The sequence below is a fragment of the Sapajus apella genome, unplaced genomic scaffold (assembly GCF_009761245.1).
Source record: "Sapajus apella isolate SASKATOON/1434 unplaced genomic scaffold, GSC_monkey_1.0 scaffold171, whole genome shotgun sequence".
In the NCBI taxonomy this organism is placed as follows: Eukaryota; Metazoa; Chordata; class Mammalia; order Primates; family Cebidae; genus Sapajus; species Sapajus apella.
In genome coordinates this window covers 1,563,670-1,674,832 of record NW_022437111.1, presented here as the reverse complement: position 1 = coordinate 1,674,832, position 111,163 = coordinate 1,563,670, and the positions used below count along the sequence as shown (strand labels likewise).

At 40.4% G+C, this 111,163-nt stretch overlaps 2 protein-coding genes and 1 long non-coding RNA gene across 5 annotated transcripts; 1 reads left to right on the top strand and 2 right to left on the bottom strand.

The window, feature by feature from the left end:
- Window positions 1-4,246: 4,246 nt before the first annotated feature.
- Window positions 4,247-4,815, bottom strand: LOC116542663. The gene is made up of 2 exons (XR_004265312.1): window positions 4,759-4,815; window positions 4,247-4,455 (listed from the first exon to the last, which is right to left on the bottom strand). It is a non-coding gene; the product is annotated as an uncharacterized LOC116542663 (long non-coding RNA).
- A 3,172-nt stretch (window positions 4,816-7,987) lies between these two features.
- Window positions 7,988-54,753, top strand: SLC15A2 (solute carrier family 15 member 2). Of its 3 annotated transcripts, XM_032267708.1 has the most exons (22): window positions 7,992-8,505; window positions 10,374-10,461; window positions 11,337-11,478; window positions 21,699-21,791; window positions 23,153-23,252; window positions 25,270-25,360; window positions 25,660-25,737; window positions 32,552-32,634; window positions 33,130-33,216; window positions 33,395-33,484; window positions 33,577-33,621; window positions 34,809-34,841; window positions 35,393-35,481; window positions 38,488-38,569; window positions 39,155-39,289; window positions 40,045-40,209; window positions 40,362-40,408; window positions 42,101-42,211; window positions 42,941-43,037; window positions 51,048-51,194; window positions 52,318-52,422; window positions 52,774-54,753. In XM_032267708.1, the coding sequence occupies exons 1-22, from the start codon at window positions 8,401-8,403 to the stop codon at window positions 52,948-52,950; spliced, it is 2,190 nt and encodes a 729-aa protein (XP_032123599.1). In that variant the 5' UTR covers window positions 7,992-8,400; the 3' UTR covers window positions 52,951-54,753. The 3 variants fall into 3 exon arrangements, with proteins under 3 accessions (XP_032123602.1, XP_032123599.1, XP_032123600.1); XM_032267709.1 differs by lacking the exon at window positions 21,699-21,791; XM_032267711.1 differs by lacking the exons at window positions 51,048-51,194; window positions 52,318-52,422; window positions 52,774-54,753 and adding an exon at window positions 47,562-47,771 and having other exon boundaries at window positions 7,988-8,505.
- A 21,946-nt stretch (window positions 54,754-76,699) lies between these two features.
- ILDR1 (immunoglobulin like domain containing receptor 1) lies at window positions 76,700-109,174 on the bottom strand. Its single transcript, XM_032267744.1, has 8 exons — window positions 108,912-109,174; window positions 94,968-95,138; window positions 93,421-93,570; window positions 89,975-90,094; window positions 89,537-89,683; window positions 82,074-82,205; window positions 81,049-81,860; window positions 76,700-76,964 (listed from the first exon to the last, which is right to left on the bottom strand). Exons 1-8 carry the CDS (start codon window positions 108,967-108,969, stop codon window positions 76,923-76,925), a joined length of 1,632 nt encoding a protein of 543 aa, XP_032123635.1. The 5' UTR covers window positions 108,970-109,174; the 3' UTR covers window positions 76,700-76,922.
- Window positions 109,175-111,163: the final 1,989 nt, after the last annotated feature.

Below are 111,163 nucleotides of genomic sequence, written 5' to 3'. Positions count from 1 at the left end.
TCTTCTCTCTCCATTATCAATATCCCACACCAGAGTGGCATGTTTGTTAAAACAGATGAACCTACATTGGTAGATCATTGTTACACAAAGTCCATTGTTTACATTAGGATTCAGTCTTGATGTACATTCTATGGATTTTTGACAAATGTATAATAATGTGTATCTATATTTTAGTAACATTTAGAATAGTATCACTATCCTAAAAATCCTGTGCTCTGCCTATTTATCCCTCCCTTTCCTCTTCCCCCCCAGCAATTACTAATCTTGTTGTCTCCATAGTTTATTTTCTAGAATGTCATGTAGTTGGAATTATACAGAATATAGCCTTTTCAGGTTAGTTTTGTTCACTTAATAATATGCATTTAGGTTTCATGCATATTTCATTATGTCTTTCATGGTTTGATAGCTCATATTTTTAAAGGTTGAATACTATTCTATTGTCTGGATGTACTACAGTTTATTTATCAACCCAACTACTGAAGGACATCTTGGTTGCTCCCAAGTTTTGTCAATTATGAAACATTTTTAAATTCAACTTCACTTTCTTACCTTTGGAATTTGGGGGTTTTTTTATTTTATACATTTTTATTTTAATCTTGTTTTTTCCTTTTCTCTTTCTAGCCTAATTTTAGTTAAACTGTCTTTATTTTTATTTCTATTTTATTTATCAATTCTTAGCTAAGACAACTATGTTATTTATTACTTAACTAAAGCAAGCTCATAATTCAAAGTGGCCAATGAAACATGCTTATCATTTAATATAGTAATCATAATGCTTTTTACTGAAAGTTGTTATGCTGACTTTTCTTTTTGATGTTAACGCTACCAGAAATGAGTACATGATGATATGAGCTGATAAAGCTGGCTATATAACATGCATTATGTTTTCAAAATTACAGCAAGCTAAACAGTACATATTCAGTACATCATTCCCCCTCCTTATTATCTCCCTCATAAGTGAAATATTCTTAAAGACCCTTTTAAATAGATTGAATACCTAGTATATCATTCTTTATACCACACAAGGGTATATATAAGTACCTCAGAGAAAGGAATGAAATCATATCTCCCATGTTTTTGTATGTTCTTATTTGATGTGTTTTCAGATACCAAAATGTAGGGAGCTAATCAATTAGATAAGTTCTCAGATAAAAGGTTCTCTGCCAGAAACAACTGATGATCCTGACATGATTCTAAACATATGTGCTTTTAATTTGATCTGTCCTGAAACTGATGGTAATGTAATCATGCAAGCAGAAAAAATAAGTTGCCTACAAAAGAACAAAAATCAAAGGACTCTGAATTATTCTATAACACTAAACTCTAAAGGTAATAAAGCTGCATCTGTGCAAGCGTATTAATGTGACCTATGAATTATATATTCATCAGATGTCATCCATAGCTTGGTAAGAAGGTATTCTTAGACATATGAAAATTCAGGAATTCTATCATTCAATTATCATTTCTATAATAATTGTTTTAGTAATTTCTAATTTATCAAGAGATGAATCAAAAGAACTCAAGAATAGAAAAAAATATAATAAAAATATAGTATAAAAAGATTGATAACTATCTAATATTTTCAGGACTGGCACCTTCTCTGTCTCCTAAAGGAAACTCACTCAATTTGTTCTGTTGACACTCATGCCCAGAACATTTTAAGTAAAAGTGACTCCTGGGATGCTGACTAGGGAGGGAAGGCCAAGAGCTTATTGGCCCTACTACCCTGAAGCTGCAATCCTAGTTGGGGGAATCATGTTTCAGGCTGAGACTGGGTACATGTGCAGCAGAAACCAGAGATGGCCCAAGCTATTCACACACTCCTGACCAACCCTGAGGCATGTGCATAGTATACCCAAAAGGGCCTGGTAAAAAATAAAACTTGGGAAGACTTGAAAATAACATGTTCTTTGAATGTATTCCCTTACACATACAGATCTATTAGCAAAGGACAAAGTCTTATTGGCCCAAAGTGTTTGGATACAATATCTTTCCAGTCTTTGGCCACACAGAGTACCATTTTGTAGAACAGTGGCCTTGAGGGAGGAGGGTTTGATTGGGAGGCAGAAGGGAGGCAGTGGTATTACCTCTAAAGGACTTTTGGCATTGAGATGCTAGAAACTTTTTTTAACCTTATCTGGGTAGTGCTTGTGTAAGTTACATACATATAAAATTTAACAGAGCTGTACACTTAAGATTTGTTCATTTTACTTCAAGTTACATTTAATTTTAAAAGTCCATAAATAAAATCAAACGGAAAAATATTGCAAATTTTGAGGATGGCAGAACATTAATATCAATAATGTTTAAATTGATCTTATAAATTTACAAGAAGGGGACAAACAACTCTAGAAAAATGGGCAAAGAAGATGAATAGGCAGTTCCAAAAATTATAAAAACATGTATTTTGGCTCAGCAGTCTCACTTATGGAAATTTACCCTACAGATATATTTAACTTCTGTGCAATGTTATTATTGCAGTATTACTTACAATCAAAAAAGACTGTGAACCTGAAAATTTGAGACAGGTCTCAGTTAATTAATTAATTAATTAATTATTTTGAAATGAAATTTTGCTCTTGTCGCCCAGGCTGGAGTGCAATGGCAGGACCTTGGCTCACCCCAATCTCTGCCTCCCAGGTTCAAATGATTGTCCTGCCTCAGCCTCCTGAATAGGTGGGATTACAGGCACCTGCCACCACACCTGAGTAAATTTTTTGTAATTTTAGTAGAGACAGGGTTTCACCATGTTGGTCAAACTGGTCTCAAACTCCTGACCTCAAGTGATCTGCCTGCTTCAACCTTCCAAAGTGCTGGGAGTACAGGCCCAACAGTCTCAGTTAATTTAGAAAGCTTATTTTACCAAGGTCTGTGACACAGCTTCAGGAAGTTCTGATTACATGTGCCCAAGGTGGTTGGGGCATAGCTTGGTTTTATACATTTTAGGGAGATATGAGACATAAATCAACATATGTAAGAAGTATATTAGTTCTGTCCAGAAAAATGGAGACAACTCAAAGCAAGGCCCCCCAACTGGGGGTTTCCAGGTCATAGGAAGGTGAGAGACACATGGTCGCATTCTTTTGAGTTTCTGGTAAGTCTTTCCAAAGGAGGCAGATTTGCCCTGAGCGATTCCCAGCTTGAAGAGGCCCAAGATATTTTCCTTTGACAAGACTGAACCTGAGTATGCATCAATATAGGACTAACTAAATGAACTCTATTTTACCTCCATACAGTTGATAACCTGTTCACAGATTTATTGGCTACTTGGGTATTCTTTTTATGAAATATCCATTCAAATCTTTTTTTTTTTTCTTTTGAGAGAGAGTCTTGCTTTTTCACCCAGGTTGGAGTGTAATGGTGCAATCTCAGCTTACTGCAACCTCCGCCTCCCAGATTCAAGCAACTCTCTTGCCTCAGTCTCTCAAGTAGCTGGGATTACAGGCACCCACCATGATACACAGCTAATTTTTTGTATTTTTAGTAGATACAGGGTTTCACCATGTTGTCTAGGCTGGTCTTGAACTCCTGACCTCAGGTGATCTGCCCATCTCTACCTCCCAAAATGTTGGAATTACAGGCATGAGCCACTGCTTACGGGTTCAAATCTTTTGAGTATTTTTTCATTTACTTATTAATCTTTTTGTTATTGATTTCTGCAGTTATATAGTCTGGACACAAATTCTTTGACAGATGTATGTAATACAAATATTTTCTCCCCCTCTGTAAATTGTCTTTTTTTAAAGCTATAAGCTTTAAAATAGTATTGCACTTTGGTATTGAGGCCTTAGATTGGGTAGTACAATCCTCCACCATTATTCTTCTTTAAGATTCACTTTGCTATTGTGATAACCTGCTTTTTTTGCCAGCTAAAACTAACTCTCTTTCTCAGACTAAAAGCTGTTCAAGCTTTATGTTAGCTTCTTGAGCGGGACAGACTCCATCTTAGCTTCTTCATTTTAGTTATTAAAATACCATTAAGTATGTAACTGTAGTATGTAGCTGGGGCAGGCTGACACTGGGCACCTCCAGCAATGCATTTGTTGATAAGAGGCTCAGTTAAGTGGTACCAGCAGAGCGTGGGAATGCAGGTGCTCTTGAGCACTCAGAGCCCCCATTATCTATAAATTTTATGTCTTTCATGACAGCTTTACCCCTCGAACCTGGAACTGTTTTATTTCTCATGTGTTAGTTTATCTTTTAACTTTTTGCTTACTCTGCTTCTGTGAAAAATTTGCTTCCGCTAGGTTCCATCTCCCTTTTAAAATTAGGGTATAAAAGACCACCTAACTTTTTCTGAGGGGCTGAGAGAATTTGGGGCGTTAGCCACCACTCAGTCACCGGAATAATAAAGGACTCATAATTCAATCTCAGAGTGTGGCGCATTCCTTGACTCGGTCAGGTACAACACTATCCTTGGCTCTTTGCACTTTCATGTTGACTTTTAAAAGCCAACTTGTGGCCGAGCGCGGTGGCTCACGCTTGTAATCCCAGCACTTTGGGGAGGCTGAGGCGGGTGGATCATGAGGTCAAGAGATAGAGACTATCCTGGTCAACATGGTGAAACCCCGTCTCTACCAAAAATACAAAAATTAGCTGGGCTTGGTGGCGCATGCCTGTAGTCCCAGCTACTTGGGAGGCTGAGGCAGGAGAATTGCTTGAACCTGGGAGGCGGAGGTTGCGGTGAGCCGAGATTGCGCCATTGCACTCCAGCGTGGGTAACAAGAGCAAAACTCCGTCTCAAAAAAACAAAACCACCTAGTCAGTTTCTATACTCACAAAACCTGCTGGGATTTTGTTTTAAGACTGTAGATGAGGTCGGGCGCGGTGGCTCAAACCTGTAATCCCAGCACTTTGGGAGGCCGAGGCGGGTGGATCACGAGGTCAAGAGATCGAGACCATCCTGGTCAACATGGTGAAACCCCGTCTCTACTAAAAATACAAAAAATGAGCTGGGCATGGTGGTGCGTGCCTGTAATCCCAGCTACTCAGGAGGCTGAGGTAGGAGGATTGCCTGAACCCAGGACGCGGAGGTTGCGGTGAGCCAAGATTGCGCCATTGCACTCCAGCCTGGGTAACAAGAGCGAAACTCCGTCTCAAAAAAAAAAAAAAGACTGTAGATGGTTTGAGAAATATTGACACCTTTATATCATGAGCCTTCCAAATCATGAGTATGGTATGTTTCCATTTATTTAGATCTTCAATTTCTTTCAGTAAAATTTTTTACTTTTTAGTATTGAGGTCTAGAAGATCTTTTGTTAGATTTATTCCTGAATCTATTTATATAAATAAAGACATAAATTTATTCTTTAAATTTCCCTTTTCTAAATCTTTGTGACAGATGTTTGATACAATTTATTTTTGTGTATTTTATATTTAGAGACCTTGTTAAACATATGTTCCCTTTTAATTTTATATTTTCCTCTTCTCTCTGACTATATTAGATTCTATTAACTTAGAGTGACAGTTTACTTTTATGTGTATATAACTGTAAAACTTTGTCATATGTCATAATGTTATCTGATGTTGTAATCGCTAAGGACACAAATATTCTTTACTCATCACTGATATTTAGATTCTTTAGCTTTTATTGTTGTTTGTCTCTGAATAGTTAGTGCTCATTTCTCTTTCATCTTTTCTCTTTTTCCTTCTATTTGATGTTAGCAAAATAATAGGATATAAGAGCCATCTTAATATTATATAAATGCCTTGGGAGCATTTGGTTCCAGTCTTTGCTTTGTCCCTTCTGAGTTCTGAAATATCCTTCAGGCTAGAATAGGAGAGAATTTAAAACCAGTGTTTCCCAAATTCCTAGCATAAGAATTGCTAGAAGTACTTTGAAAACAAAGATTTTTAGATCCCTACAGAGGTCTACTGAATCAGAATTTCCAAGGGAAAATGATGCTTATCCTCAGAGAAGTTTCATTTACATAAGACAAGGTTAAGATTCCTTCCACCTCTGATATTTGATTCTGTGAATACTGTCATTATATTACCATAATTAAAAGAAGAATTTCATCTACACAAAGGAGTGTCAGAAAACCACTGCCAATACTCCAAAGTTTGGTATTTGGGATACCTATGAGCACAAATAAATTGGTACATTGCATACGGTGCTATTCCATCTACTCTGCCAGATCAAGGAAAGCCATGGACATAAGTGAATCTTCAAGGCATCTGTACCTCTGCTAGTTAACTTGACTCGTAACTTCTGACTGTTTATTTTTGCATCCAAAGTCACTAACCAAACCAGGTTAGATTCCTGAAAGAATAACTATGCTTAATCATTAATGCCAGTCAGAAATGAAGCTGGACTCTTCTCTGGGTAAAGATTGGTGGTAGACAGTAGAAATGCGGAGTGTAATAGGAGCTGAGAAGATATGGTCAAAGCCTGAGTTAAAGTTTAAAGAGGAAAATATAGAGTTTATCCTGGTCCTATTTGTCAATAAATTATTCAAATAGTTAATGTAAAAATTTTGCGAGGGATAGAGTTATAGGTTTTCTCTCTTGTATTTTCAAATAAAACCATTCTGATGTTACCTGACCTTGTTAATTTAGTCTTCATTTTTCTTATTTCTTTTATAGCTCTCTAGCCTTTCTTTTTTCTTGTCTTTGGACAAACAACTAGAGGGGCACCCTGCTCTTTTGTTACTCTTTTACTTCTTTAACTTCATAAAAGTAACACAGCATAAAGTGCACATAGCATTATCATGTTTGTTCTTGTTCCTCTTCTGATAAGGACTAAATACATATTCTAGAGTCATTAGGGAATTTACTCACTGAAAATTAAGAAAAATAGTTGTTCACAACAGTACCTAGAAAGCAACTGGTTCACAATTTTTGCTCAAATTAAATTTTATTTTTTAAATGAAAGAATAGATTGATTAATCTTGAAGTGAGAAAATGAAAATAAAAGGAATAACTTGCAAAGAAGAAAAATGGTACCTAAACGTATATCATCAATCCTTTTCTCTCATTTTCTTTAGCCCCACTTCTTTAATTGCTTATAGGCTATTTCTAGCTGAACTTTTAAGATGTTGAAAACAAAACAAAAATCACCATCTTTCTTTTCTTTTCTTTTTTTTTTTTTTTGAGATGGAGTCTTGCTCTGTCACCCAGGCTGGAGTGCAATGGTGGGGTCTTGGCTCACTGCAACCTCTGCCTCCCGTGTTCAAGCAACTCTCCTGTCTCAGCCTCCTGAGTAGCTGGGACTACAGGCATGTGCCACCACACCTGGCTAAGTTTCGTGTTTTTAGTAGAGACTGGGTTTCACTATGTTGGCTAGGCTGATCTTGAACTCCTGACCTTGTGATCTGTGCCCTTCAGCCTCCCAAAGTGCTGGGATTATAGGCGTGAACCATCGCACCCAGTCTAAAGTCAGCATCTTTCTTATTTCCCAAATTCAGTTTCTGATGACCTTCCTTCTCCGATGCATTTAAATTTGCTGTATTCCTACATTCCATTTCTATAATTTTCATAACTGAATAATGGCCCAAGTCATTACTAACTCCACCTTTCCCAGCTGTCATGACATAGTGAAAATTCCAGATCTGCCACTTACTGGACAGTAACTTTGAACAAATTTTTTAGCTCTGGGAACATTAATTTCTTTAAAATGGGGATAGTAATATTAATTAGAATAAACATATGTTATATATACATACAACATATATGTAATTCATATATATTAACCTTTCAATAGTAGATGGTCAATAAATTACGGTTATTCTTAGCCTGAAATCAGTTTTTCTTTTCTTTTTTTTTATTTCGAGACAGACTTTCACTCTGTCACCCAGGCTGGAGTGCAGTGGCAAGATCTTGGCTCACTGCAACCTCTGCCTCCAGGGTTCAAGCAATTCTTCTACCTCGGCCTCCCAAGTAGTTGGGACTATAGGTGCATGCCACCATGCCCAGCTAATTTTTTGTATTTTTAGTAGAGACGGAGTTTCACCGTGTTATCCAGGATGATCTCGATCTCCTGACCTCATGATCCGCCCACCTCAGCCTCTCAAAGTGCTGCGATTACAGGCGTGAGCCACCACGCCCAGCTAAATTCAATCTGTGCTTGAAGTGTTGTGTTCTTAGTTATCTTGACCTCCTTTGCAAAGATAATCTTTCTTAAGCATAGATTTTCTAATCAGTTCTCTATCATTGTTTCATTCTATTTTTGGCATGTTTTCACTTTGCTATGCTGTACCTTTTACACATTCTTTTGAACTATAGCTTCCTGCTTTGCTCTGGATCAGGAAGCTATTGAAGCTGACACCCACAGAGTTAAACTCAGTTGCTGAAGCCACCAGCTCCCCCTCCCAGTCCCCCTTTTCAGAGTAGGCTGGCAGCTGTCCTAACTGCCTACTGAAGCCAAATGCTCGAGGAGAGAGAGAGAGTAAGGAGCCAGTCATGAATACCTTCCAGAAAAATGAGTCCAAGGAAACTCTTTTTTCACCTGTCTCCATTGAAGAGGTACCACGTCGACCTCCCAGCCCTCCAAAGAAGCCATCCACGGTGAGTCCTTAGATTCAATTCTGCCTCTGACACGAATGGCCTCCCTCTTTTGGCTCTCTTCCTTGGCCTCCGGAGCTTCAAGCTGAGCTGTATTAGGGTATTAAAATGATTCTCTCTTGGAGTTAGAATTCACCTGAAACCACATCTAAACAGAAGCTTCCTTTACGTAACAAGACAAAGCAGCAGGAGAGGTAGTCAAAGTTCATTTGGGATCCAGGAAGTTGTTGAATTTCATTGCATATTCTGTTTCCCTGGGGGAGAAAAAGCAATTTCAATGTCCAGGGAAACTGGCAAGCATTCTTGTCTGGAGAACTGTGTGTGATTGTTCTTTCTTTACCAATAAAAAAAAAAAACCCTGCCCTTAGTTCTCCCTGTGTGCAGAGCCTTCTGCTGAACACCAGTGGAAGTTTCAGAATAGATCCAATCTCTATTACTATGTGTTCCCAGTCTACTGTGGGAGAAAGGAAAGAGAAACAGAAAAGTAATAGTAATGTTTTGCATTATATACTTGCTAAAGCACTTGCAAACTCACCATCTCAGTCAATTCTTACATTAAAATTCTGTAAGTGGGAAGGATATAGTAATGATAGCCAAAATTTACTGAGTTCTTACTGTGGGCCAAAAGGTGATGTTATTCTCATTTCTTTGGAATAACAGAACAGAGGCATAGAGACAGGTGTAGTGACATGGCCAGTATAAGTATGTTAACACAGCCAGTGACAGTATTGTCTAGCTAGTGACAGTGTGTCAGCTAAACTCCAGATTTCATAATTCTCAAGCTGTGAGCTACAAAGATAAGAAGCCCAGTTCATTGAATGTTTCAAGCAAGTTATTATGATACATTAAAATATATTAATGTTCAGGAGGATCATTTATATATATCCCTAGGGGTAAAAGAATAGTATATTAATTTATTATTTTTATTAATTTATTATATTTTGCCTATTTTTTTTTTGCTAGTGATATCTCTTCTGGTCCAAAAGAATTTAGGGCCACTTACAAAGATGTATATACTGCTCACAAAATGAGGCAATATAATTTTCACGATAAATTTGACTGTACCAAGGACAGAAATCCCTATGTCCCCTCATGCTAGTTGGTCTATTGTAATACATAGGGAATTGAAATAAAACATAACATTCTTTATATTCTGACTGATATGTTGCATGATAAAAGCATAATTCTTTTGATATCCAGTAGGATTATCATGAAAATGTTATAGAATCTCTTTAGTAGGAAGACTAGACATTTAATTTTACAGAATTTAAAAACTCTGCCCAAAGTCAATGTGATCAACTAGCTTACCCTTAGGAATCTCTGTCCTCCATGTTGGGCTATGTGCCTGGCTCCAGTAGCCTCTGAAGGAGAAGCTATCATATTGCCAGGATTCCTCCCAGCATGGCGAACAGAACAGTTGGGGACAAGAAGGGTCAGTCCCCATGGTGGAGCTAAGCAGAGACTGACATCTGAATCTCACTGCTTGGATATCAGGTATTCCATAGGCTATCTCTTTATTCTGTTCCTAGAAAGTTAATATGACCATTCTTCTGCCCAGAGCCCTAGGCTTTTCATTTAGTAGTTGTGGGAAGATGAGCAGGTCCTGATGTCTAGGATCAAAGAATGTTTAAGCAAATCCATGTAAAATAAATGAGAAACAAAATAATATTCAGATTATCTTCTATTATTTCTAAATCAGCAATGTAAGCACTTTTAGTGTGATAATAGCTGTTTCATGAAGAGTAGAGACCATTGCTCCATTACCTACCATGGTGATTTGAAATAAACGAATTTTTCAGTTGTGCAGCAATCTAATTGTTGAAACAGGGGAAAACAGCTCATGCTTGAATCATTGCCTTCTTGTTTAATAGAAAATCTGTGGCTCCAACTATCCACTGAGCATTGCCTTCATTGTGGTGAATGAATTCTGCGAGCGCTTTTCCTATTATGGAATGAAAGGTAATTTTGTATCCCAGAGTCCTACCTACTATTCTCCACTCACCCTCACCTCATATTTGTAACAGCCTCATCTCTTTATATGCACTTATTTCCCTAATCCACTCTTTCTGCCTTGGTCCAAATTGGTCCTTTACTTTGGCCAAGACTTCCAATAAATATCTCTTAGGATTTCACCTAATAACTCATAGAGGCCAAGATCAGAAAGGTGTGAAAGAAACCAGAACACAGACTTTGAGAATGTAAGTGGGTAGAGCTGGACATGATGGCACATGCCTGTAGCCCCCACTACTTAGGCTGAAGCAGGAGGATTGCTTGGGCCCAGGAGTTCCAGACTATCAGGCACCTATAATTGTGTCAGTGAATGACCGCTGCACTCCAGCCTGGGCAACATAGCAAGAACTGGGGAAAGCTCTCATTATGCTCTCATTACCTGACTTACATTTTTCATACCTCTTCCTCAGGTATGAGCTAACAGCTCTTGGCTAAGAGCTCATACCTGAGGAGCAGATATGAAGAATGGAATTCAGATAAGATCTCTCATCATCTTGTTGCTGGGAAGGAGAGGAGAGGGAAGGGATATTGGAAGCACCCATGTTTTGTTGATGATTGGCCTAAATGATGCTAGGGGTGCACATAGACTGAAGGGAGGAGTATTATATTTGTACATTCAGTATAGTCCCATTCACTCCCACAACTCCCATGGGGCCCTGCTTGTACTGACTGGCAGTCACTTCTCAGTCATGTCACTGATGGGAGTGCTGAAGGCCAAAATCACCTTATAAAGACTGGAGATAAAATATTTTCTTTCATAAGTCACTTTAATGCATCTATCTTGTTTTGTCTCCCCACCCCCCCGCCTTTTTTTTCTACCACAGCTGTGCTGACCCTGTATTTCCTGTATTTCCTGCATTGGAATGAAGATACCTCCACATCTATATACCATGCTTTCAGCAGCCTCTGTTATTTTACTCCGATCCTGGGAGCAGCCATTGCTGACTCATGGTTGGGAAAATTCAAGTAAGGAAGATAGGAGGTCACATCCCTACAGTTTTCATAGATTAATCGTGCAGAAAGTTATCACTTCTAGCCTCTTGCTTTTGAGCAAGAACATACCTATGTCATGCATGAAAAACAAGAATCTCTGTACATCTGTGTAGTGTGGAAAATTTGGAAAAAAAAAAAAAGAATCTCTCTGGCAACAAGAAGAGACTATTCTTTTCATTATCAGTTTTTCCAGTGTTTTTTACATCTTCTTCAGTTGTGGTATCTTTTGTTTCTTAAATCTAATTTTAGGCCAGGCGCGGTGGTTCACACCTGTAATCCCATCACTTTGGGAGGCCAAGGCAGGAGGATCATGAGGTCAGGAGATTGAGACCATCCTGACCAACATGGTGAAACCCTGCCTCTACTAAAAAAATACAAAAATTACCTGGGCGTTGTGGCGCATGCCTGTAGTCCCAGCTACTCGGGAGGCTGAGGCAGGAGAATTGCTTGAACCCGGGAGGCGGAGGTTGCAGTGAGCCAAGATCGCACCACTGCACTCCAGCCTGGCACCTGGCAACACAGCGAGACTGTCTCAAAAAAAAAAAAAAAAAAAAAAATCTAATTTTAACCTTCCATTCTGTAGTTTAATATTAAATCTTGTTCTGATCTTGGTGGAGACAAAGAGCACTATCCACCAGCAAATTTCTTTGTATATATATATATAAAGAAATTAAGAAAAATATATAATATATATATATATATATTATTGTGTTTTAGGTTTTGGGGTACATGTGAAGAACACGCAGGATTATTGCATAGGTACATACATGGCAATGTGGTTTGCTGACTTCCTCCCCATCACCTATATCTGGCATTTCTCCCCATGTTATCCCTCCCCAACTCCACACCCCACGCTGTCCCTCCCCTAGTTCCCCCCAACAGACCTCAGTGTGTGATGCTCCCCTCCCTGTGTCCATGTGTTCTCATTGTTCAACACCCACCTATGAGTGAGAACAGGTGTTTGATTTTCTGTTCTTGTGTCAGTTTGCTGAGATGGTTTCCAGGTTCATCCATGTCCCTACAAAGGACACGAACTCATCATTTTGATGGCTGCATAGTATTCCATGGTGTATATGTGCCACATTTTCCCTGTCCTATAATCGATGCCTATCATTGATGGGCATTTGGGTTGGTTCCAAGTCTTTGCTATTGTAAACAGTGCTTCAGTGAACATTCGTGTGCATGTGTCCTTATAATAGAACAATTTATAATCCTTTGGATATATACCAAGTAATGGGATTGCTGGGTCAAATGGAATTTCTATTTCTAGGTCCTTGAGGAATCACCACACTGTCTTCCACAATGGTTGAATTAATTTACACTCCCACTAACAGTGTAAAATTGTTCCTATTTCTCCACATCCTCTCCAGCATCTGTTGTCTCCAGATTTTTTAATGATTGCCATTCTTTTTTTTTTTTTTTTTTTGAGACGGAGTTTCGCTCTTGTTACCCAGGCTGGAGTGCAATGGCGCGATCTTGACTCACCGCAACCTCCGCCTCCTGGGTTCAGGCAATTCTCCTGCCTCAGCCTCCCGAGTAGCTGGGATTACAGGCATGCACCACCATGCCCAGCTAATTTTTTGTATTTTTAGTAGAGACGGGGTTTCACCGTGTTGACCAGGATGGTCTCGATCTCTTGACCTCGTGATCCACCCGCCTCGGCCTCCCAAAGTGCTGGGATTACAGGCGTGAGCCACCGCGCCCGGCAATGATTGCCATTCTAACTTCCACCAGCAAATTTCTAATTTTAGCCAGGTGTGGTGGCTGACACCTGTAATCCCAGCCCTTTGGGAGGCTGAGGCGGGCAGATTGCCTGAGGTCAGGAGTTTGAGACCAGACTTGCCAACATGGTGAAACCACCTCTCTACTAAAAAATACAAAAATTAGCTGAATGTGGTGGCGGGCACCTGTAATCCCAGCTACTTGGGAAGCTGAGGCAGGAGAATCACTTGAACCTGGGAGGCAGAGGTTGCAGTAAGCCAAGATTACATTACTGCATTCCAGCCTGGGTGACAAAGCAAGACTCTGTCTCAAAAAAAAAAAAAAAAAAGAAAGAATTATAATTTTAGATGCTTTAATGTAGTTACTTGATACTTTCTCCATCTCTTCTCCAGATTGAGTTGTCCCACCTCCCTTAGGATCTTCTTATGAGTACCTCTTTTCAGTTCTTTTACTATCTATTTCTCTTCTCTAATGTCTTTGTAGTTTTGTTCTTATGAATCTAATATTTTCGTGAGTTAGACTATTGATCAATTTAGTATTTTTTAAGTCCTTGAACATAGCACCAAAGAGATATAATATGGTATAATGTTATGATTGTTCCCTATAACATTATCCTGATAAACTAGAAATGAATCGTGGATATCCATTGCCCAATTATTTTCTATGGACCTGTAATCCATGGATTTGTCTAAATGAGCATTTCCCAAAGTGCATTATGTTCAAAACTATAAAATATAATAAGTTATGTGGGAAAATAAAGCTCTTGTGGTCAAATAAGTTTGAAAACTATTAGGCTGAACAAAGCTAAAAATGTTCCCTTACTGCATGATTTCTTATAGGGTTTAATATGCTGATATACACTATAAAATCTCCACAGAAGTTTGTAGTATGCAGTGTTTCCCAAACTAGTTTGACCATGGAATATTTTTTCTGGATAGTGTTCCAAGGAATCCTCTTTAGTAAACAGTGGTTTATATCTTACTTTGACCTATATATGTTCATTATTCTAAAAGTGTTTAATTAGCACCTAATATGTAACTATAGACATAATACAGTACTGAACAGCTTCTTGACTTGGGAGAGGAATGGTGGGTGGGCAGCTGAGATCTACGTTTGCTACATATGTAGTAGTAGTCACCAAGTTTATCCAGATAGGAGACTGGCACTATTTGCAGAATAAAAAGTGCAAGCCATAATCTATTTATTCAGTTGTAGAATACAGATTCATATACATGACATAGCACTTTACTTTTAAAATAACATCCTTTAAGATTGAAGAAGTACAGTTACAGGATTTGGTCAGCAATTGTTTCCTGCTTAATTCAGAGAAAGTTTAGCAACCTCCACTTGTGCCCGCAAATCAATCCTTCTTGATATATTTATTATTGTTTTTAATTTATTTTTATTGGGGTATAACTTACATAAAGTAAGCAAATTCAAAAGCCTTAACTGTACACCTTGATCAGTTTTTATATGTGTAACACCCTCACCGAGATCACTTTCTCTAGGGTGTCTGTACCCTCATTGTTCCCCTCTCTTGCCTTCAAATTCTCCCAAAGAACCAGAGTCTTTTCCTGAACCTAGAAGCAGGTGCAAATCTCTAATAGCTTTAAATGAACAAAGTTTATCTTGACTCTTCCTTTCCTATTATTTTTCTCTTATTATCATTGACCCCCATATTATAAAAATAATCCTCTGTATGTGTTGCCTTTCTTTGTCACTCTTCATTATCACTTGTTATGGTGGAGTAATATAATGTAATGCAGTATAATCCAATTCAATTTAATTTAATTTGACCCAATTTAAGTCAGTAAATATTTATTGAGCACCTTCTGTTTGTCCAAGGAACCATGGAGGATGAAGAGGTGAATTACAAGTACTACCTAATTCATATTGTTCATATTCAAATAGCTTTAATACAGAGCTTATTGTGGTAACTACAATAAGATATAGTGTAAATCGTATTTTTTCCTACTGAAATTACTCCCTAAGATCACTGGTAAGGATTCCCTCATTAACAAATTCCAGCGGTCTTTTCTAAATTCTTACTTATTTTGAACTTGTTATTAGCATTTCAGGCTGTTTACCATTTCTGTGAAACTCCTTGACCTTCTCTACAGTATATTTTTCTTACTCTCGTCCTCTTATATCTTTTGATTCTTATCTATCTGACTTCTCTTTTGCCTCTTGTTTACTTCACTCTTTCCTGAGTATAAGAATTTTCCCCAGGTTATAACTTTTATCCCCTTCTCTTTCTCTAGATTCTTTATTAGCAAATTCTGTGGTGTTGATACTAGCTATAAGCAGATAGCTCCTCAAACTCCAGTGAATTACATATTGGCATTCACCTCATAGGTTGTTCTCCCTCCCCAAATTTGTTCTTTCTTCTGGCTTCCCTACATTCCCACATTCAATTACTTGTCAAATTCTACCAATTCTGTTTGCCACAATCTCTCTCACTTTTATCCTTTTTCAACACAAAATCCACTGCCATTAGTTGCCATCACCCAGTTTTGGTCTTCATTGTCCAGTGTCTCTAAGTTGAGATATTAAAATGGACATCTAAAATGTTTTTACTGTTTCCCATCTCTTTTTCCTACAATTGAGCATATACCCTACTTCCAAATTAATCTTCCTAAAAGAAATCCTGATTACATTGCTACTCTGCTAAAAAATTTCTGGTAACTATTAAATCACTGTCGGCCGGGCGCGGTGGCTCAAGCCTGTAATCCCAGCACTTTGGGAGGCCGAGGCGGGTGGATCACGAGGTCAAGAGATCGAGACCATCCTGGTCAACATGGTGAAACCCCGTCTCTACTAAAAATACAAAACATTAGCTGGGCATGGTGGCGCGTGCCTGTAATCCCAGCTACTGAGGAGGTTGAGGCAGGAGAATTGCCTGAACCCAGGAGGCGGAGGTTGCGGTGACCCGAGATCGTGCCATTGCACTCCAGCAAAAACAACCAAAACCGGTTAAAAAAAAAAAAAAAAAAAAAAAAAAAAATCACTGTCTACTAATCTCACTCCAACTGACTTTTCTGTGCTTATCATCATACTTATCCCCTTTCAAGAATGGCCACTAGAGGAAAATTGAAGACTAATATTTCTGTAATCATATCCAGTGGCATCTCTTTTTCATGTCTGCTTGCATTATTTCTGCTTCATGGAAACCCCTTCTTCCCCATCCTTTCATGTCCAAACCCTTTAAGGCTCACTCAAGTACAGCCTGTGCTTTGGAGTATTCTCTACCCCCGTCCCCTCACATTTTACCATAAGCCAGAAGTAACCTAGTGTTTTCTGAGGTCTTTGTTTTCTCACCATTATATGACATTTACTAAATTCTGTCTTATTATAGTTATTTAATTATTTATATTTGAATCTGATATCTTATTTCCAACACTTAGAGGACAATGTCATTTATATATATAAACACATATCTTATATGTATAATATATAAATATATGTGTTATAATATATATAACACATATATATTATATAGATATATACTTTGCCATTGAGACAGAGTTTCACTCTATCACCCAGACTGGAGTGCAGTGACATGATCTCGGCTCACTGCAATCTCTGCTTCCCAGTTCAAGTGATTCTCCTACCTCAGCCTCCTGAGTAGCTGGGATTATAGGTGCACACCAACCATGCCCAACTAATTTTTGTATTTTTAGTAGAGATGGGATTTCACCGTATTGCCCAAGCTGGTCTCAAACTCTTGACCTCAAGTGGCCTGCCCGCCTCCGTCTCCCAAAGTGCTGGAATTACAGGTTTGAGCCACTGTACCTGGCTGTCATTTATATTTTTATCCAAGAGCACCTAGAATAGTGCCTAGTACATAGCAGGCCCGCGGTAAATCTTTGAATTAATAAATTTTTTCACCTTCAGACACTCAAATGTAGGCACATCAGCACAGATAGATGTAAACAGGCATGAAGGTGACTTTTTTTATTGTGAGTATTGTGGTTGCTTTTTAAATAACAAAACTTGGGGGTGATTGGTATCTCCAAAAGGAAGTAGCTTGAGAAAACATGGGTAGCTTGTTCTCCTATAGTCATGTTTGTGTGTGTGTTAACATATACAAATAGATGATAACAGCAACAATGGGAATAAGTACTTAAAACTACCCTTTCAGCATGTTTTACTCCTGATTTCCTTAAGTTGGAAAATCAGAAAAAAGACAAGACTCTTTACTGTCTTCTCTAATTTGAACCTGCAGCCTATTGTCTTCATTAGCTAGAGGAAAGTGAATAGATTTTTGTTTCAAACCATTAAGTTCTTCCCCGCCTCTCATCTGTTCCTCTGCCTGTGTGTGTGTGTTTGTGTGTGTGTGTGTGTGTGTGTGTGTGTGTGTGTGTGTGTGTGTGTTTGCTTTTATTCAGGTGTTACCTTGAGGGCAAAAAACCTTCTATAACTTTAGAAAGATTGTTCAAACTCTGAAGGGACAGTTTCCTGAATTTAGTAAACATCTTGTATTAAAAATCTTGCCTCTGTTTGCTATCTCAGAATCATAGCTTTGTTAAGAGAAAATGGGCCCCCAGAGTCCCTGACTCTTATTTAAGGAACCCCCTACATCAGGAAAGAAGTGAGGCTTCCTTCAGAGGTACACACAGGAAAGGCTAATCAGTAGGTATACAGTGGAAAACAAAAATAATTAAACATGTATATTGGTTTCTCAAGGATGTTTTTTGTAGTGTCAAGTTGGTTTTAAGAAAGGAAAACATTTTTAATTACAGTTCCTAGATTTTATATCCTATTACCCAGGCTTATCAGTTTTGGTTTTTAAACTGGGAAATCACTTAGAACCACTCTCTTAAATGTGTTTATTATGCTTTTGAATGTCCTCTCCACACATCTCTTTTCTCTTTCTCTGAGTGGGCCTATATAGTATGTCCTTTCTCTCTCCTCTTTTTTGTCTGGTCAGAACTGACCTTCTTTTCTTCATGCTAGTTCTCTTCCTCTGCCATTACTACCAGCTCTCAGTCTCTGTATGTACCTCTTCTCAGTTCCTAAGCTCCCATTAAAAATGGCTCTGGCATTTTATATTCTTATGGTGAAATAAAATGTATCACTTCTTTCTCTTCCATTTCCTTTTTCCACATTAACTTGTTCATGATAAAACCAAAGGAATGCTAGTTGTATATAGAAGTTCTGAGTTAAATATAGAAGTTCTAGCATAACCCTAATGCTAATTAAAATGTCACTTTGGGGCTGGGTGTAGTAGCTCATGCCTGTAATCCCAGCACTTTGGGAGACTGAGATGGGAGGATTGCTTGAGGCAAGGAGTTCGAGACCAGCCTGGTCAACATAGCAAGTCCCCATCTCTATAATAATAATTTTTTAAAAATCACTATTTATTTATTTAACTTTTTTGAGGTGGAGTTTCTTTCTGTCTCCCAGGCTGGAGTACAGTGGTACAAGACTTCAGCTCACTGCAACCTCCACTTCCTGGGTTCAAGTGATCCTCCTACCTCAGTCTCCCAAGTAGCTGGGATTACAGGCATGCACCACCATGCCTGGCTAATTTTTGTATGTTTATTGGATGCAGGGTTTCACCGTGTTGGCAAGGCTGGTCTTGATCTCCTGACCTCAAGCAATCCTCCCACCTCAGCCTTCCAAAGTGCTGGGATTTGCAGACATGAGCCACCACAACCAGCCCAAAAGTCAGTGTTTAGAAATGTCATTTGACGGCCGGGCGCGGTGGCTCAAGCCTGTAATCCCAGCACTTTGGGAGGCCGAGGCGGGTGGATCACGAGGTCAAGAGATCGAGACCATCCTGATCAACATGGTGAAACCCCGTCTCTACTAAAAATACAAAACATTAGCTGGGCATGGTGGCGCGTGCCTGTAATCCCAGCTACTGAGGAGGTTGAGGCAGGAGAATTGCCTGAACCCAGGAGGCGGAGGTTGCAGTGAGCCGAGATCGTGCCATTGCACTCCAGCCTGGGTAACAAGAGTGAAACTCAGTCTCAAAAAAAAAAAAAAAAGAAATGTCATTTGACCTGTCTGGATTTCAGTTTATTGATTTGTAAAATTGAGGGATTAGTGAAGTCAACCTAAAACAGTTCTGCGTCCTATGGTTGGGATTACAATAGTCCTAATATCTTGTTTCAAATGCAGAATTTTCAGGTCTCTTTACTTCTTGTTCCTTCTATTAGTTTCCTGCCATTAGCTTCCTCTCTTATATTCTTCATATCTAAACTATTTCCTATTTTTTTTTAAATCTATAAGGTTGCCTATTTTCTTCCTAAACCACTTAAACTTCTCTCATACATTTAGTCCAACCTTGCCCAATCTGCAGCCTGCAGGTCAGCCCAGGACAGCTTTGAATGCAGCCCAATACAAATTCATACACTTTCTTAAAACATTATGAGATTTTTTTTTTTTTTCTCACCAGCTGTTGTTGTGTTGGTGTATTTTATATGTGGCCCAAGACAATTCTTCTTCCAACGTGGCCCAGGGAAGCCAAATGATTGGACACCCCTAGTTTAGTCCATCAATTGGATACTGATCTTACTACCCAGACTATATCACTCCAGCTCAAACTCCTTTTTTTTTCCCCCCTTTATGATGATCTAACATAAATAATCTGTTTTGGGTTCATGATAGCTAGCTTTTTTTCCTGTTCCTTTTTATTCCCTTTCTATTTATTCTTTTTGGGGAAAACTTGTCCCCTCCGCAATGTTAATTAGTCCTAGATTAGTCACCTAACTTCTTTTTTTTTTTTTTTTTTGAGATGAAGTCTCACTCTGTCACCAGGCTGGAGTGCAGTGGCGCCATCTCGGCTCACTGCAACCTCCAACTTCCTGGTTTAAGAGATTCTCCTGCCTCAGCCTCCTGCGTAGCTGGGATTACAGGCATGCGCCACCACACCCAGCTAATTTTTGTATTTTTGGTAGAGACAGGATTTCAACATATTGGCCAGGATGGTCTCGATCTCCTGACTGATCCAACCGCCTTGGCCTCCCAAAGTGCTGGGATTACAGGTGTGAGCCACCATGCCCGGTCTAGTCACTTAACTTCTTATCCCCAACCTGCCATACCCTTTAAGTTCCCTTCCCTAGAAAGCTGACCTAGAAGGATTAGGCACATCCTGAGATTTCCAACATCTCCAGCCTCTCTTTGCTCTCTTTATTCCATTCTATTCTCTGTATTCCACATTAGCATATAACACCTTAAAAATTGGAAATCCACATCCTGAGATTTCCAACATCTCCAGCCTCTCTTTGCTATCTTTATTCCATTCTATTCTCTGTATTCCACATTAGCATGTAACACCTTAAAAACTGCAGTTGTAAATTGTATAATTTCCAAGATTCGTTATAATTCTTTTTTTTTTTTTTTTTTTTGAGACGGAGTTTCACTCTTTTTTCCCAGGCTGGAAGTGCAGTGGCGCGATCTCGGCTCACCACAACCTCCACCTCCTGGGTTCAGGCAATTCTTCTGCCTCAGCCTCCTGAGTAGCTGGGATTACAGGCACGCGCCACCATGCCCAGCTAATTTTTTGTATTTTTAGTAGAGACGGGGTTTCACCATGTTGACCAGGATGGTCTCGATCTCTTGACCTCGTGATCCACCCGCCTCGGCCTCCCAAAGTGAGGCGTGAGCCACCGCGCCTGGCAGTTCGTTATAATTCTAACATTCTACTTATATCAAGGGAATGCTGATGTGGTTGTACACATAAGGAGTAGATGTTGTAGTGTGCCATATTTCAATGTATATTCTTACTGAAATTCCTTATTCTTCTACTTTCTATTTGCTGTTCAAGTTCTTTGAAAAAACGATACAACAGGATGTTCCTTCCAACTGCATGATTTTTATCACTGGACAGTCATTCCCTGGCTCCTTGTTTGTCCTGGTTAACTTGTCCCTGAGGAAACTGTGGTGAGGATTACAATTAGTCCAAGAGTCCAAGTTATCCAGGCTCAACCTGAGAGCTTTTTACCTCCCAGTGCTTCTTGAGTTTTGAGGAAGTCCTTTGGGTTAGCCATTCCTGTTTAATTTGAGTTCTTCCTTGACCCCTCTTGCTCTCTACAGCAAAAGATATTCCTTGAGAAAAACACTTAAGGTCCAAATATCCTCTTCTACTGATTCTCCCAACTTAAAACATTTGCTAAAAATCCACCTTGTTCTTGTCGTGTCTGTACAAAGTAGGGTTTCTCTGTGTATGTGTGGAGTGAGTATGTAAAGGCAAAGGGGATGTTGGGTATAGGAAAGGAACTTGAAGGGAATGTCTATTACCTCTAATGCTACAGGGTGAAGAATTCCACTCCTTTTTCCTGGTCTTTTTACTTCATTCATCATTATTGTCTCTATGTGCATTTCTCAGATAATTCTTTCCTCCTCTACTCCTTCCTCCTCCTCCTCCATTTTTCTCCACACTGAGAACAATATGAACCTTAAGTCTGTATTATGCAAGTTTCTCAATTCTGGTTAAAGACTGACTGATTTAACTCTCTTAACAGGACAATCATTTATCTCTCCTTGGTGTATGTGCTTGGCCATGCGATCAAGTCCTTGGGTGCTTTACCAATACTGGGAGGACAAGTGGTACACACGTGAGTAAAATCATGGAATCAACTAAACTACTTTTCTCAGGCATTGGTTACAAATGATTTTCTATTTTCTTACCAGAGATGTCCTTTTATTTCATTTTCAATCTACAGTTTTACTACAAAACTGGTTAAGAAAAACAGTTTTATGACCACTTGAACTCTTTTCTACTTTATCTGAACTCATCTGCTTTTGGGACTTGTAGAATGCCTAGTTAGTATCCTCTTTATATGCTTGAAAATAATTAAAACCTTCACACCCTACATATTCCCTCACCTTTTTATTCATATGCATCTATACTTTACCAGGGTTAAAAAAGTCCACAACGTTTCCTTATAATTCATTGTAGAAGCCATATTCAAAGCTTTGAATATTTACATTTATGTGTAGTTCCATATACTTCAGTTGCTATTGGCATTTATGGGATTAGAGGCATTTGATAAATTCTGATGTCTGTTTGTTCAGTCAGTAGATAGGATTACAGCTGTTCAGGGAGCAGTTTATATGTATTCATATTACAGTGTGCCTGTGTACATATATTTATCTTATGAGTCAGAAATTTTGTTTGATTTTGTTTGTTTTTTTTTTAGACAGAGTCTTGCTTTGTTGCTCAGGCTGGAGTGCAGTGGCGTGATCTCCGCTCACTGTAATCTCTGTCTCTTGGGTTCAAGCGATTCTCCCACCTCAGCTTCCCGAATAGCTGGGATTACAGGCTCCTACCACCATGCCTAGCTAATTTTTGTATTTTTAGTAGAGACAGTGTTTCACCATGTTGGCCAGGCTGGTCTTGAAATCCTGACCTCAGGTGATCCACCTGCCTTGGCCTCCCAAAGTGCTGAGATTGCAGATGTGAGCCACTGTGCCTGGCCTTGATATTTAATAAATATTAGATACCTTCTTATTGGTGTCCCAGCAAAAATTTTTGACACTGTTCCTACTAATTATGATTAACTTGAACTTTTTTTTTTTTAATTTTAGTTAGGATATGTGAGATTAGAGTCCTTAAAAGGTCTTTCTATTGAAGTATCCCTTTGACTAAAACAAGATTGGGAAACAGTGTGTTAGCTTTGGAGTTCCTTCAGTATTTGCTTCTATCAGATGCTCATAAAAGGTAAATGGCACTACCAGGAATGAAAGCTTCCACATAATGCATACTTTCTTGCAGAGACCAAAGGATCATAAATATGATAAGTGCCCATGAATACCTCCTAGGAATAAAAGCAAACCGAAAGTACCCATGGGGTAGAAATGTGAAGGGGATCTTTGCCTTTGTACATATTTTTTTTTTCCCTCTGCAGCTCTGTAGTCCATCTCTACAGTTGCATTTAGTATCAACATGGTTGGCATCCTCACCTTTCCATTTCAGAGTCCTATCGTTGGTTGGTCTGAGTTTAATAGCTTTGGGGACAGGAGGAATCAAACCCTGCGTGGCAGCTTTTGGTGGAGACCAGTTTGAAGAAAAACATGTAAGAATACTGTTATTTTGTACTTTCAAGAATGTGGAGCCAGCATTAACAGGGGTACCTAGCAAGTAGCCATTTGCCAAGATTGAAGTAATCTACTGGTCAGATCTTATCTGAGCAGCTGTATTCAATGCTGGATCCTGGTCATTAACAGTGAGGAAAATTGAAACAGTTTTAAGGAAAAGAGACCAGGTTGGTAGATGAACTAAAAGGCATGTCTTATAAGAAAAGGTTGAAGGAAATGGGGATAGTCTGAATAAGAATTGAGGAGAATATTATAGCTACTTGTAGATGCTGGAAGGATGTCAGTGATTAAACCTGAGACCAATGAGTGAAAGCCTTGAAGAAGTCGTGTTTTGCTTGATGGGTAGAAAAACTTCAAACGGTTGGAAGTAGTAAGTTTACTCTGACTTGAGGTATTTAGGAAGAAATGTGGTAAGCACCTTGGGAATGGGAGGTGATGAATACTGTAGAGATGATTTAAGCATCTCTAGTTTTAAGATGCCATGAAAGGGGAAAATGACCAATTCCGAGCCTGGCTGATCATTCCCTTTCTTCCTCAATACTTCCCATTACCAATGGTGAAAAATAAATGGGCCTCTATGAGAAAGGGGTGACAAATAGACAAGGGAATAGTCTATTTTTAGATCTGTCAACATTTCTGGCTTCTTCACTTTTGTTTTCAGTTTTGTCTGTCTTCAAATATCCATTCCCCTTTGTATAACCGTTTATCCTTTCTTTGAGTTTCTCTTTTTCTCCCCCACTCCTTGTCTCTCTGTGTCTCTCACCCACTTTCTCTCTCTCCTCTTCCCTCTTCCACCCTGACATAATACCTACTGTCTCTTTCTGCCTCTGCTATCCTGTCCTGTCTTCCAGTGTTTTTCTTACCTTTCAGACCATTTGGGTTATTTGATACTTTTTTTTCTTCCCAAGAGTCCATAGATCATAACTGCTTGCTGACTTCGAAGAAAGAACCAACTTTTGGCAAGTAGGATCCTATGTATAATAAACTATACAAATTAGATCAGTGAAATAAGGTTTAAATGGAAACCGGAAGAAATAAAACAGTGTAAATAGAAAATGGGGAAGGACTCGTTGTTCTAATGTGGCAAGAAGACATCTGGGGTATCAGAATGAAGCATGTCAGTGTATAATGAATGAAATATTAGCAACTTTATTTGAAAGTTGTTTCATTTGGTAACTGCTCCACGAAGATATTTCAATTAATAGGACAAATCCGTTTCCAGGTTTTCACTAGCCACTTCTAAGTCTACTGAGTTCTTTTTAGATTCTCTGGCAGATCTCCCTTAAGCACTAGGTGAACTATCCTGCTTCATTAACAGTTGACTCCACTGTCCTATGTTCTGGTACTATTCCTACCACACACTCCTGCCACAAAATCTATTATTTAACCAAATCAGGCATTCACTTAGTTAATACAGTCAACAAACATTTATGGAGTCCCTTATATATGTCAGATGCTGTGCTAAGTACTAGGGATTACAGAAATGAGTAAGATAAAATTTCTGCTCTAAAGAAACTTATATGGAAGAAACAGACATTTTTGGGGGGCTGAGGTAGGAAAATGGCTTGAACTTGGGAGGTGGAGGTTGCAGTGAGCTGAGATTGAGCCACTGCACTCAGCCTGAGTGACAGAGTGAGACTCTGTCTCAAAAAACAAAACAAAACCAAACCCAGACATTTAATGCAAAGGCATTAATATTAGAATAGCTATATACAGGACACAGTAGTGGCACTGAGGACAGGATGATTATTTTTCCCTAGGCTAAGGGAGGAAAAGAATGTTAAAGCTGCTTTTATAGGAGTTTGAAAGGTGAGTAAATGTTTGGAGTCAGCCAGCCATGTTTTAAAATATCTATTAATAATATGAAATTCAGGTATTGTGGAGGCAATATCTGAATCTTTCTCTTTGTATGTGTCTTCAGCTCTGAGTCTGAACATGGAGTGGGGCTGGAGCTAGGGTACACATTGCACTGATGATTTATCCTGTTTGTTTCAGGCAGAGGAACGGAGTAGATACTTCTCAGTCTTCTACCTTGCCATCAATGCAGGGAGCTTGATTTCTACATTTATCACACCCATGCTGAGAGGTTAGGATTGTTTCTGAGGGACCCTGTATAAAGCCTTGCTGTGGTCAGACACAAAGCTGCTCTTGGCTTTCTCCTCTCCATCTTCTCCTTTTATAAGCGCTCGACAATCTGTGAAACTTTATTTTAGTCTTTATTTGTCTGGCACAAAAGAAGAATTATAGATTAAGTGATGGGAGGAAAGAGGATGGCTATGTATATTCTACAAGCTCAGGTTTATTCAACAACCTGAGCTTGTAGAATGAAACATTAAACATTCAAGACTCAGGGCTACTTTCTTCCTCCCATCCCATTTTCTTTAGGAGATGTGCAGTGCTTTGGAGAAGACTGCTATGCATTGGCTTTTGGAGTTCCAGGATTGCTCATGGTAATTGCGCTTGGTAAGTGCAGTGGAGCAAAGGAAACTAATAATCATTGATGACTGACACATGTAAAACATCATGTAGGCACTTTACACAAGCTGTTTAATTCAATCCTCACACTAGGCCTATTGAGTAACTGTTATTGTAGGGGATTCTCCTTGACTTTGGAGGTAGATTCTGAATGAAGTCAGAAACTTTAAGAAAACAGTGCCAGGCCGGGCGCGGTGGCTCACGCCTGTAATCCCAGCACTTTGGGAGGCCGAGGCGGGTGGATCACAAGGTCAAGAGATCGAGACCATCCTGGTCAACATGGTGAAACCCCGTCTCTACTAAAAATACAAAAAATCAGCTGGGCATGGTGGCACGTGCCTGTAATCCCAGCTACTCAGGAGGCTGAGGCAGGAGAATTGCCTGAACCCAGGAGGCGGAGGCTGCGGTGAGCCGAGATCGCGCCATTGCACTCCAGCCTGGGTAACAAGAGCGAAACTCTGTCTCAAAAAAAAAAAAAAAACAGTGCCCAAGGTTGCATAACCAATAAGATGCTTTCTGGGGAGCCTTAAAAAAGATCAAACTCTGGGCCAGTCAGGGACTTGGGCAGCTATAATTTTTTTTAGTATCTCCGGTGATTCTAATGTATAGTCAAGGTGGAGATCCACTGCTCTACACTACAAAATATAGAGAAGCAAGGAAGATAATCCTTTTTCAAACTAGTTTAGTTCATATGATACTTATTTATCTGGTAATTGGAAGAGATTTTAAATTCTCAACCTTTTAAAACAGCTTCTAGATTTAGCTATTTCTACCCTGCTCTGCAGTGCTCCCAAAGAGTCTGCCCTTGAGTAAAGAGAATAAGAGGATTTGGATAAGTAGGTGAAAATTAATGCAACTTAAATGAAGTGGTATTCTTTTTATTCCTGAGAACGCAGTCCTGGAAGAGAAGAGGGATATAGTGTTCCTTAGTTTACACAGCCTCAGGGAAAACTTGGGCATGATTATTTCTAATCATTGACCTGGAAACCTGTTCTCACTCTGAGCCTCAGGGTGACAGCCCCCTGGAAGATATCCAGTGCAAACCCATAAAGAGCTCAACAGAGGAACAACAGCCCAGAGACTCAATGTTCGGTGTATTTCCTACCAGGGAGTTGATGGGAGGGCGCTAATAGTAGTACTCAGAATTCCCAATGCCAAACAAATTTGTTATAGGTGAGCTGTGATGATATATTCTCTGCTTCCTTCTCCATTCAAAGCCAAATATTTTCCAGAATATTTTTGTGGTTTTCCACTGATTAGTACTATGTCTTCTTTGGATCATTGCATGATAATATTTACACAACAGAGTAATTATGAAGATAAAAAAGAGATGCTGTAAATGAAATATTTTATAAATTATGAAGTGTTAAACAAGTGCTAGCTGTCATTATTAGTCAGCAGCTTCAGTTTTCTGGGTACTAATCAATAATTCAGTTCTCTGATCTTTTACTTTATTTTTTCATTCGCTCATTTATTTAACAAGCATTTAATGAACCTATTATGTGCTAGGTATTAGGATCACATTGGTGAATTAGACACCTTCAGAGTTCATGTTCTCAAATAATTTATATAGTTCAATAGGGAGAGGAAGAAAAGTAAAAGGAATTTACAATATAGTATGATCAGTATTTCCCAGATCAATATAGTATGAGCTAGGAAAGTACAGAGAGAGCTATGGGAACATAAGTAATGTTTAAGACCTTGAGGGACCATGTGCAGTGGCTCATACCTGTAATCCCAGCACTTTGGGAGGCTGAGGCAGGAGGATTGCTTGAGCTCAGGAGTTTGAGACCATCCTGGGCAACATAACGAGATTCTGTCTCTACAAAACATTTAAAAAATTGGCCGAGTATGATGGCATACACCTATGATCCCAACTATTTGGGAGGCTGAGATGGAAGGATCACTTGAGCCCAGAAGGGCAAGGCTGTGGTAAGCCATGATTGTGCCACTGCACTCCAGCCTGGGCAACAGAGCAAGACCCTGTCTCAAAAATAAATAAATGAATAAATTAATAAATACTGCTTTGAGGGTTGTAAAAAGCCTAAAGAAATGACATTTGGCCGGGCGCGGTGGCTCACGCCTGTAATCCCAGCACTTTGGGAGGCCGAGGCGGGTGGATCACGAGGTCAAGAGATCGAGACCATCCTGGTCAACACGGTGAAACCCCGTCTCTACTAAAACTACAAAAAATTAGCTGGGCATGGTGGCACGTGCCTGTAATCCCAGCTACTCAGGAGGCTGAGGCAGGAGAATTGCCTGAACCCAGGAGGCGGAGGTTGCGGTGAGTCGAGATCGCGCCATTGCACTCCAGCTTGGGTAACAAGAGCGAAACTCCGTCTCCCCCCAAAAAAAAAAAAAAAAAAAAAAAAAAAAAAGGAATGACATTTAAGGTGAGACCTAGGGGCTGAACAGCAATTAATCAATAAAGAGATTGTAAGTGATGCAGAAAGAGAACACAGTAGCTGTAAGACAAGAGATTGAGAAATAGCATGACATGTTAAAGGCGTTAAAGGCATTTAGATTACCTAAAGCATAAATGAGAAAGATAAAGAGGAGAAACTGACAGAAACCAGACAATGAAGGGCCTTTTAAACCAGTAAGGAACTAGAACTTAATTGTGAAGGAGAGTGGGGAACTCTAAAGGAATAATTGTTAGATTTTAATTTTTCAGTGATGTTTCTATAATGTAGAGAAAGGATTGTGTTGGGGTGAGGCAAGGATAATATTTGATTTTTTGACACTTGCTTAAATTTTGTGCTTGAGATAAGTATCTCACTAAGTTCACCCTAATCTGGCCCTGGTTGAAGTAATAAACCTTGGAATGATTAGATATGTTAAGTGAGAGAGAAGGTAAGTCAAGGTTTAATGCAGCGTTCTGAACCTTGAACAACTGGGTAGGTAGTAGGGTCATTAATTGAGATAGTGAGGAAGAGCTGGTTTGGGGTAATGTTGATAAATTTAGTTTTGAACATTTTGCATTTTATATGTTCTTGGAACATTTAATTGGTGTTACCAGTTATTTGGAAATACAGGTTTAGAGCTTAGAAGAAATGTTTGCCCTATAGATATAAATCTGGAGTCATTAGTATATGGGTAGCAATAATCCATGAAATAAAGATAGTTAACTAAAAGCTAATAAGAGTAAGGTAAAAGAAAGATGGGGGGTGGGGGGAGGCAGTGGATAGGTTCAAACTTCAGGGAACACCAGGATTTAAAAGACAGGCAAAGAGGAAAAGCCCACAAATGAGACTAAGAAGGAATGTCCAAAATGGTAATTGTGCTATCTTGGATAACAAGAGGATTTCAAGAAGGGATTCATTCAGAGTGATAAATGTTACTGAGTGGGAGATTAAGATAAGGGTGAAAAATGTCTATTAAATATAGCATTAAGGATGTCACTGATATGGTTACAGTACATCAGTTATGGTAGAATGGTGGAGACTGAAGACTGATTGGAGGACATTGGGATTCCTTTGGTGCTGCTTTGTCAGCCAGAAATCTCTGTGGCCGCTGCCGCCTCTGTCCGGGCCTTGCTCAGGCCCACTGGGCTCGCTTCACCTGCTTAGCCTGGCAGGCTGCACTTGGCTCCTGCCTTCTCAGAACCTGTGCCCACCGCAGCTCTATGCTCAGCCAGCGATTGGACTGGGCATGCAGTGAGCAACTTCTGTGTCGGGTGCGGCGTCTAGACAAGGGGAACATGGTGGCACCCAAAAACTCTGAGATGCTAGCAAGTGCAGAGCCCTAAGGGGTGTTACAGCCCCTGCTCAGGGAGTCCCGAAGTCTAAACCCCCAGAAATGTTGCGGCTCTTCACTCCCGTAGTTCATCTAGCAAGAGCTTGTTACAACTCTCTTTCTCCTGTAGTCCAGCGAGCGGAGCAGTGTTACGGCTCTTTTGTTCCCACCACTCACAGCTTGGCAAACTGACCAGGGGTGTCACAGCCCTTTCATTCCTGCCACCTGCAGCTCAGCAAGTTCTGAGTTCTTGTCCTATGACCAAGAGGAATGAGGTGTGTGGACACCAGAAAGTGAGTAAGCAGAGAATAATTTTATTGAGTGGCAGAAGGAAAGCTCTGAGGGGACCTAAAGTTGGTAGCCATCTGTGAGGCTGTGGATTTTTTAAGAATGGGGGAGTGCATACTGATTGGTCCATGGGTGGCATCCAAAAGGAACCAATGGAGAGAGAGGGTAAGACAGAGATAGAGGTTCTCACTGAGGTCATGGACTCTGTCAGGAACCGGCAGCTCAGTTTTCAGGCTTTAAACTGTCTTTGGCTTGAAGGTCGGGTTTCACTGGGACCCGTCCCTGCCTGCCTAAGAATTTATATGTCTCTTGTCTCTATCAGTAAGAAAGTGAAATAGTATTTATAGCTGGAAAATGACATGGATTCCAGAAAGGATATTGAGCATGCTTGAATATTATTGGGAATAATTCAGTGGAGAAAGAGGTTGAAGATACAAGATAAAGGCTGTATAATTAGTATGAAAACGCATATGAGCAAATTAGCTTTGGATAGGAGGAGGAATATCACCTTCACCTACCTAGAGGGAAGAGAGGATGAGTGTGGTTACAATAACTAATTGATTTGGTGGCAGGAAGTTGAAGGAGTTTCTATTTGAAGATTTCCATTTTCTTTGTGAATTAAGAGGCAATATCATCTACTAGAAGGAGTAGATAGTAGAGAAATTCAAAAGTTTATACTCGTCTTCTTTAGTTAAGTGGCCTTGACATATAAGTGTGACTTTAGTTCATTACATAAGTCTTCCTATTATCACTCCCCTGTCACTATTGCAGCCAGCATTCCTGAGATATTCAGCATCTTTCTAGGGTCTTTCTTAATTTAGGGAGCCATTTATTCCCTACTCCAAATCTTCATTTTGTCTGGGTACCTCTTTATCTGCCCACTTGACTCTCAGGGTTATCATTCTTCCAGTGAACATTTTTTTCTATCAACCATGAGACAGCTGTTATAGATAAAGGATGCTATCTGGGGAAACTTTGGGGGAACTGAGAGAATGAATGAGAAAAAGTGGTAGAGTGAATCTGACTGAGAGGAATGGAGATACTAAAAAGTGATGGGAGAGAAAGTAAGGTGATTTGTGCATTCTGATGTGTAAGGATACTGGAAAATGCTACTGGTCACTGACAAAATCATCTTTAGCAGAGGATCTAGTAGAGGGGTATCATGCTGAAGCTGGGAAATCTGTTTGGAAGGAAAGTACACCTGGGAGGGAACCAAGATGGGGTTTTTCTATTGATTTTAATTTAACGAAATGGAAAAAACCCACTATTTTATAACTACAAAAGTAATACCAGCTCGTTGTTAATTTAGAAAATAAAAGGAAAAATAAAGAAATAGCCGGGCGCGGTGGCTCAAGCCTGTAATCCCAGCACTTTGGGAGGCCGAGGCGGGTGGATCACGAGGTCAAGAGATAGAGACCACCCTGGTCAACATGGTGAAACCCCGTCTCTACTAAAAATACAAAAAATTAGCTGGGCATGGTGGTGCATGCCTGTAATCCCAGCTACTCAGGAGGCTGAGGCAGGAGAATTGCCTGAACCCAGGAGGCGGAGGTTGCGGTGAGCCGAGATCGCGCCATTGCACTCCAGCCTGGGTAACATGAGTGAAACTCCGTCTCAAAAAAAAAAAAAAAAAAAAAAAGAAATAAAATTCACCGAAAATTAGCTGTGGAGATGTGGTCAATGGTTAGAGATATGGGCTGAGAGAAACAGAATAAGCTCAATAACAGAAATAGTATAGAAGTGTTTGTAGAAATGATGAATAGTGGTTATAACATAGGGTACTTCAGAAAGATTGATCAAATATAAAGTGGGAAATGGCAGGTTGAGGTGAGCTACTTAGAGGACAGGGACCTGTTTTTTCACCTATATTACCAGTAGTGTCTAGCAGAGTGTGTGGTGTAAGAATTAGTGAATAAGATGCATTGTAAGGATCAAAAACATAGATTTTTGAGTCAATAAAGCCTCAGGTCAAAAGTGCAGTTCTGGTATCTTCTAGCAGTATAACCTTGTACAAGGTGCTTAATTTCCTTAACATTTCTTCATGTGTAAAATAGAGATAGTAGTACATATTCTGTCAAGCTAAATCAGTTAATGTATGTAAAATGCTTAACAAGTTACATGTGGTAAATCTTCAAATAGATGGTAGGGATAACAATAATCATCAGGATAATAATGAATTTGGGAAGTCCTTTCATGCCAGAATTTTGGATTAGTTTGGTATTAACAGATCCTGGAAAGAAACATATGGCATCAGATTAAAGAGGGAAGAGACTTGGGAATGAGAAACTAGTTGGTGGCCATTTTCATAATCCCAAGTACAAGTTGTGAAGTCCTGAACAAGTGGTAGCAGTAGCAAAGTAAAAGATGGGGAAAATAGGCAATACATTAATGAAAGAGGACCAATAAAACTTGGCAACATTGTAGATATGGAGATGGAGAAAAAAGAATAAGAAGTCAAAGATGACTTCTACTTCTGTGATTACATAAACTCTCAATAGATATCTCTCTTAACAACATACCATTTTATCTTCTCTTGGCTCCTGTAATTTTTATAACTCCAAAAGTCAGGAAATGTAAGTCAGTTTCCTCTTTATGAGATTTGTCAGCCACTCCTACAGTTCAGCAGTCTGCCTTAGCACTGACATACTGAATGTGCTATTTAGGCTGGTGCAAAAGTTATTGCGGTTTTTACCATTGAAAGTAATGGCAAAACCTCAGTAACCTTTGTACTAACCTAATAAATGAGAAACTAAAAACCTTGTTTGTGTATCAACTGCAGTTGTGTTTGCAATGGGAAGCAAAATGTACAATAAACCACCCCCTGAAGGAAACATAGTGGCTCAAGTTCTCAAATGTATCTGGGTAAGTCCATAAATTATTTTCTTGCCTTTTTCAATCAAAAGAAAGAGATGCTATGCTGAGAATATGAGCTTTCAAATATGAATATACATTTTTCTCAGTGACCTCTGTTCTATTTCCATGCCTTTTTAACAAGCTGAGATTAACTTGGCTTCTTCTTATGCCTCTATTTAACCATTAAGTTAAAAAAAGTAATCATGTTTTCAAATTGGCAAAAATCTTCTGAAATGTAATCATATATAGTACCTTCAGGAAATAAGGACATATAACATTTTTTCTTTTATTGTTGTTGTTATTTTTTGTTTTGAATGGCAAGTTCTTTCTTAAAGTGATAGTTAAAATTATATCTGAAATACTCTGAAATTCAATGCCTGATTAGGTCAAAGAGTTAGAATAAGTCACTAAAAGTATGGTGTTTGAAGGCAGGCATAGTAAGTTGGAAGAGGCAGAGGATGTTATTCTCTTTGTCTCTCTCATGATGTCTATGCTCTGCCCTAGTTTGCTATCTCCAATCGTTTCAAGAACCGCTCTGGAGACATTCCAAAACGACAGCACTGGCTAGACTGGGCAGCTGAGAAATATCCAGTAAGTTGGAAATGCAGAAACATCTTATGGCTTGGTAGTGTCTTTCTTGATGTTCAAAATGATTCTACCCTACCGCATTCAACCTCCTCTCTACTGTTTTTTGGACATTTCTACTTTAAGCAAGAAAGCCATGTACAGAACTTCTAGCAATTCTGCCTATTCTTCCTCCTTTTTGCAGAAGCAGCTCATTATGGATGTGAAGGCGCTGACCAGGATACTATTCCTTTATATCCCATTGCCCATGTTCTGGGCTCTTTTGGATCAGCAGGTAAGAATAGTTCTTTTAAACATTACTCCTCTTTACAGCCACTTCCCTCTCATAGGAAAGGGATTTCTCATAAAAGGATCTGTTTGCCCTAGGGCTCACGATGGACTTTGCAAGCCACCAGGATGAATAGGAATTTGGTGAGTAGAAGAGATTTTCCAGAGAAGTCTATTATTTTCTTCATCATCTATATTGAGGAAAAATTAATTTCTTTGTGTTTTTTCCTGAAAACTAGCAAGATCTTTAGAGAGGTGTGTTTAGCCTGAAGGCACTGTGTAGGCAAAGATAAAGAAAGTTAGTCTAGAATAAAAACCAGAATCTTCTCTTTAGAAGTCAGGAACATAAGGATGAGAAAGTTTCAACGTATACAAGGAATTATTGAGGTACATGTGATACATACCTAGTATGGTGATTTTCTTCTATCTAAGCCTGTCCCAGGGCACAGCAGGGTCAGGTTTGAGTGGTGCTACTATACAATTGGTCCATCTCTTCAACAAGGATCACAGCAGACGACCTGTGGGAAATGGAATATTTTGTATATATGGATATGGAAATAATGAGAAGGTTATACATATTATTTTATCTTTTTCCAAACTCCATTCTTTAGCCCACTCAAATAAGATACCATCTCTGCTCTCAATTGTTTTCTTCCTAAATTAGTGTATTATTTTTCTATCTTCTTAGTTTTCAAAAGGATAGAGTGGAATGATATCAGGGTCTTATTAGTCAGTCTATTTGGAGCATACCAAATAAAATTTTACTTTTCCCCTTCCTCTGGTTGTCTCTTATTTACTATGGTGGTCTTCAAAAGGATAGAGTAGAATGATATCAGGGTCTTATTAGTCAGTCTATTTGGAGCATACCAAATAAAATTTTACTTTCCCCCTTCCTCTGGTTGTCTCTTATTTACTATGGTGGTCTTCTTGTTGACCCTCTGAAGAACAACTTTGGAAACACTGTGTCGAGGAGCATCTTCACCCTAACCATGATGTCTCGTCCTTCACATTATTAAGACCTACAACTGCAGTGGCTGAGATCAATAAAAATGCACTGATTCTATTCTCTTTCAAGTTAAGGAAAGCATAATATATAGAAAAGAATTTCTCCCTTAAGCTCATCTGCCTGGCAAACGTAGCCAGAAGCCTTCCCAAGTCTGTTCCCATCCCTCAAATAATCTTAACGACAAAATAGTGGCCCTAAACCAAAGACCTGATTAATTTTGTCTTACATGCTTCTCACTTGCTAACTAGCAAAATTATTGATCTAAGCCAATATTTTTTTTTCTTGTAATCGGACACCATCTAAATATACTTTGTTAATGTTTCAGGGTTTTTTTGTGCTTCAGCCAGACCAGATGCAGGTATGTGACTCTTCTATACCCATTGGGGCTTATCTCTTTCCTCATCTATGCCTCCACCTGCAGTATTAGGATTAACAACCATAATTTGATGCTTTTCTTCTTATACACTGATAAGGGCCAAGCTTCGAGATGAAGCCCTTTAAGCCCCACAGTTCTCCTTGGCACCCCCTGTTAAGTACTTAACTTGCCACAGGTAAAGTGTAAGCATTGGATTTTTTTCCACGCAAGATAATATAATGAAAATATTGTGAAAGAAATTGTAAGGCTTGTTTTGTGAGCAATGAAGTCATGAAAGGAAAGAGCACACAATAATGTTGGCAGAAAGACAGGCTCAGAGTGAAACTTGTCCCTTAGGATATTTGGAAGCTAAATATGCAAGGGAAATAGGGTCATGGGTGTAAATGGACTGTGGAATGTGGAATCATTTTGTACTTAAAATGACAAAAGTGTGTGTAGATGTGAGAGTATGTGTACACAAGCAAATGAGTGCAGTGCTCGCACTCATCATAGGAGAACATTTGTAGCTAATCCTTTTTATCATGGTGTTACAGGTTCTAAATCCCCTTCTGGTTCTTATCTTCATCCCGTTATTTGACCTTGTCATTTATCGTCTGGTCTCCAAATGTGGAATTAACTTCTCGTAAGTGTTCACTATACCTGTATGGATTACCCTAAACTGTCTCAGTCTTTGCCCAGTTTGATAAAGAGTCAATGTCAGTATTTTTCTTAGTGATGATTGGTTTTGGTTTATCATCTATGATCATCTATTGGTAGATGATAAACCAAAACCAAACATCACTAAGAAAAATACTGTTAGACTAAGTGCCTGTTGACACTTAAAAATGGGAATTAGATCTAATTAATGAGAATTGAAGCTATTACTGTGGACCTAACTGTGTGATATTGAAGGGGCAGGTCTAGGTTTTTGAAAAACCAAAAATGTAAAATGTAGCTGCTTTGTTCTTGAATGTTGTCTCTTCAAAGAAACTCAAAGCCTTTGATGACTGCTAATCCCTTTAAATCTCCTGTTGTCCCTATGAAACAAATAAGGAATCTAGTAGGACTGAGGATTGAATTGTTCCCAATTACTGCCTGAAATCTTTTCTAAATAGAAAGATTAGTCCTTTTTAGAGTTTGGCAAAAGAATGTTTCAAGCCTCCTTTCATTCTTGATTTAATAGCAACTTCATTTTGATGACCACTTTACCATATGAAAATGGCCCTTAGTCATTTGTTCATTGAGCAGATGTTGGGAAGTTTAGGACCAAGTGTCATGAAAATATAAATCAAGCACAAAAAAAACCCACCCATTTCCCTCAGAGAGTTTATTACTTAGTAAGGGGACTAGAGCATATATATATAACACAACTACTACACCGGTAAAATAGTGTCCTAGAAGGGAAGATCAAATGCCAGGGAGGTATAGAAAAGAAAAAGTCTTCCCCTGCCAAGGCCATCAGACTTCTGCAGAGGAAGGTGAGGTAAAGCATGTACAACACCTGGCATATGGTAACTGTTCAATAAATCCGGTTGTATTTCCATTACTTTTGGTATTATGACATAGTGGATAGAAAAACCATCATAAGCAAAGGTGGAGGTGGGCAAATGTGGTGTATAACAGAGAAGAGAAGTTCAATGTAACTCAAGTAAAAGAAGAAAGAAGAATGTATGAAGGCGAGTTCTAGGAAATACCTTGAAAAGTAATTGGTCATGGAAAAATGGATTAAAAAAAGAAAAGTAATTGGGATCAAATCAGGAAAAGTCTTTGATACAGGTTGAATATTTGTACCCACCCAAATCTCATGTTGAAATGTAATCCCCAATGTTGGAAGTGGGGGTCTGGTGGGAGGTGGTTGGATCATGGGGATAAATTCCTCATGAATGGTTTAGTGCTATCCTCATTATAGTGAGTTCTCATGAGATCTGACCATTTAAATGTGTGTAGGATCTCCCTACGCTTCAGTTGCTCCTGCTTTCACCATGTGACATGCCTGTTTCCCCAGAGGGTGCAAGCCATAAACATTGGAAACTTCCACATAACGTTAACCCTGCAGGCATGCAGAGTGCAAGAATGAAGAATGGTTGGCAGCCTTCACCTAGATTTCAGAGGCTGTATGACAAAGCGTGGGTGTTCATGCAGAAACCTGCTGCAGGGGTGGAGTCCTCATGGAGTACCTCTGCTAGGGCAATATAGAGGTAAAATGTGGAACTGGAGCCCCCACCAGGGCACTCCCTAGTGGAGCTGTGAGAAGGGGCCACCATCCTCCAGACCCCAGATTGGCAGACCCACTGGCAGCTTGCATACTGGCCCTGGAAAACCACAGGCATTCAACAACCTGTGAGAGCAGCCATAGGGACTGAACTCTGCAAAGCCACAGGAGTGGAGCTGCCCAAGGCCTTGGGAGCCCACCTGTTGTTCTGGTGTGCTCTGAATGTGGGACACGGAGTCAAAGGAGATTATTCTAGAACTTTAAGATTTAATTGGGGGGGTGGTAAAAAAAGAAAAAGAAAAAAAAAAGATTTAATGACTGCTCTGCTGGGTTTCAGACTTGCCTGGGGCCTGTAGTCCCTTTGTTTTGGCCAGTTTATCCCTTTTGGAATGGGAAAGCTTGCCCAATGCCTATATCTCCATTTTATTTGGGGAGTAAATAAGTTGTTTTGATTTTATGGACCCATAGGTGGAAGGCACTTGCCTTATTTCAAATGAGACTTTGGACCTGGGACTTTTGATTGAGTTTCTACTGGAATGAGTTAAGACTTTGGGGGACTACTGGGAAGGTATAATTGTATTTTGCAATGTGAGGAGGACATGAGATTTTGGGGTGCCAGAGATGGAATGATATAGTTTGAATATTTGTCCCTGCCCAAATCTCATGTTGAAATATAATCCCCAATGTTAAAGGTGGGGCCTGGTGGGACATGATTGGATCATGGGAGTGAATTCTCATGAATGGTTTAGCACCATTCCTTGGTGCTATCCTCATGATAGTGAATGAGTTAGTTCTCACAAGATCTGGTCATTTAAAAGTGTACGGTACCTCCTGCCTCCTTGCTTGCTTCTGTTTTCACCATGTGGCATGCCTATACCCCCTCTGCCTTCTGCCATAATTGAAAGCTCTATGAGGCTTCACCAGAAGCTGAGAAGATGCCAGCACCATGCTTCCTGTAAAGCCTGTAGAACCATAAGCCAATTAAATTGCTTTTCTTTATAAATTGCCCAGTCTCTGGTATTTCTTTATAGCAATGCAAGAACAATCTAATGTAGTCTTTAATAATAGGCTATGGAGTTTGAATTTCATTTTTTTTTTAATCTTTTTTTTTTAATTTCTTTTTTTAATATATATATAGAGGCAGGGTTTCACCATGTTGGCCAGACTGGTCTCGAACTTCTGACCTCAAGTGATCCGCCCACCTCGGCCTCCCAAAGTGCTGGGATTACAGGCGTGAGCCACTGCTCCCAGCCTTTTTTTTTTTTAAGATGGGGTTTCACGATGATGGCCAGGCTGGTCTTGAACTCTTGACCTTAGGTGATCCACCCACCTCAGCCTCCCAGAGTGCTAGGATTACAGGTGTGAGCCACCGTGCCTGCTGAATTTCATTCTTTAGAGTCTAAAGTTTAGAGTAATTGTTTCTTCTTTCCATCACAGGTCACTTAGGAAAATGGCTGTTGGTATGATCCTAGCATGTCTGGCATTTGCAATTGCGGCAGCTGTAGAGATAAAAATAAATGTGAGTTTTGGTAACTCTTAAGCTCCATGAGGGCAGGACCATATCTTTCTTATTTGCTCTTTTACTTGTTTAATCATGATTTCCTGGGACCTAGCACAGTACCTGTTTTATAAGAGGCGTATCATAAGTATTTGTGATAAATAAGTAGATATAGGGGTAGAAAAGCAATGCAAAATGAGGCCCATCTCTCACCTGAGTGACTCAGAATGTATTTTCAGGGAATTCTCAAATGCTCATATCCAAGATAGCTAGCTATCTCCTTAGGGAACACAGGCTTATGTGATGCCTTTCTAGATATTCAAGTAAATACCTTTTGGCAGATTGAATAGCCACTATTATGGATGGGGCCACAGCTGAGTCAAAAAGCATGGAGTTTGTAAGCTGGCATTGGTACTTACTACATGGAGCTGGTGTTTCCCTCTCCAAATTGCCTTTAGAGTTTTATAAGCCAAATATTCTTCAGAGGGAGAAAACCATGTCCACTTGGCTAGTGGACTAGGCTGTCAGAAACAACTGAGATATATATTCTCATTGTATCTGAAAGATCATTTGTTGGTGATTCCAACATGTGTTCTTTGTTCTAAGGAAATGGCCCCAGCCCAGCCAGGTCCCCAGGAGGTTTTCCTACAAGTCTTGAATCTGGCAGATGATGAGATGAAGGTGACAATACTGGAAAATGAAAACAATTCTCTGTTGATAGAGTCCATCAAATCCTTTCAGGTGAGATGTGTGACTGAATGAATTAGAAACTCTGTATGCTATATTGATCTTGATTTTTTTCTTTTTCTTTTCTTTTTTTTTTTTTTTTTGAGACGGAGTTTTGCTGTTGTTGCCCAGGCTGGAGTGCAATGGCGCGATCTCGGCTCACCGCAACCTCCGCCTCCTGGGTTCAAGCAATTCTCCGGCCTCAGCCTCCCGAGTAGCTGGGACTACAGGCATGCACCATCATGCCCAGCTAATTTTTGTATTTTTAGTAGAGACGGGGTTTCACCTTGTTGACCAGGATGGTCTCGATCTCTTGACCTCGTGATCCACCCACCTCGGCCTCCCAAAGTGCTGGGATTACAGGCTTGAGCCACCGCGCCCGGCCGGATTTTTTTCTTAACATTAATTGTATCATAAGCATCTTCCCATGTCCTTAGATAATCTTTGAGCGCATAATTTTAATGAGCACATAATAAATATTTCATCCTATAGATATGCCATAGTTTATTTAGACATTTCCACATAAAGTAGTCAGTTTTTATTATTACACATAATCCTATAATGAACATTCTTATTCATAAATATTTATGTATGCCCCTGATTATGTCTTATGACAGATTCCAAGAAATAAAATGGCTAGGTTAAAGAAAGAAATTATTAGTTTGAAAGTGTCTAGTGAGGTCACCTACCCTGAGATTCTACAACACTGTGGTGTCCAATATGGAGTAGAAAGTGTATGTGACATTCATTTTAGGTTCTTCATTTTACAGAAAACACCACATTATTCCAAATTGTACCTGAAAACAAAAAGCCAGGATTTTCACTTCCACCTGAAATATCACAATTTGTCAGTCTACACTGAGCATTCTGTGCAGGAGCAGAACTGGTACAGTCTCTTCATTCGTGAAGATGGGAACAGTATCTCCAGCATGATGGTAAGTTAAGGAATTGCCTGTGTTTTAAGTTGTCATCTCAAAGTAATATGACTGTCTTATCAATGTCTTACCAAGAATATGCCAAATGATCATTTCTGAGTATAGGTCTTATTTTGTCAGCTGTTACTGATTTTTACTTTCCTCTGTTTTAGGTAAAGGATACAGAAAGCAAAACAACCAATGGGATGACAGCTGTAAGGTTTGAATGTCAAAGAGATTCCAGGCCACACTGTTCTCTTGAATCTTGGATCTCTTCTGATCTTTGGGGCTTCATTCTACTTGTTCTAAATAAGAATTCTCTCTCCTAGATTGCCAAGGGCACTGGTGTCAAAAGGAATTTTCTAGGACAGTAAAAGGCAGATAAGCTTCTTTTCTCATGTGAGATTCAAAGATGACTCTATCTGTGTATGCCCCCTGTGCTCTAGGGCATAAATTCTTTCTGCTGAATTTTATCTATTTATCTTACTCTCAGAAAAATAACTGAGTATTTTTTCCTAAAAGTTCAATTGGAGTCAAAAGACTTAGTTTTGAATCCAGATAAGGCTGAAGGGTCTTGTCAAACAGTGAGGGACAGTTGTAGAGATGGAGTGCCCAAGAAGACATATGTTCTCTGTGGCAGGTATTAGATATGAAATGGACAGATATACAGGCCTATGGCCACCTGTGTCAAGTAGTTGCTGTTGAGAATAGCATTTAAGAGGAGAACTTCTAGGAAAAACCTTGATGTCACTGAAGGGTAGGACAGTCATAATAACTTGCTTTTGAATAATGCTTCAAAAAAAGTAAACAGCCTCGCACAGTGGCTCACATCTGTAATCCCAGCACTTTGAGAGGCTGAGGCAAACAGATCACCTGAAGTCGAGAGTTCAAGACCAGCCTGATAAACATGGAGAAACCCCGTCTTTACTAAAAATACAAAAATTAGCCGGGCATGGTGGCACATGCTTGTAATCCCAGCTACTCAGGAGTCTGAGGCAGGAGACTTGCTTGAACCCAGGAGGTAGAGGTTGTGGTGAGCCAAGATTGCACCATTGCACTCCAGCCTGGGCAACAAGAGTGAAACTCTGCCTCAAAAAAAAAAAAAAAAAAAAAAAGTAAACAGCTCAAAATAAGACAGTGTGAAGTCATAGAGCCATATGTCTCTGGAAGAGGCATTTTCTAGGTCAGTGCAGAATGATCTAAAGTCTAAGAATCAACATTCAGGACTCTAGAGTGAACTGTCTTTCTTATTCCTCAGGCCAGAGACCAAATCAAAAGCTATCAAAACAGAAAAATGTACCAAAAACCCATTCTGAGAGGACAATTTAGGGGCCAGGTTCAGAAAAATAGAAACATGGTTCTGGAAGAGTCCAAAGTTTCTGCAGACTCCAAAACAATTATAACAACCCTCTCTGGGCTGGGAGTTTGAGTTTTGTATGTCATATTAGATTTCATTTAAAAGAGGATATCAGTTTTATGTAAATACTATTACATCTTTATATATGCATAATTATCTTACTTTTCTTAGTAAAGTCTCAGTTTATAGATCCACCATTATAAGGGAAATAAATTGGATGCACCTAAACTAGCTTAGTGAGGAAACTCAAATTGCCATAAATGATCATGATAGTGTCCATCTAGCTAGAGGTCTGGTGGGAATGTGATGATGAAAGTTCAGGAAAAAGAAAGTTAGGGACAGCTAAGATTATGGATTATTTTTTACATGTGGGCTCATTCATTTGTCTAGTTAACAATATAGATTATGTACCCTTTATGTGTCAGCCACTATTCTAGGCACTTGGGCACTGGGGATTTAGTAATACATAAAACATAAAAGGCCCCTAACCTCTTTTATCAGGTGCTCCTGTTGGGTGTGTTTGTTTGATATGTTAAATAGTATCTCTACCCTCAGGTTTGTTAATACTTTGCATAAAGATGTCAACATCACCCTGAGTACAGATATGTCTCTCAATGTTGGTGAAGACTATGGTGTGTCTGCTTATAGAATTGTGCAAAGAGGAGAGTAAGTGCATGACCCCTGTGGACATTTTATTTTTGTCAATAATTGTTTTTAAGTGCTATATTTGTATATAGGTAGGGAACTTAGGTGCATGTGGGCTACTTTTAAGTATAGACAGACTCCTGATCTTTTCCAACTCTTGCTTCCTTCTCTCAGTCTCACTTTTTCTGTACATATATGTTGAGATCATGATTGCTGTGAAGACCACACTGTATAGTTAACAGCCCATCTCTGTGTAATTAACACGGTTCATCTCTGAGTTTCATAGTTTATTATTGGTTCCCATTTCTACTAAAGGAGGTACTTTGGTACCTTGCATTGGCTCTTCATTACTTAGAGCTTATCCTTTCAGGTTCACTGTTATAGTCTGTTCCACTAAAGTAATAAGATTTGCATGAGGAAAGTTCACTTGGGACTTAAGTTTACAAAAGAATATGATTTACACCTTCTTTATTTAGGTTGAATATTTTAGAAAATACCCAATAGGCAATAAAGAGTTGAAATCAGGGACAGAAACCTAGCATGAAAATAACCCTCTCCAAGAAACATTCTCTTCAAAGACAATTAGTGGCTTCACTGATTTCATCATTAGTGATCTCATCAGTAGACAGAGAATCTCATCAGTAGATCTCATCAGTGATCTCATCCCCAGAGAGATGAGATAACTTTTGCCTGGAGATGGGAATGCTTTTCTAAACCATATTATTCTAACCTAAACTCATCCTGTTCCAGATACCCTGCAGTGCATTGTAGAACAGAAGATGAGAACTTTTCTCTGAATTTGGGTCTACTAGAATTTGGTGCAGCATATCTGTTTGTTATTACTAACGTAAGTAGCTCACAGCCACCTCCTCACCCTCTCTGTACTCTCCATATATATATCTCCTGGGATCCTCTAGGCAGGACAGAAAACAAAAGAGAAGACTCTGTGGCAAAGCAGACACATATATTTATTTCTACTGTAAGCTGACAGGTTCTACAGTGACTTTATATTTATTTATTTTTTTTTTGAGATGGAGTTTTGCTCTCGTCACCCAGGCTGGAGTGCAGTGGTGTAATCTCAGCTCACTGCAACCTCCACCTCCCAGGTTCAAAAGATTCTCCCGCCTCAGCCTTCTGAGTAGCTAGGATTACAGGTGCCCTCCACCACGCCCAGCTAATTTTGTATTTTTAGTAGAGATGGGGTTTCACCATGTTGGCCAGGCTGGTCTTGAACTCCTGACCTCAAGTGATCCACCCGCCTCAGCCTCCCAAAGTGCTGAGATTACAGGCGTTAGTCACTGTAGCTGACTCTACGGTGACTTTAGAAAGTCCACTGTCTCCATAGGGGATGTTAAGAGATAACATCAACAACAGGCAAAGGGTCTTGGGGAAGGAGAGACATAATTCATTTTGAGCCATCACTATGAAATGTCACAGTCTGCTCCAGTCTCATTATGGCTCGAAGTAAACAAAAGTTATTTATGAAAAAGTACTTATGTCTTCTTTGACCGTCTCCATATGCAGATCTCACTCCCTGGCAATTTGATCTGCTAACATGTCACAGTCTGAAATACTAAAACTGATAGTAATGTCAATCCCTACACAAAGTTTGGGGATCAGTTAACTGTGGTCTGTCAAAAACAAGTGTCCTAGCAGTCAGGCCAGGGAACTTCTGATTTTAATTTTGATGTCAATCTTGACTTTGTTATTTCATTACTATTCACACTATATTAAAGACTAAAAGACAGTAAATAAGAAAAAGAGAGAACATTTCTAGAGGTTTGATGAGAAACCAATCTATAAAGTTTTATTTATTTTACTAATTAGTTTAATAACTTAATCCCTTTGGTAAGCCATTTTTATAACAACTTTATTGAGATGTAATTCATATACCATAAAATTCACCCATTTAAAGTATCCAGTGATTTTAAATACATTAGCATGGTCAATATATGTTAATATGTATTCATTATATACATATATGTGTATATAATGTATTCATTATATAGAAGGAATATATAATGTATTCATTATATAGAAGGAATATCTATACAATAACATATATTCAATGGTTTATATTATATTCACAGATTTGTGTCATTTTGGTACACTTTTTGTCACCCCTCCCAAAAAATAATATACCCATTGGCAGTCATTCCCCAATTCCTCTTAAACCACTAGTCTACTTTATCTATAAATTCTTCTATTCTGGACATGTCATGTAAATGGAAACATAAAATATGTGACATCTCATGTCTGAGTTCTTTCACTTAACATGTTTTTCAAGGCTCATCCATGTTGTAACATACATCAGTATTTCATTTCTTTTTATTGCCAAGTAATATTCAATTGCATGAATATAATACATTTTATTTATTTATCAGTTGATGTACATTTGACTTGTTTCTACCTTTTTACTCTTGAGAATAATGCTGTTATGAATATTCATGTACAATTTTTATTTGAACATATGTTTTCATTTGTTTTGGGTACGTAACTAGCAGTAGAATTGCTGTGTCACATGGTGACTCTATGTTTAACCATTTGTGGAGTTTTCCAAAGTGACTGCACTGTTTTACATTTCCATCAATCATGTATATGCGTTGCAGTTTTCTACATTCACCAACACTTGTTTTCTGTCTCCTTATTGTAGCCACTCTGGTGTGGGTGTGAAGTGGTATCTCATTGTGGTTTTAATTGCCACTCACCTGATGGCTAAATATTTGGAGCATTTTTTCCTGTCTTTATTAGTCATTTGTATATATTCTTTGAAGAGGTATCCATTCAGATCCTCTGCCTAATTTTTTTTTTTTAGAGACGGAGTCTTGCTCTGTTGTTCAGGCTGGAGGGCAATGGTGCCATCTCGGCTCACTGCACCCTCCACCTCCCGAGTTCACACGATTCTCCTGCCTCAGCCTCCTGAGTGGCTGGGATTATAGGCACGTGCCACCATGTCTGGCTAATTCTTTTGTATTTTTAGTAAAGACGGGGTTTCACCGTGTTGGTTAGGCTGGTCTCGAACTCCTGACATTGTGATCCACCCACCTCAGCCTCCCAAAGTGCTGGGATTGCAGGCATGAGCCACTGCACCTGGCCTCCTCTGTCTAATTTCTAATTGGGTTATTTGTATTTTTTATTAGTTTTAAGGATTCTTTACATATATCTGTTATTTGCAAAATCTCACATTCAATAGGTTGTCTTTTAACTTTCTTGATGGTGTCTGTTGAAGCAGAAAAGTTTTTAATTATGAAGTTGTTCAATTTATCTATTTTTTCTTTGGTTGATTGTGCTTTTGATGTCATATCTAATCCAAAGTCATAAGAATCTGTGCCTATGTTTTCTTCTAAGAGTTTTATAGTTAATACATTTTGAGATAAATTTTGTATATGGTATAAGGTAGGGGATCCAACCTCATTCTTTTGTATGTGTACATCTAGTTGCCGCAGGACAATTTCTGGAAAAGACTATTCTTCCTCTATTAAATGGCCTTGGCATTTGTGTCAAAATTCAATTAATCAGAAATGTAAAGGCATTTCTTCCGGACTCTCAACTCTATTCCGTTGAACTGTATGTTTATCCTTGTGCCAGTACTATACTGTTTTGATTACTGTTTCTGTGTAGTAAGATTTGAATTCAGAGAATGTGAGTCTCCAGCCTTCTTCTTTTGTAAAATTTGTCTGCCCTTTCTGGGTCCCATGAATTTTCATATGAATTTTAGGATCATCTTAAGATCAGAAGCCAGCCGGGATTTTGATAGGGATTGTATTGAGTCTGAAGATCATTTTAGGGAATAGTATTGCTATATTAACAATAATAAGTCTTCTGATCAGTGAACATGAGACGTCTTTCCATTTATTTAGGTCTTCATTAATTTTTTTCAACAATGTTTTGTAGTTTATTTATTTTATTTTATTTTGACATGAGGTCTCATTCTGTGGCCCAGGTTGGAGCATAGTGGCACCATCATAACTCATGGGCTCAAATGACACTCCTGCCTCAGCCTCCTGAGTAGCTAGGACCACAGGCATGTACCACTGCTCCTGGTCAGTTTTAAACTTTTTTTTGCAGAGATTGGGGTCTTGTTGTGTTGACCATGCTGACCTCAAACTCCTGGCCTCAAGCAATCCTGTCTCAGCCTTCCAAAGTTCTAGGATTATAGGTGTGAGCCATCATGCCCAGACTAAGGCTCCTTTTTAGAGACAGGGTCTTGCTATGCTGCTCAGGCTGGTCTTGAACTTCTGGCTTCAAGGGATCCTCTCTCTTCTTCTCCTGAGTAGCTGGAATTATAGGCATGAACCACCATGCCCAGCACATGTTATTTCTTTTTTTTTTTTTTTTTTTTAAAGGGAAAAAAAAAAAATTTAAAAAAAAAAAAAAGAAAAAGAATAAAGGAAAGGAAGAAAGAGGAAGAGGAAGAGGGAGAGAGAACAGGGGTGTTGCTTTATTGCCCGGGCTAGAATGCAGTCTAAAACTGGGTATGCCTGTAATTGTGTTTAATAATAGAGACATTAAAAAAAAAATGAGGGAAGAAAATAATTAACAAGCAGCCAACCAATATTTCATTTAAACCTGTAAATACGTGTGATGTAGTACTAATAAGAGTGTATATTTTGTGTATTTAAAGTGGAGAGTTCTATGAATGTTAATTAAGTCTACTTGTTCCAGATCTGAGTTCAAGTCCTGGATATTGATGTTAACATTCTGTCTCATTGATCTATCTAATATTGATGTTAAAGTCTCCCGCTATTATTGTGTAAGGGTCCAAGTCTCTTTGTAAGTCTTATATATCTGGGTATTTCTGTATTGGGTGCATATATGTTTAGGATCTTTAGCTCTTCTTGTTACATTGATCCTTTTATCTTTATGTAATATCTTTCTTTGCTTCTTTTGATCTTTGTTGCTTTGAAATCGATTTTATCAGCAAAAATTGCAGCTCCTGCTTTCTATTTATTTATTTTAGCTCTCCATTTGGTTGGTAAATTTTTCACCATCCCTTTGTTTTGAGTCTTTATGTATCCTTGCATGTGAGATGGATCTGGATGTAGCATACCAATGTTATTTCTAGGGTATACATTTTACATTTATTTTGTTAAATTTATTCCTAATTATTTTATTCTTTTTGAAGCTGTGGTGAATGGAATCCTTTTCTTAATTTCATTTTCAAAAATTTTATTGCAAATTACAGAAATACAGTTGACTTTTGTATATTGATTTTGCATTGTGCAACCTTGCTGAACTAATTTATTAGTGCTAATAGCTTTTTAGTGGATCCCTTAGACTTTCTACATACAAGATCATATCATCAGCAAATAGAGATAGCTTTGCTTTTTCATTTTCAATCTGGCTGCTTTTTGTTTCTTTTCCTTGTCAGTTGCTCTGCCTGGAAGCTCTAGTACAATATCGAATAGAAGTGGTAAAAGCAGACATACTTTTAGGGGGAGAGCATTCAGTCTTTTATCATTAAGTGTGAAAACGGTGGATTTTTCATAGATAATCTGTCAGATTGAGAAAGTTCCTTTCCATTCCTAGTTTGTTGGAGAGTTTTCTCTTTGTTTGTTTGTTTTGGCATGAACAGGGGGAGTTTTATCAAATGCTTTTCCTACGTTTATTGAAATAATAATATGGTTTTGTCCTTTATTTTATTGATATGGTGTATCACATCAATTGATTTTCAGATATTAAACCAACCTAATTCTATCAACCTCCTCCTCTTCTTTCTTCTCCTCTTCCTTCTTCTTTTTTCTTTTTTTTTTAGAAATAGGGTCTCGCCCTGTTGCCCACACTGCAATGCAGTGCTGCAATCATAGCTCACTGCAACCTGAAACTCCTGGGCTCAGTGATCCTTCTGCTCAGCCTTTCAAGTAACTAGGTCTACAGGCATGTGACACCATGCTGAATTAATTAAAAAAATTTTTTTTTAAAGATAAGACGTCTCACTATGTTGACCAAGCTGCTCTCGAACTCCTGGCCTCAAGTAATTCTTCTGCCTCAGCCTCCCAAAGTGCTGGGATTACAGGCATGAACCACTCACTGCACCTAGCTATAATTCTATTAATTTTCTAGGGCTGCTGTAACAAAGTACCACAAGCTGAGTGGTTTACAGGATAGAAATGTATTGTCTCACAGTTACGGTGGCTAGAAGTCTGAGATCAAGGTATTGGTAGGGTTGGTTCCTTCTGAAGGCTGTGAAGAATTGTTCCATGCCTCTGCCATGACTTCTGGCAATTTGCTGGAAATATTTGGTATTCCTTGGTGTACAGAAGAATTACCCTAATATCTGCCTTCATCTTCACATGGTGTTCCTCCTATGTGTCTGGTTGTGTCCAAATTTACTGCCCCCATTTTTTTTTTATAAGGATATCTGTCATTGGATTAGACCCACCCTAATGACCTTATTTCAACATGACTAATTACATATATAACAATCCTGTTTCCCAATAAGATCATATTCTGAGGTACTTGGTTTTAGGACTTCAGCATATGAGTTTTGGGGGACGTGATTCAGCCCATTACACTTGTATTCCTGGTGTTATTTCATTTTTTGTTTCTTCTGTCTCTCATATGCTGCTCAAGATAGAGGCCTTATGTGTCATTTCTGAATACCAGGATCTAATAAGCATCCAGAGTAGAGGCCATAAATTGGGGGTCTGGGGGCCCAATTTCTTTCATAGTCGTAATCTTCTTTGGCCTGCACAGTATTGACAAAAATAACAAAAGAATTGATTGCCAGTAAATTCAAGAGATTACACCTAAGAAGTTGTATTACTAACATTTCTTGGGAAAAAAAAAAAAAACAAAAGATTTCCTAACAGGTATTACTGTGTCAACTGTCTGGTGCTGTAGTGGCTGTGTCCTTTAGATGGGACCTGTGCTGTCCAGTTCATCATAGGCCCCATCATTTCCTTTCAGCCTCTTTCATTTACTTACTTACCTGCCTATGAGCATTTAAATATCTACCTTTGATTTAGAAGCTCTGGCCATAGTCTCTTCTTATGCTGAGAAAACACAGATACCTAGGTATTGTTTACACTATCAACTCAGAAAAGAAGATTCCTTTATCTTACTATTTTAAGATAGTAAGATGGTCATTTGATTCAAAATGGCCATTTGATTCAGAGGATTAAGGGCATTTAGATGTCAAAGATTTTTTGTCTGAAGGATTTTGACTTTGATATTTTAACTATCCTATTTTTGTCTCATGTAGTTGGATATTATACCTAATTCCTAATAATAGTTTTACTTCAAGAAATGTATTTATATAGTTAGGCTTTGTGTCCCCACCCAAATCTCATCTTGAATTGTAATCCCCATAATCCCAACATGTCTAGGGAGAGACCTGGTGGGAGGTGATTGGATCTTGAAGGCAGTTTCCCCCATCCTGTTCTTGTGATAGTGAATGACTTCTCATGAGAGATGATGGTTTTATAAGGGGCTCTTCCCCCTTTGCTCCTCACTCTTGTCTCTCCTGCCACCATGTGAAAAGGTCCAAGCTTGCTTCTCCTTCACCTTCCACCATGATTGTAAGTTTCCTGAGACCTCTCCAGCCATGTGGAACTGTAAGCCAATTAAACCTCTTTCCTTTATAAATTACCCAGCCTTGGCCAGTTCTTTACAGCAGTGTGAAAATGGACTAATAACATATATATATATATATATATATATATATATATATATATATACAAGTTTTTTCTTTTTTCTTTTTTTGAGCCCCTTCAAGAAATATACATATAATTTTAAAAATATTATTTCATTTGTAATAAAAGATATTAGATATTATCTACATAAAATGAACCATAGCTAAAAACATGCATATAGTGACAGTACTTTTAGACCAAAGAAACAAAACCTCATTGTGGAGTCACATATATTTGTTAATATTAACAAAAATTTCACCCTGTTAAAAACTCTTTTTAGTCAAAATTTTACAGAAAAATTACATCTTTTTGATAAAATTTGAATGTGTAAATTTTGATTTAAAAAATAATGGCTTGGGCCAGGCACTGTGGCTCATGCCTATAATCCCAGCACTTTGGGAAGCCAAAGAAGGAGGGTTGCTTGAGGCCAGGAGCTCAGGACTAGCCTGGTCAACATAATGACACTCCATCTCTACAAAAAAAATCTCAAATTTTTAAGTTAACTGGGCATGGTGGTGGCACATACCTGTAGTCCCAGCTACTTGGGATGCTAAGGAGGAAGGATTGCTTGAGCCCAGGAGATCAAAACTACAGTGAGCTGTGATTGTGCCACTGCACTTCAACCTGAGTGACAGAGAAAAATCCTGTCTCAAAAAGGAAAAAAGCCAGTGAAGAGAAATCAAAGTAGTAGGTGGCATTTGATATGGATTTAAAAAATTTGACCAGTAAAACTTCAATGTGTTATCAAAAGAATAATTCATTCTAATAAAAGTAATTTCAGTAAAATAAAAATCAAAATAGCAAATGTCAAAAGCACTTTAGTTGTACTTACATAGAAATTGGAATAAGAAATTAAACTTTTCTCAAGAAAATGCTTTCTGAAACTTTATTTTGTTTGCATAATTTAGATGCCATTTTATGTTCAAAATGTTGTCCAGGATCTAAATGTCTGATAGGGCAAAATGGTGGAAATCCAAACTGCAATATCAAAATATTCTCTCATTTAAAGTCTTTGTCAATAATGATATCTGGCTGAATCTAGACAAGTGAGTGTAATATTACCAAAAGAAGTTTTGAAAAGGTGGAATTGTATAGAAATACTCAATTTCCTGAAAATGGCAGAAGAATGAAAATACAAAAAGGATGGATATAAGATCATAGAATGCTGTAGTTAGGAATATTTACTTGAGACTACTGACAAGTTCATTTTCTTTTTCTCTAAGAGCACCAATCAGGGTCTTCAGGCCTGGAAGATTGCAGATATTCCAGCCAACAAAATGTCTATTGCATGGCAGCTACCACAATATGCCCTGGTTACAGCGGCAGAGGTCATGTTCTCTGTCACAGGTCTTGAGTTTTCTTATTCTCAGGTAAGTTTTTGCAAATAGAGGATATAAATTGAGACATTGCTTGAAGGATGGTGAATTTTAATTCTAGCACTGACTTAAATAGGTATGTGATCCTGGCCAGGACCTCCATCTCTTTTGTCCTTAGGTTTCTTATTTATGACCCTGAACGTATGTGACCTGAACAACTTGGCTCCCCAGATCATGACAGTACAGTATGGGAGTCTATGATTTTGGGGTTCCAGGAAAGAGATTAAAGATTTAAAATGAAGGGCTGCAGAGTCAGACTACCCATGTTCAAATTTTGGCTGCATGTCCTATTGTGTAACCTTGAGCAAATAAATTACTATCTCTGTAATGCTATTATATGTGTGTGTGTGTGTGTGTGTGTGTGTGTGTGTGTGTGTGTGTGTGTATATGATTTTTTTTTTGAATGGAGTCTCACTGTGTCACCCAGGCTGGAGTGTAGTGGCAAGATCTTGGCTCAATGCACTCCAGCCTGGGTGACAGAGCGAGACTCCATCTGCCTCCCCAATTCAAGCAGTTCTACTGCCTCGGCCCAAGTAGCTGGGATTATAGGCACACACCAACACACCAGACTAATTTTTGTATTTTTAGTAGAGACAGGGTTTCGCCATGTTGGCCAGGCTGGTCTCATTTCTGACCTCAGATGATCCGCATACCTTGGACTCCCAAAGTGTTGGGATTATAGGCGTGAGCTACCGCTCCCATCCTGTACTGCTATTTAAAAAAATGTATATGAATACCAATAGAACTTATCTCTTAGGGTTGTAAGGAAGATTATATGACACAATGAATTAAAATATTCAATTAAGAGCTTCATCTTGCGGGGCACTGTGGCTCATGCCTGTAACCTCAGCTCTTAAGGAGGCAGAGGCGGGAGGATAGCTTGAGCCCAGGAGTTCGAGACCTACATGGGTAACATAGCAAGACCCCGTTCTCCACAAAACGGAAAAAAAAAAAAGAGCTTCATCTTATTCTTACTGTTAGCATTATTATCACTCTCTGAATCAACGTGGTAGCTGAAATTACTGAGGGAAGTTCTAACTTGGAAAGTTTCCTGGATGCATGGGGCATGAGGGCAATATAGGGAGTTTGCTTACTTTCAAACTTGTGTCCTCCCCAGGCTCCCTCTAGCATGAAATCTGTACTCCAGGCAGCTTGGCTATTGACAGTCGCAGTTGGGAATATCATCGTGCTTGTTGTGGCACAGTTCAGTGGCCTGGTACAGGTATGGATCTGAGGGAAGCAGGATACATTTCTACTCAAGTTTTTCCTCCAGCTTTCTCTTCTCCCTTTCTCCCCCTCTCTCTGCCTCCCAAATTCCCCACTCAGTGCTGTGACATGAAATGGGTTAGATACACAGGAAAATAGACTTTACCAGGAAAATAGACATATGTAAGTGGCAGTAATGACTGCAATATACCTATGTGAGGAGACGCCAGTGAACCCAGTCTTTGTCCAGCAAAAGTCTAGTTATACTGGTGATCCCCAGTCAGTCTGCTCCCCAGTCCTCATCCTGTAAAGATCTCTTTAGTTTCAGGTTTCTCCATATTCTTCTCATATTTATTTCTCCCTGCAGTGGGCTGAATTCATTTTGTTTTCCTGCCTCCTGCTGGTGGTCTGCCTGATCTTCTCCATCATGGGCTACAACTATGTTCCTGTGAAGACAGAGGATATGCAGGGTCCAGCAGATAAGCAGATTCCCCACATCCAAGGGAACATGATCAACCTAGAGACCAAGAAGACAAAGCTCTGATGACTCCCTGGATTCTGTCCTGACCCCAGTTCCTGGCCCTGTCTTCAAGAAATTTTTTTCCTCTACTGGATTAAACAAGAGAGATAGCATCATATCAGAGCTGATCTCCTCCACCCTTCTCCAATGACAGAAGTTCCAGGACTGGTTTTCCAGTACATCTTTAAACAAGGCCCCTGAGACTCTATGTGTGCCCATCTATCAGTGAACTCATTAAAACTTGTGCAGTATTGCTGGAGCTGGCCTGGTGTCTCCAAATGGCCATGAAAATACACATGGATAATGGAGATCATTCTCTGTGGGTACGCAAAGTTAATAGGAATTCTTTTATAGGTAACATCTATTTAGGACTAATTTTTGAGGTGCTGATTTAGGGGCAAAATTGCAGAATAACAAATAAATGGTATTTCAAGTTTTTTTAAAATAAGTAATATAATTATGCTATTCACAGGGACATCAAGGATTGATATGTATGATGTGATCTGGTCCAGCTAGGGCCTGGTTTGTCAGCTATCTAGGTTTGATAAGACTTCAGTAAGTTTGTCAATATGGATGGTAGGAAGCAGAATGCCATTTTATTAACACACGAGAAATTTTATCTTTCTGCTTATGATAGTATTTTATTTACTTATCCAAACACTTGTTTCTCAGTATGGACAGATCATGGAAAGCAGATTAGAGATAATAAACATTAGTAAACATAATTCTGGAGAGCAGGAACAGGTATAAATTGTAGAAGTCCCGAAGAGCCATTCATTCTTTTACAGAGTACATTTTTCTTAGCATCTATGGTACTGGACTATGCTCTTCAGTGAACAATCGCATAAACAATAATTATAATTTGCAACCTTGTCTTATCAACCTTGCTGAACCAGCTTCATCTTATTTTTACATCTTGTCTTGCTTATTGCAGCAAATCTTCAATAACAACGTTTCTATAAGTCCAACTTCCTTTTTTAATGTTTCCATTTAGCCTCATAAATATCAAAGTAGTACAGTAGTGCCTTTTGGGGTTTTTTCCTGATTTGCTTTTCCCATAAGTTTTAAATACCATTTCTTCCTTAAAGACTAGAAATTTTCTTTGTATTCAAAAAAAGTCATATTAATACTCTAGGTTTGGGTTCTAAAAAGAAAATAGTCAATAGAGGGGCATGGTCCTATATGATGTTCCTATCAAAATTTGTGGGAGTGGATGTAGCAGAGCATGAGTTTTTTTTGTGTGTATGTGTGTGTTCATGAAAAAAATTTGAGAAACATTACTTCACACACAATGAATGATTCAGGACAGACACGGGAATGTCATGACTGTGCAGTGTGTTGCTAGGAAGAAAAGTTCAGAATCACTGTTCTAGAGAGCCTCATTTCCATGGTTTTAAAACATTATTCTCATGTAGAACAGTGTTGTGACTCATAATGTTAACAGGTAACAATGTTAATGTTAACAGGTACCTGTTAATATTAACAGATAATATTACTATTAACAGATAAGAGAATTTGCTCCAGTTGCCCAAACTTTATATACTTCAATTTTAATGACAAGCATTTCAGAAGTACAAAAGTGGCAGCAAGACCAACCAGTTTTTCTAGATATCTTGATGTGAACCTGACCCTACTCATTTAGAAGCCAGTCTGTTCATCTTTAAACAGCTTTAATCCAAACTGTTTTATGACTATTGTTTCAAGAGACATGAACACTGTTCTGTAAATACAAATGTCGGTGGACAAATAAGTTTGGGAAATGTGGCATACTTTATCCTTTTCTTAACATTTGCATATTAAAGACTCTGAGATATCCTGCAGTAAAGATACAATATACGGTGTTTAAATTAACATGGTATAGTATTCTGCAGAACATTGGTTTTGAAAAAGCTGTTGAGCAGTTCTTCCTTGTGCTGAACTTCCTCTCTGAAACCTCCTACCATTGTTTTTCTTCCCCTCTGTAGCTAATAAGTATAACCCCCTTTTTCATGTGGCACATGTTTAGCTATTTGGGAATAACTTTCATGGTTCTTCCCTAATCATCAAGTATTCAAGGTAAAGATTTGTGGTTCCTGTAATGGTTCCTCACCCGGCATAATTTGTCCTTTTACCATCCTACTTTTTCTCTTCTGAAAAATACCCTTTATCTGAAATACAGCAATTAATATTAAGATACCTTAATATGAAATACCTGGAGAAATACAATATTCCAAAGTAGTCTGACTGGAAGAACTAGCACCTGCCTTTCTTCAAACAATACACTTCTGTTAATGCCCCTTGCTGAGTTACTGTTGGAGAAACAAAGATGAATAATCCACTATACCTGCTTATCTTTACTATCAAGATCCTGGAGACTGCAAAGGCCTTAAGGAAGTAATGATATAGTGAAGAAGAGCAAGAAGGATAGTTTGACAAGAGTAAGGGGCAAAGAAGTAAAAGATACAGTCAGAGGAAGCTAGGGATCAGATCATGTAGGGTCTTGTCACCATTGTAAGACATTTTGATGTTATTCTAAGTGACATGTTAAATCATTGGAGGTTTAGAACATGAGAGTGACATAATGTGATTCTCTGTTTAAGATTACTTTGGCTGATGAATGGAGAATTATCTATAGTCAGGAAGGAAAAGAAGTAGGGAGTTCAATTAGGAGACTTTTGCAATAGTTCAGGCAATAGATGGTTGTGACTTGGACAAGGTGATAGCAGTGGAGGTGGAGAGAAATGGTTTGACTTGGAATTAAACTTTAAGCTAGAACTGACAAGATTTGAGTGTAGTTTGGATACACAATTTAAAAGAAAGAAATCAGCCAGGTGTGGTGACACACCTATAATCTCAGTTCTTTGCAAGGATGAGGGAGAAAGATTCTTTGAAGCCAGGAGTTCAAGACCAGCCTAGAAAACATAATGATACTCCCTCTCTACAAAAAAACAAAAATAAAAAAATTAGCCAGGTGTGGTGGTGTGCACCTGTAACCCCAGCTTCTCAGGAGGCTGAGGCAGAACGATTCCTTGAGCCCAAGTGCTTAAAGCTGCAAAGAGCTATGATCACACCACTGCACTCCAGCCTTGGCAATAGGACTCTGTCTCAAAAATAAAGAGAGAGAGAGAGAGACAGAAAGAGAGATAAGGTTTTAGCCTTATTTTATCCTACCCCTATTCAAGATGGAGTTGCTCTGGTTCAAATGCTCTGACAGAATAGGCAGTGAGGGTGGCATTACATTCCACAGTTGGGGGATTTGTGTAGTGTCCAACAGGTATATACATCCCATTAGTAGGTAACTACAGTTATTTAAGAATGAAATTAAAATATGGTTTGTCTTTTTTATGTTTATATTTTTTCCAAATGACTACTAAGTTGTTAGCACGTTTAGATGTTGTTTAGATCTGCCAATTTAATAAATAGAACAATTGAGTATTTCTTTTGGCCTAGAGGATAAAATAGTTACTGAGACACAAAGAGACTCAAGAAAGGGGGAACCTCTGATTTAGTTTCATGAAGGGCCAAAAATTTTGACAGCAACAAAACTTTATATTCAACATTGTAGGCCTGATATTTGTTTTTAGATAATGCAGTATAGTGAACAAAAACAAGAAACAGGAGGAGGAGAGGGAAGGAAAGGAGGAAGTAGTAGAATAAGAATGACCAGGCCGGGCGTGGTGGCTCATGCCTGTAATCCCAGCACTTTGGGAGGCCAAGGCAGGCAGATCACCTGAGATCAGGAGTTTGAGACCAGCCTGGCCAAGATGTTGAAACCCCGTCTCTACTAAAAATACAAAAATTAGCTGGGCACGGTGGCATGCACCTGTAATCCCATCTACTCAGGAGGCCGAGGCAAGAGAATTGCTTGAACCTGGGAGGAAGAGGTTGCAGTAAGCCGAGATCGCGCCATTGCGCTCCAGCCTGGGTGACAGAGTGAGACTCCATCTCAAAAAAAAAGAAGAAAAAAGAATGACCATTAAGTGAGCACTTACTAAGTTCCAGGATTTGTGCTAAGCATTTTACCTACAATAATATTTTTCAATCCTAAGGCTTGTACCGTCATACTACATACTGGATTTTCTCTTCTCAGTAAAACAGCCATTACCCAAAGCCCTAAGTGCTGCTTCACTACATTGGCAGCCCTGTGCCTTTTCTGCCAGGCACCCCCTAGACTTCCATACAAAATAGCAATTTAATGAGCCAAACAGGGGGCCTTTGTGACCTTGCTTCAGCACCACGGCTGATGTTCGTTATACTTAATTATTGTTTAATTACTTCCTAATGTTAAATATTTAGCATTCCATACTTGTTCAGTCCTCACAGCAACACCTTTGGGGATGCAGATTTCAGTGGCCCAAAATATATCTTGATCTTGCAGACTGTTTATATTTTTCTTGATGTGAGAGATAATCCTAAATATGAGGAGATCGTTCCCTGAAGTTTGATCAGCTGACATAAATTTTCCAATTTTTACAGACACTACCTAATATTTTATTCAAATTTTTAAAATCAGCAAATATATATTTTGCAAGAGGCAAATCTGTGTATGTGTGTAATGTAATATAATGCCTTGAGTTATCACTTAAAAAGCTGTATACAGAGATGTACTCAAAAACACTATAGATAAAACTAATAGAATTCTTAAAAAAAAAAAAAAAGGTTCACATAACCCACAGGAAGGCAGAAAAAGACAAATAGAGAGAACATGCAGAAAAAAATAAAATGGCAAACATAAGTCCTAACATATCAGAATTACATTAAAAGTCAATGGGGCTGGATGCAGTGGCTCATACCTGTGATACCACCACTTTGGGAGGCTGAAGTGGGAGCAACACTTAAGGCCAGGGCTTCAGGACCAGCCTGGGAAACCTAGCAAGACCTTAACTCCATGAAGGAATAAAAAAATTTAGCCAGGCATAGTGGTGTGTGCCTATAACCCCAGCTACTCAGGAGGTTGAGGCAGAAGAATTGCTTGAGTCCAGGAGTTCTAGGTTAGAATGAGCCATGGCCACATGAATTCACCCCAGCCTGCACTCCAGACTCTGTCTCAAACAAACAAACAAACAAACAAAAGAAAAAAAGAAAAAAAAAAAACTCAATGGGTTAAATACCCCCTATTAACAGGCTAAACAAGAAAAGTTACATGATCATATTAGTCAAAGCAGAAAAAACAGTTGACAAAATTTAACACTCATTCATGATTTAAAAAAAAAACTTTCAGGTAAAACATGAATAGAAGGGAACTGCCTCAAACTGGTATAGAGCATCTACTAAAAACATACAGCTAATAATAAACTTAATGTTTATAGATGTTGGTGTAGATATTAAAAGGGAATTCTTATACACTGCTGGTAGAAATGTAAATTAATATAACCTTTATGGAAAACAGTATGCAGATTTCAGTTTTAATATCTTCATTTGAGACGGAGTTTCGCTCTTGTTGCCCAGGCTGGAGTGCAATGGCGCGATCTCGGCTCACCGCAACCTCCACCTCCTGGGTTCAGGCAATTCTCCTGCCTCAGCCTCCTGAGTAGCTGGGATTACAGGCACGCGCCACCACGCCCAGCTGATTTTTTGTATTTTTAGTAGAGACGGGGTTTCACCATGTTGACCAGGATGGTCTCGATCTCTTGACCTCGTGATCCACCCGCCTCGGCCTCCCAAAGTGCTGGGATTACAGGCGTGAGCCACCGCGCCCGGCCCAGTATGCAGATTTCTAAAGAACTTTAAGTAGATCTGTCATTTGATCCAGCAATCCTACTCCTGGGTATCTATCCAAAGGAAAAGAAGTCATTACGTAAAAAAGACACCTACATTCATATGTTTATCATGACCCAATTCACAATTGCAAAGATACAGAATCAACCTAAATACCCATCCATGAGTGGATAAGAAAATGTGAGATGATAGATAGACAATCTAATATAGATATATAATGGAATACTACTACTCAGGCATTAAAAAGAACAAAATAGTATTTTTTGCACAATTTGGATAGAACTGGAGGCCATTATCCTAAGGAAGGTAACTCAGGAATGGAAAATAAAATGCCATATGTTCTCGCTTCTAAGTGGGACCTAAGCTATTGGTATGCAAAGGCATACAGAGTGGTATAATGGACTTTGGAGAAGGGATAGGGTGGGAGAGGAGTAAGGGATGAAAAACCACCTCCTGGGTACAATGTGCACTATTTGGGTGTTGTATACACTAAAATCACAGACTTCACCACTATACAATTCATCCATGTAACCAAAAATTATTTGTACTCCTAAAGCTATTGAAACTAAAAATATTTTTTTAAAAGAAAAATGGCACAGAAAGTAGAGTTTTCCAGAGAGGCAGCGCAAGATGGCTGAACAGAAGCCTGCACTGATTGTCCTCCCTAGAGGAACACCAAACTCAACAACCTTCCACACAAAACAGCACCTTCATAAGAATGAAACATTAGGTAAGTGATCACAGTAATTGGTTGGACTTCATATTACTGAAAGAGGAACTGAAAAGGGTAGGAAAGATAGTCTTGAACTGCTGTTGCCACCCTTCCCTTACCCCCTGGCAGTGGCCACATGATGCAGAGAGAAAATCTGCACGGAAGCCAGTCTTTCCTGTGCTATTCTCATGATAGTGAATAAGTCTCATATGATCTGATGGGTTTATCAGAGGCTTCTGCTTTTGCTTCCTCCTCATTTTTCTTTTGCTGCCTCCATGTAAGAAGTGCCTTTTGCTTCCCTCCATGATTCTGAGGCCTCCCCAGCCATGTGGAACTGTAAGTCCAATTAAACCTTCTTTTCTTCCCAGTCTCGAGTATGTCTTTATCAGCAGTGTGAAAATGAATTAATACAGAGAAGAATGGGAAAGGCGAATAAATATAGCAACTTCAACTAAAACACCCAGGAATATGCATCAGGATGAATCAAGGAAACAACTTGACTCATGAAGAAAAGCAAGGCAGGATGATTGCCCACCTGGGAGATACAGAGCTAGGGGGCCCTCCCCCACCCAGGTAAGCAGTGAGTGAATGTGCATCCCTGGGAACCCACACTTCTCCCATGGATCTTTACAACTCTTGGGTTGAACTCACTCCACCAGGGCCTTCAGTCTGGAGCTATGCGGAGTCTTGGCAAAGCAGCCACTCAGACACAAGGCATCTGGGAGCCTTGGATACTTGGGCTTTCCAGGTTTCACAGCAAAAGTAACTGCAGCTCTGGTAAAATGGGAGGTCAGACCCCTGTACATATCCCTAGGAAAAGCGTTGAATACAGGGGACTGAGCAGCAGTAGTCTGCAGGTACTTCATAGGATAAGACCCACTGGATTGGAACGACAACCAGCCACTGATAACATTGTTACACCCCACTGGAATAGAGTTCCTAGGGGGAAGGGTAGGCTGCCATTTTTGCCATTTGGCCAAATTAGTGGTTCCAGCCTTTGGGCTTTGGAAAGTCCAAGCCAACTGGGGACTGAAGTGATTCCCCAGCACAGCATAGCTGTCTAAAAACATAGCCAGATTGCTTTTTTAAACGTGTCCCAATGTCACTCTGCCTCACTGGGCAGGACCTCCAACCAGGGTCTTGAGCCATCCTCACTGGTGTTTTCTGGCTGATGGAGATTTAAAGCCTTCTTGGGATGGAGCTCCCAGAGGGAGAGGTGGGCTGCCATCTTTGCTCTTTGGACAGTTAGCCATTCCAGCCTTCAGGGTTTAGAAAGTCCAAGCCAACTGGGGGATGAAAGTGGTCCCCCAGCAGAGCATAGCTGCTCTGCAAAAACATGGCAAGACTGCTTTTTTTTTTTTTGTAAATAGTTGTTACATTGTGTTTTAAAAATTTATATTATTTTAAAATCGTATTGTTATTTTCTGTTTTTTTAAATTATACTTTAAGTTCTGGGGTACATGTGCAGAACATTCAGGTTTGTTACATAGGTATACACGTGCCATGACGGCTTGCTGCACCCATCAATCCGTCATCTACATTAGGGATATAAAGGATATGATAGATAATGCTATCCCTCCCCTAGCCCCTCCACCCCCTGACAGGCTCCAGTGTGTGATGTTTGCTTCCCTGTGTTCATATATTCTCATTGTTCAACTCTCACTTATGAGTGAGAACATGTGGTGTTTGGTTTTCTCTTCTTGTGTTAGTTTGCTGAGAATGATGGTTTCCAGCTTCATCCATTTCCCTGCAAATGACATGAACTTATCCCTTTTTATGGCTGCATAGTATTCTATGGTGTATATGTACCACATTTTAAAAAAATCCAGTTTATCTTTGATGGGCATTTATGTTGGTTCCAAGTCTTTGCTTTTACTAACACCACCACAACAAACATACTTGTGGATGTGTCTTTATAATAGAATGATTTATAAGCCTTTGGGTATATACCCAGCAATGATATTGCTGCATCAAATGGTATTTCTGGTTGTAGATCCTTGAGGAATCACCACACTGTCTTCCACAATGCTTGAACTAATTTACACTCACCAACAATGTAAAAGCGTTCCCATTTCTCCACATCCTCTTCAGCATCTGTTGTTTCCTGACTTTTTAATAATCACCATTCTAACTGGCGTCAGTTGGTATCTCATGGTGGTTTTGATTTGCATTTCTCTAATGACCAGTGATGATGGGCTTTTTTTTCATATGTTTGTTGGCTGCATAAATGTCCTCTTATGAGCAGTGTCTGTTCAAATCCTTTGCCCACTTTTTGATGGGGTTGTTTGTTTGTTTTTTTCTTGTAAATTTGTTTAAGTTCTTTGTAGATTCTGGATATCAGCCCTTTGTCAGATGGGTAGATTGCAAAAATTTTCTCCCATTCTGTAGGCTGCCTGTTCACTCTGATGATAGTTTCTTTTGCTGTGCAGAAGCTCTTTAGTTTACTTAGATCCCATTTGTCAATTTTCCCTTTTGTTGCCATTCCTTTTTGTGTTTTAGTCATGAAGTTTTTGCCCAGGCCCGACCTGAATGGTATTGCCTAGGTTTTCTTCTAGGGTTTTAAAGACTTACATTTAAGTCTTTAATCCATCTAGAGTTAAGTTTTGTATTTGGTGTAAGGAAGGGATCCAGTTTTAGTTTTCTGCATATGGCTAGCCAGTTTTCCCAACACCATTTATTAAATAGGGAATCCTTTCCTCATTGGTTGTTTTTGTCAGGTTTGCCAAAGAGCAGATGGTTTTAAATGTGTGGTGTTATTTCTGAGATCTGTTCTGTTCCATTGGTCTATATCTGGTTCTGGACTTTTTTTTGGTTGGTAGGCTATTAATTACTGCCTCAATTTCAGAACTTTTTATTGGTCTACTTAGGGATTTGACTTCTTCCTGGTTTAGACTTGGGAGAGTATATGTGTCCAGGAATTTATCCATTTCTTCTAGATTTTCTGGTTTATTTGTGTAGAGGTGTGTGTTTATAGTATTCTCTGATGGTAGTTTGTGTTTTTGTGGGATCAGTAGTGATATCCCCTTTGTCACTTTTTATAGCATCTATTGGATTCTTCTATCTTTTCTTCCTTACTAATCTGGCTAGTAGTCTGTCTATTTTGTTGATCTTTTCAAAAAATCAGCTCCTGGATTCATGGATTTTTTGAAGGTTTTTTTTTTTTTATGTCTTTCTTCTTCAGTTCTGCTCTGATCTTCGTTATTTCTTGTCTTCTGCTAGCTTTTGAATTTGTTCATTCTTACTTCTCTAGTTTGTTTAATTGTGATGTTAGGGTGTTGATTTTAGATTTTTTCTGCTTTCTCTTGTGGGCATTTAGTGATATAAATGTCCCTCTAAATACTGCTTTACCTGTGTCTGCAAGATTCTGGTACACTGTGTTTTTGTTCTCATTGGTTTCAAAGAACTTATTTATTTCTGGCTTCACTATATTATTTACCCAGTAGTCATTCAGGAGCAGGTTGTTCAGTTTCCATGTAGTTGTGCAGTTTTGAGTGAATTTCTTAATTCTGAATTCTAATTTGATTCCACTGTGGCCTGAGAGACTATTTGTTATGATTCTCCTTTGTTTGCATTTGCTGAGGAGTGTTTTACTTCCAATTATGTGGTCAATTTTAGAATAAGTATGATGTGATGGTGAGAAGAATGTATATTCTGTTGATTTGGGGGTGGAGAATTTTGTAGATGTCTATTAGGTTCTCTTGATCCAGAGCTGAGTTCAAGTTATGAATATCCTTGTCAATTTTCTGTCTCATTGTTCTGTCTAATATTGACAGTGGGGTGTTAAATTCTCCCACTATTATTGTGTGGGAGTCTAAGTCTCTTTGTAGGTCTCTTAAGAGCTTGCTTTATGAATCTGGGTGCTCCTGTATTGGATGCATTTATGTTTAGGATAGTTAGCTCTTCTTGTTGCATTGATCCCTTTACCATTATGTAATGCTCTTCTTTGTCTCTTTTGATCTTTGTTGGGTAAAGTCTTGTTTATCAGAGACTAGGATTATAACCTCTGCTTTTTTTTTTTTTTCTATTTTCTTGGTAAATATTCCTCCATCCCTTTATTTTGAGCCTAGGTGTGTCTTTGCATGTGAGATTGGTCTCCTGAATAGAGCACACTAATGAGTCTTGAATCTTTATCCAATTTGCCAGTCTGTGTCTTTTACTTGGGCCATTTAGCCCATTCACATTTAAGGTTAATATTGTTATGTGTGAATTTGATCTGTCATTTTGATGCTAGCTGGTTATTTTGTCCATTAGTCGATGCAGTTTCTTCATAGTGTCAATGGTCTTTATAATTTGGTATGTCTTTGCAGTGGCTGGTACTGGTTGTTCTTTTCCATGTTTAGTGCGTCCTTCAGGAGCTCTTGTAAGGCAGGCCTGGTAGTGAGAAAATCTCTCAGCATTTGCTTGTCTGTAAAGGATTTTATTTCTCCTTCACTTATGAAGCTTAGTTTGGCTGGATATGAAATTATGAATTGAAATTTTTTTCTTTAAGAATGTTGAATATAGGCCCTCACTCTCTTCTGGCTCATAGAGTTTCTGCAAAGAGATCTGCTGTTAGTCTGATGGGCTTCCCTTTCTGTGTAATCAAACCTTCCTCTCTGGTTGCCCTTAATATTTTTTCCTTCATTTCAACCTTGGTGAATCTGACGATTATGTGTCTTGGTGTTGCTCTTCTCGAGGAGTATATTTGTGGTGTTCTCTGTACTTCCTGAATATGTATGTTGGCCTGTCTTGCTAGGCTGGGGAAGTTCTCCTGGATAATATCCTAAAGAGTATTTTCCAACTTGGTTCCCTTCTCCCTGTCACTTTCAGGTACACCAATGAAACGTAGATTTGGTCTTTTCACATAGTCTCATATTTCTTGGAGGCTTTGTTTCTTCCTTTTCATTCTTTTTTCTCTAATCTCTCCCTGCTTTATTTCATTAAGTTGATCTTCAATATATGATATCCTTTCTTTTGCTTGATCGATTTGGCTATTGACACTTGTGTATGCTTAACAAAATTCTCATGCTGTGTTTTTCAACTCCATCAGGACATTTATGTTCTTCTCTAAACTGGTTATTCTAGTTAGCAATTCCTCTAACCTTTTTTCAAAGTTCTTAGCTTCCTTACATTGGGTTAGAACATGCACCTGTAGCTCAGAGTTTATTATTACCCACCTTCTGAAGCCTACTTCTATCAATTCGTCAAACTCATTCTCCACCCAGTTTTGTTCCCTTGCTGGCAAGGAGTTGTGATCCTTTGGAGGAGAAGAGGTGTTCTGGTTTTTTGAATTTTCAGCCTTTTTGTGATGGTTTCTTCCCATCTTCATGGATTTATCTACCTTAGGGTTTTGGTGTTGGTGACCTTTGGAAGGGGTTTCTGAGTGGACGTCCTTTTGTTGATGTTGATGCTATTTCCATTTGTTAGTTCTTCTCACAGTCAGGCCCCTCTGCTGCAGGTCTGCTGGAGTTTTCTGGAGGTTCATTCCAGGCCCTATTTGCTTGTGTATCACCAGTGGAGGCTTCATAGAAGCAAAGATTGCTGCTTGTTCCTTCCTCTGGAAGCTTTGTCCCAGAGGGCCACCTGCCAGATGTCAGCCAGAGCTCTCCTGTATGAGGTGTCTGTTAGCCCCTGTTGGGAGGTGTCTCACAGTCAGGAGTCATGGGGATCAAGGGACCCCCTTGAGGAGGCAGTCTGACCCTTAGGAGAGCTCGAGCACTATGCTGGGAGATTTGCAACACAGAGCCAGCAGACAGTCTGCTGAAGCTGTGGCTACAGCCACTCCTTCCCCCAGGTGCTCTGTCCCAGGCAGATGGGAGTTTTATCTCTAAGCCCCTGGTTGGGGCTGCTGCCTTTTTTTCAGAGATGCTCTGCCCAGAGAGGAGGACTCTCCAGCCTGCTTTTTAAAGCAGGCCTCCAATCCCATTCCTCCTCATTATGTGGGATCTCCTAACCAGGGTCTCCAGCCACCCTTGCCAGTGCTGTCCAGCTGACAGAGATTTAAAGCCTCCCTGATGCAGTTCCCAAAGGGAGGGTCAGGCTGCCATCTTTCCTATTTAGATTACTTAACCATTCTGGTCTTCAGGCTTAGGAGAGTTTGAAGTGACCAGGGGCAGTAGCAGACCCCTAGCACAGCACAGCTGCTCTACAGAAATGTGATCAGACTCCTTTTAAAAGTGGTTCCTCAATCCTGTTTCTCTTCACTGGGTGGGACCTCCCATCCAGCCACATCCTACAGGTACGTTCAGGCTGGCAACAAGTCTATCTCCCTGGGACAAAGCTCCCATAGGGAGGAGCAGGCCACCATATTTGCTGTTTCACAGCCTTCACTATTGATACCTCCAGGTACTGGAAAATCCAAGGTGACTAAGGAGTAGAGTGAGCTCCCAGTATACTGCAGCAGCCCTACAAAAAAGTGGCCAGTTGGTTATGTGGATGCCCATTTCCAAATCTCCTCACTGGGCAGGTCCTCCAGGCCTAGGCATCCAGCCATCCACTACCAGAACTATTGAGCCAGAAGCAGCTCTGCAATTCCCTGAACAGAGACCCCAGGGGAAACTGAAAGCCTCCCTGTCTCTGCCTCTGTGGTGGAACTGCCCTTGCTACCCTCATACTAACAAAGGAGCAAAGAGCCTAAGGCCTTATCCACACCTCCAACAAGCTGCAGTTGACCCAGGAAGAGGAGGCCAGTCTATCTCCCACAGGTCACATCCAACCTCCCTGCTCATCAACAGATAGGGAGTCTCTAGCATTGCACAGCACAGACCTTCCATCCTGGGCTAATTACACTGAGCAATTGCTGACCTACATATTTCTGTGGTAGAGCTCCCAGGAGACAAGCAAAATATCCTTGGCCATAACTGCTACTTAGAATCCTTTCTGTGCTGCCTCCAAGTTGGGGAAGGAGCATAAACACTGAGGTTGCCCCAGAGCTTCAGTGGGCAGCCCAGGAGTGCCATTGTATTGCCTTTGCTCCCTTGTTAAAGATGAGTTCACTGTATTTGTTGGGTCTATTTTGAGGCTCTCTATTCTGTTCTATTGATCTATTTGTTTATTCTCTTGCTAATGCCAAACTTGATTACTGTAGCTATATAGTGAATATTGAAATCAGATAGTGAAGTCCTCCAAATTTGTTCTTCTTTGATATTGAGTTGATTATTACACCTATTTTTGAAGAGGTACAAAAGCAATTCAATATAGAAAGGATAACTTTCCAACAAAAAGTGCTGGAACCATTGGACATTCTTTGTTTTGTTTTAATTTTACTTTAGGTTCTGGGGTACATGTGCAGATCATGCAGGATTGTTGAGTAGGTACATACATGGCAATGTGGTTTGCTGCCTCCATCCCCCTATCACCTATATCTGGCATTTCTCCCCATGTTATCCCTCCCCAGCCTGCCCACCCCCTGCTGTCCCTCCCCTAGCCCCCCTAAAAGACCCCACAATGTGAAGAGGGTTAAAAGACAAACTGCAGGCTGATCAAAAACACTTGCAAACCACATATTCAGTAAAGGACTAGTATCTATAATAAGAACTTTAAAAACTCAACACAAATAAATAATTCATTTAGAAACAGGCAAAAGACATGCACAGACATCTCAACTAGGACATACAGATAATAGGTAAGCACATGAAAAGATATTTGACTCCATTAGCCACTAGGGAAATAAAAATTAAAACTGATATAGGAGTTAAAAAGAAATTATTTAGGCAGTTAGTGAGATTAAGGGAGCCCTCAGTAAGGTTTTTTTTTTTTTAAATGAAAAGCAACCCCCAAATAATTTATTGTCTAATGAATAGCAGCCTGTAAAACTGAGCTGCTGACATAGATAAGCAAGCTGGAAACTTACACAGGTAAATGCAAGCAGCTATGCCAATAGGAAAAGGCTATCTGTGGGCTGGACATGTTCGACATGGCACCTCCATCTCCCCTTTTCTTTCCCAACCATGTGTACAGTAAGGAGCAGACAACATGGTGCCAGCCAGGAAGAGACCCTATTTGCATAATAAAACATTAGGGTGGGGTGTCCACCTTCCTCGCATGCTATGTAAATGACACACCTGGTCCAACCAATCTTTGGGCCCTATGTGAAACAGACACTGCCTCCTCAGGTGAGTCTATAAAACCTCATGCACTTTACCATGGAACCAGAAGACATACCTGGGTACCCCACTCTCTCTGCAGGAATGATAACTATTTTTTTTCTCTTTCTTTCACCTATTAAACCTCCACTCTTAAATTCACTACCTGTGTGGCCACATCCTTGATTCCCTTGGTATGAGACAACAAACCTCAGATATTTACCCCAGACAATGACGCTGCTTCAAACCCAGCATAAGATATCATTACACATCTATCAGAATAACTAAAAGATAGTTTCAACACTAAATTCTGAATAGGGTGCCAAGAAACTGGATCACTCATACGTCACTGCTGGAAATGTGAAAAGATACAGCCACACTATAAAACAGTTTGGCAATTCTTTACAAAACTAAAGATACAACCACATGGCCCAACGCTTGCTTTCCTCCCAGAGCCCAAGGGCCATTTACAAAGTCAAACCTGGGACAAGAGGGCCTACATAGCAAAAAGTTACAAAACAGAAGTAAGTTTTATTGGTAAAAACCTAGGGGAATATACATGAAATGGAATTATAAGGGTAAGTCACCAGGGGTAAATTTAAGTTAGTGAAAGTGTCTTTGCAAAAATTATAACACTAAGAAAATTATGACAGTGAAAGAGATCTGATCTAATCAACTTCCATATTGTCTTTCACCTCCAAACTGTCTTTAACTCTTTCCCATTTGCCCTGAGAATACTTGCTGGTAGCACTTGCAGCTGCAGTGCTTACCCCGAGATAACTTTGCCACAAAATATCTCGCTTTTATTATTATTTTTGCATCACTCTAGTGTATCAACTTTGGAAACAAAAAACATCGTTCTATTTATAGTATTCTGTTTTCAGTAGTGGTATTTCCATTTACAAAATATAGTACTTCTCGATTGCTGAAAATGTCAAATTCTAGAAAATGTAGCATTTCTATGCATGATGTTAACATCGTTCTCAAACAGTTTTCGGCTGAAGATTCATTTGATGAATCTGATTTTTTTGAAATAGATTATACTGTTCTGTTTAGAAATAACTCCAAAAATGGTTTTTATATTTCATTTTCACATTGAAAATCAATCAAATTTGCCTCAGCCTCAAAGAGCGAGCATGTTTATGTAAAATTAAATGAGTGCTGGCAGTGAGCTGCACTTTTTTTTCTCTAAAGGCAAAAAGTGTTAATCATTCTTCAGCTTGGACCAAGCTAATTTTGGGAGCTATTTAATTTATAGTTTAAATGATAATAGCCCTTCTCCAAACTATATTACCTTTCTAAAGCTAGTGAAAGACCATCAGGTTAGAAAGATGAGAGAAGCCTGAATTCTGCTAAGGTGTGGATTACCAGCCATTATTCTGGAAGTCACAAGATTTGCAACTTCCCCAATTATTCCTGTAGACAACATCACTATTATAGAATCTATGATTGGCTTTTTGAGATGTCTTTTCAGGTTTTTGCATTTATGATGACCAGTGGTTCCACTGGCACCTGCCAACCAGTCCTCTGGCCCCACTCAGACTCTTGGGCCCACAGAAATATTCTTGGAAAGACTCTTGAGAAGAAATGGGAAGAAGTCTCTCTCTCTCTCTCTCTCTCTCTCTCAGTGGTAGACTGAAAATTATATTCACTAGCTTATGCTGAGTTGAGACTTCAGAAATCCCTTGAAAAGAAAGAAGAAAGGAAGATTTAGGGAGATAAAAACTGTCAACCTTAAATCACTAGATTCAGAAAACATGATTAAGTAGAGAGTTTATTTGGGCCTAATATGACATGGTAAAAGCCCCATAAAACTGCATACCTCAACCATACCTCGGCTTTCTATTGAAACTGCTCTCTGTAACCCAAATGTGACAGGCAAGCAGTCCAAACCCATGCCATCTTGGTCCCTGCGACTTGTAATAAGTAATTAAGAACTATAATTTCCACCCTACCCAGACAATGTATAAACAAATGCTAATCTTGACTTTTGTGAACCACTTAAGTAACAATCAGAATGTCAAAAGTCCCCTGGCCCTCGGAGTGTCCAGAGCCCCTCACCCTCATCTTCGCCCAGGAATCCACTGGAATGTCCAGAGCCCACACCCTCATCTCCACCCAGGAGGTGATTTACAGAATCCACTAGCCCTCAGAATGTCTGAAGCCCCTCACCCCCTCCCCTGCCCCTCACCCTCACACCTGTCCCTCACCCTCACTCCCAAGGTGGTTTTATGGGTATAAAAGGTCTTGACACCCTCCTTTTGGGGCCACAGGTTGGAGAGACACAAGTCCTCTGTGGCCGCCAGCAATAAAGACCCTGCAATTTGGCATACTTTTGTCTTGGTGTTTACTTTCTATGCTCGGGCCAGTACAACACTAAAGCTTGAAAATGGTCACCAGGGAGCATAGATTCAAGTTACCCTGAATATACAAGTATGTTTTAAGGAAAAAAGAACAGAAGTTCCTGAGTTGTTTACAAAGAATTTACCTTAACACAAGCTATTAATTGACTATACACTGTTCTTTGTATCACGAATTCCAGGAACCTGAAGATAATGGGAGAGGCAGCTATGAGGAACAAAACGTCTTTAAGTAATTGCCTTTGGACATGAGTAAAGGGTATGACTAAAGGGTCTCATACCAGTGTTTCTCTGGGCCTGCTCAATTTTGCAAATTGTCCTGAGCTATTTTTTCTTTCTCAGAATGCTAAAGTGGATTTGTTTTGTGTTATTCACTTAGCCATTCCAGCCCTGAAGACGTACCCATCTTAATTTAATCACCCAGGTGGTTCTTCTTGCCTGCTGAACAGACAAAAATCGATCCACTGAGACCACAGCATTGCAGGACAGAAAGAGTTAAATTGATGTGAGGGTGGCTCACTCAGGAGAACTGAATTTATCACTCAAATCAGTCTCCCCAAAGACTTGGAGGTTAGGGATTTTATGGACAATTTGGTGGGCAGGGGACTAAGGAATGGGTGCTGCTGATTGGTTGAGGATGACATCATGGGGGTGTATGAAACAATCTTCATGTGCTGAGTTCACCTCTGGTTGGGGCAATAGGATCCACTAAGTCATAAGTCATGAGTTCAGGTGGGATCAGTCTGAAAAACATCTTTAAAAAAAAATCTTGTGTTTTACAATAGTGATATTACTTATAGGAACGTTGGGAAAGTCACAAATCTTGTGACTTCTGGCTACATGACCCCTGAGCAGTAAGGAATTATAGAAAGTATGCCTTTATTTTCAGAATTCAGGCCCCTCTCACAATCCTAACCTTGTGGTCTTTCATTACTTTTTATAAAGGCAGTTTAGTTTTAGAAAGGACTATTATCATCTTTGCTTTAGGGTAATACTATAAATTATTTCCAAAGTTATTTTGACCTATGCCCAGCAATGACCAAGGACAGCTTAGAGATCAGAAGGAAAATGGAGTCAACTATGTCAAATTTCTCTTACTGTCATAATTTTACAAAGGTGGTTTCAATAAGAGCATAGAGAAAAGCATTTAGGTCTATTGTCCATTTGGAGTTAATTTTTGTGTAAGGCATAAGAGTCTAAATCCATATTTTTGTATATGACTAAACAAATGGTCCATCACCATTTATAGAAAATACTGTCTTTCCCTCATTGAATTGCCTTAGCAGCTTTGTCAAAAATCAATTTATCCACAAGTATAGGACTTTATTTCTGGACTCTCAATTATGTCACATTGGATCAATACATTAATACTGCACTATATTGATTATTAATGATTTATAGTACATTTTAAAGTTGAGAAGTATCTAAGTCATCCAAATTCAAGATTTTTCAAGATTTTTTGGTCTATTCTGGGAACTAAGCTTGCTTATCTAGAATAAATCCCACTTGTTCATGGTGTATTAAAAGATTTGCTAATGCTCTAGAAAGGATTTTTGCTTCTAATTTTAGGAGAGATGTTTGTTTGTTTTTTTGTTTTCTTTTTTTGGTTTTGTTTTTGTAATGTCTTTGTCTAGCTTTGTACTAGCCTTCTAAATAAATTGGAAATATTTCCTCTTCTATTTTCTGGAAGAAATTATGTAAAGTTGGTGTTAATTCCCCTTTAGAGGTTTAGTAGATTTAGTCAGTGAGGCATTTGGACCTGGAGATTTTATTTTGGAGAAATTTTTAATTAAAAATCTCTGTAATAATAATAGGGCTACTTAGATTGTCTATTTCATCTTAGTTGAGTTTTTGTAGTTTGTGATTCTCATGGAATTGGTCCACTTATTCTAAATTGTCAAATTTATGAGCATAAAGCCATATGTAATATTTTCTATTATCTTTTTTAATAGTTGCAGTATGTGAAATGAGAGTTCCTATTTAAGTCCTCATATTGGTGACTCATTTTCCATTGTTGTCAATCTTGCTAGAGGTTTATTGATTTTATTATTATTTTTTTTTGTTTTGAAAAACCACCTTTTCCTTTTACTGTATTTTTCAGTTAGATTTTCCTACTTTCATTATTATTGGCTTCTGCACTTTACTACTCTATTCCTTCTGCTTGCTTTGGATTTATTTTGCTCCTCTTTTTCAGCAAAAGTAGGAACTTAAATTAGCAATATGACACCTTTCTTAATTATTATGGGAGAGTGAAAGTTTATTAAAATCCTTTAGAGAAGAAATGAAAGGAAGTGTACTTGGAAGAAGGTCAAGTGGGCAACATGAGATGATCAAGTGCTCCTTTCTTAATTTTTAATGTAAGTATATAGTGTTATGAATTTTCTTCTTAGTACTGCTTTAGCTGCATCCCACATACTTTGATATGTTTTCATTTATATTTAATTCCATGTATCCTTTTAATTTCCTTTGAGATGCCCTGTTTGACACATAGATTATTTAGAAGTGTGTTGTTTAGTTTTCGAGTGTTTTAAGGGTTTCCTGTTGTCTTTGTTAGAGATTTTCAGTTTAATTCCGTTATGTCCAGAGCACATGATGCTGATTATTTTACATTTGTCAGGTTTGTTTTACTATACATTTTATGTCTTTTTCTATTTGGTGAATGTTGCATGGGCAATTGAAAAAAATGTATTGCTAGGTGGTATGTCTTATAAATGTTAATTAGACCTTGTTGATTAATTGTGTTGCTCAGATTTTCCATATACTTGTGATTTTTCTTCTTCATAGTTCTAGTAGTTACTGGGGAAAGGAGAGAATGATGTTGAAGTTCCCAACTATAATTATAGATTCTTCTATTTCTCATTTCAGCTTTATCAATTTTTGCTTCAGCTATTTAAGGCTCTGTGGTTTCATTTATACATATTTAGTATATAGTGTCTTATGATTGATCCTTTTATCATTAAATAATATTCCTTTTTGTCTCGGTAATTTTCTTTGCTTTGCAGTCTACTTTATCAGACACTACTATTGCTACTTCTGCTCTTTTTTAAAAAAGTGTTCATGTATATGTGATATATCTTTTTCCACCCTTTTTATTTTCAACTCACCTGTGTTTGAACTTAAAATGAGTGTCTTATATGTAGCATATAGTTGGATTATGGGTGGTTTTTAGTTTGTTCTACCAATCTCTTTTAATTGGTGTATTTAGACCATTTACATTTAAGGTATTTACTGATCTGATAGCACTTTAGTCTGTTATTTTGTTATTTATTTTCTATTTGTCTCTTCTGTTTCTCATCACTTTTTTTTTCTTGCCTTTCTGCAGTTTATTTAAACATGTTTTAGATTCTATCTTGATTTATTTGTAATACTTCTGAGTTTGTTACTTTGTATAGTTTTCATATTGGTTGCTCTGGGTGTTACACATGCTACGTATAACAATGTACTGGTGTCAATATTTACCACTTCAAATGAAGTGTGGAAACCTCACTTCCATTTAGGTCCCTTTGGCTTCCCCACCTTTAAATATCATTGTTTAGAGTTTCAGATGTTGTTACAATTTTTGTTTCAATCATAAAATATGATTTCTAAAACCCATAAGGAAAAAATTGTCTATTGTATGAACCCATATTTCTGCTCTATTGTTTCTTCTTTTTTCCTGATGTTCTAAGTTTCCTTCTTTTATCATTTCTTTGCTGTTTGAAGAACTCCCTTCAGCTAGTCTTTTAAGGGTAGATCTCCTAGTCACAAAATCTTTTAGTTTTCATTCATCTGTGAATGTTTTATAACCCTTCATTCCTAAAAGATAGCTTTGCCAAATCTAGAATTATAGGTGACAGTTTCTTTCTTTCATCACTTAAAAAAATATATGGCCACTTCCTTATTCATGGTTTCAGATAAGAAATCCATTCAAATTGGTGTTCTCCTACAAGTAATGCACTATTTCTCACTTGCTGCTTTCAGGACTTTGTCTTTAGTTTTCAAAAAATTATAATGTACCTGGGCATGGATTTTTTTTTTCCCCTGTGGGATTCATCCGCTTCTTGAATCTCTAAGTTGGTGTCTTTCATCTAATTTGGAATGTTTTCAGTCTTATTTCTTCAAATACTCATTCATCCCTACTCTTTTTCTCCTTTACTTTCTGTTACTCCAATAATATGAATGCTGGATATTTTGTTATTGTTCCATAGGCCCTTGAGGTCTGTTTATTTTTTCTGGTATATTTTCTATTGTTCAGATTGGGTAAATTCTATTGTTCTATCCCAAATTCACAGATTTTATCTCCCATCATCTCTATTATACTATTAAGCCTATCCAATGAGTTTTCAGTTTGTTATTGTATTTTTCAGTTCTACAATTTTCATTTGTTTCCTTTTGATAAAACTATTTTTCTGAGGTTTTTGATTTTTTTCATTTGTTTCAAGAGAATTTATAATTGATTGTTGTAGCATTTTTATGATGTCTGCTTTAAAAATCTTAACAGATAATTCCAATATCTGATTTATCTCAGTGCTAGAATCCACTGATTTCCTTTTTCATTCAAGTTGTGATTTTACTGGTTCTTGATTTGTACTCTGAACATTTTACCTATTATGTAAGGAGACTTATTTCTATTGAAATATTTTGATTTACAAGGAGTCAATCTGTTAGGTTTAGCATACAGTTTTAGCCTATTTTTGTGGGCTGTAATTCTAACTGTAGCTTAATTTTCAGAGCCCTTGTAGTGTTATTTTGGTTGCTTGGTTTATCTAAGGCTCCCACTGCTCTCTGATAGTGCTGCCTGAAAGGGCAGGAGGAATTTTCTGGCTGGGTTGCCAGATATCTCTTGGTGAGGGCAGGCTATGATGAATCCTGCTGGTGCCTCTAGCTGCCCAGATTTCTCTGGGCCTGGGAGGAGAGCCTTGCTTCCACAAAGAGGCTTCTGTGATCAGGTGGCTGGCTTCAGGAATGTTGGCTGTAACAGGTCCCTTTTCCTGGTTCTACCAGCCAATCCTATTATCTCTGGGCAGGAAAGGAGAGTCTCAGGCCTGTGCAAAAAGGATTCCCCACCTGGACCACCTATTTTTCCTGGGTTTCTCTTACTGGCTCCTCCTGTCCACCTCAGTATCTCTCCTTGGAAGGAGGAGTTTCTGAGCCAGCAGGGAAGAAGGGTGCTTCCCCTGGTTACTTATTTTTTGTAGGACTCCCAATCAGTCCCCTTGCCTGAGGTTGCCAGAGGGACTCCAATAGGTTCAGGGGGAAGAATGAGCTTCTGGGCTACCTTCTGTTTCTAGATGGAAAGTCAGGAAACACCTGATAGTTAGGGGGATATAAGGTGCCCTGCCTCTGTGCTGCTCTTCTGGTCCTGGATTTTCAAACCAGCTCAACTTCTTCATAACCTTCAGAACTCTCCTTTTGTTTTTTCTTGTACCATTTCTAAGATTTATTAAGTTGTGCTTAGCAGGGCATAGCAGGGGAAACGGGGTAATGCCATCTTGTCCAGGCCAGAAGTCTCTCACCTACTGAATGTTGTGTTTACATTATCTATTTAAATACAGGTATGTTTTTGCTAATTTAGATCCAATTACATATGAATAATCGAAAATCCCAGAGAAGACTACCTAATGCAGAAATGTAACCTATTTTTTCCATGTAATTAATGAGATTGGGGGAAAATTGATGTGTCAATAAATAGGATCTAAAGTGAGCACATAAGGATACTGCTGAGGATCATACACACACACTCTTCTCCACTCAGGACATCTCCTTCCAATATGCTCAGGGTGGATCTCTATATGAAGCACAGACGGATTCACGGAAGCCTCCAAAGGGGCTGAGAAAAATGGGAGGAGGTGGTAGAGCCTATTAAAGGGACAATACAGTTTTTTCTTCCTGGAGCTGACTGGCAAGACCTGCCTGGATGCTTCTGCTTGGGAAACCTAAACTCGGAAAAGCTGAGTAGTGTCAGGAGAATGGTAACTCCAGAACTCCCTAGGTTGATTGGGCTCTTCTCTGAGCTATAGTGGTGAATGCGGCTTAATCCAATCAAATGCACCAAAGTAGAAAAGCAGATATTTATTTGGAGCAGCATCCTCAGCTTGGTATGTTTTCTTTCTTTCTTATTTATATACTATGTTGTTCCCAAGAAGGATTTAAAGTGACTTCAATGATTATACAATATATATGAAAATATAAATTAGATACATGGGTAAAAAAGAACAAGAGGAAAATAAGGCACAGGAATAAGGCTGGTGCAAAACTGCTTCTCTGTGATTTTTCTACAGTTATAATAAAGAGTCCATGAGTGGCACATGGCTGGGGTATTTCCTGTGTCATCTCTGACTAGAACCTCAGGACGGGGCATGGAGATGGCAGGATAAACTCCTAACAAGAAAGGACCCTCAAGACATGCCATAGAGGAAGACACATTCTGATGGGAATTTCTCTGTAATACTCCATAGATTTCCTCTTCCTGAAACATGTTTGTTTTCTTCTCAAAGATTTCCAGGTTCTCACTTTGAGAATGTCCTTTGTTTTGGGCAGTGTAATCTACTGAAAGACTCAGGCTACTGAGTTCCTGAGAGATCACATTCCAGTTAGGGTCCGTTATAAGTCAGAGACTACATAAATACACAAGAGAGCAAGAACCAAGGCTAAAACTACAGTTGGTAATTCCTCAAACTCTTACTTTTTTGTTTTTTGGCTTTGGGTTTTTTTTTTTTTTTTTTTTTAGAGATGAGGACTTGCTCTATGGCCCAGCTTGGAGTACATAGATGTGATCATGGGATCCTGGCTCATGGCAGCCTTGAACTCCTGGGCTCAAGGGATCCTCCTGCCTCAGCCTCTCAAGTAGCTGGGACTACAAGTGCATGCCACTGCACCCAACTAATTTTTTTTTTTTAATTTTTTGCAGAGATGGGGTCTCACTATGTTGTCCAGGTTGGTCTTGAACTCCTAGCCTCAAGCAATCCTCTCACCTTAGCCTCTCAAAGTACTGGGATTACAGGTATGAGCCACTACACCCAAGTTCAAACTCTTGTATTTAAAATTCTTCTTTTTGATTCTCAGAATCTAAGCCAAAATTGTTAGATTCAGACTTGCAGGTCCCAAGTCAGCTGGAAATCTAGGTGATGATGATGACACATAGGAGCCAAGAAGTAGCCACAGAAGTTATACTGTGCTTGGTGACTAAATGACCACACTCCTTCCACTATGAGAGCTGTCTTTCTCCTGGGGAATAGAAGAACACACACAAAAAAACACCCAGTCAGTGTAATCTGTCTTTGCATTTAACACATAAGTTACGCTTGATTCACAAATGCTAAGTGAGTAGTGGCTGTCAGGACAGCAGATCCGAACCTAAAAAATATTTCTTGACTCTTCATGAAACCAATCTCTCTCTCCAGGCTTAGGTTTTTCTTGCTTTCCTCTCTAGAGACTCCCTCAAATACTTGTAATTTCTGAAAATTTCTTCCAGTCTAATTCACTCTGCCTCTGGCTCTGTTTTCTGATATCTTCAAGTCTCCCTTAGACTGAAAAAGGGATACTTTGTTTCATTCCTCAGTCTGTCTCTCTCCCATTCATCCATAAAGACATTGCTCAATTCTCTTTTTCCTTTTTATAATCTCCTGAATCATTCCTTCCCAGCCCTTTTCTAAAAAGTTTGGCTTTAAGCCTCAGTATTTCTCTGAAGTAATTTTCTAAAGATCACTAATTACTTCTTCCTAACCAAACTCAGTGGCTTTTTTTCAGAAGTTATTCCACTCCACTTGGTCTTTGGGCTTTTTCCACTTCCTCGATGAGGGTTAGAAACTGTGGTTTACATTTCTCATGTTTCTGTAACTACGGTAGGGGATCATTTTATTTAGGTCTTGAATATTTACAGTTGTGGTCCATGAATATAACCATCCTCATCTTATTTGAAACAGGAAGACAAGGTATCTGTCCTAAAATATACTGCCCAAAAGGGATCACATATATATACTTTCATGTTGCTATAAAAAAAAGTTTTCGATTTATGAGGAAAGTGAGTTTTAGGGGTCATGATTTCTAATCAAAACACTGCATGACAAATGTTCTCTGACATAAACGAAAACAATGAAATACGGTAAAAAGAACTTGTCCAGGGTTTGCTAAAAGAAAACATAGACGTGATCAAGGAGTAGAGATTTTGTTGAAAGTAGAAGACTAAGAATGCCGGCATAAAACTTTAAAAAATTAAACCAAAAAGTCAAGAAAAAAGCTGGGATTCTCTATAGAAAGTTTGAATTCAGCTTGGAGAAGAAGGAATGCCGTGCTTTTCTCTTACATTAGAACAGGTGTATACAGGCCAAGTTTGGAACAAGCAAGACATGCCTTGAGATACCTTAGGGCAAGTTTAGAAACAAAGATAATTGACTGGAAGGAGTCCAGGAGCAGGGACCACTCAGTCTGTAATCACTGAAGGTAAAAGCTTGAAGTTTTTGCTCCTTATATTTCTGAGGTTATAGCTTCAGTGGAGTGAATTGAGAAGATCTTGGCTGGAATCTTGGTTCTGAAGTTGGGTGGAAGATCCTCAATATAACTTAATTTTCTAATGGGTACTGTGTAACATATAGTTCTTACCTATTTCAGGTTCCCATGAAATCATCTGCATGGAAGCCCTTGTTTGTCAGGATCTATTTGTTAAACATTACTTTTGAGAGAGAAGGTTCCACGTGAACAACGAAAAAATTGTTCCATTTATGTTTGTCTAAATACCAAATAAAAGATTTTAAATAAGCATTTTATAAAAAGTTATGGTAAAGCTGTAACTTCTGAAAGCCTGCTTTAGGAAAATAGTGAGATATCTTATCCACTCAAGCAGTAAACAGGAACTTCCAGTGCTGCATGATGGAAGGTCACCATCTAGAGGCCCAATTGTATTACGATGTTTCACTACAAGCTCCAGTGACTCCAGAGGCTAGGAAGGCAGTCTGTGTAAGAAGCAGCAGGCAGCCCCAAGGAGAGGAGGGAAGAGCAAGACTTTGGCCCTGGAGACTTTGCCTCAGTAAAGGCATTCAAAATTCAAGTTACAAACAAAACAAACTAAACACCGTGCCCTTCAAACTGAGAAACGTGCCAAGTCAAGCTTTGGTCCTGGGCCTCTGCTCACTGTCAGAATATGAATGGAAAGTTGAATGTGATAAGTAAAGTGATAATTCCTTGGGGGATAAGCTCAAAGAGACTCCAAACAATGGAGGCTTTTACAATTTCTTGTGCAAAATCTTTGTTTCTTGGGAGTAACTTTACAATTGAAAATTTGGTGTGGTTGAGGTGGGTGTTAAAGGAAGCTGTGATATTTTCAGAAAATGAGGAAGAAATAAAGTCACCAGAAGATATCATTGACTCTGAATGATAATCTCTCTTTTTCTCCTTTTTTTTCATTTTCTGAGTCAGGGTCACATTCTGTTGCTCAGGCAGGAGTGCAGTGTTGCAATCATGGCTCACTGAGCCCAGAACCTGGACTCAAGTGATCCTCCTATCCTCCTGAGTAGCTGAGACTATAGGTACATGCCAGTGCACTTGACTATACTTCTCTCTAAGGAGGCAGCATGAGTTATTGAAAGGGCACAAGCTTCAGAATCAAAGCATGATTCAAACTTGAGCTTTGGGCTGTGTGGCTTTTGGCATGCTACTCAACCTCTCTGAGCCTCCCATAGTTGTGAGGATTATGTGAAATAAAGCTTGGAAAGGCCTTATCCAGTGTCTGGAATGCAACTGGAGTTCCTCACCCTTCTCTTACTTACAAGAAGCCACATAATTTAGCTTAAAGAAAATAATTTAACTTAGAAGAAAATAGCATGTAGATTTGGGGCCCAAACCTGGACCTTAATTTTAGTTGTTATTATAATGAAGAGACCTGGTTTAGTCACTATATGAGTAAAGGAACTGTGATTTTCCCAGCTTTGACTGTGTTTTCTTTCAGGATGTAATTTTCTTACTGGTAACATGGAAGAAACAGTTGTATCATCTAGGATAATAGTTCAAAACACACAGGGTTGCTGTGAGGATTAAGTAAGATGCTGTATAAGATGTCTATAACTCAGTACCACTTAGTAAGGGGTAGCTATTTTCACTATTGTTGATCCTCGTTACTCAAGGGACATCTGTGAGAAGATGGCATAATTGCCATTGATTATTACAGAAATGCCTGCTGGTCTTTGCTACCTTCCTCACAAATCACTCTCTCACCAAGGTTCTGCTCTAGAAAGAGCAGCCCTGTGGCTCTCCTAAGAGGCCTGCTCTTTTGCACATACCATGTATGTGATTGATTTTTTTAAAAAACTCACAGCAGAACATGTACTTCCAAGTGAGGGCTGTAACCTTCACAGCCTGTGAGAGACTACAGTTCTTCTTTGATAATATCTCTGTGCTTCGGGAACTTCTTTCAGAGCTACTGCATATACCTTTGACTATCTCAACAGAGGCAAAAGAGAAAAGGATTTTGGTGAAACAGAGAAAAGATCTTCATGGGTAGCCTGTAAGTTGCTCTGAGGTAGTTTATTGACGTTTTTGAGCAATGGCAGCAAATCTTTGCAAAGTGGTAACATTAAGGAATGCTGCCATTTGGATATATTAATTATAAAATAATTTTTAAACTCACTTCTTTAAAAAAATACAAAAGATCTGCATTCAGAGGCCCCAAAGGCCTACATCCTTCTGTGTTCCCCTTTTAACTATGTCTGGCACCCTTTGGCATCTTGCCTATTCACAGAATCCTAATGTTTTGGCCCATATAAGGAATATCAGGTTTTAAAAATCAGTTTAATGGTCCTTTCCAGGGGATGTCTCAGAGGGTCCCAACCTCACATATACCAGGGCCTTGCATGCTGACTTGACAAGTGTCTTCTGTTAGGCCTAGTGTTCTAATTTGGGGTATGGAAATGGGATGCTAAGTAAAGAAAGCAAAACAGCTGTGAAAGGAGGTGAGGCTTTAGCCACAAACGCCTGCGTTCAAGTCCTAGCTCATGGCTCGCAAGGTGCTTAATCATGCTGAGCCTCATTTCCTCCTGTGACCCTGCTTGGCCTGCCCTACAGGACTGTGATGACAACCGAAGCTAAAGATGAGAAGGCCCTTCACAGGCAGCGAACTCTCCCCTGCACTCCGCACTCACTTGATTTCTTTAGCTCTAACAAGAGGTAACCCACACAGCCCACAGTGTAATTTGGGCAAAACAGGGAGGAGGCCACCTCTGAGGCAGCATGAGAGGCAGCCTGTGTTGGCTGTGGCCACGCCTGGCTGGAGGCGCCTCTCTGCCCATGCCCGACCCTCAGCAGGATGCCCCAGGCTCACCGAGCGCCTCTCCACACTCTCTTTTTTCCTGTCATTCTTGCCTGGAGTGACATCCAGTGAGCGGTAGCTAGGCGGCTTCTCCTCCTGCCAGTGCGGGGAGTGTGAGTGGCGGCGGTGGGCCCCCCAGCCCTGGGGTTGCCTCTCCTTCTCCTCTTCAGAGCTCCAGGAACTGAGGCCGGAGGGCAAGGGAGGGGAATAGCTGCGGTGCCTGTGATGTCTCCCGTGCCTCTGAGTGCTCTCCCGGGGGCTGAGCCTGCGGGGCCTCTCCTGACAGCGGCTCCTGAACGAAGGGTGGCTTGGCTGCCAGTGTGCCTCGCTGGACGAGGGGACATCACTTAGGCTGTCCCTGTCTGACCAGTGTATGGGTGACTCATTCAGCCTAGAGCTATGGCGCCTTCCACTCCATGACGGGTCCAGCTCCCTTCTTTCCAATGCCCAAGATTTTGGCCCCTGATTCCGGAGCTCCTGGTGGAAATGATGCTGCCTTCTCCCCTCCCTCAGATCCCAGGGCCTGGAGGGAATTGGGGTGAGCCACTGCTGGTGCAGGGAGTCACTGGTCCTCCTTGAAGATGACAGGTCTCTGATCAATGGGGGCAGGTGGATGATCCTGCGTTCCACGACCTCGGAGCCCAGGGAGGACAGCATGCTGCAGGGATGGCCAAATCTGGCTTTGAGCTCAGGGGGCAGAGGCTGGGCCAGGTTGAGGTTCCGCAGTTCATTCTCCAAATACTCCAGGACACCATTGGTGATGGGAGGGTGATTGGTGGTCTGGGTCATTGGCATCTGAGGGAGGCTGGACTGCACGGACAAATCTGAATGGAAACAAGGATAGGACATATAGAACAAATGGCCCAAAACATACGCCTCAGAATCAGGACATCAAAATGTGACATTGTTTAGCGTGACTCCCTCCCATCCTCCATCAAGAAGATGCCTGCCATATTGGTCACAGAGGCCTTGATGTAGCCCATGCTTCTGCCCTTGCCCTCTGCCCTCCCCTACCCCAAATCTCTGGAGAAGTTTACCTCGCTGCAGCAGCGGGTGCATTGGATAAGATGAAACCTGGGAGCTCCTGTCCGCCCCCCAGTACAGGGGTTTTTCCATCATCTGAGGACCTAGGGCCTGGGCCTGCTTCATGTAGCGGTGGCGGGCCAGGACTGCAGGGGAAGAAGGAGAAATGCAGACCCTCAGCCAGGGCAAGCTCCACATCTCCTACTTCACTTCTCTCCTCCTAGGGGCCTTGCAAGAAGCCAGCTTCTCTCCTCACCTATCTTGTCCATTTTCACCTATCTTGCATGGGAGTAAGGCAAAGGAGGTAGTAAATTAAATGCCCCCCTCCCCGACCCCGGCGAAGACCTGGAGTTAAATTCTCTTCAAGACTGCAACTTCTGTACCCGAGGAGAGCATATTCTTAAAACTTGACTTCCTAGCCTCAAAATCATTTCATCACCCTGCCCACTCCTAAGGTCACGCAAAATGCATAGGTAGATGCATGGATACTAGCATACAATGAATTATTGGGCCATAGGCCAACAAAACTAAAAGTCAAAGGTCAGAAACAGAAGATGTAGATGCAAAGGGCTTAGAGGAGGCTGTGAGTCAGGGGCTGGTGGTGTCTGATCAGAATGAAAGAAAAAGGGTAAGACATGATGCCGAAGATAATGGGCAGAATTACTTGGCAATTGCATGGAAGAGTGTTTCTTGCTGGCATGCCAACCCTGGTGGGATAGAATCTGTGGGAAGAAGGCAAGGGCATACAAAAAGCTCAAGTAAATTCCAGTGGGTCCTTTCTACTCTTCTCCCCGCCTTATTAAGTATTGAGATTGTCCCTAAGCAGGGGGAATTTCTAAGGGGTGGGGTAGAGGCAGGGAAGGGGAAAGAGAAATATCATTTCCTTTTATGGCAAAGAAAATCATGTAAAAAAGTGGTAAAAGGGATCCATAGGCACGTCCCTCCAACCCCCTAGGTGGAGCTGGTCTGAGGCATTCAATCCACAGTGAATACAAATTAAAAACAAAAGCATTTTGTTGTTTTTGTTCATGCTTTTCTGTTTTGGGGTAGTTGTGGCTGAGTGCCTCATGTTTCCTAAGGGCTCTGCCTATCCATGCATGTTGGACACGTAACTGTACGTTAAGTGCAGGAAGTGCCAGCCTCAGGCTATGAATGAGGATAGGCCCCAGCTGGGCATTCTCAGTTCCTCCTTGCTTCCCTGGGCCCTGTGGCTACCCCTAAAACAGCAGGGCCCAGGCCCAGTAGAAGGGGCAGAAAGCTGGCATCCTGAATGCAGCCACATAGTGCGTAGGATTTGCCAAGGCCAGCAGCAAAGCGGCCATCCAGTGGGTTGCCCAGTGATTCCAGTATAAAACTTCCAGCACAACAGGAAGTGGTTGTAACAGAGTCCTCAGAAGTGTTGGGAGCTCCAGCCCTCAGGGTTAGTCACAGCCTTGCCTGGAGGAAATCCGATACAAACTTGCAGCAACTTCCCTAGCAGCCACGCCTTCATGCCAACTGATAGCCTCCAGCCTCCTTGAAGACAGGTCCCACAGGCTCAGAGCAGCCCTCTCCCTCTGCAGAGATGCCTCTCCCTAGCTCCCTCTACTGGCCACCACCAACACACACACTGGAATGCCCAGCCTTATACATATAATTTACTTCGCATAAGCTAATTAGTTCTCTGAAAAATCTCTTCATGTGGGAATCCGATGAGGAAGTTGGGCTCAGAGAGATTACCTTCCCAGCATAAAGTTCCACAGCTAGCGACTGACAGAGCCAGAGTGTGAACCTGTAAGACACTCAAACCCTCTGCTCTTTAAGGGTGTGCCACACAACCAAGTCCTCAGACTCCTTTATTTGCTGTGATGAAGCAAAAAACCTTCCTTGCAAGCACCTCTTTAATTTATCTCTCTCTAACTCAGCTCCAGACCTTTCAAAGTCCTCTCCAGACTAGTCTCTCCTTCCATGACCTGGGGACATCTGATTCCAAGGAGAAAAACCCTACCCACTGTTCCCCTTTAATGTAATTCTCGCTTCTTCCAGATGGTTCTGTTCCCATTTAGCCACTCCTGCTTCCTTCAATCAAGGAGAAAGGCAGAGTTGTGCTTCCTCTTTGCTTCTCAAATGATTTTTTTCATTAATGGGACTCTCTCCACAATTAACTCCCTAACAACCCTTCCAGATCCTCCATGAGTGTTTCTGACATTTCCCTGAGTTGTTTTCACCCAGTCCAGAGATTAACTCACCTGCTCCCTTAGCTGCCACAATCTTTTTTCCAGGGTCTCACCGTTCATTGTTGCATAACACTAATGAAACAGGGATGGAAGACACAGCCTTTGAGCTCTTCTCTTGCCTGCCTTCACCCACATCCCTGAAAACAGTCCCATGGAATGTCTAGACTATCGGGGATATCTGTTGCTCACCTAACAGGGAATCAGATAGGCAGTAAAAGAAACCTGGACAAGGCAACAAAGCTGCAAAAGACTTCCAATAAGTTATCTCTCAGCCTCCGTGGAGTAAAATCTGCCTTAGTCACTCTAAATGAGCTTGTTAAAATACAGCTTTCTGAGTCTCACTCCCAGGGACTCTCCTTCCGTTGGTCTAATGCAAGGCATGAAAATTTGTATTTTCAACAAGCTCCCTATTTTAATAATGTAGCAGTCAACTTGGAATTGACTGCTGAGGATTCTCAATAACACTTTGGTCACCATTCCTTACGGTCCCCTCTCTACTCTTACAGAGCCCATTCTTGCCCTTCTTTTAACCTATGGTCACTCAGTATATTTGCTTTCTCCAAAACTACCAGTCCTTCCTGACTTGACTGACAAGTCATTTCTGGGACATCCTCAGCTGCTTCCTAGAATGCCATGCCCCTTTGAACTCTTGTCATTTTAGCTTTAGGAAACTACCAGCAGATGCTTCTTGGTCCCAATTAGGCGACTGACCTCAAATAGCCCTCCTCCCAATAGGGCTTTCCTTGTTGATCTCTCAAACATGCATTGCCTCCTCTACAGCAGCAGGTTAAACATTCCCCACCTCTTAGGTCTTCCCCTGGCTGTGAACTTTCTGCTGATAACTTCATCTCTGTTGACGAAGAGGAACCAGCCCTGAACATGGAGCCAAGAAACCTAGGTTTAGTCCAGGGCCCACTGCTAATATGCCATAACAAAGCAATTGTGGAAAAATCTCTCTCAACCTCGCTCCCTCAGCTGTGAGGGGGAAGGGAATGGGGAAGAAGAGATCAGAGATTCTCAGTGTGGCTTGTGGCCTACTGCAGGGCATTCCTGGAGGTTTTCCAGTAAGGAGGGCCAGTAACTGCTCTAGGGATGAAAGCTGTTTCTCCAGTTCTCATGGAAAAAATTTAAAAAGCTGTTTACCACTATTAGGTGAACTATCTAAAATTTGGTCTTATTTTTCTTTTTCTCCTCTCTAATCCTTTTTAAACTCTCACTAGAAAGGGGAGCAGGTTGGGGAGGTGAGATGTGATCAAAGAAATTCAAGAATCACTGGCATGCTTCTTGAAGCTTCCTTCTGCATCTAAAATTTTGATTTGCTGAAATCAAGTCAGGAAGATGTGAGCTCCCTCAGCTTCCTCCTTTAGGTCTTAATCATCTTCCACATTGTAATGACTTCCTTTCTGCCTTCAGAGGCCAGGCTGCTTCCCTTTCCTTTCTGCTCCCTTTCAAAGGCCAGTTCTTTCCCTGTAGGCCTGAGGCCACTCCTACCAGCTTCATCACTCATCAGTGACCACCTCCCTTCTTTTTGTTTTTTTGAGACAGAGTCTTGCTCCATTGCCCAGGCTGGAGTGCAGTGGCATGATCTTGGCTCACTGCAACCTCTTCCTCCAGGGTTCAAGCAATTCTCATGTCTCAGCCTCCCAAGTGGCTGGGACTACAGGCGCCTGCCACCATGCCTGGCTAATTTTTGTATTTTTAGTAGAGATGGGGGTTTCACCTCATTGGTCAGGCTGGTCTTGAACTCCTCCACATGCCTTAATGTCCCAAAGTGCTGGGATTACAGGTGTAAGTCACCGCACCTGGCCCACCTCACTTCTTAATGCTTCGCTTTACTCACTTGCTATTAACCTTGGTTCTTTGCTTATAAATGTGCTTAGGATTACCTTATTCTACAGGCACCAACAATAACCCCTTACTCCCTCAACCAAAGAGCTTTATTTAATAACTCATGCCTTTCCATGTAATTCTTCTTGTCAACAGACTTCTCAGGACAGTCTGACCTAGTGACTCACTTTGAAAGTGACCTCATCGGCTTAAGTTCAGGGATCTTTGTGGTCTACGTTTCTTGATTTTACTATTTTTAAAAAAATGAACATAATTACTCAGGAGAAACAACCCTCCCCCAGAACCTCCATTTATTATCTTACTAATAAGGGATGCACTTGACATTTGTGTTAGTTCTGTCCCCAGTCTTGCCTGCTTTTAGTGCCCCATGGACCTAGGGAGTCTAAGCAAGCATCTTGGGTGGGTTTTTCTTATCTCATCCTGCATATTATGACTCCAGTGACAGTGACTTCTCCATGGCCTCCCTCCCTAAGATCCCTGAAAGGTAGGGGGCCCCACAGTTCAATGTTGCATCCTCCGCTACTTTTACCCTCCTGTGGTGTCTTAGCCAGTCCCATAGTGATCCACCTACAGAGGCTATGACAGTCTCTGTTGTAGGAATGTAGACTCTCACAAGACAGATGAACATGGATTCATCACCGCACAGCCACTGCTGCTTCCTAATTGTGGGGCTTTTCTGACCTTCGGTCCCCTGTCGTTAAACAGGGATGACATCTGCCCTCCAGGGTGGTTGTGAGGATTCAGTGAGGAAATGTATGCAAGGGGCCTACACATCAGACATCCAATAAAAGTTAGTTCTCTTTTCCTGTAAGACAGCAACCTCAGAGCACAGGCCTGAAACCAGACTCAAACACACTGTAGACCAGGTTTTGTTTCTATCTTAACAGGTCATTCATTAGTTTTCCCTTAAAAAATTTCCTTTCAAATGGATCAAACTGATAAGAGTGGTTATCTCTGGGTACTCAGATGAGTCATTACAGTTTGCTGAATTTCTCAAATTTCTACGAGATAGTACTTTATTTAGATCATCAGGAAAAGGAAATGTTATTGAAAACAAAAGCCAAAAATAATTAAAAACCTTCCATTTAAAGCAGTTGGTGCTATTCCATGTATTTGACTAAAAAATATCTTTATAGAATAATTTTGTATTCTTGTGCCTTTACCATGTATTCTGTAGTCAACATTTTTTAGGACATAATTCAGTGACAGTTCTGTTTTAAAGGATAGGATGTTAGTCCAGGGGAAGATCACATTGAAAGCAAGATCATCTGCTCCCTCTTCCCTTGCCCTAATTCATGGGTTCTCAAAGTGTGGCCCCCCTACCAGCAGCATCATATCACCTGAGAACTTTTGAGATAAGAAATCAAAATAAAGTTCTAAGCTCTCAAATGACTAACAGACCCTCTCTTGGCCAAGGGGACCCCAGAGAAACCTTGCAAGCTAAGTTCATGGCCATGATGAGATGGGAGGTCAGACACGCCTTATTATACCCCTCCCCCACTGACCAGCCCTTTCAAAAGACTCCATGTGATAATATCAATTACTAGATTATATTCCCAGGTACAGAACAAGACAAGATGAGGTCTAATTCTTCTTTTCCCCTTTTCTAATGTTCACCTCATCTTTTGTAAAATATAGATTTGCTGGGTGCTGAAGTTTCACAAGTATATAACCATTTGTTTCATTGCTGCCCCTGACTTCTTAAGGAAAATGTATAAATACTGAACCTCCTGGGAACCTCTTTGAAAAAAAACAGCCACAGATGCATCTGTGACCTGTGTTTTTTCCCTGGGTATGCCCTTAAGCTAAACCTCAGTGATCTGAGTCTTATGCCTCAGTCACTCATTTTGATTGCTAGAGAAATAAAAAATCTCAGGTCCTACCCCGGACCAATTGAGTCAGAAAACCTGGAGGTGGCAGCCATAAATTAAGGAGGAAAAAAAACAAAACCAGAAATCATCCCCACCTCCTGACCTCTAGGGAGGGCAGAGTGGCTGAAGGTTGACTTGATTACCGATAGCCAATGACTCAATTAATCATGCCTATGTAATGAAGGCCTCCATAAAAACTCAAAAGAACTGGGTTCAAGGAGCTTCCTGGTTGCTGAAGACAGAGGTACTGGGAGGGTGGCACACCTGGAGAGGACATGGAAGCCACCCCCCCCGCCGCCCCGACCACATACCTCGCTCTATACAGCTCATCTGGCTGTTCACTTGTATTCCTTTAAATATCCTTTGTAATAAGTGGGTAAACATAAGAAAACTTTTTCCTTGAATTCTGTGAGCTGCTGTAGCAAATTAATTGAACTGGAGGAGACAATCGTGGTAACTTGTGATCTATAGCCAGTTGCTCAGAAGCACAGGTGACAACCTACTAGTTGCAATTGCAATTGGCATATGAAGTAGGGAGCAGTCCCGTGGGACTGAGCCTTCAACCTGTGGGATCTGGTGCTATTTCAGGTAAATAGCATCAGAATTGAGTTAAATTATAGGACATTCAGTTGGTGTCTGCTAAATAATTCTTTTTTGTGTGGGGAAAACACACATAATTGGTGTCAGAAGTATTGAGTGGCATGTAAGAATAGGAAAAAATAGTGTTGTTTTCCTTTACAAGTGGCCTTCTCTCTCTCTCTCTCTTTTTAAATTGCATTTTAGGTTTTGGGGTACATGTGAAGAACATGCAAGACTGTTGCATAGGTACACACATGGCAGTGTGATTTGCTGCCTTCCTCCCCTTTACCTATACCTGGCATTTCTCCCCATGCTATCGCTCCCCAACTTCCCACTCCCTGCTGTCCCTCCCCTATTTCCCCCCAACAGACCCCAGTGTGTAGTGCTCCCCTCCCTGTGTCCATGTGTTCTCATTGTTCAACACCTGCCTATGAGTGAGAACGTGCGGTGTTTGATTTTCTGCTCTTGTGTCAGTTTGCTGAGAATGATGGTTTCCAGGTTCACCCATGTCCCTACAAAGGACACGAACTCATCGTTTTTGATGGCTGCATAATATTCCATGGTGTATATGTGAGTGGCCTTCTCTCTTATTGCTTCCTTTAAACCACTCCCTCCAGCCCACCTTATGTCCAAATGAGGTCAGTGCTAGAAAAGAAGAGCGAAGCACAGATACATCAGGACTGCTGAAGAAATGCCTTAGTAGGCAGAGCTATTTGAGAGAGAGGCTGTAGGCAGCCTGCGAAGTGAACAGGCAAATGTTCTCCTTTCAGCCACCTTCCATGTGGCTCTTCGGCATCCCTAAGCACAACTTTCAGGGCTGAGGCTAATGTCCTCTGGCCCTGTGATGGGAGAAGGCCATGGAGGAGAACCTGGAAGCAACTTTGACCTGGGCACTTGAAGCTGATCTGCTTGGGGTCCTGGGCCCTAGTCCACTCCATGCACTGCTTGTCTGTCCCCTCTCACCTTCCTCAGGACAGCAGCAGCGGGCGGGACAGCAGGGGCAGCGGATGTAGCAGCAGCAATACTGAGGACAGCACTGGCACCAGCACACTCCGATCAGCAGCAGGAGGAGGAGGGCTCCCAGGATGATGAAGATTACTGTTAGCCAGTCTGCAGGGGAGACACCAAGCAGGGGTTGAACTAAATATTCAGGGGGAATACTTCCAGTTCTGATATTCCAGAGGTCTCATAAATATAGTTCTTGAACTACAGGTTAAAGTTGAGCAATATACTGGCAAAAAATTAAAAGTTTAGCTTTGATAAGGGAGCATCAGAGGTTGATAATCCAATGACAAGAACTTAGGCTTGCTTATTTCTGTTTTTTTTTTTTTTTTTTTTTCCTGTAAGTAAAAGTGTTACAGCAGTGAGGTTAACTAAATAGACAGCTCCAGTGGCACTTACGCAGGACGATGAGCTTCACCTCCTTATCAGGGTCTCCTGATGTGTCCCCTGGAGCCTCAATGGTACAGTAATACACTCCATGGTCCCACCACATCACTTCATTAATCACAAGATCTGCTCCTACACAGTAAGGAGGAAGAAAGTGCCAGTGTCAGAGGAGAGGGCACTGGTTTCTAACCTGTGACAGCCTCAAGACCTGGGCAGCATGGCAAGACCTTGTCTCTACAAAAATTTTTTTAAAAATTAGCCAGGCATGGTGGCCATGTGCTGGTAGTCTCAGCTTCTCTGGAGACTGAGGTGGGAGGATCACCCAGTGTCTTGAGCCTAGCCACTAAAGTCAAGGCTGCAGTGAGCTATGAATGTGCTAATGCACTCCAGCCTGGGCAACACAGTGAGATCCCATCTCAAAAAAAAGTTAAAATCAAAATATTGTTTAAGTCGCTAGTATATGGGGCTTTTACTTACTCACAATCAAACCTAATTCTAACTGGTACAGTGGGTTTGATTATTTAGCTGCATTGCAGATGAGTAAAATCAAGACTCAAAGGAAGTGGCCTAATAACATACAGACAATGCTCATCAGAGGTAGGTTCAGGCTCACATCTCTCTGCCTCAAAGTTGATATTGTTAACCACCAAGCTTTCCTGTCTTCTCTAAATTGGGTGAAAAAACTCCACATTCTGGGTCCCTCATAGCCTAAAATGAGCAGATATTGCTTGATCCTAAAGGACAGGTATGAGATAAACTTGAATAAAGATAAAATGCCAATATTTTAAGAGTAAATGTAACTCGAGGAAAGTTTCAGTTCTTGTGGGCCCTCAATGTTGTGTACCTCCATTAGGATAGATGAATCGTTTATATATAATTGCTTTTCATTCATTTTCTTTTTAAATTTTAAGGTCAGAGGTATATGTGCCAGTTTGTTACATAGGTAAATGTGTGCCATAGTGGTTTGCTGCACAGATCATCTCATCACGTAGGTATTTAGAGCTGTTCTTCCTGATGCTCTCCCTCCTATCCCCAACGCACCCTCCAACAGGCCCCAGTGTGTGTTGTTCCCCTCATGTGTCCATGCGTTCTCATCATCCAGCTTCCACTTATAAGATCATCAGGGTGGAAAAACAATCTACCAGATGGGAGAAAAATTTTGCAATTTATCCATCTGACAAATGTCTAATATCCAGCATCTACAAGTAACTTAAAACAAAAGGTTAATATTTATGTTCAAGTTTAGTAAAGTCAGCAAACATTCACTAAAGCCCTTTCGTGGGTCCAGCACTATGTTAGGCAATGAGGAGATGTAAAGAGAAACAAGACCCTTTTCTGTCCTGAAAGGGTTTAAAATCCAGTCAAAGGCAGCCTCCATGTAAAGTGCAGCAGCAGTTCCAGCTCTCCGACCCACAGTAAGCACCAGGAAACCTTAGCGTTACAGACTTATTTCTGCTAAGTTGGTGGTAATATCTCTAATTCTTTATTATCTGTTTGTCAAGAAATATTTATTGAGGAAATGAAACAAAAATGCAAGGTCACGCACCACTGGACCTAACTTTGACTTCTGTTTCCTTCTCTTTCTACGTCAATCCCTATAATTTTTTCCTACCCACTATTTTCCAAACCTGCTACCTTTCCCAGAAATAAGCTTACCCCAGACTTGGAAAAATGGTGAAAGTGCTTTTAAAAAATTCCCCCCTCAAAGCATGATGTATATTGTAAGTCTGGTCTAATTTTTATTGGAGAAATAAAGAGTATTTTAGGAGTGTCAGAGCAAGAAGGGTATTCAGATATTTTAAAGGATCTAAGAACTGATTTGTCAGGGTCATCTCAAATGATGCAAACATAGGCATACAAGTGTCAGAAACAAGAGCTCCAGGAAGTCCCAACAAGCCTGGAGACAGAAATAAAAACAGAGGGAAATACTTATGTTTTTCTGTGGGAGTAAGAAAGAAGTAGGGTTTGAGCCAAAGGTGGCTGGGAGTGGAAACAGTGGAAAGTATATACCTTCATGTTTTTAGAAAACAAAAATAATAATAAGGGCAGGGGCTAGCATGTAGGTGGACTTCCATCCTTCAGAAACTGTACAGGTAATTTTGCTAATTAAAGAGGCTTGAAACTGTGAAGTCAGATAAGAATAAATTCTGCTGGCTTTGGAAAAGGTAGAACCACCTTTGATCTTTGAAGATGCCCCTGGAGACTAGAAAAGAAGGACAGATGTACCCTTAGGCTGAGGGCTGGCTTGAGGAAACCAGAGTCCAAATGTAAAAAGAAAAAAAAAAAATCAGACAGGTATTATAGACAAAGTTGAAAGCACTTACTAAACGGGTTCCCTTTAAATGAGCTATCTTTAAACAGTCAGAATATTCACTGATTCCTTGATATTGTAGCTATGGGCACCATGAGTGGGTCTTCTTCCCCTTTTCCCCTTTTTACTAACAAATATTTATTTAACACAGCACATAAAGCCCATTGAAATAGGCTCTGAATTCTGTGTTGACAATCTATGGCAGCAACTGTGGGTTACACGATAGAAATATGGGGAGCTAAGCCATTTATCCAAAAGTATACTGAGTGATAACTAATGCTCACTGTCTACTTTCTGTTTGCTAAATGCTTTATACGTATCACCTTTGTCCCCAGAAATCTCCATGAGCTAGGTACTATGGCAAGTCCCATTTTATAGAAATGGAGGCTGAAAAAATTGTAGAGGTTTGCCCAAGTTCATATACCCTGAAAATGCAGAATTGGAATGCACAACCGCACCTGACTCCAGAGTCAGGGCTCTCACCACTATTCACTGCACTGGGCACAAAGAATAGACAGGCTTTAGACATAGCTCTCACATATTGTGCTACATATTCACTTTGTAGTAGGGAGGAGGATACCATGATGCTCATCGTTCAGATGTGGAAACAGAAGCCAAAGAAAATAACTGATCACTGGTCACTGAGCTAGTAAGAGGAAGCACTAGGACTCTCACTTGGGGCTTTTTAGTCCAAGCCCAGTGTTCTTTCCTCTATCAGTGGAGGACAGTACTCTCAAGGTGGTCATCTGCTCAGAAGCCCCTATTTTTTCCATATGAACAATGGGAATAGCTGGAGGGAAACTCAGGGATCTGGGGTTTCAGTAGGCCCTGAGAGCAATTTGCAGAAGGACTCAAAGAAACCTGATCCACACCTTAGCCCTGAATCTCAGGAAAGCAAAGGAAGCCACTCACCCCTAGACCTTTAGCCAAAGCTATAGATAGCAACAGATCAACCTCTGGTCGAGGGAAGTAACTTCAGCTGGTGCAGCACATTCTATGAAGCTGGCCCTTTCCTCAATGACAGTAACCAAGTAGACCAACAGGCAGCAGAAAGAAATGGGAAATCCCATGCTGACTCAGCCTGCCAGGCGTGGTGTCTGCACCTCCCCCCTACCCCCAGTTCCCCTGCTGCCTCCCCCACACTCACGGTTCTGGATGGTGATCTTGCGCTGCCGGTAATCTACCCCCAGCACGGGCTCATTCTGCCCCCGCCGCTGTGCCACGATGCGAACTTCCCGCTGGTTGTCGTTGCAGTCATTGGATGGGTCCTGGCCCAGGGATAAAGCTGCCTGGTATGCTGAGGAGAGAGGGCACACTACAGTCACACAGCAATAGGGGATTCCCACAAAGAAAGATGCCCTTTCTGCTCCGGGTGTGAGACACAGTGAAATGTCTCAATTTTTCCCAAGACTATGCATCCCCCGGGACTCTTGTTAATCATGAAAATTCTGATTCTGGAGGTTTAGAGTGGGATCTGAGATTCTCATTTCTAATATGCTCCCTGGTGTGCCAGGTACCACACTTTGAGCAACCAGACTCCTTACCCCCTAAACAGGCCATCATTTGCCAGCTGTAACCCCATCTCCTGCTCCAACTTCCTTTTTCTCATTTTCAAAGTCACCCAAGCCTCTCTCTGCTCCAATGGGATTCATCCACCTGCCCTTAAAATATAAGGTCTGAGAGCTGTTAAATCTGGCAAATGCCTGCTTCCCTAGCCTCTCCTCCCTGGCCACTTAACCCAGCCATTTTAAGAGTAAACCCCAGGAAACTTGCCTCAATTTAGAAAGGAGTCCTTTGGGGACAATGTCAGGCTCATTGGGTGGCTCAGACAGCTCTTGAGATTCTACTCAAATCATATTGTGAGACATTAGCTCAAGGGCTCAAAAAGGTAAAGACCGATGCCGCCCCCCCGCCCCCCCCCCCGCTCCCTTGGCTTCTTCTCAGGAAGCTTACTTCTTCCTACAAACAGGGTGTCTGCTTCTATTATCAAAATGTCCAAAAGGTTAATTGTCTTGGTGCTGACAGTGGGGTGGTTCTGGGTTCCTTTGTTCTTTGAGACAGGGCAGAAATGGACAACTAGGAAAGAGCTCTGATCCAGACAGCACAACTCACATGCCTGAAGCAGTTGTCACTGAAAGGCAGGACCGGCCAACTCTAAGCAGGCATTGTGCAGCACTAAGAGACTTCCCACAGTGAAGGGCACTAGGGGGCTTCGTCAGCAGAGGAATGACCATCTCCCTGAAGGCAGACTGAAGAAGGGAATGTAGCAAGGAGCAAGAGGCTTCACAAATGACCATTAGTCATTTGTGCTGAGTGTAGAATCTTCTTGCCTGCATTCTAAGGTGGAGGGGGTGACGGGAGGCGGGTCTGCATCATCAACTCAGTACACTGGCATGGAACCAGGAACGGACTGGGAGGCAGGACTTTCGCCTAATGTCTGAGTTACCTTAAATATTTTTAGAACAAAGCAGGACAAAGATTTTAAAATAAACTAGTATGTAACCTTGAATACATTATCTCACCTACCTGGGCTCGGTTTGTTTGTCTATAAAACAGAGGAACTGCGTTAGGTGATCTTTGTGGCTTCTCCTCACTACAAAGATTTGTGATCCTAAATAATCCCTAAACTCTAACTGCAGTGGGTCACAGAGGTGTCTGGGACCCACAGAAGGCCAAGGGGGTGAGGATACTCACACGCTGAGTAGTAGTCAAAGATAGGGTCCTTGCAGAAGGACTTGAAGCGCCATGTCACCACCACATCCTGGAGCTGGGCAGAGGTGGTGTAGTCACATTTGAGGACGACAGAGGCAAACAGGGTAACATAGCGTTCTGTGTGCTGGACCGTCACAAGCAAGGACAGGCACCCTAAAGCCAAGAGCAGGAGACAATGCTGAAGGTGACCTATGTCAGTTAATGGCTAAGAAAAGCAATGTAGATGAGTAAAACACACTGCTTGCCCTCCTGCCTGACTCTGGCTGGGAGCTCACAGGCAAAGTCTGGTTTCTTACTCCCCTGGGAAGGCTATGGGTGGGGTGGGGTAGAGAATGTGCTCAGCAGCCTTAGGGGAATATAGGAAGAACGGAGTGAGGAAAACTCCCAGGAACTCACAGTGCATTAACAGTGATGACACATCCCACTATTTCAATACAATTCGATAAAATAATTGTATTGAAATAGGGCCACATTTGTACTCAAGTAACACTGCTCATATATATTTTTTTCTTCACTTAATGTCTCTTCTTAAAATGGTTTCCCATTTCCTAAGGATAAATTTCAAGCTCCATGACCAGGCCTGCGAAGCCCATTAGGTCTGCCTGCTGCCCATCTTATCTGCCCCATGTCCCTTCACTCCCCATCTCCCACCTGAGGCGTTAGCCATTCTGAACTTGCTTCAATCCTTCCCATGCTAAGACCATTCTCTTCTCTAGGTGTGGCTCTCTCAGTCTGGAGCACTCTTCCATATTACCTGTCACTGCTCCATTCTCTGCCCTGGGCTAATTATGATTCACTGCAACCTCTACCTCCTGGGTTCATGCGATTCTCCTGCCTCAGCCTCCTGAATGGCTAGGATCACAGGCACCTACCACCATGCCCAGCTAACTTTTGTATTTTTAGTAGAGACGGGGTTTCACCATGTTGGCCAGGCTGGTCTTGAACTCCTAACCTTAAATGATCCACCTGCCTTGGCCTCCCAAAGTGATGGAATTTCAGGTGTGAGCTACCGCACCTGGCCCCTGAGCCACCACACCTGGCCTTCTTTTTTTTTTTTTTTTTTTTTGAGATGCAATCTTCCTCTATTGGCCATGCTAGAGTGCTGAGGCACAATCATGGCTCACTGCAACCTTGACCTCCTGGGTTCAAGTTATCCTCCCGCCTCAGCTTCCCAAGTAGCTGGGACTATAGACATGCATCACCATGTCTAAATTTAAAAATTTTTAGTAGAGATGAAATCTCACTATGTTGCTCAGGCTGGTCTTGAACTCCTAACCTCAAGCAATTCTCCAGCCTCAGCCTCCTGATGTGCTGGAGTTATAGGCGTGAGCCACTGAACCCAGCGATAGACTTAAATTTTGAACAAACTTCCAGGAGATGCTGATTCTACTGCTCTGAGGACCTACTTTGAGAACCATTGGTGTAAACTCGATTTAAAACACACAAACACACACACACACACACACACACACACACACACACACTTTAGGCTCAGATATAGCTCGGTTCAAATTAAACTTTAACACTTACTTGAACTTTGGACAAGTTATTTACTCTCTCTGAGCTTGTTTCTGAGCCATGAATGGAGATGATGATAGTGCTAGCCTCATCAGATCCTCGCAAGAATGCAATGAGATAATCCATTTCTGGTCCTTGGCATGAAGCCTGGTACATACACTGCCACGTTAGTGCTGGTGTTTGAGTCTCTTCCCTTTTTCCCCTTATTACAAGGGCCAAGGAGAAAAAGGTTGGAGTTGGGGTTTTCTCCGACAGAGTTTTCAAGTGGAGCCACCTTCATTTGGACTGAGTTTCTCCCACAAACAAAGAAAATATAGTCATTATCTTACAGAGCAGTTGGTGGGCCTGTCTCGAAGGCTAGAATCACATGATTCTTGGGTCCTGCCTGACCTACTGGTCACAGCCCTTATAAGACTGTCCTCTTAAACTTCTGATGGGCACCTGCATCAGAAGGCACTCACAGAAATGACCTGGTGACCTATTTCCGGAACTGGGCTGTGATGCAGATGCCTCATGACAGATGTGCTTGATAGAGGCTCTGCAGCAGTGCAGGGGAGAGCTGTGGGCAGAAAGACGTCATGAAAGGAAGAGATTTAACCTAGGCTCCAAGAAGCAGGTAGGATTAAGGTTACACATGAGAAGTAGGAAGAAGGCAGAGAAACTCACTGTTTCAGTAAGCAAGAAAGGAGGGAGCAAAGAGCCTTATCAGGAAAGGGCAGCTACCTGGGCAACCTGGAGGAAACCAATCTAGCTGTGTCTCCAGCTTTATGGAAGACAAGGAGACAAATAAGGCAGGGCTGGTGGTGGTGAATGGGAAGTAGGTGATGGGGTGAAGTCTAAATCACATTCCAGTGTCAATTTCTTGTCTATGGATCATCACTGAAGTCTTTTCTGAAGAACAGTAACAGGGGGAAAGTGGTGTTTTTAGGAATATGGATGACTTACCCACTCAACTGTAAACGAAAAAATATCATTTTAAAATAAACTTTGAGTAGTTTTGGGGAAAACAACTGCTGTCTTCATAAGCTATAGATTCCCAGAAATCAGGCCAATTAGAATGGAAGGGCCAGTGACCAACATCTCAAGTTTAACCTGGATTATTTCTTAATCTAATTTTTGGTTCTTGTTCCTCCTCTCTGACCACCCCTCTGTTTTTTGTTTTTGTTTGTTTTCTTCCAGAACTGACCTGAAATAGACCTTGGAGATCTCACCAACCACAGTTTTATCTGAACAGTAGAAACAGCCACAGATAAGATTTTCACAATGAATAGAATGCCATTGTCAACACTGGCTTATTTTGTTACATAACACACGTACTGATGAAAAGAAAGAGGAAAACACTGATTTGTGGTCTAAATAAAATCTTAGGTTCAACAGCGTCTTAAAATATATACTATACTTGATTCCTGAGAGAAGATTAGCTGTGTTCACTTCCTATATAACAAATCTGAGGCTTAGAAATTTAAGTGACTTGTCTGTGGTCATTTATTTTCTAAGGCTGGCAGAGTCAAGATTCTGTTCCTGAGCAGTGTTCTTGCCTCAGCTTGGCTATTCTTTAAATAAAAGATAGTTGGTATTCAGAAGTTTGCAAATAATTGGAGCTGGGGGCCAGGCTATAATTAAATATAATCGGTGCAGTCACTCTGACACAGTGAAATAAAGAACATGTAGGCTCTTTATTTGCCTAAATGATAATTTGACATAGCCATTTATTCAACATTCTAGTCATCATTATTTGTATAGAGGTAGAGCTTTTGGGAGCAGGGAGGCCAGGTTTGCTGGGGGTCAGAAAAGGGAATTTGGTTTGAGTCAGAGGTTGCTATGGGGTAGCTTTGAAGATTGCAGAATCTGACACCTTTGAGGCGGGGAAATGGAGAGAAAGATGATCACTCAGCTCCCCTTCCATGAATGCCCTCATTGTGGGCAAACCACAGCTGGGGTGACACAACTCACCTTTATCAACGTCAGCACTAACTTTGCTGCTTGGGTACTCTTTTACCTTCTCTTCCATTTCATCCCTGTGTGAATAGCAAGCCTTGATATCTGCCAGGTTTGACAAGTTCTGGCCATCTTGAGCTCACTCACACTCTCTCCAGGGGTCTGCCAGCCCCACAGCATCCTGCACAAACCTCAAACCTCCACCCCCTGCCCTGTCTCACACACACACACACACACATGCACACACACACACATGCACACACACACACACACACGAGTTCTGGGAGAAGAGGTATTGAACAACCCAGCTAACTCTTCTCCCATCTTCTCAGTTGTTGCTGCTGGCCCTCAGCATCTATTATGTACCAGGTGATGTACATTTTCTGTCTCTAATTCTCACAAACTCCCTCAGCTGGGCAACAGCCCTGCTCATATATGTGGGCAAAAGTTCAGAGTATAAGCTACACCCCCATGGGCCCAACATCACATACCTAAAAAGTGTCAGCGTCAGAATTTGAGCTTGGGCCTTGCTGACACCAAATCCCAACTTTTCCCAAGCAGGCAAGCTTGATCTTCCACAGTAGAAGTGAAGCGCCAGACTCTTAAAAAGTAGCTGGATTTTCCAGATTGGGAGGGAAAGAAAGGCAGTAGCAGAACAGCCCATCTCAAAGGGAAAAATCCCCCCACTTTCTTTTCCTATATCCTCTAACTTCTCTGTAAACCTAACCACACTGGGCATGCACAGAACTAAAAAGGTAGAGTTTTCAAGGAGGGACCCAAAGCAGCAGAATCAGACTGAAAATATGAACAGGATCAAAAAGAGAAATTCCCTGATTATACTCATCCTGGTTGCAACTTTGCTCTTTCAAGCTTACCACAAGCTTTCCAATTCTTAAAATTTTTTCTATTCTTAAATTTCCTTTATCCTGTGGCATTTTCTCCTCCCCTGTTCATTGACTCCTACTTTCTTAGCTGTCATTTCTATCATTTTCTCTTAAAAACGTTAATTCTAGAGCCTGACTCCCTGAGTTCAGATTCCGTCTCCACTCCCTACTAGCTGATTGGTAATGTGATATAAATAGTAGTTTATTCTCTGCAGTTTATTCTCTGCACTCTTGGAACTTGTGCTCCTGGTAGGAGATTCAATGATGAACAGGAAAACACACAGACAAAGTAGTTCCTGTCATGGATGAGTTTTACATTATTAAACAGAAACTACAGGAGCACTGAATATTAAATCTTACTCCTGTACAATAAGGGACTAAAACAGACACATGTATCCAACACTGTAGTCAACATTAGTTACTGGGGGTCAGAAAAGGGAATTGGGTTAGTCAGAAGCTGGCATAGCAAGTTATTTTCAAACGATTGTTTTCCTTTGTATGCAAAACTGAGATGATAATAATGCCTGCCTTATAGGGTTGTGGTGAGTATAAAAAAAGTTCCCCATTCAGCAAAGAGCTGGGCATATAGTAGACATTCAATAAACATTGGCTATCATTTGTATCAGTTGTACTTATCTTGACTACTTTAGGAGTTCCAGATCCACTGAGACCAGCATGTAAAAGCATTTTGAAAAAATGATACAAATGTAAACTATCATGATTGTCTTCTCTTTGCAAAATGAGTTGGTGCCTCAAAAGCTTCAAAAGTTTCATACCTTTGTACCTTGGCAAACTCATTCACAGCTTGCCTTGCTCTGTGAAAGAAGGGAAGGAGACCTGTCACATAAGTGGAAAGGAAACTTCAGATGAGATATCAGAGCTCATGAGGAGAGAAAGGGAAGGGGGTTCTCTGTTTCCTGCCATCAGGTACTTTCCAAGGCCAGGCTGCTGTGCTGAGTGGGGTCTACCATCCTATGCTAAAACAGAAGGAAACACCAATGAGGGCAGAGTATCTTTACAACGAAATGCCGTCTGTTCCTAAATACGTGCACGTCTTTGAACATTTTTTTCTTCCACATTTCTTGCATAGCATTAGATTGGGCAAGAAGAAGTTTTAGTTTCTAGAAGATACTCACGCAGTATAGAAATGTAGGCATATATTTTAAAATATTTTTAAAATTAAGAACTGTTTTGAAGGACTAGATGGCACTTCTCCTCCTTTCCCATGAAGGGACCTGCTTGGAAGGGATGGTAGGCAGGGAGGGGAGGCAGGTCTTTGCTGGCAAGGGGCAGTGGCCTGGGACTGACACTAATGGGATTTCTTGATTCCTGAGTGTTTTTCAGGTATACAGGCACCCTGACTCCATGCAGCAGGTTAATAAAATGCACACAGGTTCAGTCCTATCAGAGTTTATGTCTGAGCAGGCTATCTCACCAAGCATATTTACCATCAGTCCTTGTTACATTTCCTCAGATAACAGTGCAAATATGAGAGGAATCAAGGAGAAGAGGGACTTGGTATGGACAAGAAGGAACAAGACAAGAACAAGAGGGAGTAGTCACGAACAAGAAGGAAAGGATAGGGAGAGCTGAGAGAGACAGAGACCAGGAAAGCAGATGGGTCAGGGGAGGAATGAGTCTAGGTATTATGTGTTTAACCAAGGTCTGGCATGCAACCCTCAACAGTGCAGGCTCCCCTGAGAAGGAAAGTGCTATATGCTGAGCACTTGCTATGTTGTTTGACATGGTATTAGGTGGTTTATTTTACATTATCTTATTTGAACTTTGCAGGAAACTGATGAGATAAGCTTTATTTTATCTCTATTTCATTGATGATGAAAATTCTGAGAGATTAAGTAACTTGCTTAAGGCCACGCAGCTAGTAAATAGCAAAGCTGGATTTAAAGCTGGACCTCCACTACACTACCATGTCTTCTGGATAAGTTTTCTAAATGATTGAGATTTAACCCTCTGAGGAATAGTCACACATTTAAGGGACATTCACAAATTTATTTTAATAATTTTGTACAGAAACCCTTCTTTCCTTTGTTAATACAAAATAAATAAGTGGGACACTTCAAACAGTGGAGAGGGGTATTGAGTAAAAAGTTCCTCCTTGCTCACCATGAATTCCACTTTCCAGAGGTAATGCTATTGATAATTTGGTCTACATCCCTTCACATCTTTTCTTATGCTGTTTCTTTAAAAAAAATCATATTATGTACATTGATTTTTGACTTTTTCTTCAAAGTAATGATATATTGTATATTGATATATGCAGATCTAATTTTTTTTTGTTAGTAACTGCATGAACATTTCACTCTATCGATGAGCCACTTTTATTTACACATTTTCCAAATGATGGACATTTAGGTTGGTTCTGATTTTTAAGTATTACAGGCAATGCTGACATCAATTACTGAAATTAATATGTTTATATAAGTACATCTTCACATGCATTCTTTTATTCTAGTAGAATATATTTCTCAAAGTGAGCTAAAGGGAATAAGCCTTTTCTATTTGAATGGATACTTCAGGAAAGAAATATATATTCCCATAAATAGCGAGTGACAGTCCCATGCTTCATCACAACCTATTCAAAAGGGGAAAATATCAGTCTTAAAAATTTTTTTAAGTCAAATAAATAGCCACTCAGGTGGTTTGAACTTAACATCCCTTTGATTACCAGGGGGAGAGGCCAAGACCTGGTTGAGAGGCAGATGCTCGGAGTTTCCCAAAGTCATTGACCCAGGTTAGTGACTCATGTCTCCATACACTAATCTCAGAGCAGATGCAAATTTGGGCACCACCAGAACACACGCATTCGTTCATTTATTGAGTATCCACTCTGAGCCAGACACTAGTAGCAAATAAGAGAGACGGGTCTCTGCAGTCTTGGAACTTGTGCTCCTGGTAGGAGATTCAATGATGAACAGGAAAACACACAGACAAAGTAGTTCCTGTCAGGGATGAGTTTTACATTATTAATCAGAAACTACTGGAGCACTGAATACTAAATCTTACTCCTGTACAATAAGGGACTAAAACAGACACATGTATCCAAATGCTCCTGATAGTTCTTCTTGGTTGTTTCAAATTCTAAATCAAGCCCAAAATCTAAATCACCATCCTTTCATATAAACTTGGGCCTCTCTTATGTTTCCCCTCAGTGAATGGAAAAGACCAAAAACTAGGAAGGAATCATCCTGGTATCTCTTTCTCCTTCACTCTTCATATACAGTCTGATCAATGATTTGGCTGTGTCCTCACCCAAATCTCATCTTGAATTGTATTTCCCATAATCCCTATATGTCATGGGAGGGACTAGATGGAGATAATTGATTTTCAGGTGGTTTCTCCCATCCTGGTTCTGTGATAGTGAGTGAATTCTCACAAGATCCAATGGTTTTATAAGCATCTTCCCCCTTCTCTGGGCACTCATTTCTTTCTCCCGCCACCATGTGAAGAGGACATGTTTGCTTTCCCTTCTGCTATGATTATAAGCTTCCTGAGGTCACCCCAGCCCTGCAGAACTGTGAGTCAATTAAATCTCTTTCCCTTATAAATTATGCAACCTCAGGCAGTTCTTTATAGCAGCGTGAGAAGGGACTAATACACAATCTATCATCAGATTGGGTTTATTTATCTCTGAAATATTTCCAGAATCTCTCTCTCTCTCTCCAATTTCAGTACTATCCTAGCACAAGCTACTATTACATCCAGCTTCCATACCACCTGTACTTAGCTAGTACTGTACTCATGCCTACACTGGTGCTCCCTGCCAGGTGGATTCCACATTACTGTTAGTCTCCCAATTCCTCCTCCTTAAAAAGCTCTACCAGCTGTCCATTGCTGTTAAGATAAACACAAAACCTCCTACCATGACCCATTAAGCCATGCACATCTAATCCTACCCACTCTTCTGGCCTTAACTCCACCACTCTTCCCAGGGCTTCCTTCACTCAGTCAAACTCACATTCTTCTCATCTCCCCCACACGCTAAGCTCCTATCCAGCACTCTTGCACATGCTGTTACTTTGGTTTGGATTGATCGTGCCTCAGTACTCAAGCATCATCCCTTCAGGGAGGGTATCCTGACTGAGCAAAATCCATCTACTCAGTGCTCTTGTGGTACCTTGTATCCTTCCTTCCTGGTCTTGTCACAGTTGTATTTCTGCATTCACTTGAATCCCCTTTAGACAATAAGCTCCATGGGGGCCCAGGGCCATGACTGCTTTTGTTTGCTACGACAATGTCTAGCACCTAGTGGACATTAAACATTTGCTGAACAAAAGAACAGATACATTCATGCAAGATAGACTAAATTGCTTGGAACAAATTTTAAGTGCCCTAAAAGTTCAGAAAAATGGTTAACGTTAACCATGTCTAGTATGGCCAGACAAAAAGCAAAAAAGAGGGTGTGTGTTGTGGGTACAAGGCTTCCAAAGTCATGAGCCCAGAATTAGTTGGCCTTGAATTTCAAACAAAGAGCTTTAGCCCACTCTCATAAGCTATAGGGATCTAATGGAGCTTCTTTGGATGGAAAATTAAAATAAGAGTGGGGATGATTAAGTCGCTGGGTAGGTTAACCTATCATCTGCACGGAGAATGGTTGGAAGTAGACAGAGAAGTGGCAGGACTAGAGTCAAGAAGATGCTTAAAGTAGACTAGTATAAGAATTGTCACCTAAAATAGAAAAGAAGGGGCAGATCCTGGGACTAAGTAACAGAACTTGGTGATTAACTGGTTATGAGAAATAAAGTGCCAAAATTGCTTTCCTCTGATTCCACCTTATCCCAAGAGTTGCAGAATGGGAGATCTAGAAAGAACTGGGGACATTGTCAGAGTCTTTTCAAGTCTTTATTTTATTTTATTTATTTTTGAGAAGGAGTTTCACTCTTTCACCCAGGCTGAAATGAAGTGACGCAGTCTTGGCTAACTGCAACCTCTGCCCCCTGGGTTCAAGTGATTCTCTTGCCTCAGCCTCCTGAGTAGCTAGGATTACAGGCACCTGCCACCATGCCTGGCCAATTTTTGTATTTTTAGCAGAGACAGGGTTTCACCATGTTGGTTGGGCTGGTCTCGAACTCCTGACCTCAAATGATCCACCTGCCTTGGCCTCCCAAAGTGCTGGGATTACAGGCATGAGCCACCATGCCCGGCCAGAGGTTTCTCAATTCTTAAAACACACAATTTTATTTTTCCCCAAGGACTTCATAATACATTATTATGGTAATAATAATTTATTTCATTATAGTGTACAGATAATCATCCAACATCTTGTTTCACTGCATTGTTGTTGGGGCAAGACGTTTAAACATTAGCATTTAGTTAGACATCCAGGAAGCAGTCACCAGTTTCTATTTCTGTATACCAGAATTCAATTAAACAAAATAAACCTGCTCTACAGTATGAAATACGAGAGAGAGCAATGGATAAAGGGTGAAGACACCAGGGTTCTGGTCCCAGTTCTCCAGCTAACTCCACTATGTCAACCTGAAACACATGACTTCCCTGGGTCCGCATTTCCTTATCTGTAAAACTGGCTGGGAGGGGAAGATAAAGGCTGAAAGTGATTTCCACCTGTGTTCAACAGAACGCTGGGATTCTGGGGAGGTACTTCAGGAGCTCCCAAGGAGGCAAGGGAGCAGTTGAGTGGACAGTCTCCCATCCACCACCCATACCCCCTCACCCTGAGATATATTAGGGAACTTTATAAGATTTCATTAAGTCTACAGTATGGTCATACCTCCACCCCCACTACCCTGGAAAAATTACTGGACTAGATGCTGTCTCTCTAAGGATATAATTACTTAGGAGTCAGCTGTTTGATCTCCCAAAGAATGATAATACAAGTTGATAGCTGTGTGGATCTGCAAGTTGACACCACACTATGATGTTAAAAAAAAATTCACAAGAGCACAAATGACACACATCCTTTTAGAATTGGAGCGGGGGGGTGCGGGGTCAAGCAGGACACTAAACTTTCATTCTAAGAATAAACTTTGACATTGGATGAAGGCAACCAGAGCTATTGGCCAATAATGGTACTTACTTTAGTCTTATTTTAATGTTTTAAGGAATAGATATTCACATATCACTTGTGCATTAAAAGTATATTTCTTTCTTTCTTTTTTTTTTTTAGACAGCATCTCACTCTGTCACCCAAGCTAGAGTGAAGTGGCGAGATCTCAGCTCACTGCAACCTCCGACTCTTGGTTCAAGTGATTCTCCTGACTCAGCCCTCCAAGCAGCTGGGAATACAGGTGCATACCACCACACCCAGCTAATTTTTTTTATTTTTAGTAGAGATAGAGTTTCACCATGTTGGCCAGGCTGGTCTTGAATTCCTGACCTCAAGTGATCCGCTTACCTCGGCCTACCAAAGTGCTGGGATTACAGACATGAGCCACCGCATCCAGTCCCAAAAGTGTACTGATTTCTGAAGAAAAAACCTTCAGAGAATCACACACACATTTACCTCTGACAACTGATGTCTACATAGCTCAGAGCACAAGGACTGTGACAATATCACAAGACTCCCTGACCTCAGAGGCTTCATTAGGGGCTCCAAGCCACAGTGAACAGCAAGTACCTAAATATAACACAATTTTACTACTGCCTCACACTTTGTAATTGTGGGAACTTGGAGGCTAATCAGAGAATTGGGTTGACTCTTCTTTGAAGACAGGAGAGATCACAGTGATGGACAAAAACAAACACACCCTAGTACAGGATTTTCCAAAGTACATATTGCAGTTTGCAGCAGGTTTTGAGAAAATCAACTTACAGGGTGTTTATATTTAATATTGTTAATGTGGGGTTGATTTTTAAATGAATTTTAATATCAGTAAGGTAATATGTAATATCAATTGTTATTATTTTATTCAACTCAGTAATAAAATTTTTGTGATCATTTTGCTTCCATTTTATAAACTCTATATATGTGCATACATGTCACAAGGTACTTGGATCTTTCTGGGAGCTGTGAAAAAAAAATTGGAAAGCACTGCTTTGGTAGATATTGAGAGCAAGAGAAGAAGCCTGATCTTAAATTTGATCTTGACAGACACTTTGGGAAGTTTGGCTTAAAAATTAAGGAAAAGGTGGGGATAGTAGAGAAGGACTTATGCCCAGTATTTCCTGAGTGAAGATGACACACACATACCTCTGACAACTGATCTCTACACAGCTCAGAGCACAGGACTGTGACATCGCAAGACTCTCTAACCTCAGAAGCTTGGGGCCTTAGGGGTCCCAAGCCACAGTGAACAGCAAGACCTAAATATGACACAATTTTACTACTGCCTCATACTTTGCAATTGTGGAAACTTGGAGGCTAATCAGAGAATTGGGTTGACTCTTCTTTAGAGACAGTAGGGATCACAGTGATGGACCAAAACAAACACACCCTAGTACAGGTTTTTCCAAAGTGCATATTGCAGTGTGTAGTGAGGCATAGACACTGTGCTCAACCTTAATCTACCCAACAATAGTTGGTCTTATTGGTGGGGGGCACTGGGAGTTGGCTTGTCAAGAATTTCACCTGTTTTCTAGATGAAGGCAGTTTAAGTAATCCCTCTGAAGTCACAACTAATAAGAGGCAGATTCCGAATTCCAACCTGATAATCATCTGTTATTATAGTTCACATTTTCTTAGCCATAGAGGAAGAAGGAAGAGAAAAACTTGTTTACTTAAAGTTAGCTTTAAACAATCCTACTTGGCTCTAATTCATGACTACTATTATCACCCTGGCTAATATTGAGTAAGCTTTCCCTCACTTTGTTCAGGCAGTCTATTAAGTGCTTTAAAACCTTTATTTCCCTTAATCCTCACAAAAGCTTTACGAGATATGTGCTATAATCATTGTTATTTACTGGAAGCTTTGAACACTTCACTAACAGCTCAGTGTCTAGTGTCACATAAACATCATTGATGCAAACCACATTAAATAGCTGAATGTAGTTTATTTATATTCCTACATATAGGGAAACTATCTGCCAAAATAGCTATTTCCCCTCCAAGTGTTGGAGTCAAACAGTTGAAATATCAATTTCTTAACAATAAAGTGAAAGTGAGTTTAGAGGTTCGCTTAGGATTACGAAGTTTTAATTCTGGGGATAGAATACCCAGGGGCAGAGGTGGGAGCAGAACTCTATTTTTCTAAAAAGGTAGCTCAAGCGGCTTCAGAAATCCCCAGCTGCTGTGAAGTTTGAGATGAGCATGTGAGGCACAGGAGAGACGACTGTGCAAAGCTGTGGGATTTTTATAAATTTGCATTCATAGCTGGAGCTGGTGATTAGTGAAATTTTGGATATAAATTGAGGTGAGGTTTGAGGTTTGATCTATTTCCCTGTGCATCATGAGTGTTCAACATCTAGTCTTATCAACTTCAGACAGTTTCTAGGACCTATATCTTGCAGAAAACCTTGTAAGCCAGAGGGACTTGGGGATATCAGTTTTCTAGTTTCCCTACCCTTTTGCAAGCCTCTCTCTCTTTTATTCTCAGCATTACCCTTAAGTTTTGTAGAATCCTGTCTGAATGAGATTTGATTTTAGCTGAGCAATTCTTATGTCTTATCAAGCTTGTAAAAAGAACATTCTGCCTACACACCTTCCTATTGCATCTGTTCCCAACCTAAAAACACAAGAGTCAAATTGGTCTGTGAGCAAACTCTAAGTTGACCTTCCACTGACAAATTAGAGGTAACAGAGTGGCTATTCCTAAAGGGAGGGGATGGGTAGAATGAAATCAAACAGGGTGGAGCTTCCAAGGGAAGTTATAAATTCTTGTTTGCAAAGTCACGCCTACATCCTAATTGGAAAAAAGTGGAAAGAGCCTGTTCATTCTGCCCCTCAGCTATCCTTTCCTACCTGGTTTCACTCGTGCAGATACACACGAGTCAGATTTCCAAGACACGCACTGAGATACACAAATTCATGTTTTCCAAAGTAGAGAGGAGATTGGTGTGGAGGGTAAGAGAATGAAGCCTGAGAGGGTAGATGGTTGGAAACCTGATGGGGGATGAGCAAGGGGTAAAGTTAGGCCAGTGACGGGATACAATCAAAGTACGAAAGTGACATTGAACATGGTTAGCACAGAGGCATACGTTGTGGTCCTGCACAATAGATTCAGATTCTGGCCGAACATTACTTTATATATTGAGAACATATTATAACCTCCTAGAAATGAAATATATGCACTTCTGGGCCAGTATGGTTGTCACCACATCAGATGAAAGGAAAAAGTAATTAGGAATTTTTAAGAATGGTGCTTTTACCGCTATCAGTTCAGCTTCAGAGATCAAGAAGTGCCTAATGACTGCAGGAAGGGAAGCTCAAAGGCTCCAGGTTTCTTAGTTGCATCTGTTTGGGAAGAGCCTGGGCTAACAAAAGAGGAAAGCAACAGGTTCCCACAGGCAGAAACTCGATCCAGTCCCCGCACCTCCTTGCGCCCATGCCAAGCGCCACCTGAGCACGGCCCAGGCCTCCACTGCCCTGCCCGCGGCCCGCTCTGCAAGGCCAGGCCACAATGGCTTCCTGTCTCCTTGGGCCCAGGGTGGGTGCCAGTTTTCCAAGGCTCACCTGCTGGGAGCCAGGTGCAGAGCAGCAGCCAAGGTGCGGGCAGTTTGGGCCACGCCATACCGCCCCTTCTTTGGCCTTTTCAGCTCAGGGGCTTCGGGGCACCGCGTCCTTCTTCATCAGATGCCGCCCCAGGACGCACCACCTTCTCCAAGGAACGCCTCGGGTTTCCCCTCACTTCAGCTCCGCGCGGAGGGAGGGTCCGCTCTGGTCTCCCGGCAGGTGCCGCCCGGCTAGTCCGTACCTGCGGCGCTCCCAGCGGCTCCGCCTCCCGCCCCGCGAGCCACCGTTTCCTGCTCCGCCCCCGCCTCCCTGGAGACCGCGGCCACCTTCCCTACCTGCCGCCACCACCTGCTCGCTGAAACACGGTTTCCACTTTCCTCCAGAAGTTCTAGGGAAATCTCACCCCCTGCAAATTTATCCCTCTCTCCTTCTAGAATTATGTGGATATAACTTTCCTGGGTGCGTTTCCTGCGTTACATTTCCATTCTTTTGTAAATACTTGCAAAACATTGTTTCGCTAAAAGCACAGTAATATGAAGTTTACTCGTAATGTCTGTTCAGATTTTCTAGAAACTAAAGATTCGTTTCTAAGCCAGGTGCAGTGTCTCACAGCCTGTAATCCCAGCACTTTGGGAGGCTGAGGTGGGCGGATCACCTGAGGTCAGGATTCAAGACCAGCCTGGCCAACATGGCGAAGCCCATCTCTAATAAAAATACAAAAAAGCCATGCATGGTGGCGCGCCCCTGTAATCCCAGCTACTCAGCAGGCTGAGGCAGGAGAATTGCTTGAACCTGGGAGGCCGAGGTTGCAGTGAGCAGAGATGGCACCACTGCACTCCAGCCTGAGTGACAGAGCAAAACTCTGTCTTGAAAATAAAATAAAATAAAATAAAATAAAATAAAATAAAAAAGATGTGTTTCTAGAAGACAGACATAAACTAGAGAAGTAGACTCAAATTTCTACATCTATTAAAGTAAAATATTTTAGAAAAATTAGAAAACTATAAAGTTATGGGAGTTTAAAAAAATACAGCTCCTACTTTCCATAGCTAGGCATTGTTAACATAGGTATATTTATTTTTATTTTTTCTTATCTTTCATTGTCACTGAAAAGCCACTCACAGACCTCGGCCCCTACCAAGATTTTGACCTTGCAAGATCAAGGTTTTGACCTTTTGCTTTGCCAAGACTCTAGGTCTCTTCGCACCAGGCCAAGTAGCATGTAATCTCAGTCTCTCCTTCCATGAAAGGAAGCCCACCAGCCATCACATTTTTCTTCAAGAAAAGAATTACAAAAATTCATTAAACACAGTTTCAGGAAACTCCCATTCTGGTCACTAACCTTAGAAGTCAATATTATTTCTCCTGAGCTCATATCCTGCCTGCTTTGCTTTGAGGGGGCCTCTTCTCCTGGGCTGCTGGTATCCTTCATTTCACCTCCAGCCAGAGGAGCATCCTTGTCCTGGATAGATTCGGGATCTCCCTCTCTTTCCTCCTCCCAGTTCCCTCCTGGATCTGGCGTCTCTTTTCCCCAGTGGGCCTCTTCTCTTCCAAAGAGTAAATTCAGGAAGTGTGTGGCCAAAGATAGATGATAAAATGTTTAGGAGCCTCATACGTCTTTGTGGAGGGATTCTACCACAGCAGCAGCAGCAGGAGGAACCTCAGTATGAGTGGTTGGGGGTCAGGTCCCTCAATCCCCTCTAGAGACCCTGTGCATGCTCCCAGCAATATTGTTTATGTTTGGATGTCTGTGATCCTGAGGGGATTTGTATGGTTTCTGGTCTTGTGAATAGTCTTCAGCAAATGCTCAATTCCAGTCTAAAAAAAAAAAAAAGTGAGCCCCGTCCTTCCTACAACTCCCTTCCATACCCCTCAGCCCCTGCTTTGGTATAAAAGCCATTTTAATATTCATCTAAGCCAGCATTTCTCCCATGTTTGTTCATTAAAGCCAGCATTTCTCCCATGCTTTATTTCATTAAAGTCTTACAATAACTGCATAAAATAGGGGCTATTAATATCAATACCATTTTATAGATGTGGAAACTGAGGAACAAAGAGAAAAATTGTCTAAGGTCACAATGCTGGTAAATGGCAAACTAATGAGCCTAGGTGAGATGGTCTGACTCCAGAGCTTGTGCTCTTAGCTGTTATACTATAGACCTTCACCTAGCTATTAATATAGTCCATCCATCTGTATTTACAGCTAGCTGGCTCTGTCAGTGTGTGCTAATACAATTTCTTTCCACATGTTA

What these genes read in the sequence shown, in the direction of transcription:
- SLC15A2 (XM_032267708.1), top strand. Translation starts at nt 8,401, where the DNA reads ATGAATACCTTCCAGAAAAATGAGTCCAAGGAAACTCTTTTTTCACCT. An exon ending in TTCCTATTATGGAATGAAAG is followed by an intron (nt 10,462 to 11,336) that starts GTAATTTTGTAT and finishes TTTCTACCACAG; the next exon opens with CTGTGCTGACCCTGTATTTC. An exon ending in CCAGGATGAATAGGAATTTG is followed by an intron (nt 33,622 to 34,808) that starts GTGAGTAGAAGA and finishes TTAATGTTTCAG; the next exon opens with GGTTTTTTTGTGCTTCAGCC.
- ILDR1 (XM_032267744.1), bottom strand. Translation starts at nt 108,969, where the DNA reads ATGGCGTGGCCCAAACTGCCCGCACCTTGGCTGCTGCTCTGCACCTGG. An exon ending in CTTTGACTACTACTCAGCGT is followed by an intron (nt 93,571 to 94,967) that starts GTGAGTATCCTC and finishes CTCTCTCCTCAG; the next exon opens with CATACCAGGCAGCTTTATCC. An exon ending in CAAGATCACCATCCAGAACC is followed by an intron (nt 90,095 to 93,420) that starts GTGAGTGTGGGG and finishes CTTACTGTGTAG; the next exon opens with GAGCAGATCTTGTGATTAAT.